The sequence below is a fragment of the Azolla caroliniana genome, unplaced genomic scaffold, assembly GCF_043228905.1.
Source record: "Azolla caroliniana isolate FFs.n. ecotype wild unplaced genomic scaffold, voAzoCaro1.0.p SCAF_11, whole genome shotgun sequence".
NCBI classification, from domain to species: Eukaryota; Viridiplantae; Streptophyta; class Polypodiopsida; order Salviniales; family Salviniaceae; genus Azolla; species Azolla caroliniana.
The window spans coordinates 19,764,065-19,908,243 of NW_028230446.1; the positions used below are offsets into that span (position 1 = coordinate 19,764,065).

Genomic DNA, 144,179 nt, shown 5'->3' on the forward strand with positions numbered 1-144,179 from the left:
CTAGTCATTGACACATCAATCTAGTATTCTTGTTTCGCCTCATCCTTGCCTCATTGATCTTCATTTCTATCTTCATACTCTTGTGTCACATCTAGCTCCAAGTTCATACATTAGCTTGTAGCCCTATCATCTGTGCTCCGTCCTAGTCTGCACTTGCTATGTCCGTGACACCTCCCAACTAAATTTGATGGTTCGAGGGTGCATTTCTGAGGTTTCTTGAATCAAGTACGGTTGGTTATTCAAATGCATCCCACGTGTTATCTGACAGATGCATCACGAGTCGGGTTAGTGGGCACCTTATTGACTGGCATAACGTTGTCGTGGTTTGGTCCATTGCTAGAGACAAATTCTCCTCTACTAATTCATAATTTTGAGGAATTTATCAAAGAATTTAAGGCTTGCTTCGGAGATACTGATGGGGGGAGAACAACAATCAACAAGATTTGTACACTACATCAAGGTGATCAGCCAACATCGACATATGCAACCAATTTTCGTCTCATCGCAAGCGATATTCCTTGGGATGAACAAGCCCTAATGGAGCAATTCCGTTCCGGCCTTCATAGTGATGTGAAAGACTTACTTCTTACCTTCCCTGAAGACCCAAGTTCACTTACATAAACTATTAGTCGAGCAATACGGTGTGATAATTACCTTTTCTAGCGTCTATGTGAGCAAGAACAACAAATAACAAGATCAAGATTCACACCAACTTATGCATCAGTAATGGTGCAATCATCTCCAAGGCAACATATAGCCCTACTCCAACTCCAAGGCAAACACGTAGTCCAATCCCAATGATAGTCCTACACCCATGGAGATCGATATGACTCAACGACGAGGACTACTGTTGGACAAAGAGAGGCAACGACGCCAAGCAAACCGTTTGTGCTTATATTGCGGAGGTTCAGGACATATAGCCATTCATTGCTCCCACAGGCCGAGATGTCGGGTAAATCAAATTCACTATGACAAAAAAAATGAGTCCAACATTTTAGAAATAGTTAGTGAATCTAATATTATGAATAATCCACCCTTGTCCAATAAGTTTGAAATGCTAAGCCAATTAGAAGAGGAGTCAAATGAATAAGTCCAGCCAAAATAGGAGCCATTTGGTTAGACAACCCTAGATATGTACAACCTAGCCTAGTGTAGGTTCCATTTCTTCCAAGCATGTTAGTAGAGTCTTCTCATCCCAAGTACAAGTTAGGACACCGAGTTGTCAACTTCAGGTTCAAGCCCTCGTAGATACTGGAGCCAATTCTTGTTTCATGGATAGAGTTTTTGCCCAAAAACACCAAATATCCTTGCATACACTTCCTTGTCCTGTTTCCATAGTAGTGACTGATGGACGTCCCATAGCTTCCGGGAAGATATTCGAAGAGTCTAAGCCAATACAAATGCTCTTAGGTGATTTAGGATGTGTAGTTTCCTTTAACATATCCGTAGTCCTGAGCATCCAATTGTCCTCGGTTTGCCATGGTTCGAGCTACATAACTCTAGAATAGATTGTAGGAAGCGAGAAATTTGGTGCCCTTCAGCAAAAAATATCATTGCCAAGGATGGAACTCAAGATTATTCTCTTAAAGAATATAGTTGTACCAATGCACCATCTCCTTTTCATCAAATTTCATCCACCACATTGCAACAATTGTGCCAAGTGGGAGGCAAGGAGGACCTTCTCTTATTTGCAGTATCAATGACACCTTCTAGTGCTACTCACAGGAATTCAAACATCCAAATTCCCAAAAAATATCAAGAGTATGCTGATGTTTTCGACAAAGTCAAAGCTAGTGTTCTTCCAAAGCATTGGTCGTACGACTGTCCTATTGACCTCCAACTAGGAACAGAGCCATCGTGGGGTCCGATTTACAATTTTTCACGAACTGAACTTGAGGTTCTTCGAGAATACATCGAGGGGAATCTTGCACATGGGTTTATTCAACATTCAAAGTCTCCAACTGGTGCTCCTATCATTTTTGTGAAGAAAAATGACAGCTTCCTTCGTTTGGTCGTGGACTATCGAGGCTTTAATAAACTCACCATAAGGAATAAGTATGCTCTACCTTTAATCTCCAATCTTTTAGAGCGCATTGGTGGGGCAAAGCATTTTACCAAAATTGATCTAAAGGGTGCATATAATCTTGTTCGAATTCACCTGGGAGATGAGTGGAAAACTATATTTCGTACTCGGTATGGTCATTTCGAGTATACAGTCATGTCTTTCTGGCTCACAAATGCACCAACAGTTTTTCAACATATGGCAAATGACATTTTCTGGGATTTCTTAGATATCTTTCTCATCATCTACCTAGATGATCTATTGATTTACTCTAAAACACAGGAGGAGCATGATATACATGTGCGGAAAGTACTTGAATGCCTAAGAAAGTATGGTCTTTATGTCAAACTTGAGAAATGCAGTTTTGACTGCAAACAAGACAAATTTTTGGGATACAATATTTCATCCAAGGATTTTTTCATGGATCTGGCAAAAGTCCAAACAATATTGGAATGGAAACCCCCATGCTCAGTTCGGGACATCTAGTGTTTCATCGGATTTGCCAGCTTCTATCGCAAATTCATACGTAATTATTCAAGCATTGTGTTGCCCCTCACCCAACTCACCAAGAAAAATCAAGCATTTTTTTGGAGTATCGAAGTGGACAAGGCTTTTACTCAACTGAAAGAGGCATTCACATCAGCACCTATCCAAGCGCATATTGATCCCGAAATCTCGAAAAGCCATTTACTATTGAGGTGGATGCGTCAAACTTTGCATTGGGGAGTGTCCTATCGTAACCAGGCGAGGACGGGCAGACTCATCCAGTCGCATTTCACTAGTTGTGGAGATAAACTATGAGGTGCATGACAAGGAGTTACTAACTTTGTGGTAGACTCATTCAAGTAATGACGACATTTCCTAGAAGGATCGCCTCATCATATTATCATTTATAATGATCACAAAAATCTCACATATTTTCAAACAGCTTGAGTATTAAATAGACGACAAGCTCGGTGGGCTCAATTTCTAACGTGTTTCGATTTCAAGATCATTTTTCGCCCAGGAAAACAACAAGGGAGAGCAGATGCTTTGTCTCGACATTTGTATCTAGCACTTCCACCTAGAGATCCGGCTTTCGACAATCAAAAGCAGATTCTCCTTGGGTCATCAAAGGTACATGCAACAACAATTTATGCCACGCCACTTGATTCAAGCCTTCTTGAAACTATTCGGCAACAATTTCACTTCGATGATTTCACTAAGGATGTCTCAGCCCACATTGGCTCAAGTCGTCCATCTTGCTCCACATTGCAAGGGTCATCTCAACATTATCAAGACTTCAAGTAGCAAGATGGATTACTCTTCTATAAGAATCTCCTTTACGTCCCTGACGGATCACCACGACTTCAAGTGTTAGAAAATTGTTATGATCCCCTCATGGCTGGACATTTTGGTATTGCCAAGACCATTGAGTTGGTGAAACGTTCATTTTGGTGGCCTCACTTGCAAAAATTTGTCAAAGATTACGTTCGCACATGTGACACATGCTATCGCGCCAAAATACCTAGGCATCATCCTTATGGCTTACTACAACCATTACCACCTCCCAGCAAGCCATGTTAGTCTATTTCTATGGATTTCATTACGGACCCGCCACCTTCCAAAGGCTTTCATACTATTTTAACAGTAGCGGATCGGTTCACCAAGATGGCACAATTTGTATTGTGTGTAAGACCATCAGTAGTGAAGAAACTGCAAATCTCATTATGCGTGAAGTGTTTCGCCATTATGGTCTTCCAAATAATATTATTAGCGATTGAGGTCCTCAATTTATCTCACACTTTTGGAAGCACCTATGGGCATGCCTCAAAATCTCCTGCAAACTCTCTTCGGCTTATCATCCACAAACAGACGGACAAATAGAGCGCACAAATCAAACGCTCGAGCAGTATCTTTGATGCTTTATCAGTTATCAAGAAGATGATTGGAGTAATATTTTACATCTTACCGAGTTTGACACAATACACTCTTCTACCAAAGTTACACTTTTATTTGCCTACACTGCCAACCACCCTCGATGGTGTATCCTAGATCTTCCCGAGGTGTCATGAAACCCTAGTGCGGCGCATCACCTCCACCGACTACAACAAATCCAGTTCGAGTTATCTTCCCATCTTCAACAAGCGCAAGCACACCATAAGGCCAATGCAAATCGGCATCGTCTTAAGTCTCCTTTTAAGGTTGGTGATTGAGTATGGTTGTTTCGTCGTCACATCAAGACTACCCAACTGTGTTCTAAGCTCAATTATCAACGCTGAGGTCCTTTTGTCATCACATCGCGGATTAATGATGCAACATTTCTTCTTAACCTTCCAACACAGATGCAGCTTCACCCAGTCTTTCATAGCTCTCTTTTGGAACCTTGCCGCACCTCTTTAATTCCTAATCATGTCGTGCCACCACCGCCTTCTGTCCAACTTGTTGACGGCCCTGAATACGAGGATTGAAAACTTCAAACATTAAGATAGTTTATTATCACATGAGAGGATAAAAGCTACCTTTTGTATTACATTGATTATTGTAAAAACTCTAGATCATTCCAGAATGTTCTAGAATGTCCTAGAATGTTATAGAAATCTCTAAGCTATTCTATAGGAACCTATAAATAGGGGCATACATGTATTCTCAAATCAATTCGAATGAACACCAATCTTTAGCTCTCATTACATATCTTGTAGACATTCTCTTTCTTTTTCTATCTTAATACACCCATTATTCTCTTAGCATTTCGTTCCTTTCTTCTCGTGTTCTCTTATATCCTTCTTCCATCACTCTATCTTTTATTCTTGGTTCTGACAATACCAATTCGGAAGGAAGGTGAGGCCTTTGTTTGCATAGAAAGCCCGTGTCCTCCCGACCAAAGGCCCACCGTTCCGCTTGTGTGCGTGTGTGTGCAGAGCTCGAAGCTCTGTTACGGGCCGAGTTCGGTTGTACTCTTTCTATTATTGTTTAATCGATTTATCTTGTTGCATCCAATCTTCTCTGTTTCATGCACGCCTCTTGATTTCTACCACATTCTCATATTTGTTTCCTCCTTTACCCGTGTGTATACCCGAGAGTTTGAGCCCACGCACTCTTCCTTCGGTGTCCGACGTCTGATCCGGAATAGCATACGCGTCTAAGCCTGTGTGCTCATCATCCGGTGTCCGATGAGCAGATCCAGAACGGTCATGTGCTCGGACCATTTACCGGCAAGATATTCGGAGATCGATCCGGATAAACACTTCTCTCTCTCTCTCTCTCTCTCTCTCTCTCTCTCTCTCTCTCTCTCTTTTGGTAAAAGCACACAATTATATTAATTGTATGTAAAATCCACTTAGTTACAACACTTCTTAGTCTCCTCTACCTATCATATGTTTATGTAGGGAGAGGGACGTTCTGTAATGCTATTAAAAAACTTGAATATACATTTGAGGAAATGATCTCCACATGCTCAAACATCCAAAAATTCCATATAAGAATACTTATAAGCTTCTTTATATAGGCTTTCACCCCATGTCTATTATCAAACATGAAAGCATTACACATATTCCAATTGTGTTGTAGACCCCAATAACGTAAAAATTGGAACAATATCTCCATCTCATCATTTGAACCATTTTGACCATATTGAGAAAAAACCCATTGTTGAGGTCTCAAACAACAATAGGTTAAAACTTGCCAAATGTCCGATAAGTACTTCCAAATGGTACACGTTATAAGACATTTAATGAACCTATGTGTACTATCCTCCAATGGAACGGTGCAAAAGAAACAAGTGCTAGACCCTAGTCCTCGTCTCTTTAATGCCGAACCTAATGGGAGCCCACCAATCATGACTCTCCATATGTATACCTTTGCACGAAATGATAGATGGGAATGCCAACTACGTGGTAATATTTTCCACCACCTTGCATCTGACTTACATACATTCCACAACTTTGTTGCATTAGGAGATAGCCAAGATAATGATGTCATCGCATGATGATACAATATATTTGTAGTGACCTGTAACAAGCATGTACCATCTTGTAACAGTCAATCACCCAAGGTGCAAAATTTGTTTTCAATGGCAAAGATCCTTGCAACAATGGAATATCTTGTCATTTCTCCCAAATAAATCCATAATTTGGGGGAATATATAACCATTGCTTGACATCTTCAAAATCCGACAACCTTTGAGATTCATTATCAACCATATCTTCCAAATGTAAAATCCCCAATTTAAATAAAAGATTGAATTAAGATCTCAACTTTTCTTTCCCATGCCAAAACAACACTCAAGAAGAAGCAAGCAATTCATTTTGTAATGAATTACAGTATTCTCGATCACTTGATGGTCCCCATTCAAAAAGAGATAATGCATCTTGCCACGATCTTACCAAATGTTGTCCACATACAGAATGTCGAATCTTTAGAGGAATACTTCCATTGAGTAATGACCACCAGGATGCTTGAATCTTTGTTTTCTCGTGCACCAATCCTTCATGCTCAATAAAATATTGCATCATAGATATCCATGGTTGATCTTGTTGACATATATCTCGTAATAATGCAAATCTACGAGTCATCAAATGCCTTTCCAAATCCAATATTGCTGCACCACCTAACCTTTTAGGAGTAGCCAAATGGTCCCATGAAATCCATGTAACTCTTCCGCTACAACATGAACCGAATAGGTTATAAAATGTTTTGTAATGCCTTCTTAGTCCAAGGTAGTAAAGGCAAAAAATATAATAACATGGGTATCAAGATACATTGCACCACTTTGAGCCGTACATGAAAGGGCCATAATTGAGACTTCTAATACATAAATTTGTCCTTCAATTTAATATCAATCCAATCAATCAATTGAACATTTGTAACATCTCTCTCTCTCTCTCTCTCTCTCTCTCTCTCTCTCTCTCTCTCTCTCTCTACTCCTTCGTTCAAGACCCTGGCAGTCCTGCCTTAGATCATACATGTACCCGCGAAATGTCGCAACAATCTGATACCCAATGTTGGTTGTACATAACCTCATTTATTTCTTTACAAATATTTATTGATTACCAAGAGCAAAGTTGTACATTGAAGTTCATTTTCCCAAATCTTGCAGGAAGAAACCATATACTTAAGATAAATATATACATGAAGATTGTCAACATTGAAGGGTATAATATATAACTAACTTTCGTAGGTGCAGTCGTATTTACATATTATGTATGTCATGTATGTCAATAGGCTAAGCCTTGAGGGCCGAGGCTCATCTATGATTACTCATTATTTACTTACTAAAACTTTATAAAAATGGTAAATTCTTGGAAGTTGTGGGATGGAATCAATAACACCAATTGATTAATGTAGTCTAAATAAGCTCGAAAAAGCATGCACACATACACACTCAATATATGTCTATATATATGTATGATGCTTCACTTTTGTACAACTTTATCTTTGTTATTTGTAAACATAATAACATATTTAGTGAAGGACATGTGCTATACTTAATGTAAATAAGGGCATTCGCAGGTAACTCCATCAAATAAAAATATATGAAGGGCAAGTGTGATTGTCAAAATAAAACCATCATTGGGATACTTTTTGACCAAACGATGTGGTATAATTTTATTTTCCAATTAGAGATAGAGCAAAGTTACTTAAATATCATTTCATAAGCCTGATATTTAGGAGGTTTAATGTGCTCAAGCTTAAACAAATGCCTCAAACCTAAATCCTTAATTAGTTGAAAAACACCCCTTCTCTTTAGTTGGTGTTTTCAATGTACAATTTTTTTTCCTATGCATTTAATGCTGATTGGCACATATGCATGGCTTGTTGTATTGTTGCAATACATTGTTATTATGGTGAGAAGTGACGTATTGTTGACACCTTTGGGCATGGATGAGGATAGAGAGAGCACGAACCTTATTTGATAGGGTGGTTCTTTTCATGTTGTTTGGGTCTTGGTTGGATGATTCTTATTTGTTTCTTCATTGACATTTCTTTCATGTTGTATTATTTGCCTTTCTATTCTATATGTGGTTTTTTTGGAATCCAAGCAAATTTCAACAATTGCCTTCTTGTGGATGTGTGAGTATTAAAAGGAATCATTAAATTATATTTACACCCACTTAGAATAACAAGTGTGGCCAACAATTGCATTGAAATTTATGGCTCGTGGATGTTAAGTTGCTTTCACTCTTTATTTTCTCATCACCTTTATTTTTACAAGTTATTTTCTAAATGTGTTGATTAATATTTCTATCTTAACTTCGATTATTGTGATTAAATCTAGGATTGCAATAATAGTTTGATTGATGATCTATTATTCATGAATATGATTTCTACGGCATGATTGTGTATATCAACAATAAATATGATAGTATGAGAGGAGGGTTGGGTCTGATTGATCCCCTCTCACAATCCAAAGCCCTACTTGCCAAATTTGTGGTGCGAGGACTCCTATCAAGAGATGATTGTTGGAAAATGCTATTTCGATTATGCTTCACTTACTTTAAGCCACAAAAAGGGGTCAATTGGGCCCCTCAAACGGGATGGATTCTAAACATGGACTATGAGATCGGAAATTATGAACACTCTATTACTTAGGGAAGCTGCTAATCAAAGGGTGACAATGGAGAAGTGGATAGGCTACGAGGAGGAGGGCTCTTTGATCCAAAGAGGTATTGAAATATCAGACAAGATCGAAGACCATGAATTGTGACTCAATGATATACCAACATTGATTATGGCAGTTCAAGGACTCGCATATACTAGTCGTAAATGGATTGTAGATCCAGATCTGATCAAAGTACGACCATAATGACACATATGACTCATGAAAACACATGGTTACTTAAAGCTAGTTGGGACCCTTTGCAATGGACGTGGCGTGATCCTTATGCGGGTCAAGGAAGCAAAGACATCCATTTCTTCCAATTCATGACTAGATTGGGTCACCACATTCTAGCCGCTCAAACCGTTTGAGAGCTAGCTGTGGCAAAGATATTGCACACATATCATGTTCCCCATACAATTATCACTAAGTTTTTGTCACAGATCATAAACTCAAGAGACAAGCAAGAAGATAACCAAATGGACAAGAAAGAAGATAGTATTAAAGGAAAGACTCCATAACTGGTGTTGTTCACCTTGAATTCCTTCAAGGTGAACTCCTCTATTTATACTACATGGCATGCATACTTGTTGCACGCATGTGAATCTACAATAGAGCATGTAGGTATGCATGCATGTGCCAAGTGTAAATACTACAAGGGTGCAACTATGCACATGATGCTAGCAAAATAATAAGGACCAATTACATACATAACTAGTACTAGATATCTTGGTTAACTCATAATACTAGATTATAACATGGTCGTGTCAAGAGTTCGAATCTTGACATTATCCCCCCTCTTACGCCGCCTTCCCAAATCGGCCACTGGTTTGTGGGGATATCGGTGATGAAAATCTTGGACGACCTCTGGGGCATTTTGTAAATTTGCCGATGGTTCCCATGTGGCCTCAGACACGGGGTAACCCCTCCATAGGATGAGGTATTGCAAGTGTCGACGGTGCCAACGCGAGTCAAGGATTTGGTCGACCTCGTATTCCTCCCCTGTCGTCAATTGCATAGGTGGTGGTGGTGGGGCTTGACGACCTGGGAGTTGTGAAGCATAATGGGGTTCGAGGAGGGAGACATGAAAAACATCGTGAATCTGGAAGTGGGATGGAAGGGCGAGCCAGAAGGCGACGGGATTGATGCACTCGATGATACGGAATGGTCCCAACTTCTTGTAATCAAGTTTCGCACATGGACGAGTAGTAGAGATGTGTCGACGTAACAACCAGACCATGTCTCCAACGACAAAGTGTGGAGTGGAAGATCGATGGCAATCAGCCTGCTTCTTGTATCGTTCACTAGCAAGACTAAGCTCCAAGGATAAATCATGATGTAGTTCTTCCAAAATGCGGGCGCGATCCTCCGCCGAAAGGTTCATGGAAGTGGTAGGAAGGGAAATGTTGAAGCGAGGATGTAAACCGTAGTTGGCAAAGAAGGGAGTGACGCCAATCGATGCATGGAGAGAATTATTGTAGGAGAATTCCGCGAGCGAAAGTAAGTTGACCCAATCATCTTGTTGGTAACTAACCGAGCACCGAAGATACTGCTCAAGGATTTGGTTGACACGCTCCGTTTGCCCGTCAGTTTGGGGGTGATAAGCGGAGGACAACTTGACAGAGATGCCTAAAGTTTGTAGCAGGCGCTGCCAGAAGTGAGAGACAAACTGGGGTCCGCGATCCGAGATGACATCATCGGGGAGTCCATGCAAGCGTACCACATTGTTGAGTAGGAGATGCACCATTCCTTCTCCGGAAATGGTTTTGGAGCATGGAGTGAAGTGAGCCATCTTCGTAAACCGATCGACAATGACCAACACTGAGTCATAGCTATTGACCAAGGGTAGATCAGTTATCAGGTCCATAGAGATAGAGGCCCAAGGACGACGAGGACATGGAAGCGGCTGTAGTAAGCCGTATGGCCGATGATGAATGGCTTTGGAGCGAGCACAAACCTCACAACTCTTTATGTATTCTTTGACCAGCTTCCATGGTTGTGGCCACCAATACCCCCGAGAGATTAGCTCGAGGGTTTTCGCGACCCCGAAATGACCTGCAAGTGGGTCATCGTGGCATTCCCGCAACACCCAGGTGTGACATGGGCCCTCTGGGACGTATAAGAGATGATCTCGGAACAACAAACCCTCTTGTATGGTGAAGGTGTCAAGATCCTTCCTTTTGGTCGCCTTGGAGGGGTTTTGCAGACTATCTCGAATCTCGTTGGCGAACGCATCGGTCTTGGATGCATCAGTGATTTGTTGGAGTAAAGAATCATCCTGCAACATACAAGTGGCAAAAAGATGCAATTGGTCGGGTTTCAACAAACGTCTAGATTGTTGAGCATAAGCAGTATCCCTACGGCGGAGTGCAAGGTCAGCTTGGCGAGAAAGGGCATCAACCTTCCCATGTTGGCCACCAGGTCGAAATACGATCTCAAAATCGTAGTCGGCGAGAAATGTCGACCAACGGGCCTGCCTTCGATTCAAAGTACAAGTGGTGGAAAAATAAACTAAATTTTTATGATCAGTCACTACCTGGACACGATGTTGTGCGCCGGCCAAGTAGGGTCGCCATTCTTCAAAGGCAGCAATGATAGCAGCAAGCTCCTTGTCGTAAATGGGATAATTAATTTCGGATGCCGTAAATTTTCGGGAATAGTAAGCCACTGGGTGCATTAGGTTGTTGTCGTCTGCCTGGGATAAGATGGTGCCAATGGCAAAGTCAGAGGCATCGATTTCGACTTGGAAGGGTTTTGTGGGGTCGGCATGTAGCAGCACCGGGGCAGTGATGAATGTGTGTTTGAGTGAGTTGAACTCATTTTGTGCCTCCGAGGTTCATAAAAATGGAGTGCCTTTATGGGTGAGAACGATAAGAGGTTGTGCTAGGGTGGAAAACCCCTTGATGAAGCGACGGTAAAAATTCGCGAAGCCGAGGAAGGATTGCACATCTTTAAGTCGCCTTGGAGTTGCCCACGCCTGAATGACAGAGACCTTCTTCATATCCATGGTGATGCCAGTGGGCGAGATGATGTAGCCTAGAAATTCGATCGAGGTACGGTCGAACTCGCATTTCTCGCCTTTGGCATAAAGGCCATGCTCGCGAAGTTTGGCAAGAACTAATCAGACTTGGCGAGTGTGCTCCTCCATGTTTGGCGAGAAAATGAGAATATCATCGAGGTAAATGACAACAAAAAGATCAAGATATTCCCGGAAAATATCGTTCATCATATGTTGAAAAACTGCGGGAGCGTTAGTAAGACCAAAAGGCATTACCTTGTATTCAAAATGCCCATACCGTGTTCGAAATGCGGTTTTCCATTCATCCCCCAGCTTGATGTGTACTAGATTGTACGCTCCACGCAGATCAACTTTGGAGAAGACACGCGCAACTCGGAGCCGATCAAGGAGTTCGGGGATCAGAGGTAGCGGATAGCGGTTGCGCACAGTGAGTTTGTTGAGACCTCGGTAGTCGACGCATAAGCATAGAGAGCCGTCCTTCTTCTTCACAAATAAAATGGGGGCCCCGGCTGGTGACTTAGAAGGTTGAATAAAGCCTTTCTCGAGGTTCTCATCGAGATACACACGAAGGGCCTTCAACTCTGGTGTAGACAACGCATATAGAGGACCAAAGGGTGGACACGCACCTTCTTGAAGATCAATCGGACAATTGTAGAGCCGGTGTTCCGGCAAACGATCAGCATTACATTTTTCAAATACGTCGGAGAAGTATTGGTATTTTTCGGGAATAACATGGAGTGTGTTAGAAATGGCGCCACAAACAAACCCATCTTGGACCGATGATGGGGTAGTCAATTCGGAGTCGACCGTCTCCGAAGGATGGGAAACTGAATTTACCTTCATACTTTTGCACGAGCATCTTGGCTTGCTAAATGTGATCGAGCGGTTGCACCAATCCACTATTGGATTGTGCGCCTCCAACCACGTTAGTCCTAAGACGATCGGATGTCGAGGAGATGCAATGAGGTAAAAGGTGAGCTCCTCTTGGTGTGAGCCCACCTGAAGCCCTAATGGATTGTAGCTTGACTAATTGCACCTGACGAGAGGACGCACCCGTCGATGGCTTCAACTGGAATGGGTTTTGAGAGGCCAACGACAGGTACGCCATGTGCTTGGGCAAACGCGACGTCGATGAAGCAAGAAGATGCCCCAGAATCAAGTAAAGCAACAGACTGAATGGAACTAGAGTTAAACGAAAGCCATACCTCCAATGTGAAATTGCTTGATGGTCCGGCAATGGAACCAAGAGAATGTGGACGACGGGAGATGTCCAGTTGCATGGCTCCTACTGCAACCGAACGATGTCCTTTTCCAGATGTTGGGGTCCGTTGGCTCGATGGAATTGTGGGCGAGTACTCCTAGGACAATGGCGAACGACATGACCGGAGGCGCCACAATACATGCACAAGCCATTAGCCCGCCGAAATGGTCGTTCAGCATCAGTCAATGGCCGAAATCGGGCTTGATCAATTTCCATGGGGACAGGAGCATCTGCCGAAGTAGGCGAGTGTGAGGATGCTTGGGGTTGTATGACCGGGGCGTGGCGTGGAAGTGAATGAGGTGGAACCCAAGTCCGGCGCTCTTCTTGGCGAAATTCGAAAAGACGATTGTCACAATGGACTGCTTGTGAAATCGCTTGGGATAACGAGGTGGGCTCTGGAAAGTTTAAGAGAAGATTCTTGACATTGCTTCGAAGACCGCGCCGAAAGTGATCAGCTAAAGCTTGATTATCCCAATTGCCGTCGCATGCTAGTTGTCGAAATTCGGAAGCATAGACCGAAGCTGTACGTGAACCTTGTTCGAGTGCATAAATCTTGTTAAGAGTTGTACGTCGTCGGTCCGTCTCTCCAAATGTGGCCTCTAACTCGGTGAGGAAGGCGGGAAAGTTCTCCAATAAAGGTGATGAGGTTTCTACCAATGGTGCAAACCAAGCTTGGGCCAGACCGGAGAGAAGGGTGCCCACAAGGCCGACTTGTCGAAGACCATCTCCATAACGTTGAGGTTGTAGCCGAATGATAAGTCGAACTTGGTTGATGAACCCTCGGAAACGCGACCTCGTTCCATCAAATTTTTCTGGGAGGCTAACCTTAGGCTCAAGAAACTGTGACGAAGCTAAGCTAGATGTTGGTAGAAGATCGGGCTCTAGGCTAGGTTGTTGTGGGAGACTAGGGTTCGGGGGTTGTGAGGATAGGGAGGTACCGACTTGAAGTTCTTGTAAAGAATTTCGAAGAGCTTCATTTTCAAGCTGTAGTTGTCGTAAGGCTACCATTATTTGGCCTAACTCACTAGTTGAGTCGGACATAGCTATGGCTTATGAGAGGGAGAGCTATGAGGATGGGGAGGTGAACAAACTATCACGAATCATAAACTCAAGAGATAAGCAAGAAGATAACCAAATGGACAAGAAAGAAGATAGTATTAAATGAAAGACTCCATAACTGGTGTTGTTCACCTTGAATTCCTTCAAGGTGAACTCCTCTATTTATACTACATGGCATGCATACTTGTTGCACGCATGTGAATCTACAATAGAGCATGTAGGTATGCATGCATGTGCCAAGTGTAAATACTACAAGGGTACAACTATGCACATGATGCTAGCAAAATAATAAGGACCAATTACATACATAACTAGTACTAGATATCTTGGTTAACTCATAATACTAGATTATAACATGGTCGTGTCAAGAGTTCGAATCTTAACAGTTTTGGTAGAAAATCCAAAAACAACAACACACTAGGCGAATTACCATGTTCAAATGACTATTAATACATAGGTCACTACCGATTGGAGCGTTGTAGTGTGGGAACCTTAGCTCTCCTAATTGTGTAGCCTTTGTGGGACTGCCCAAAGACCCATTCAATCTAAGGAGGGGGTTGGCCAACTACTACAATTATACCAAGTGCAAGGCACAATCAAGTGGGGGAGCGTATGTTGGTTATCATGATAGGCCTTAGTTGACAGGTACGAACATCAAGAGGAGGGGATGACTTTGGTGATAAAAGCACAACAGATTTCTTTTCCCACCATTGATAATATCCACTCAACTCCTATTAATGTCAAAGCGCAAGTAGTGTTGGAATTGGTCAGCCCAATAACTATTTGGATGCGATGGAAACAACGGTGTAGACGGGTGTTGCCCAACCAAACCGTGCATCAAGTAATGTTAATGCAGGAGATATGGTGTGAAGTGGTAGCCCCTCTAAAGAGCTAATACGATAGCCTCATAGGCGGATCCGATGGAGTTGAAAGAGAACGATTAGCCTTCATCCAACAATAGTCGTCCTCTCCCTTTCTTGAGTCAGTGGGCATTCACATAAGATGGAACTATCGCATCCCTACAGGGATTTGTATGTAACACTCATCTGTAAAATTTATAATTAATGGATGGAATTTTTTTTTGAAATAAATAAATATGATAGTATTTATATTTATATATTCAATGTTGCTTAAAAAATATAGTAGTAATTGTGGATTAGAATTTGTGTTGAGTATGTTTATCATATAATTAGATAAAATTACGTATATACATATGCTAATGTGAGGCAATGAGGTAAGAGACATTTCTACTTATGTCAAGTCTAAGTTTGGAGTTTCAATAACTAAGTTTTACTAATCTATTTCATTGAGCTTCGAGTACTATGGAAACCAAGGGCTATACCTCTCAACGATCTCTATTCAAATTATGAGTTTTGAGTAGGGCAACGAGAAACCTTGAAGCAAGCTGACAATTCCCCTCACAAATGAGAGAAGTATTGTAAAGGATTAAATTCAAACTATAAATATTACATTATTTAATCAACAAGATATTTTATTGCCCAAAAACTTGATGTTTGAAAAGGAGCTAATGAATTGAGATCTTACTATTTATCTTGATTCTCGATAGTTCTTAGCAATTTTCATAAGGACTTCTAGTCATGTGATGTAACATGTGCACCTACACATAAAAAGGTAAAAGAATTTATTTTACATTATCATATTGAATGAGGGGAAGGCCATGGGAACTTGAGTGCAATGAGTCAAAGCCTTATACTCTTGACACCCTCATTTCTAAACTCGGTTCTTTTTGTCCCCATTTGCAATGATGAGTACTATAAGTTACTGCAAGGGTCAAGTCCTAAATCCAAAGTTGATGGAACCTTTATTTAATAGAACAATTTGATTCTTGTAGCCTTAGACAAAACGCACGCGTCTCTTAGACAGTAGACTAACATAAATGTTGTAAAAATAGTCCCTCGTACAAATATCTACATAAAACCATGCAAGACGTGGATTATTGGCTCAAGTTGCTTATATTTAAAGACCAATATTTTCATCAACATCATTTGAGTTAAATTCAAGTAAAATAAATTGTGTCAGATAATTAATGTTTAGAATCATAACTGGCAAATAGAGGTTCCAAAATTTTCAATTGGGGCATGTTATCTCTTCTTTTGATTCTCAAATAGGGTGCCCCACTTTTCTAATTAGAAATGCAAACCAAAAACTAGATATATATTTAATTATTGATAAAATTGTGCATCCTTGTTTTTCTAATTAATGTGCAACTAGTAATAAAACCGTGTAATGCCAAGAGATTTGTGACGTAATCTTGAGCCTATAATTAGCAAAAGACTCATGTTAATCTTCATACCACTTTATGTCTTCTTGTTGAGACCTAACACACATAATAACAATTGTCATGTGATTTTAGGAAAACACGAAACTTAAGTATGTAGTCTTTGAACATAAGCAACTATGTTTAGGTAGAATTGTTATTTTGCTGACCCCAGTTTGAAAAGCCTCGCAATAGAGAAAAATAAAAACTATTTATGACAAGATAGAATTTCACTTCTATCCTCAACACATTGTACACACGGGGAGAAATGATCCAAAAAGGAGTACTTGCATTGTGTGTTTGAATATTCTTGTTATTACAAATTTGTCTAAAACGTAGTATCAGCAAAATGGCCCGACAATAATTGTGACCACTGACTACCCAGTGATGTATATTGATAAGGCTTTTGTGGACAAGCAAGAAGAGCCCAAAAATTATACAAACAAATGGTGGGCCATAATATTGTTATGAACTTCTAGGTGTGGCACTATGGGGGTGATAATATTCCAATCACACTTTTGAGGGCAAAGAAATAAAACTTGTCCATTAACATCTTGTCATTTTTCTTTTTCTTCTTCTTTGGGTGCTACCCACTTCTTTGGGTCCCTTTTCCTTTGAAGAATTTGAATCCAAACCCAAAAAATATGAAAGATGGTACAATGAAACACATAATCATAAAGAAGAAGAGGTTTCAAGCGGTGGGATAGAAAGAAAGAATATATATCAACATCTTCATAAAGAGGGATGAAAATGGGCTATAGGACAAAAGAGATTACAAATGAAAATGTGTTCTCATATATTGAGAAATTGGTAAAACCACCAAAGGTATGAGAGAGAGAGTTGTTAGAGGAATGTGTTTGTTTTCTTTCGTGGGATTGGAACATAGTGGGCATAAATATCTTTCATGTCCGATGGCTAGAATGGTTTCGAGGTGCATCAATGTAGTGTGATGTGTTTGATTGGAGCAAATCTATCTTCATTCAATTGATTTTTTGCACATATAAAGAACAATGGAGTTATGCCTCATTGCTAAATTATTTTTGAGTTGTTTAGGTCTTGGGGGCCATGGTTCAATTAGAATATGTGGAATGCCGTCACTTTTGATTTGCAAGTTGGGGTGGGGAAATGTGTTGCAAAGTTAAAAGGACTTCTTTGTGGCAATTGACAATGTTAGAGAAGTCACATAAATTCAACCATGAAGAGAGCCAATTGTGCAATGTGGCATGTCATCATATTCAACATCTAAATTGGTTGGTGTGGAGGTTTGGATTGAGTTCATCGTAGTATTAAGATCCCTAGAGTTCTATTCTTTGTTATAAGTTAATCATGTGGTGTTTTTTCTTTTGAAATGAAAGCCACTATTTACAAGAGAGAGAGAGAGAGAGAGAGAGAGAGAAATATAATGAACTTGATATAACACCCATTGTAAGTTGTGTTTTTTACACACATTTATTAATATAATTGTGTGTTTTCACCAAAAAAAAGAAATATAATGAAATTGATAAAATGTCAATGCATTTACCGTGATACAAGTTTTTCCCCTACAATGATAGGAGGATGCTAACCATAGATTCGTTACATGTCCATTTACTAAAGCCATTTGGGTTTTTTTTGTCGCAACATTGGGCATATTTGAATTGAGAAAATTTTGTTGCCCTTTCCATGGGTATTTTGTTCATGGCATGAAACTAGAGATTTACTTTTTCCCATTGTACCATGTTGTGTTTGACGACCTTTTCGTTATTGGATGTGCTACGATTGGAGTAAGATAAAAAGGTTATCATTTGATAGAATCTATGTATAGAGCACTATAGTAGGTACACAGGCTGAAAAGAAAATTCGATTTGATAGTTTTGAGAACTAGGTGAAGCAAGCGATTTATTGTTGGAGGAGTTACGTATCAGTCATTCAGTTTAAAGAAAAACCACCCGTGAGAGAGTGTGGCTTAACATAGGAATTCCTCATTATGATATAGTAGGGGGACATGAAAAGGTGTGTTTCGCTTCTATTTGTCAATGGACCATCGTGCAAAAGGTGTGGTCCGCATCAGACATCATGTCACGATCTCTAGTGTCATATTAGGGACGGACAATAAAGAGGGGTATGTGTGTGTGTGCTTGGATTTGATTGTTTAGAATTGTGTCTCGTACATATGTGTTTGTTTTATAGGAAGGGAACAAAAATGAGAGATCTAAATGTAGAGGAGAGGAAAAATGGTGACCACAAGTCTTGCTTGAATGGTAAATGCACAAGAAGAAGAAGAAGGAGAAGAAGGAGAAGAAGAAGAAGAAGAACGAGAAGAAGAAGAAGGAGGAGGAGGAGAAGAATGGAAAGAACGCTATATCTATGTATGTATTTGTTTTCTCTATCTATCTATCTAAGTATAGAGGAAGGAGTCCATACATACATTATACATACATATATTTAGTTAGCTAGTTTGTTTGTCCAAAAAAAGCCGCTATATATAATAGGCAGGCAGGCAGAGAGAGAGAGAGAGAGCGAGAGAGAAGAAACTAGAATCTCAGCTAAAATGTATGTAAGTACATACATAGTTGATTTGAAAAGCACCGCTTGTTTTTATTATCATAACTCTCCCTTGAATCTCTCTGTCTCTCTCTGTCTCTGTCTCTCCCTCTCCATAGGCATTTCTTTCGGCTCTGCTCTGTTCCTCGTTTTAAGTTTTCCTTTCTTCCTTTTTGATGTCTCTAGCCGGTTGTCGTCTTCTTCTCAACCCCTTATTCATTCCTAGAAACCTTCACAAGTCTCTCTCCACATACGTAGAAGCCATAAAGATTAATCCTCTTCCTTTATATTCATCATCATCATCATCATCGAAACCTTTATGCAATTTGGATACATACTCTGCCTTTACTTATATTTCTCTCTAACCTTCCTAAGACTTGGCTTCTGATCGATTCAATAAGCTTGCTACGCTCCTCTCTATTGGGCTAAAAGAAATCTGTAATCCCCACCCCCCCAATAATGAGTCACAATGATGAGACTGATGCTGAAGGAGATATGGAACACCAATGTGATTTAGGTAATCCTATCACCGCCAGTAGTGACCAACATATGTTCTGCTTCCCCAACAAGAACAAGCTTCAAGACAATGGCCATAATAATAAGACCACCTCTGGTATTGTTGTCATCAATGATCTTGGGAAGTCCATGACCTTGGTCAGTTGGAAGGAGATGAAGGTACAGGCCTGCCTGGCTGGACCCCTCATCATGGGCAACCTCCTCAGCTTCCTCCTGCAGATGGTCTCTCTCATCTTCGTCGGCCATTGCGGGGAGCTCGAGCTTTCGGGTGCCTCCATAGCTAACTCCTTCGCTACCGTCACTGGCTTCAGTGTTGTGGTATGCCTTATCATTCTTAAATGACAAAAACTGTTGCTTTTCCCCCTTCCCCTCAAGAAAAGAAAAGAAAAGAAAAGAAAACAAAACAAAACAAAAAAATCAATCCAACTTAACTTGATTTGTATCTATCACATTGTAGCTAGGCATGGGTTGTGCACTAGAGACTTTATGTGGACAAGCGTATGGTGCAGGTCAATATGAGAAGCTCGGAATTTACCTTCAACGAGCGATCTTTGTCCTCAATGCCACATCTATTCCTCTAGCTCTGTTATGGGCCAACATGGAGACTTTACTTGTTTTCCTTGGCCAGGATGCTCAAATAGCAAGCAAAGCAGGGACTTATGCAAAATGGATTATTCCCACATTGTTTGCGTCATCGACAAGCCAACCATTTGTCAAATTTCTGCAATCACAAAGTGTTGTTTCCCCACTCTTCTTCATCTACATGTCCACGTTGATCCTCCATGTGCCCATCTGTTGGTTCTTGGTGTTCCAATCCGGAATGGGTTATGTTGGGGCAGCCATTGCCAACAGCATTTCGTATTGGCTGAATGTTCTCCTTATCTCACTTTATGTCAAGTTTTCGAGTAAGTTTGCGAAGACTAGAGCACCCCTGTCTTGGAAAGCCCTTCAAGATTTGGGAGGGTTCTTCCGGCTAGCCATCCCATCAGCTGCAATGATCTGGTATTTACGATACATATATACATATTTGCTATGATACAGTATTTAAGATACACATACATCAGTATTAGTTTGCTGATTTGCAGTGCCAATCAAAATTTACCTCAATTCTTTTTGTTTTTGGTTTTCTCGTCACAGTTTGGAGTGGTGGTCGTACGAGATATTGGTGATTCTTTCGGGATTATTAAGTAATCCTGAACTCCAAACAGCAACAATCTCTATATGGTACATGACATATTCATGATATGAACCAGTGTTGAAGGTTAGAGATTTCATGGAGATTTGCACTGGATAACATTATCTGAAAACATTGCCTTTTTCTTTTCTTTTTTTCTTTTTTCTTCTTCAGTGTGAGCACAGAGTCATTGATTTTTATGATACCCTTGGGTTTTGGAGCAGCTGCCAGGTGAGGCCTTAAATGTTAAACTCCTAAGGGGAGGACAGTACAATGCTCCTAATTTTGTGTATCCACCAGAATACCCTTAGGTTTACAACAATTATCATAATGCGCCCAAGTATTTGTGTTTTCACTTGAATACCCCATAAGTTTACATGCATAATGGGGTCGTGTGAAGTATTTTAAAATTTACAGTCCGCACCCCCTAATGTAGTAGTACTACCAAGGTTTCGGAAAACTTGAGGGGTTCTTCAAACAGCCTAGAGGTTTTCTGCTGAAATACCAATGACCGGTCTTGGTGTTTTGCTGACCTTACTCTTTATCAAATCTTTATGTTCATCTGTGAATTCTCTAACAACAAGTTGCATATTTATCAATAGTTGTTAACAATTGTTGTATATTGAAAAATTGGTTAATATGTTTTCCAGCACCAGAGTTGCTAATGAGCTAGGGGCAGGTAATCCATGGGCGGCACGAGCTGTGGTGAGCGCTGCACTTGCACTTACCTTCAGCATGGCCATGCTTGTTGCATGTTTTTTGCTCCTAGTTCGGAATGTATGGGGTCTAGTGTATAGCAACGAGGAAGAGGTCATCGACACTGTGAAAGGACTCATTCCTTTGCTCGCGCTGTCCACAACAGTAGATGGCCTCCAAGCTGTCCTCTCAGGTATATTGATATGCATACATACATATCGGTGAAGACTCCGGAATACCCTTGAGTTTTCGGTTACTTCCATAATTGTTCCCAGTTTTTTGTTATTTTTGGTTACCTCCCTGAAGAAAAAATTGAATCTAGGGATGAATTGACCATATAATTGGTCAAATGACACATAATCAGAAAGGGGGGGCATTTTCGGAAATAAGGAAAAAGTTGGGTTTTTTTTGTGTTTCCCCCTCCCCCTTTATTATAGAAATCACAAAATTCTGTTTTGATGAAGCTCATTCAAGGATGCTTTTATATTGATGTTGGTTTATCCCTGTTTTCGACATTTTGATTTGTGTTGGTGGCCTTAGGTGTTGCAAGGGGTGCTGGGTGGCAAAAATCCGGAGCATTTGTTAACTTGGGTTCATTCTATGTTGTCGGGTTGCCCGTTGGTTGTGTTCTAGCATTTTGGTCTCATCTTCAGGGCAAGGTATACCCATGAAAACCATAAAACAATAACTTTGATGAACAAGGAAGTTTATGTCTTTCTCATGAAGTTTCATTGATTTAGAGACCAGATAAAATGGTAACTATTTCCTTGTGTCTAGGGAGTTTCTAATGGGAATTTAATGTTTTTGCTAAATTTACATCGACCCTAACACGTTCTTGTTTGCTACTCTGATGTTTTGAATGCCCTAGGGTCTTTGGCTTGGGTTGACTATTGGTGCATCTGTACAATTGGTTTCCTATTTAATAATAATCACTCGTTTCACTGATTGGAAAAAAGAGGTAAAGGAATGTTAATGCTAGTCAATCGTTTTTGTATGTTGTTGGTTTAGTCATGGTAAGAAAACATGGATTTAGTACTAACAAGCTTTAATTTGTGTGATGATATTAAATAGGCTGAGAAAGCGGCATTGCGAATGAGTTCGCCTTACACATTAGCAACTGAACCCCTCCTTAGTGCTGATAAATAAACTAATTTCATGGGCATGAAAGTATATGCCGCTTTCCGAGAATGAATAAATAAAATCAATGAGAGGTTTTCCAATAGATCTAAACATATGATGATTGTGTGTTTTTTTCCATTGGAGTTGAACAAATCAGGAAGATAAAAAGGAAGTTAACATTGAACAAGATTTCTCTATCGAAAGCTACAAAACGAAGAGAATATACATCACGTTCATGTAATCTTGTTTACTTTCCCTTGAGAGTTTAAATTTGATTGCGAAGCCAATTGGTTTCATTGGAAAACAATATGTACTAAGTGATTTGAAAAGGTATTTGCAATTTTTGGTGGTCCAACAAATACACATGAGAAAACATTGTTATTGTCATTTTTCACTAGCAAACTTCTGGCCTTTTGGGTCATTTATAAAATTTGCATTTGATTTATAATTTAAGGTTTTAGTTTATGATGTAAATTAAGACAAAGAGAAATGGATTATTTAACATGTCATAAAAATAGCTGTTAGAATACAAATTTTGATCTCGTAATTAATTTCATTATCATTGCTAGATTGTATTTTCTATCTTTTGTTGATTGTATAGCAAACACCACCATCTAGTATTCTGGATAATTGTAGACATCCTCACAACTAACTGCAAAGTAGTTGCATTAACTTATCTTGGAAGATAAGGAGATCAGAGTTGTGTTAATTAGAATATGCACCTTAATGGTGGATAATTCTGATCAATGTGGATTGTGGTTAGACCATACATACACCTTGGTGGTGGATAACACTGAGGTGAGGTTGTGTTCCTCCTTTCTAAGGCTTGTTGTGCTGACCTCTTAAGAGTAATTTTTTCTTGAATTAAATTGCAAAGCCTTGCATCAGTTTTGGATAAAATGATTGGAAAAACCCCTTTAAGGATACCTCCCACCCCCTTTTAAGTCTTGACCTAGCTTGACCATGGTAGTTATGATAGGCCATCAAGTTCCTAGACTTATATCGAGGGAATTGCGCTTAATCCTTGTGGTTTAAAGGATGCACTACTTGTCCGAGTTTAAAGGCTGTGATTTCCCATTTGGAAACAAACGCAAGCTACAAAACTTGTTCTTAACTAAATCTTTTCTAATAAATTCTCGGAATAATGTTAATCATAATACCTTGCATCAAGTAATTCGAAGCACAATTTAAAGTAATTTCTTTTTATCATGGCCCATATCAATTGTTTGCCATGTTGATGCATGATAATTATCCAGTCTTTCTTAGATAATGGTCTTCCTTCAAACTGTGATTTGCATCACGTCATGGTTCTTTAAATCTAAAATTTCTAAAACAATCCAAGGATGTATTTCTATTATAATTCTCATTATGGGTTGGCAAGGCGTTAATCTACATTCTGTGTTCTGTGTGATGCAATTTCATGCTTACCAATACTATACTAAAAGGATGACCCATACTTCCAAAGAAGGGCATTAGATTAGGGGCATGGTTTCCACTTTTAGCCTGATATGAGACCCTTTTTTATCCAAAAAAAAGCATGACATACGGCATTGAGCTCAATTATGATAAGCTCCTTCAATCTATTTTACTTGGGCAAGTTAGAAAAGCAATGTCACTAGCATAGTACTCGTGGTAATACCAAATATGATACTATGCATTATGAACAATCAATTTCATTATAGCTTCCAACATACTAATGCTTAATTCCAAAATAAAATGGTATGCATTACAACCATTTAAATGGAAAAATTGTTGCCAACATTGTAATGGTTGATTCCAAAACTATATAATAGTATGCATTACAAACATTGATGGCAAGATTTTCACTTGTATCTTTCTTATTTAGCTCCTCGCAAGTTAGAAAAGCAATGTCACTAGCATAGTACTCGTGGTAATACCAAATATGATACTATGCATTATGAACAATCAATTTCATTATAGCTTCCCACATACTAATGCTTAATTCCAAAATAAAATGGTATGCATTACAACCATTTAAATGGAAAAATTGTTGTCAACATTGTAATGCTTGATTCCAAAACTATATAACAGTATGCATTACAACCATTGATGGCAAGATTTTCACTTGTATCTTTCTTATTTAGCTCCTCCTTGTATGTATAAGAGGCACTTTGAGCATTTGTTGAGGATAAAGTTTTGATCACAGAAGGAAAAAATTATCATTTTGCCTTAAGACATGATTACCATGACTCCAAATAGGCAACTTCTTTAGTGTGAACCTTAGAATTAATAGGACCCCCTCTTTCTTAGATTATAGTCTTCCTCATGTTGAAAATATAATTTGAAGCATCTTATGGTTATTTAGAATCTATAAGAAATAACAAAAGCTACAAAGATGTGTCAAAACTGGTATTGACTTCATTGGAATCATGCTACCAAGAGCCAATTGTACATTCAATTGTGATGATTGGACACTTGGAAACACTCAAGACATGATAAACAAACTATGTTGGGCCACAAGCTCATAAACTGCAGTGAAATTAAGATTTTAAGTGGATTGATAACAAGTTTGAAGCCTAATAGCTTGGTTTCAATAAGAAGCCATGGTTGTGTGGGCGATTGTGACTGATTAGATCGCCACATTGTTCCGGGTTTCCTAAGCACTAACATATAGGTACAAAACTATTCTTCTTGATTACCGAATACTCCACAACCTTAAATGACATTAAGATCAAGGGACTTAAAAAAACTATGGTATTTAAAATTGAATTGACTAAAGCAAAAGAAGTCCAAGGAAAAGCAATGGGCTCACACAATGCTTTGAGAACACTTCATATACAACTCAACAATTTATATATAATTGATCAGTTTTAATACACCAATGCTCTGACAATTAGGATTGATAGGATGCATTAGTTACCTAATTACAGAGAGTCAACACCAATGATTAAAGTTCTAAGTAGCTTAGGGTTTTGACCAACTTCAACTTTGGGGGTGTCCAACAAATAGTATTAATAGGCCCCCGGATGCACACCCCTAATAAGATACCATAGAGAGAAAGAGTTAAACATTATAAAACACGTTTGCGTTCACAAGTGGAAGGATTGCGCATTCCACTTGTAGAATCTTCTTAAAACGAAGCAAATACACCCTCTCTACAAAAATTGGATGCACTAGTATCACATGTTCCTTAACTTGATGAGAATTTGCAAATATAAAAATACATGATAGATCTACGAGTGGAGATCATTAGAAATCATGCAAGTTTAGACATGTTGATAAGTTAATGTAGGCATAATAAAGTTCAACTATGGCTCAATATGGCACTACTGTGCGACAAGGGAAACACTAACTTAAAGACTTATATTAATTAGGTAAGTTTTACAAAAATATGAGGTGTACTTGTATCCATACTAATAAAATGAGATATAATTTATACTTTGACCCATACGTGCATGTATGTAATTGTGGAAAATGTAGGATAGTGCACATTAGGATAAGTGATTGGAATAACTAACTTATTAAAGTATTCAATACTTGTATTTAAAGTTGATCTAATCTATTCCTCAGTTTGTTCATATGAGATCAAACCATATGTGTATATAATTGTGCACAATGTAAGGCAGTGAACTTTAGGATAATGTCGTGGAAATAACAAACCTATTAGGCTTTCATACATGTATTTAAAATTGGTCTACTCTATTGCTTAGGTGATTCACACAAGATCAAACTCCGAACGATAACGCAACTGGAACCATTATCAACACACTACACAATCTAACCAGCAATGGAATAGAAACATAATAGTTTTAACAATAGAAGACAAAGATCCATAATAACAACATGGACAGTCATGGCAACAATTATAGGGCCATGTTCTGTTAAGGTTAGCTTGGACCAAAATCAGCCTCCATTTAAACTAGTTCATGTTTCTCCATAAGTTTGGTAGTCAGCTATGCACGCGGTGAAACCAATATCATAAATCTACTAATCAAGTATATAAAAATAAAATTGAAACATATAGAAGATTATAAAGAATAGAATCCACTAGGTAAAACCCAATATTTGTATTAATAATGTGAAATCTTAACAAATCGTCAGTGTCATATTCTTCATAGAGTCTATTACATAGCAATCAATTCATCAACGTCATTTTCTTCATCATCTTGTGTAGAACTGTCTTCGGCTATACGTGCATTGGTTTCCCCTGTTAGCCGAGCCAATGAAATATCTTCTATAAGCTCATCATCAAGCTCTATTAGCTCCCCCGGTTCGCCGGCTAACGGAGGAATAGGCTCTCGCGAAGCAGGTTGAAACCTTTCTGTATTGGCGAGGTTCTTTGCACCGACCTCCTCATCCTGGTCTGGGCACTCCCACAAAGCCTTAATCCGCATATTAATAAATATAACTTGGTCCTCGTCCTTCTCCAATGCAACTGTATTTCTAAACGGCTTCAATGCACATGCTGACGTAGTTCCTGTGATGTAAGTAACAAGAAGATTTAGTTGTCAAACGAAAAAAAAGTGATTGGTTATCTCAAGATCGTTACCCTAGTTCGAGGAATACCTGTGCCAGAAAAGAGATCTAATATCCAGTCTCCTTCGACAGAAAACATCTCGATCAAGCGCATCATAAGTCGTTGAGGTTTTTGGTATGGGTTGACAAGTCCCCGTTCTGTCGTGGTGACATGTCGCAATTTCCGAGTCACTGCTGGATATACCAACAGATTTGAACCTCCCACTTCATTAGAATGCTCTTTGATTCTCTGTTTCTTAATTTCATCGAAGTAGCCAACCGTTATGTATTCAATGGCATTAACGAACCGAAAAGTTGGCCCTCTATTTACATTGGTCTTGATCCTATAAAAAATAATACATCGAGTTAAGAATAGATTCAACAACCTTAAGAAATGCAATATAGTGAAAGATACCTATAAATAATCCTTACCATGCAAGGTTCTCGATGCCATGGCAACGAGACCTCAAAGCTTGAGCTACCGAGTACCCTTGGTCCATACTATGAAAGACAACTATTCGCCACAAGGATGCGGTCATTAGCTCAGCGAAATCCTTGACCATCTTCTCCAATTGTTTAAACCTAAACGGTTCATCGTCGTATGATGACCCAGCCATTCGAAATCCGTAAGGAATATCCGCAATCATTAGCGTATATTCCTTCTTTGGCACCTTCTGGATCAAGTCGATGACATCACCGCAAACCACATTGTAGTAAAGATCTCTTGTAATATCTTTTTTGTGGCTAAATTTTTTAAAGGAGCCATCTTCCTCCATTTCGTACGCCTTGACTAAGCGACGATCCTTTTCTTTTCTGGCTCGTTCGAGATGTGCAAGGAAGGATGTAGGGAAATCGTGTATATCCTTAACTTCTCCTTGTTTCTTGCCTCGACACGGTTTCTAATAGAAGCAATAGGACATCAGGTATTATTATACAAGCTCTACATATGATGAAAGGGTAATGAAAAAACATGAATACTAACCCAATCCTTGAATGCAATAAAATACTCTGATAACGCCTTATACGAAGACGTTAGAGGATAATCCTCGGTCACTTGTTCCCAAGTTATACATCCAAGTTGTTTCATCATAACTTCTTGGATCTTCATGTACACCTTATGACTGTAAAATTAGAAATCAAGATTAGAACTTTGAATTACACTAGATAGACTACAATTTCAGTATTTGAGGGACTTACTTATTGAACTCAGTGACCATTTCTTCAAGGCTTAAATCTTTCGTCACAACCCTTGACAAAACCGACACAAGAAGTTGCTCGTCCTTAATACCTTGCATCGCTCTCCATAGAGACAGCTTCATGTCATCTGCCGCTTCTTCAATTGTCAAGTCAATTTTCTTGGCGGCTTGTGACTTTAACTCTAGTTGAGGGTCAACCCTACATTTCTTTTGTCGTTGACCCTTTACCTCCTTATTCTCCCACATTCAGAAGATTTGATCTTGTAGGTCCCATACTTCTCCATCTCTAAACGCCAATTGAAACCAAGACTCATACTTTCGAAGACTATCGGACCTAACATTATCATCTACCACAATGCCGACTTCATGCAGACATTGACGTCGAAGGCCTGGATGTAACTTCACACCAAACTTTTGTTTCACATCTAAATACTCGTGGTGGAAGAATCATATACGCTCAATGGACGACATTTTCTGCTTATAGTCATTATCATTATTATGGTCCCTTGCCAACAACTTAGCCTCTTCGGTTGTGAGCCCAACATAAATTTTGCACTCGGCATACTTGAAGAAGAAAGTTGTTGGATGTTCTCTCACAAGTTGCCGACGTGCCTCTGCTGAATGCGATCCACCAATGACAAACTAATTATATTGATCATGTTTTCTAATATCAAAATCTTCAATGGTTTCACATTCTTCAGGATCTACCATAACAATAAAAGGCACCACAGTGGCATGAGGATTAATTTTCATTTTTTTCTTGAGATTTTGAACATGCATGCGGTGAGGCTCTCTAATCTCAAGTGGTCTTCGACCTGTTTTTTCATCAATAGGGGGCCGATGGATGTGTGTTATAGGTAAATTAAATACTTGCCCTTTCCTGACCAGCTTCCGTTGCATTAACTCTCTCCTTATTTTATTCTGCTCGGATGACAAAACACCCGAGGCCAGCTCAGCTCCTGGCGTCCCCTTATTATCCTCCTCTTCGTTTTCACTTGTTGAATCCGTATCCGACATTTTCGTTGTCTTCTTCTTTGCTGGTCTTGACTGGACTTTGGAAACCTTTTTTGTTGGCTTCAATGGGGAGGGCACTTCATCTCTTAGAGTTACATGGCCTTGTATATAAGGCCTCAAGGTAGCAATAAGGTTTTGTGAGCTATCAAGTGCTTTTTTGAACACTTCTGGCCCACAAGATTCTTTTACTAAAAGGTCTTTTGAAAGGAACACTTTACGTACCCCCTTGGAGCACTCTATCATTACCAGTATGTTGGCCGAATCTGCATCTTCGTAGTCAAATCGTAGAATACGGCCATACATAAATGGGGTTTCCTTTCCAAGTTGCCCCTCACCCTTCTTCTTTGCTGTATACAATACGACTTTTTTCTTTGAGTCGACATATTGCATACACCATTCCTTGTCCGTTAGATCTCGATCAGGAAGGTCTTCACCTCCAGTAGCGGCGACAAGTTTCTTTTGGCTAACATCACTATGTGGCTGAGATTTTGTCTCTTCGTTAAAGAGAAGCTTTTTTCCTCTCTTCATGGTCTCAAGAGCTACCTTAGTCTGGGCTTCGATTGGAGAACCTTGTATGCGAAGCTTTATTTTCTTCACCGGTCGGTCCGACAGGTTTTCAAACGACCTATTTAAGAAAGTATATGCAAAAACATAAGTTAGGTAGTCACGTAGATTAAGGTTGTATATTAACATGAAGAACAGTTCCCAGGAGCAGTCCTATATTCAAAAATCTATTATAGGCAGGGCTATTCAACCTAGAAAATATATATCGTAATAAGTAAAAAGGGCTATTCTTTTAAATAGTAGGTATGACTTATATAGATTCCAAACCTATATTGACGAGAATTTGCTATCGTAAAGGCAATTTGTGGATCATTTTCTACTATTTTAAGCTAAAGTAGGTCATAAAACACCTATAATTGGAGCATGTTTTTTTTTAAAAGTAAGGAAAGCCAACATAAAAAGACTGATTTTGCCAGACAATTTGATAACTTTTCCATCCCAAAATTATTTGTTACCCCAAAAATACAATTTTTCTCTCTCAAAGCCTTCTTATATACAGGAACTCGATACGGCGTATCGAGTTCCTGTTTAAAACCTACACTTTAAACAGGAACTCGATACGGCGTATCGAGTTCGTATTTAAAACCTAAACTTTAAACATGAACTCGATACGGCGTATCGAGTTCCTGTATAAAAAGCAAAATTAAATTATGAACTCGATACGCCGTATCGAGTTCATGTATAAATATTTGTATTGTATACATGAACTCGATACGGCGTATCGAGTTCTTGAGAAACGAAACATATTTACAAAAATGTCCACAGTGTCAGAGGCCTACCTGGAGTCCTCACGCTCGATTCTCTTTGAAGACATGTTTGATCGTGTGGAAGTGGAGGCGGAGATCGCGCTTTCGTGCTTTGTGCTCTGTGTGCTTTGTGTGCTTTGTGTGCTTTGTGTGCTCTCTACGTTCTGTGTGCTCTGTACGCTCTGTACGCTCTGGTGAGTGAAATATGACGAGGTCTTCCTATTTATAGGGATTGAACACATTGGTTAAAGTAACCATAGTCACCTTAACCAAGGTTGGTAATTTTGAGGATAGTTAGTTGGTAACCATAGTCACATTAACTAGAGAAACTTATGATTGTATTAATGATTACAAAGTCAAACTACCATATTGATCAATCTTTTATAGTCATAACAACCTACAATGACTTCAAAGGTTATGAATGAGACAATGATAGAGGTTCATGAATGTACCAATGATTGATTACTAAAACCAACAATTTTTATGACTCTCAAATGTTGTGTATTAAAGATGTGGGCATAAATTAACCAATGATTGATAAGTCTAATATTTAAAATGGTGAGCATTAAAGAACCAATGAGTGAGACGTTCTATATCAAAATGGGTGCCATTAATTAGCCAATGATTTTAACATTAATCCAACATATTCATGGCTTGTTAATGATTAGTTTTATATTTTACTTGATTTAACTTTATATAGATCTAGTTTATATAATAATTGATATTTTAAGTACAATTACTTTATTAAAAATAATTTTTTGATGTATTGTATTAATAGAATATTACATAATATAGACATTCTATTGATTTGGCTTTTGTTTAGAGAGAAGTTTATGTTTAGAGAGGAGCTTATTAGTTTTTTTCTTTCCCCTAAGCCCATAATTTAGAGAGCCCTATCTAGACCTTAAGCCATGAGTGAAGATTCACCGTTCTCGATTGAAGAATATTGTTTGTCATCAGACCCATCGTTTTCTACTGAAGAGTATTGTTTGTCATCAGAGTCACCATATTCGATTGAAGAATATTGTCTGTCGACCGACTCACCATATTCTATCGAAGAATATTGTCTGAGCTCATCTACATGGAATGTAAATAATGACACATGTGAAGAGTTCTTTATTGAAGAATACGATATTAATAAAGATACCGAGAATGAAGGAAGTGCCCAGGAAACATTGAATAACATTGGCGATGGTCACAGCAAAGAATTAGACTGTAACAATGTTACACCAACCTCTATGCAGGAAGAGAAATCTGGGAGCCCTATGCATATTAGAAGAATCCCACGAAGAATTCGTCTAGCTAGATTTAGCTTGGTGACATCAGATAAACAGATTGGATTTGATGTCAACAAAATATGTTGTGCCCGTGGTTGTATGTCTATGATTGGAAAATCAAAGTTGCGAGAATTAAGGCGATACTATTTTTCGATGACCGGTGATGAGCAAGACACTTACCTCGGGTCACATATGCAACTAGTATCTGACAAATGTACGGGGATCAAAGTATCATTCGAGTATTATATCTTCCATGCGCAACAGATATGTAGAGTTGCATTCAAAATTGCGTTGTGTTAGTAACATGCGGCTACATAGAGTACAACAACGTCTACTTAGCGGGGATCAGATGCTCAATTGTAAAGAGGTTCCAAGTATGAAAGGTGCAATTGGAAGACTAGCTATTGGTTGGATGAAAACTTACTTTCAGTTAAATTGTGAAGTAATGCCCACTACAGGTAGGATGCATCTTTCTGATAATTATACACGTCGGGAAGTTTATGATGTCTATCGATCTGATATGCTGGGCTCACGTAATAAGTCGATCACATATAGCCAATTCACAAGATTATGGAGAGCTCGGTTTTCAAATGTTATTATTCCTCGTAAAGTACGTATGGGGTATTGCTCCATTTGTGCAAATCTTAAAAGTTTGGCTAAAGGTGCAAAGACATCAATGGAAAAGGATACGAGTAAGAAGTTACTACAAGAGCATCGTGAGGCACAATCCTTAGAACAAAGCAAGGCGATGCATCATAGAGAGAAGTGTTTGAAGAGGCCCGAACAATACATGTGCTTAATGATAGATGGCATGGACCAGAAGAAGACATGCTTGCCGCATATGCGGAGGCTCCCCAAAGATGTCAATGATGAGTGCCTTGTTCAAATGCAGTTGGTGGGATGCTTGGCTTATAATAGGTCTGTTCGACCTCACGTCTTCATTACTTACCCCAATGTTCACAATGACCCTAACCTAACAGTTATAGTGATTCACCGAGTTTTGATGTCTTGGGGACAACCTTTCCCCCCTGTTCTATACATTCAATTGGACAATACTGCTAGAGAGAACAAAAATTCAACTGTATTTGGCTATCTAAGTATGTTGGTCAACCTAGAATTGTTTAGGAAAGTGAAAGTCAATTTCCTTTTGGTTGGCCACACACATGACCATATAGATCAGATGTTTAGCACATTCTCCAGACAGTTGTCTCGGAATGATGCTTTCACTTTACCTAAACTATTTGATGTCATTTGTGATGCTTATACACCACGCCCAAAAGTGTTACACTTGAAGGAGGTATATGACTTTAAGAGATATATATTAGATGGGGGTGGTGGGAATGTTAAAGTGCTTGCTCAGTTAAACAATATAAGTTTCAATCACATTTTTTTGATAAAGAAAAATGGAATAAGTGGTTCTACACTTTTGTATGCCAAACAATATTCATCTTCTACAACATGGGAACCTGAAGGTGGTTGCCAGTTATTACTTTGTATGCCGAGTACAATTGTCCATGGAGCTAAGCAAATGCCAATTGAGAAGAAAGGACAGTTGCAGAGCGACTTGGTATCAGAACAAAAACGGTCATGGCTCCAAGCCTTAGAAGAAAAAAGAAAGCATATTGAGGCCGCCAAGAAATATGCCGCACAACAAGACACGTCATGGTGGGATGTATTTTATAGTGATCAGAAAGAAATTATAGACAATTGTGTATCTGTTGATAATTGGAATTTGGAAACGCCATTCACATAATCGTTGCAACATGATCGCGTAAATAGAAGTCCGGAGCAACTAGTAAATGTGATTAATGACAGCTTGGTCCATCCACAACAAAGAGACATTTATGTGGGACCAAGGATGACCAAAGCAGCCGAAGCTAGATGGCAAGGAAATTTGCAAGAGCTCACCGCGGGGATGTTGATTGCAACGCCGGCTGATGAGAACTCACATGGCCACCAATTTTGGGTTGGTAAAATTCTAGAAGTGCTAATGCATGAAATAGAAAACACGATCAAGTCTATAAATGTTCATTGGTACAACACTAGAAGTGCAAATGCTTTTACAGGTAAGTATACATTGGAGATGATTGAATGCCAAACAAGAAGGGGAGGTAGGAAGAGGAAGCGAAACATTCGTAACACCTCGACCCTTGATATCTCTGATGTGGATATCATCGTGTACGACTTCACACTTACAAAAGCCGGACGATTAAGGAAGTCAACAATAGATATAATAAAAGAAAAATTACCAGGTCTACAAGGTGGCTCGAGTCAAAGGCAAACGAGATCTGCTACATATAATCTAGAGTCAAACCATTTGGTTTATGACGAAGATAATGCACTGATTGGTACATCCGAGGATGATGAGGAGGAATCGTCATTGTATATTAGTTATAGTAGTGATTCTCCGTAAAGGAGTGATCATGAATGTATATTTGGCTATTAAGTGTAACTACATTCCGCTTGTAACAAATCGAGTAATATAAAATCATGTGTTTTGAATTCTTATGATTTCTAAAAAATTGTTTCTTATAAAATAACATTGGTTGTGAAGTTTGTGATATAAATTGAGAATGTATCTTTTTGAAATTCGTCTTTTTTTAGTTACTTCTAAATCACGAAAATAGTGGATTTTTAACCTTTTTCATAGTATGTTTGAACATGTATGATACTGGTATCAATGTGTTTTGTAAAATCATTGAAAAACCCCTACAATTTCCCTTATCCTTCCATTTATGCGCGATCCTTCCACTTGTGAACGCGAACGTGTTATAATGAGGCATACATGTTATATCTATAAATCTTGTAATACCCTCCCCAGGGCAAAAGGGATATAATTAATTTAATCATGTTAAACAAGAAACAAAAACAAAGTTGGAACTACTAATATCAAATGCAAGAATCTCCTTGCATTTTCAGTGTCTTTGCACTTGCAATACACGTCTATAAGAGCATTGCTCACGAAGACATTCAAGTCATAACCACTTGCAACTGTATGGTTGTCATGTCTATCATCTGATTTGCAATAGTGAAACCATTTTTATAATAAGGTTATATAATTGCTTAGCACAAGCCATCTTTCCTTTTTTTTGCATCTCTTTGCACTTAGAAAAAGTATTGATTCATTTGGAACAACTTTTCCTTTAGTAAACAGTTCCTTAAGTTTTTGAAATTCCTTGTCAATTGATTCATCTTCATGCACCTCACTGAAAGCCCCAATAGTGCCAAAATAGTGATCCTTCTCTTGCACTTGATGGTGCTTGTATTTGAAGGTAAATCATTGCCAACCAAGCATGCTAATTTGACTCTAATATATAAGGGCAATGCTTTTGTGGATCTTCGATTCTTGCAAGAATAAAGCATTATCAGCGAGTGTCCCATCTGATGCCCAAAGCAATGAAGAGGTTTGTTGTTACGAGCATGATCATATAATATCCCGTGGTGAGAATGTACCGTAGTATTCTATACACGTGGATAAAGTGTGAGGGTTAAACGAGAGTGTAAAGAAGGGGAGGATTACTTTTAATACTCGGGATTGAGACAACCCATTAGGCCAAGTGTGAACTTGTCTAGGGCCCTTGGGTCTGGCTACAATATATATAATATAAGCATATGAGGCTTAGCTCTGATACCAATTGTTATAAAGTAAGCATATGGAGAGAGAGAAAGAAGGATGTCGATCCACCCGACCACCCCCGAGCGAAGGGATCGAGACGGACTCGAGCCTCAATCGGCGTCCCATACCAAATAAGGAATAACATGGTTTTTGCTATGGGGATTGTGGGTGGATAGATTGCAAGATTCTAAGTGTTGAATTTACAGGATTATTTGTGGGTAAATTCATTAGGGAAAACCAAATGAGGAATTAAACTGGAAACCTTGGTGGATAATTTGATGTCGGAAGAGTATATGCTTAGATGGATTTTGATTGTTGGCAGGGGGTTGGATCTAAGGCTGATAGCAACCATATTTCGCGGGCGCGATGCATTGGCGAGAAAAAGATACGGGGAGAGGATTGCTTCATCCTGAACCTATCAGCCGATCCGGGAACTCTATCAAGCCGAAGCGAGGGGCCTACCGAGATAATATGCCACATAATGTCGGGGTCTTTCAGCCAAAAGATTGGGTTGCTGATCTAGTTGGAGAACTCCCATTTGACCAAGATCCAGGCTACATCAATCGAGGAGGCTGTATTATGGGAAACCAACATAGACACTAGTGTGGAAGAGTACCGACGTGTGGACGGCATCAATGTAGGACACTCGGGCCGGACAACAGCTACCCTGTTTCGGTTCGGCGAGGCTGCGATGAGTCATACCAAAACACGGCTTGAGGAGGAGTGGGTCATCGATGAGGTGGCTTTCGGCGTGCCTGGCTTGTCGTGCGACCTTTTCATCCCTCCTCTTGATATCGTTCGCATTGATCCACGTGGTGACACCAGGTCCAATGCAACAAACAACAGTAGATGGGCTCATGGTGACAACATGCCTAATTGTCCATCGCGTGTTAGGCGAACATGCTGTGTTGGGCCCGTCCCATCCAGTGAGACTTGTACACTTGGCGTTGAGCTCAATACATCAAGCCCTATTTACCCAAAGGATCGCTTAAGTAAAGAAATTTGTCTTTGAAAGATATTCTGGTAAATAGGGCTTGTAAATTTGAGTATATAATGACTTTATAAAGTGTATTTTTTTGGAAATAGGGGTAGTTTGTTAAATTTGGAACTTTAAGGGGCATTCTGGTAAATAGACGAACTTCTAACTTTTCCCTAATTATAATTGGTCCCTTTACCCCACAATGTCAATAAATAGACGAACTTCTAACTTTTCCCTAATTATAATTGGTCCCTTTACCCCACAATGTCAATAAATTTGGAACTTTAAGGGGCATTCTGGTAAATAGACGAACTTCTAACTTTTCCCTAATTATAATTGGTCCCTTTACCCCACAATGTCAATAAATTTGGAACTTTAAGGGGCATTCTGGTAAATAGACGAACTTCTAACTTTTCCCTAATTATAATTGGTCCCTTCACCCCACAATGTCAATAAGTAATTGTCGGTTGTTGAAAGGACTTAATTCCAATCAATCAAAAGATAGGACAAGTATCTTAACCTAATTCCAATCAATCATATAGCTCCGTTTCCCACATTAGTTAGTGAGCCATCAGGATTTTTCTAAGTAAATCTCTCACTCAAGTTTCCTTGTGGGAGGAGGAGGAGGAGGTATGGGCAACTCTCATTCCGGCACTCCACACAGCCACCGGCATGTCCTTCCTGCTAATCACTTCCACCTGTATCATCGGATGACTTTCGGCGACAAGATCTTGTTCCGAGTAAGCTGCACATGCATGAATCCTCCTCCTCAATGCTCATCATCATCACCTAATGTTTGTATACTACTACTACGTGATAGTATACAATATTGGGACTAAAAGGACATTGGCTTTGATGCCATTATTGCATATATAATTGTATACTAGCTGTGCACTTATGGGTTATCCCCAGTTAGTTGAATTGTTTAAGGTCTAATAATGATATGATTAAATATTATCACCAATGAGTGACAGACAGTCTGCTAATCAGCTAATTTGGAATAATGTTGTTTTACATGAGCAGATTGTTCATTTTGTGGACAAGCACATAACATTTTGGAAGCTACCTGTAGTGCTGGGACTAGCATATTTGGAAATAAGAAGGGGCCTTCATCAAAGATACAATTTACTGGATGTGCCAGACACAGCATCCTCGAATCAAGATTTGACGAACACGAAGATAGACCCTTTCTTTGGACGTAATGTGCCTTCGGATTACCAAAGAAGTGAGGTATATTTGTAAACACCAGTTATAATTATATGGGTTATCCTGGATTGCCTGCATTGGGCTTATAATTATATGGGTTAATGGTTGGTTGCTAACTTACATGGTTTTGTTGGAATTTGGAAAGAGTTTTTACCAGACGCTTTACATAGTAGTATAATAAAATTGAAAGATTCTAACGGGAAATGATGGTAATCATTGAAAATAAGGTTGAATGGTTTTTTGTGAAATAAATAGATCCTGGACCCTCATCCAACGTTGGTTGCTTCCAATCTTCTGGTTCGAGAGAAATTGACAGACACGGGATTGCAATTTAACTTACTTGCCGCAAGTTGGATTCAATTCATGATTCACGATTGGGTGGATCATCTTGAAGCCACAGACCAAGTAATATGTTGGCTCAAACTATTACAGTATCATTCTCAATGGTTTTGTGCTAAATAACAAAAATTTGAATACATAGTTTTCATATCTCCCTTCAATCTTCTAAGTTCATTACACAGAAAACTGTGTTAATTGTAATGCAATATACTTCAAGCAAGTCACATGTAGCTCACATGATCTATAATTCAACAAAATTATTATATTGTAGGCACCTGTAGAAATCAGGGCTCCGGAACATCTTTCGTCATGTCCAATGGCTTCTTACAAGTTCTTTGCCTCAAAGGAATTTCCTGCTGGGCCTAACAGCAATGACATACGTATTGGATACAGAAACATACGAACACCTCGATGGTTAGTACAATTAGCATCCTAAATGACATGACGATGATTAACGTTAGGTTTAACATTTAATGTATTTTTGCATGTTCACCACATGAGATCAAACGTTTCCACCATCTTTAATAAAGACGTATTAATGGTTTGTCCTAATGTGAATGATCAAAATTTAATGCCATACTAAATGACATGACGATGATTAACGTTAGGTTTAATATTTAGTATGCATTTTCACCATCTTTAATAAAGACACATTAATGGTTTCTCCTAATGTGAATGATGTGCTCCAAGAACTAATTCTACTTTCTCTGTGATCTTAAACAGGGATGGTAGTGTGATATATGGTAGTAACAATACGGTATTGCAACGAGTTCGCACCTTCATTGATGGTAAACTCAAGATTTCCGAGGACGGCCTCTTAGAGTATGACCACGATGGGCTGCTTATTAGTGGTGATGTGCGAAACACTTGGGTTGGGATGATCGTTCTCCAATCATTGTTTGTTAGTGAGCACAATGCAATATGTGACTTGCTGAAGGTACAACAACATCTCCTGATTATATATTAGGGTTTTCTAGTAGGATACCTACTAGTTCCTTCATCTAATGGTAACAAACTTATTTATTAATCATATGTATACTTTTATATTTGTATATAGCAACACCACTCAGAGTTCGATGATGAACAACTCTATAAACATGCAAGGCTAGTCACATCAGCTACGATTGCTAAGATCCACACTATTGATTGGACAGTGGAACTACTCAAGATGGACACATTATATCTTGGAATGAGGACCAATTGGTAAAAAATATCAACATAACATTAACGCCATATATCTATATCATTTTGTACTTACATGGTGGCGATATATGGTTGGTGCCATTAGCACACCATGAAATTTATATTTATATGCATATTGATTGGATTAGTGAGAGACAAGGTAAAAGCAGTTTATTAGGAGAGAATAATGATGTAATGTGAGCCCCTTTTTGTTTACTAAAACCCATAATTTGCAATTTTACTATAGGTATGGGTTACTTGGGAAATGGTTCAAGGACACATTTGGACATACTGGAAGTTCTCTCTTGAGCGGTTTTATAGGGATGCCAAATCCGGAGGATCATGGAGTGCCCTACTCGCTCACTGAAGAGTTTGTGTCAGTTTATCGAATGCATGCGCTACTACCCGATTCCATTGATGTAAGGAACATCAAACATCCTCAAGAACGGCGCAAAGATGAAAGCCCACCTATTCGTAAAACGTTAGTTCGCTTAGTACAATGATTCTCGAGTTAGTTCTTTTCTTTTTAACATGTCATATTTCTAGAGACGAAGATGTGCATTAGCTTGTTGAGAAACTTAATTCATCTTTGTGGAGGCATTGTTACTTTTGTGACTAGCATGCATGATTGATTGTATGTATCTTTTTATGCTTTTAGAATAAACATGCCAAATCTTGTCGGTTCTAAAGCACGTGCTGGCTTAGAGGATATTGGGAATGAAGACATGATAGTATCCATGGGCCATCAAGCATGTGGGGCTCTAAATTTGTGGAACTACCCCAAGTGGATGAGAGATCTGGTGCCACAAGATGTGACTGGTCGAGACAGGCCCGATAATGTGGATCTAGCCTCCCTCGAGAGTACGTTAAAAAGGAATCTGTATTTCAATCTCCGTGTTTTGTTTCCTTTGTATAGGAATTTCTGCACATTTTAGTTTTTTAGGTTGTGTCTTAATATATTAGTATAGCTTTTCAATACATACTTATCTCCTTAGTTTTGGAAAGATAGGTAGTGATAGATGTTGTACTTACTTTCTAGAATTAATAAGATTAGGGGCAAGAAAACTAGAGATGTAAAGGTATGTAAAGTTGAATAATGGAATTAAAAGTAGATAACTAATCATTTAAGAATTTGACCTTTTACACTAGTTGGATGGGTTACTCAAAAGTTGGGTCCTCACTTGATCATATAGCTTGAATAGTTTGTTCATATATTAACTTTTGATCACAAGAAATCTGTGTTGTCGGTACCACTATAATAAGGATGCCTAACGTGAATGTACGAAACCCAGAGAGAAGTTGCTAGATTATTTTTTGAATGTGATTTTGTACTAACGAATTTGTCAAACATAAACATGGTGATACTGAAGAAAAAAAAAGATTTATGTCAATTCAAATGTCGATTCTAGACTAGCATAGCAATAAATTATTCATTACCCAATTGTTTATATTTGTTTATGTTAACCATATATTGAAATGTTTGATGCAGTTTATAGAGATCGAGAAAGAGGTGTGCCAAGGTACAACGAGTTTCGTCGGAGGTTGCTCTTAATACCGATCTCGAATTGGGAAGATCTAGCCAATGACGAGACAACCATAAAGGCCCTTCAAGAAGTGTATGGCAATGACGTCGAGAAGCTAGACCTTCTTGTTGGACTGATGGCGGAGAGAAAGCCTACAGGTTATGCCATCAGTGAGACTGCATTCGTGATCTTCTTGCTCATGGCATCAAGGTAACTACGAGCCCTTCATAAAATTGAACCTATATGTCCGAGATTTCTATTGCTCTCAAACATTAACATAATTTTGTTTTACTCTTGTGGCATTTTGATCGATGGTAATGTAGGCGTCTAGAGTCGGACAAGTCTTTCACAACCGACTTCAACGAGAAAGTGTACACAAAGGAGGGCTTAGCATGGGTTAATAACACGGAGAGTTTAAAGGATGTGTTATTGCGCCATCACCCGGAGATAGTGGCGAATTGGTTGAATCATGGGATTAGTGCATTTTCTGTATGGAAATCCAAGCCGAAACCATGTAACCCGATACCCATCTACTTCCGGATCCCATAAGGCATTGATGATGATATCGTGTGAATCGTAGTGTTTTCACATTAAAAGGGCTTTTGTGGCCACCAAAATAAATTGTTTTTATTGTAAGAAACCACATCATAATAAACTTTGACAAAGAAATTAGAGCTACATTTGATCATAATGTTGACAAATATCAATTTGTCCATTTTTAATAACAAGCGTCATTCACAATGTAAAGTATCATTTTGGTACTCTTTTTTTGGAACTTGAAATACCTCGTGCTCAAAATCTTTCTCTTTCTCGGTGTTGTACCGACCTTCTCGGTGCATCTCATAATGTTTTATAACTCTTCATTTGACTTTGACAATCAAAAGATGCAAAATTAGGGCATGTTTATTCCAAACTCGCATTTAATATTCAATAAGATTCCATAAACTGAATAGAAATTTTATCGGGCATTAAGTTGTTATACAATGTTGTGTAATGTAGTGCTTCACACAATCGATTGTCTCAACACATTAAATATATATTTACTTTTACAAGCTGATGACCTTGTGCACCAAACTATTCCTCTCTTACCAAGATTTCGAATAAAAAGCTAGATACTAGTAGTTCATTACCAAGATTTCTGATAAAAAGCTAGAGAGTAGGGTCAATTACCAAGAGTTTGAATAAAAAGCTAGAGCAAGTCTAACTAGTTATGAGCATGAATGTTGACATCATCAGCAACCTCTACACACATATTCAAAAAGTAAATCCTCTATATGTGAGAAAATATCCAAAATAAATAAATATGTGTATAAAGTTCAAAAACAAGAGGATTTAAAAATTATTTCGATTATGTTTGATGCATGTGCGACTCTTTCGTGACACCTACACAACCTGTCTTGATGATTTAAAGAGACATTTAATTTCTCCAATGGGAAATCAAGTAGAAAACAAAATATCAATATACTAAATAATTGACATGCATGTAAAGTTACAAAACAAGAGGAATTAAAAATGATTTCGATTATGTTTGATGCATGTGCGACTCTTCCGTGACACCTACACAATAGGTCTTGATGATTTAAAAGAGACATTTAACTTCTCCAATGGGAAATCAAGTAGAAACACAAAATATCAGTATACTAAATAATTGACATGCGTGTAGAGTTACAAAACAATAGCATTTAAAAATGACGTGTGACGTAGATTTATTTATTTTTTCCCCAAAAAAAGAAGACGTAGATTACATTTGATGCATGTGCAACTCTTTCATGTGTCACCTAAACGACATGTCTTGATGATTCTTAAAGAGACATTCAATATCTCCAAAGGGAAATCAATTAGAAGACAAAATATCAGTACACTAATCAATTAGAATTTATCTTGATAACTCTTAAAGAGACATTCAATATCTCCAAAGGGAAATCAATTAGAAGACAAAATATCAGCACACTAATCAATTAGAATTTAGAAGACACACTCGATTTCTTGAAGGCTAATTTTGGAAAAATAAAACAAAATATAAATTAACTAGAAAACAAAATATCCATATACTAAACAAATATTTGACATGTCCTAAATGAATGATAACCAATATTTTAGTATACCAATATGTATGTGTACATGATTTTTCAGGTGTTTTTGGGCATTTGAGGTCAGCCCCAAAGTTATGAGAATTACTGTAAGTGTCTACATTTTTTTGTCCTGATCTTGTTTCGGAAAGGCCTTGTTCTGGGAAGTTTTCTGTGCAGATACACTATTGTTTCGTAGCAACAAACCTCTGGATCAATTACCAGAAACACAGAATCGGTAACTCTTTTATGTGTTTTTGCCATGACGAAGGCACAAGGAAATTGAATCATCATATCAGCAAGTAGGCTTAATATCTATTATTCTCTTCAAGGGGCTTACTGATGATGCTCAAGAGAGGGAAGTGAGTTATACAATATTTTTGTTGCCATGACTTCTGGAACTGCTACAGTGGAGTAAAGCCACTTCTAATAAGATTGACTAAGTAAAGCCACTTCAATTTTGTATAGTTGGCTGCTGTTTTCTTGAACCTGTTAACTCTATTAGATGCTTGTGAATAAGTGGATTTCCTTTACTCACCTACGTATGATGATGATGATGATACTATTAATCTCAGCCATGAGAGAAAAAATCTTTATGCTTTATTTTTGCTGTCACAATGACAAGCCTGGTTCTTAATGTTACATGGGGGATACTTCTTGTGAGTATTTGATTGCACTTTCCTTCTGAGGTTAAAAAAATAGCAAATCTATTTGACTTCTAGCATGGGATATAACCATTCATGAGATACTGAGATGTATTTTTGTTAATAAGGTTGTGTAACTATCCAAAAACTGTTAATGAGTCTTTGCTGATGAGTCATGTACCAAAGACTTGTCAAAAATTCAAGTTCAGTGACATGTCAAATTTAGGTTTGGACATTCAATTTCTGCAAAAACAAGACTGATATATAAGTATTTGAGAAGCAATATTCATATGCAAATGTTGCAAACCTTTATTTACTCCAGTAGAAACCAGTTTGAAATGATGCATATAATGCAGGAGAAACCTTTTGATAAGAGTTCAATATGATCTCTATCTCTAGCATGGCTTCCTTCCATACATTAAGAAATTCCCTAGGTCAGAAAATTTATGAAAAGGCGAGATGCTAAATGATAGCAATTTAAGAAGAATCCTGAGATGTTTCCGAAGGAGAGCAAAGCGGATGCTGTGGATTATGAGGAGATGGTGAGGGTGGGATAGAGAACATAAATAAGCCTGTTTAATGGGGCACCCAAAAATCAGCCACTCTTAGAAAGAGAGACTTGAACAAGGTTTCAAGATGAAGTGGATGAGACATCTTCTTGAAAAGGGCTTGTCAAAGCAAACAAGGTCAAAATTTTGGTCAATAGAGCAAAACTAAACTAAACTAAAAGTAATCAAAACATCAACCCTAAAGAGGGTGTAGAAAATGGAAAAAATAATAGCAATATACATAGAGGGCTTGTAGAAGTATCAACAAGAAAGGGGCTATAGTAGTGATATGTTAGGTCAAATGCTACTCTTAGCAAAACCCAATACAATAGTTTGTTGCAATGCACATCTTCAGGGATGGCCTCACATAAGAGTTGTTGTCCATCGAGATCGAGATGGAGGTTCGTCATGTTGCCTTAAGAGTCCACGGTGAAATTGGTCATTCCAATTGACATCACAAGGAAGTTGGTGGAACTCCGATGTGTATATCAAAGCTACACGATATTTGTGATGTACCTTTTCCACAAAACAGAATTATTGTTGTGCATTGAGTTGCATTTTCATTAATGAATACATTCACATTTGTTCAGCCTCCACTTCCTAATAGCATTAAATATGCATCCCCATTTTTATTGCAATACTACCATGGATATATCAAATAGAAAACAATTGAGGATATCTCATTCTTGCATATACTGTCTTTTGGCCCAAGCATCCAAAAAGTCTTGTGTAAGAAGACTACCCATAAAACTACAAGCAAAATCAAGTTGTGAATAACAATCGGCAATGGTTTGGTTTGAACCGAACCGAACCATGAAACCATGGCTTAATGGTTTAAACGGTTCAGGTTTGGTTTTTTAAAAACGGTTTGGTTTGGTTTCAACAGTTAGAAACCGTAGTTTAAACAGTTAAACGGTTTTTTACTTTTTATTTTGTAAAAATTTAAAAAATTGTTTTTAAACAATCTTTTCATTTTCATGCCTTATTCTCACATTTTAGGAAAATCTTTAAAATTTTGACCTAAGCGGAAAACCGAAACCGAACCATGAAACCGCGGTTTACCAGTTTAATGGCTTAACAGTTTGAAAAAATTTAATGGTTCGGTTTGGTTCAAGTTTTTAAAATTTTTAACGGTTCAGTTTTGACCCTCTCGAACCGAACTGAACCGTTGCCGATTGTTAGTTCTGAAGTCTCATTCAACAATTTTGAGATACGCTCCTTTTACAAGACTTTATGATTGAATATAGAAGGTGAAGATCCATCATCAACGCTTTAATCATAAAATTCTTAGAGCAAACAAGTGGATGATTGGAAACTAAAAAAGGTAATTTTGCTTATCATATTAAGAAAGGATGTATTGGTAAGATATGCATTTATTTCCTCCTTTTAACAACATAGGAAAACTCTTAAGCCTTGGATGGTGAAAAACATGGAACTCCATATGAGAAAGTGATAATAACTCCCCATGTCTATCTCTCTTGCTCTTCACCTATCACATTTCATGATCTACTCAACTTGATAAGTCAAGCTTGAGTCTCTCTCTCTCTCTCAGAGGATGAATATCACTTGCTCTTCACATGCTTGGCATATAGTGTAGTTCATTCAAGATATGATGACATATTAAGAGGGAGTGATAACTTAAGTGCCATACTTAAGATACCACCTAGAAGGTAGAGCTCATATGTGTACGCCTTAAATACTTCATATGAATAGCCCTTTTAGGAAGGAGACACATATCAAGAACACATGTATACTCTGGTCCCATAGGTCAAACTTGCCTCTTTATGGACGATAAAAAATTTCTAATTCTCTCTCTCTCTCTCTCTCTCTCTCTCGACCAAATCTATAAATAATGACCAATAAAACAAAGAGAAGGATCGTTCTTTGCAATGGTGTGGATCCACCTAGGCACACAATGCTTTGTATGTGAAGATCATATCTCGGCACAACAAAATTCTCATTGTAAAGTATGTGAGGGGGAAATAGAATAGTAATCTCAAGGATATACTTCATGGTATAAATATTAAACATGCAATGGCAATGAAGTATCTTGAAGAATTAAGAACTTGCAAGTTGCAACATATGGGACTAGCACATGACTTCTATGGATACCCATAGAATGTGGCCATTGGTGTAAATAAGCTAGAGAGTTAAATGGATATTATACTTCCTATTAAAACATAAGAACATGTTGCTAGGATTCAATGTTTGGGCAATATAGATTGCAAGCTTTTTAATATTTGATTTAGCCAATGAGAAGAATGATGGTATATTTAATTTACCAGGGATTAGAAGTTTACATTCTAATTGTCATAGTTGATGAGTTCTATATGACTGAAAATAATAATTCCAAATGACAATTCTTGTTTTTAGAGTAGATGCCGCTCTCCTCATCGTGATTCTAGTTTTCATGATTTTTTTGGATAAAGATCAATATTTTGTTACTCAAGAAGATGAGATTGCTCATTTCAAAGCCAAGGTTAAGGTTATTGTCTTTGGTCGCATGGATGCTAGTATAAAAACTTTGCACATGACACATACCTAGATGATGTGAGAGGATTCTCTCTCTCTCTCTCTCTCTCTCTCATGTATTTACAAATTTTGTGGTGAAGAAGAAACAAAAAAAGAGAGGTGGTATGTTTCTTTTAGTCCTCCCTAACTTTAGGGTATGCCTTCAAATAATTAGCCTTCACAAGAAGGTTAGTTGTCCACCTCTATGTGGGCATGCAGTTGACAATTAAAATCATGTTAATATTGATGAGTTATGCTCTTAGATAAAAGAGAGGGTTTTAATACTGTTTTTTTTTTCTTTTGTGTTTTGATGCATGTCATCTCGAGCTTGGACAAATAGGCAATGTGCATTCATTACCTTTACTTTTGCCACGTACTTGTGAACTTCCATCATTCCATTAGACACTCTCGTTGAATGGCTCTAGACTCTCTAATCCGTATCTTAGAGTTCTATTAGAAGGAGAGATGTGATACCGAATGTTGGTTGTACATAACCTCGTTTATTTCTTACAAATATTGATTGATTACCAGGATCAAAGTTGTACATTGAAGTTCATGTTCCGAATCCTTGCGGGAAGAGAGCATATATTTAAGATAAATATATACATGAAGGTTAAAAATATACATATAATTTTAGCCTTCGTAGGTGCGGTCGTATTTATTGTGTATGTCATGTATGTATGTATGTATGTATGTCAATAGGTTAAGCCTTGAGGGTCAGAGGCTCATTTATGATTACTGATAAAAAAAAGGTTAATTTGTTGGAAGTTGTGGGATGGAATCAATAAACACCAATAGATTAACGTAAGAAAACCAAAAATGGAAAGTAAGAGAGATATTTTTTTTTGGGTTTTTTTTTTTTTTTGTGGAAATTCAAAATCGACATTTTCTGTGTCTGTGCTTCTTTCCTGGACGAGCGCTTCTGTGTTAAGTGGAAAGAATTTGTGTTCTCCGTTTGTGCCTGTATTGTGGAAGCCAAATAAGAGGTATTGCAAGTAGAACCCTTCTCTAATTTTTTTTCTGTTTTTTCCTCATATGTCTTTATGTTTTCTATCTCCAATGTCATCATCTCTATCATTTCTGTTTTTTTCTCTGTTTTTATTCTCATATGTCTCCAAACAATGATGATAACAATCTCATTTCTTAGCTTGGACTTCTCATTTTGTTGACCTAGATACAGAAATACGATTTGAGATAATCTTCACTAACATTTAAGTAACATATATTACTGAGGGGATATTTGAATTTGAAGATAGAAGGCTTACATAGATAGAGATATCTGAAACATTGACATTGAGCCATAAAAAGGGAAATAGAAAATTGGCACGGATAGATAGGAGAAACGAGCACTAGGAGAAAATACTAAAGTGGCTAAGTAAAACATGAACTTATGTTCCCTTATACCAATTTTTGTTTGCATATTTACTCTAGTTTTTATTTTCGTGGTTTCAATCTTTAATATCAAACCTGAATATTATGTGGGGTTAGGGGCATGAAAGATGTTCGATTTAAATAGAAGTTCATCACATTGTTCTACCTCTCATGCATTTGAGGATGAAGTTATGAATGCTTTGCATGATGCTTGGGTGGTGATTCAATCAGTTTTGCCAGATTTGATTCTCATTCCTAAATCCATATTTTTACTCATTCCTATATTCATATTTGTACACCGTTGAATGGTAACTTTGTTCGGTGCCTTTTGTAGGGTCCATGGACATGAGAAGATGTTGATGCCTTTTTGCAACTAGGGAGGTTGACACGAATATTGAATTTTCAGTTTCAACTTCTGTAAATACACAAACTCGAATATTGTATCTTCAGTTTCAACTTCTATAAATACACAAACTCGAATATTGTATCTTCAGTTTCAACTTCTGTAAATACTCAAACTTGAATATTGTATCTTCAGTGTTATGTAATGGAGCATTTACATTAATTGTCTACACTTTGTATCTTCACTTTCCAACATTGTATCTTCACTTTTGAATATATCTGTGTTGTGTGGTCTTGTATGGTTTTCTGCAATGATGCTTTTTAGATTTGTGGAATATGGTCATGTTTTACTATTTGAAATGATGCATTTGAGATCTAGTGATGTTTATGGTTTGAGATACATGTATATTATGTTTCGAGATAATATATATAATATGGTCGTTTGCGTGAGATATATCTAGTATGGTCTGGGCAATATCAAAAAAATAGCTGAGGTTTGAGAAGAAGTCACAGAAAGGAGAGGAAGAGTAATAGAAAAAAATCTTCATGTGCTGGGGTGACATCAACAAAATTTTCGTAATCCAAACCTTTAATAGATGGATAAAACGAGTCTGGATACTTTTTTCGGATCCCTCGTGCTTTTCTTTTTCGCCGGGCATTCGATTCTCACCAATGTTTGCATTACTCAAGCTGACATTCTCCCTTCCGCTTCGTCCACACCTGCTTGCACTGGTTCTTTTACCTAGTATGGAACGCCCCCCTACCGATGTATTTTGACAAGGATCTGTTTGACAGGTACACAATCTGTTCACGTTTAAATCACGTATTGATTCATTGGAGATCTATGTAATATGCATCTTTAAGTCTTTAAAATGTCTTGTGTTATATATGTGAAGCCTTGAAGGATGCATTTGAAAGCATAGGTAATGCAATCAATTGGACTTGTTCTTTTAGAGGTGAGACTAAGCATACCAAGGTAACCAAGGTCTGGTGAGGTCAAGGAGGGGTTGCTCTGCCCTTGCAGAAGCTCCTGATGTTGTAGTATTCATTTCAGTGGAATGGTAACGGGAAAATGTCCAAAAAACCTTCGCAATCTTGATGTTGTAGTGTTCATTTGAGTGGGATGGTAATGGGAAAATGTCCAAAAAACCTTCTTAATCTTGACATAGTAGTGTTCATTTGAGTGGAATGGTAATGGTAAAATGTCCAAAATCTACTACTTTTGATGCTCAGAGGGTTTCGGATGGATGCGAGTTTATACCAAAAAGCCGTGGAAGACAGATTGGATTCGTACTGCTGCCCATTGTGTTTTGGAATTGTGGTATATGAAGCTTGGAGCAGTACACAGGAAATTGTCACTGTGACTGGGCCCATGAACATATCTTGCAGACATGCTACTGTTCTTCCTCTCATAGTAATAGTTATGTTGCTTCATGCAATGACCTCTTCTTTGGACTATGGTTGGATGCCTTCCATAGGAGCCATCTCAAGGATTTGCTTTTCAAGATTTTCTGCACATTTTCAACTCACAAAAGAAAATCAATGGCTTTTTTAGTTATGGAACAATTTGCTCTGTTGCCATTGTCTGGGATCGAGTTCCCTGTCACACAGGGTCTCTTTCTCTCAAATTAATACATAATGCTTACATGGCTTTCTTGTTGATCTGCCATGGACGATGAAGAGCTGTTGTTCTTCCTTATGCCAATGAGAGATTTGAGCCATCTTGTGGTGGCGCCCATGGGGGGTCTAGTAGCTGAACCTGCACACAAGCAGAAGGTCCAATTATCCAACAAAATATACGTCAATTTGCAAATCAATTTAAGAGCTTAAGTTTTCATTGACCTCACTAATAACAAATGAGCCATGGGATTTAATCAAAATTCAGAAAGTTTAACGTGGGGTTAACCTCATCACTCATGAGATGAACCATGAGATTAAAGTAAAGAGGGATTACCGTGAGATGAACCACGACTCACTATTTCAAAAACGCCGTAGATATTCGATCAAACTAAAACAAAAATGAAGGTTAACATGAGATCAGATGTGTGAATGATTAAAGAAACAAAGGAACAGGGAGGTTACATTCTTTTCAACATATGGGAATGGGGAAGAGATTAATCATGAGAGAAGGCTAGTACCTAACTTATTAGCTAACTAACTATCTGATTGATTGAAGAAGGGATTCAATGGATTGAGGTTCAATAAAGAACCCAAAAATATCAGATAGTTCTTATAGAATGGATTGACAGTTGAGGAACATGGAGAGAGAGAGAGAGAGATTCATTTTTTAATGTTCTGGGAGACTGATTGCGATCTATGGGAGTGGGCCTAGCCCTTGGTGAGGATTGCTTTTGGGTTTTCTCAAAATTATGTCTTTGATCCTAGAGTATAAACTACTAAACCAACGATCCGAGAGAGGAGAGATACACATCTTTCTTAATGTCTATGGGGGATGTTTAGGATCTTAGAGAGAATGAGAGAGATAGAAATATAATGAACTTGATAAAATGTGCTGACCATAGATTCATTACATGTCCATTTGTTGAGGGCGGGAAACTAGAGATTTACTTTTTCCCATTGTACCATGTTTTGTTTGACTACCTTTTGTTATTGGATGTGTTACTATTGGAGTAAGACAAATAGGTTATCATTCGATAGTATCTATGGAGCACTATAGTAGGTACGTTGGCTGAAACGAAAAATCTGTTTGATAGTTTTCACAACTAGATCAAGCAGGCACAATATTAGTCATTCAGTTTTAAGTATAACCACATCTGAGAAGAGTGTAGCGTAACATAGGAATTCCTCATTATGATAGTAGGGGGGGAGATCAAAAGGTGTGTTTGGCTTCTATTGTCAATGGACCATCATGCAAAAGGTGTGGTTCGCATCTATCGTGTCAAGATCTCTAGTGTCGTATTAGGGACGGACAACAAACAGGTGTGTTTAGAATTGTGCATTGTAGAGCTAAACGTAAGAGGAGGGGGGGGGGGGGAAATGGCGACCAAAGTCATTCTTGAATGGTAAATGCACAAGGAGAAGAAGAGGAAGAAGAAGAAAAAGAAGAATGGAAGGAACGCTATATCTACTTGTTTTCTCCATCTATCTATCTATCTATCTATCTATCTATCCAAGTATAGAGGAAGGAGTCCATTCATACATACATTATACATACATATATTTAGTTAACTACACATATGTAATAGGCAGGCAGGCAGAGAGAGAGAGAGAGAACCCTTCAATCTCTCTCTCTCTCTCTCCCTCCATATTTGTAGCTCTGCATATGGCCTTCGTAATTGAATTCCCCTGTTTTTCCTTCGATTCTGCTCTGTTCCACGTTTTAAGTTTTCCTTGGCCCCCTTCCTTCTTCTTCATTTATCGTTTTGTTGTCTCTAGCCGGTTGTCCTCTTCTTCTCAGGCTCTTATTCATTCCTAGAAACCTTCACAAGTCTCTCTCTATATACGTAGAAGTCAAAAAGATTATTCCTCTTCCTTTATATTCATCATCATCATCGAAACCGTTATGCAATTGAATACATACTCTGCCTTTATTTATATTTCTCTCTAGCCTTGCGAAGACTTGGCCTCTCATAGATTCAGTAGCTTGCTAAGCTCCTCTCTATTGTGCTAAAAGAAAATAATTCTGTAATTCACCCCAATCATGAGTCACAATGATGAGACTGATCATGAAGGAGATATGGAACACCAATGTGATTTAAGTAATCATACTACCACCAGTAGTGACCAACATATGTTCTGCTTCCCCAACAAGAACAAGCTTCAAGACAATGGCCATAATAAGACCACCTCTGGTATTGTTATCATCAATGATCTTGACAAGTCCATGACCTTGATCAGTTGGAAGGAGATGAAGATACAGGCCTGCCTGGCTGGACCCCTCATCATGGGCAACCTCCTCAGCTTCTTCTTGCAGATGGTCTCTCTCACCTTCGTCGGCCATTGTGGAGAGCTCGAGCTTTCGGGTGCCTCCATAGCTAACTCCTTCGCTACTGTCACGGGCTTCAGTGTTGTGGTATACCTTATCCTTCTTAAAAAACAAAAACAAATAACAAAACAAAAAAATCAATCCAACTTAAATTGATTTGTATCTATCACATTGTAGCTAGGCATGGGTTCTGCGCTTGATACGTTATGTGGACAAGCTTACGGGGCAGGTCAATACGAGAAGCTCGGAATTTACCTTCAGAGAGCGATCTTTGTGCTCAATACCACATCTATTCCTCTAGCTCTGTTATGGGCCAACATGGAAACTTTACTTGTTTTCCTTGGCCAGGATGCTCAAATAGCAAGCAAAGCAGGAACATATGCAAAATGGATTATTCCCACCTTGTTTGCGTCGTCGACAAGCCAACCATTTGTCAAATTTCTGCAATCACAAAGTGTTGTTTCCCCACTCTTCTTCATCTACATGTCCACGTTGATCCTCCATGTGCCCATCTGTTGGTTCTTGGTGTTCCAATCCGGCATAGGTTATGTTGGGGCAGCCATTGCCAACAGCATTTCGTATTGGCTGAATGTTCTCCTTATCTCACTTTATGTCAAGTTTTCGAGTAAGTTTGCAAAGACTAGAGCACCGCTGTCTTGGAAAGCACTTCAAGATTTGGGAGGGTTCTTCCGGCTAGCCATCCCATCAGCTGCTATGATATGGTATTTAAGATACACATACATCAGTATTAGTTTGTCGATATGCTAGTGCCACTCAAACTTTACCTCAGTTCTTTTTTTCTTGTGGTTTTCTTGTCACAGTTTGGAGTGGTGGTCGTACGAGATATTGGTGATTCTTTCGGGATTATTAAGTAATCCTGAGCTCCAAACAGCAACAATCTCTATATGGTACATGACATATTCATGATATGAACCAGTGTTGAAGGTTAGAGATGTCATAGAGATTGACAATTGATAACATTATCTGAAAACATTGCCTTTTTTCTTTTCTTCTTTTTTCCTCTACAGTGGGAGCACAGAGTCATTGATTTTTATGATACCCATGGGTTTTGGAGCAGCTGCCAGGTGAGGCCTTAAATGTGAAACTCCTAAGGGGAGGAGAGTACAATTCTCCTAATTTTGTGTATTCACCAGAATACCCTTAAGTTTACAACAATTATCATAATGCCCGCAAGTATTTGTGTGTTCACTAAAATACCTCATAAGTTTGCTTGCATTATGGGGTCATGCTAAAGTGTTTTAAAATTAACAGTCTGACCCCCATATGTAGTAGTACTACCAAGGTTTGGGAAAACGTGAGGGGTTTTTCAAACAGCCTAGGAGGTATTCTGCTGAAATACCAACGACCTGTCTTGGTGTTCTGCTGACCTTACTCTTTTATCAAATCTTTATGTCCATCTGTGAATTCTCTAACAACAAGTTGCATATTTATCAATAAAATTGTAGACAATTGTTGTATGTTGGACAAATCGGTTAATATGTTTTCCAGCACCAGAGTTGCTAATGAGCTAGGGGCAGGTAATCCATGGGCGGCCCGAGCTGTGGTGAACGCTGCACTTGCACTTACCTTCAGCATGGCCATGCTTGTTGCATGTTTTTTGCTCCTAGTTCGGAATGTATGGGGTCTAGTGTATAGCAACGAGGAAGAGGTCATCGAGACTGTGAAAGGACTCATTCCTTTGCTTGCGCTGTCCACAACAGTAGATGGCCTGCAAGCTGTCCTTTCAGGTATATATCAATATGCATACATATCGGTGGAGACTCCGGAATATCCCTGAGTTTTTGTTACTTCCACAAATGCCCCGACTTTTTTGTTATTTTTTTGAATGCCTATGGTGAACCTCCCTGATGAAAAAAAATAATATGGGGATCAATTGACCATATAATTTGTCAAATGACACATAATCAGAAAGGGGGGGCATTTTCGGAAATAAGGAAAAAGTCAGGTATTTTTTGTGTTTCCCCCTTTATTATAGAAATCACAAAATTCTGTTTTGATGAAGCTCATGCAAGGATGCTTTTATATTGATGTTGGTTTATCCCTGTTTTCGACATTTTGATTTGTGTTGGGGGCCTTAGGTGTTGCAAGGGGTGCTGGGTGGCAAAAATCCGGAGCCTTCGTTAACTTGGGTTCATTCTATGTCGTCGGGTTGCCCGTTGGTTGTGTTCTAGCATTTTGGTCTCATCTTCAGGGCAAGGTATATCCATGAAAACCATAAAACAATAACTTCTATGAACAAGGAAATTTATGTCTTTCTCACGAAATTTCATTGATTTAGAGGCAAGATAAAATGGTTACTATTTCCTTGTGTCTAGAGAGTTTCTAATGGGCACTTTAATGTTTTGCTAAATTTACATCGACCCTAACAAATTCTTGTTTGCTACTCTGATGTTTTGAATGTGCTAGGGTCTTTGGCTCGGGTTGATTATTGGTGCATCTGTACAACTAGTTTCCTATTTAATAATAATCACTCGTTTCACTGATTGGAAGAAAGAGGTAAAGGAATGTTAATGCTACGCAAATCTTTTTTGTATGTTGTTGGTCTAGTCACATGCTAAGAAAACATGGATTTAGTACTGACAAGTTTTAATTTGTGTGATGATATTAAATAGGCTGAGAAAGCAGTATTGCGAATGAGTTCACCTTATACATTAGCAACTGAACCCCTCCTTAGTGCTGATAAATAAACTAATTTCTTGGGCATGAAAGTATACGGCGCTTTCCAAGAATGAATAAATAAAATCAAAGAGAGGTTTTCCAATAGATCTAGACATATGCTGATTGTGTGTTTTTTCCCATTGGACTCAAAACACATCAGCAAGATAAAAAGGAAGTCAACAAGAGCTCTCTATTGAAAGCCACAAAATGAAGAGAATATACATCATATTCATGTAATCTTGTTTACTTTCTCTTGAGAGTGTAGAATTTGCTTGTGAGGCCAGTTGGTTTTATTGGAAAACAATATGTTTGTGATTTGAAAAGGTATTAGAAATTTTTGGACCTAATATACATACGAGAAAACATTGTTACGGTCATTTCTTTAACTATTCCAAATAATAATCCACCTATTCTCTGACATCAATAATAAATCCATGGGAATAACATAATATCGAGCAAGGGAATGTTAGGACTTAGCACACTTTTGCCCGTGGATCATCTATAAAATTTGCATTTCATTTAAAATTTAAGCTTTTAGTTTATGATGTAAAATAAATACAAAGAGAAGGGGATTATTTAACATGTCATAAAAATAGTTGCTAATATACAAATTTTGATCTTGCAATTAACTTCATTATAATTGCAAGATTATATTTTCTGTCTTTTGTGGATTGTATTGTAAAAACATACAGCTTGATGGTGGATAGTGGTGATGTATTTTCTAATAGATATCTAAGGCTTCTCGTGCTGATCTCTTATGAGTGATTTTTTCAGTAGGGAATTGTGCTTAATCCTTGTGGTTTAAAAGCTATGATTTCCCATTTGGAAACAAAGGCAAGCAACAAAATTAAATCTTCTATAATAAATTTCTCAATACAATGTTAATCATGAAAACATGCATTTATTAATTCAAAGCACATTTAAAAGTTATTTCTTTTTATCATGGGTATCAATTGCTTGGGTTGATGCATGAAAATAATCTTGTCTTTCTTAGATAATGGTCTTCCTTCAAAATGTGATTTGCATCATGTCATGGTTGTTTAAATAAAACAATTCTAAACAAATCCAATGATGTGTTTGTATTATGCTCATTATGGGTTGGTGAGGTTTTAATCTAGATTCTGTGTTTTGCGTTATGCAATTTCATGCTTACCAATAATATACTAAAAGGATGACCCATACTTCCGAAGAAGGGCATTAGATTAGGGGCATGGCTTCCACTTTTAGCATGATATAAGGTCTTGAGCTCAATTCTGATAATGCTCCATCAATCTATTTACTTGGGCAATTTAGAAAAAGCAATATCACTAGCATAATACTTGCGGTTATACCAAATATGATACTATTCATTATAAACAACTCATTGATCTTCATGGTGTAGCTTCCGATTGACATATCTCTATGTTGAATGTTATTTAACTCTTGATGGAGTTGAATTTTTCATGCGGTTGTGTTGGTTGCGAATATCTTTTTGAGGTTCCTGCACGCTTCCTTCGGCGTTTTGGCCCCTCGAATATAGCTGAGCATGTGATCATGAATGCATGATGCAAGGCAGTACATCACACGGTTTGCCGCGTGCTCCCATGTTGGGTAGTCGACATGTGTTGTGTTGGGTTGGGTTATGTTCTTGTGCTCCCTCAATGTAACTCCAATAGCCCTAGCTGACAAGGTATTGGTGCATCTTGTACTCCAGAGTTATGAAGTTGTTTCTGTTAAGTTTCTTGGTAGGAAGAGTGCTTCCCATTTGAGTATAATGATGGTCGATTTGTTTGGAGTGAGTTTTCTTCTTCTTCTATGGGATACGAACTATGTTGTTGCTACAACGATCAGTCAATTCTTCGTCAACGTCAGCTTACGCACGACACAGGCGGTTGGGCTTGGATCAAGCTACTAATCGTTGAGAGAGAGAGAGAGAGAGAGAGAGAGAGAGAGAGAGATTATATTATTGTCTTCGGAGGTCAAATATGACCTATGAGACTAAAAATATTACATTTTACGTGATACGTGTGAAAGTGAGTAGTGACTCTCGATGTTCAAGAACTTTACCAATGAATGTTGCAATCGAGAGTGCACATTGTGGTTGTGAGAGGAATTCATGCAAGGATTGGGCTCGGTCGAAGAGATGTGGAAAGCATGGTCGAATATGATCAAAGGCAGAGCATTGTATCAAAGTTTGATACTCAAACTCGTGAACTTGTTTAGGGAAAAGTGTGCATAGTCGACCACTCTCATCATTTGTGCCCCAACGCCCTGTCTCACATCGCAATGCATGTGAGCTAAGTCGCATGGAAGCAATGGTTCGAATGGCAGATAACGGTATGGGTTCTAACATGTATCGATGTGTACGATTTCCCCGTTCCGCAAAAAATATGGTTTTGTAGTTAGGTGCAACATGTGTAGTATAATGTGTGAAGCGTGAGCCTCCACATTTGTCCCATGTCATGATACATTAGCGTTGCAAAAAGGCTTCATTTATAGAGGAATCTAATGATGGATCATGAAGCAAGTGTCTTGCATCCCATCTACCCAAACCATTTTTCTATATCTTGCATCCAATCGGAACACAAAATTTTGGTTTTATGCATCTTTTGGATCTTTTTGCTTGCTTCCCATGCAATTCTAGGAAGTCGATGTGAGGGACATTTTTGAACCTTAAGCATGTATTCAACAACCCTTTCCATGGCCATGATCTCAATGGGAAGCGATCCCGTCTCAAGGAGGAGGAGGGTGTAGGGGGTTTGTTTCTTAACTTGTAGAAACTTTGTAAGAAAATGTTTTTGGACATTTTCAAACTTTTTCCACATAGATTTAGGGATGCTACTGCCCCATACTTCCACCCCATAGAGAAGAACCGGTGTCACCAAAGTGTCGAAAAGATATTTCTAAGGACCTAACACTTAATATCTCTAAGATTGCATGTGCTCTCAAATGCATAATATGCTTGCTTACCCGCCTCTCAGAGGCGTGTAGCACATTCATTCCATCTATGATTTGAAGGAACTTCAAGGCCAAGATATTTAAAGCTTTCCACACATTCAAGTGGCTCATTGTTGTACATAATGCATGGTTTATCTCTTTTTTGGCTCTTCACAAGCATAATCTTTGTTTTAGAGCTATTGACACTTAATTTAGTATGCATGCAAATTTTTTCCAATGCCTTCATAAGCTTTTGTGCATCTCCTAAATTATTTGCAAAAAGTACTACATCATTTGCATATAGCAAAAGCATAATCACAACATTCCCAATGGTAACTTCTTCAATACATTCTTCCTTTGCAAACTTGGCAACCATTTCTTCAAATTCATCAATGCATAGACCAAATAGTGTTGGTGAGAGTGAGCATCCTTGCTTAACACCAATAGTGCTTTTGAAAAAATCTGAAAGTTTATCTCTCATGCGCACACAACATATAACCTTCTCATAAATTCGGGAAATTGCAAGCATATATTCACTTGGCACCTCAAGTTCTTCCATTTGCCTCCAAAGATGCTCACGAGGCACCATATCGAAAGCTTTCTTGAAGTCTACAAAGTAACAATATAAACCTTTACCTCTAAGGCGACTTTCCTCCATTAATACTCGAAGGGTGACAAAGCCAGCTTGTCCATAAGCTCTCTTACCATTTTTTTCAGCTCATACACTTATCGTTGATTCCATTATACATCCAAACAGTTTTGCCATTAATGAGCCAACCATGATGGTTCGATAGTTATTTACATTATTTACAACTCCACCTTTATGTAAAGGTTTGATCCAATATGTAGTCCAATCGTACGACATACCATGTTGCAATGCATCATTAAACATATCGCTTATCCATACATGTGCTTCCTTTCCCGTCCATTTGAGCATTTCAACCTTTATACATTGAAGATCGATTGCCTTTTGAGAGGCCAATTTCTTAAGTCCTATGCATATATCTTCAATTGTAAAGAAGGGAGACATATGTGAAAGAAAACCATAACACATCATCTTTCCGGCAAGAGATAACTCATATAAATTCTTATAATGCATAGACAAGTCATGAAGAGTTAAGTAACCATAACTCTCAACACGTTTCCCCTTTAGATTTCCCCAAAATTTGGCACATGCATGTGCTTTCTCTTGCGTTTGGATAAATTGTTGAGTAACTTCCCATATTCTTCTCTTTCTTTGAATAAGCCTTTTATACTAATGCAAATGCTTTTAGTTACTCTCTTTATCCTTAACTACATCCAAAACCATAAGGCACTTTTGAGCTTCATGACATTCTTTGTCAAACCAGTTTTTCTTAAGTTTCTTGGTGCATTTCCAAGATCATGTGCAGTTGGTCGAAAAACATTTGTTTGTACAAGAGAGAATGACTGTTTTGAAAGCTTCCCATTTGCATTTTAGTGTGGCACCAAGTTGTATCTTTGTCATTTGTAACATATCCTCAACCATCTTGGAATACATGGATGCTTGCTTAAGGTTCATGCTCAAGTGCGGTTGTTTATTATCTTCAATATCCTTCTCACAATCAAACCTATGCATACATTTGAGATCAATACATAAAGGCCTATGATCGAATTCCGGTGTCCATTCACCAAGTGAGAATTTATGTCTACGATCTAAAATACCTTCGGAAAGTATCACATAATCAATCACTCTATTTCCGTTGTGTTTTCTACATGTAAAAGCATTATTGTTGGGCCATAAGGAAATACCATTTGCAATAAGCAATCCGGTAATATTGCACATTTGTAGGAGTAACTTCCCAAATTGGTCTAGATCTTTTTCATCGCAAGAAGAGCGGCTATACATTTGCATATCCTCTTGCATCCTTGAGATATGTGGCATGAAAGATTCTTGTGAATCCAGTTCGAAACTTCTTGTATGAGCATTCATGTCACCAAAGACAATAACTTCCCCTTTGGAGAAAACACGGTGTATAGAGAAAACAATAAAGGTTTCATCTTGGCCTGTTCCTGTTCCCATTGTGCCAATATCTTTGGTATATCACCGAAATAATAACATAAAAATGCACACATTTTGCATAGATGGTCGTTGATTATTGGCAGAACCATTGTCCCTAGTGAATTATTTATTTTCCAATTTTGTTTCTGTAATGGTAGACTGATTTTATTGTTCTTATCAAACCTAATATTGAAAGGTTTTGTCCCTTGATTAGATTGTTTATACTGTGACCCTTGCCACGGTTTTGGCCTTCCTTTCAAGTTATCATAATTATGTGCATGTGATAACCCCATAAGATCCCTAGAGGAACTACCCTTCTCTTGCCCACGATGTTCGTACACTTTGTCATTTTGGTACCTTGGATGATTGACCTTAGAGGTCACCTTAATCCAAGATCCATCCTCATCCCTTAAATCTTGTTGTCTTTCTTCAATATCTTTTTCTTTATGTTCCAAAATAATGACACCCTTACCTTTTTCCACATTTGCCCCCTTACTTTTCAGCATCTCATTATCTTCACCACATATTCTAGCATTAACACAACACCATGGGAATTATTAGTCACCTCCACCACTTGTTTTTGTTGACATTCTGCCATGAAGTGGCCCAAACCACCACATCGGAAGTAATGACCGGCGAATAATCCCCAATGTAATTGGCAACGGAATGACCTCATCTCTTTAGTTTTTATGTTTAGCCACAAAGGTCTCTTTTTAGCTGTAGTCCATAACATACATAACCTATATCTATTATATGCTTTGGCATTTGGGGCTACTATCACCTTTCCCAATTATTCCATTGCACCTTGAAGTATAGGCCATAAGAAAGAAAATTTACACTCTACTTCCACCCATATTGGACAATCTTGTTTCAAAATTTCGTGAAACTCGAATAGTGGTCTCCAAGGGACAATATAGACTAAATTATTATTGTAAAAGATCAGCAGACGTGATAACAATCTATCCTGTTGTTCTTCAGTGCGAAAAATGACCTCAAAAAAACCCCTTGGATCTTTATACACATCTTCCACACTATTTCTACCTACCATTGCATTTAACCATTGTGCCATCGAATGCACCAAATGATTTTTCCATGTAAAGAAGCAAATGATGCCTCTCTCACGAAACATGGGTAACGCCTTTAAAATTTCCGTACATGGCATCTCCACGTCTAGAATCTCATCCTCTTCTACATTGTCCACCATATCTGTCCAGTAAAATATCATTGAGCATTTCATTAGGAACTACATGCATTACATCCGAATATACTCTCTCTCTCTCTCTCTCTCTCTCTCTCGCTGGCTCTTTTTATTATTGTGAAAACACACAATTATCTTAATAAATGTTGGTAAAACCAGACAATTGTAAAATCCATTTAGTTACAACACTTCTGTCTCCTCTACCCATCATATCTGCAGCGTTTCCTTTGACTCACTCTCCTCTGTTCTTCGTCCCCTTCCCACCTTTCCTTATCCTTTTGATGTGGATTTCGGTTCTCGTCTTCATCTGAGGCTCTTATTCATTCCTACAAACTTCCACAGTCTCTCTTTACATACGTAGAAGTCATAAAGATTCATCCTCTTCCTTTATATTCATTATCATCATCGAAACCTTTATGCAATTGAATATGTACAGACACTGCTTTTATTTATATTTCTCTCTAGCCTTGCTAAGACTTGGCTTCTGATAGATTCATTAGCTTGCTAACCTGAACTCTCTATTGGGTTTTAAAAAATAATAATTATTCTGTAATCCCCCCCAATCATGAGTCACAATGATGAGATTGATCATGAAGGAGATATGGAACACCAATGTGATTTAAGTAATCCTACCACCGCCAGTAGTGACCAACATATGTTCTGCTTCCCCAACAAGAACAAGCTTCAAGACAATGGCCATAATAATAAGACCACCTCTGGTATTGTTGTCATGAATGATCTTGGGAAGTCCATGACCTTGGTCAGTTGGAAGGAGATGAAGGTACAGGCCTGCCTGGCTGGACCCCTCATCATGGGCAACCTCCTCAGTTTCCTCTTGCAGATGGTATCTCTCACCTTCGTCGGCCATTGCGGAGAGCTCGAGCTTTCGGGTGCCTCCATCGCTAACTCCTTCGCCACCGTCACTGGCTTCAGCGTTGTGGTATGCCTTATCATTCTTAAATGACAGAAACTGTTGCTTTCCCCCCCAAATAAAAACCAAAACAAAACAATAAAACCGATCCGACTTAACTTGATTTGTATCTATCACATTGTAGCTAGGCATGGCTGCTGCTCTGGAGACGTTATGTGGACAAGCGTACGGTGCCGGTCAATACGAGAACCTCGGAATTTATCTTCAGAGAGCGATCTTTGTCCTCAATGCCACATCTATTCCTCTAGCTCTGTTATGGGCCAACATGGAGACTTTACTTGTTTTCCTTGGCCAGGATGCTCAAATAGCAAGCAAAGCAGGGACTTATGCAAAATGGATTATTCCCACATTGTTTGCGTCGGCGACAAGCCAACCATTTGTCAAATTTCTGCAATCACAAAGCGATGTTTCCCCACTCTTTTTCATCTACATGTGCACGTTGATCCTCCATGTGCCCATCTGTTGGTTCTTGGTGTTCCAATCCGGCATAGGTTATGTTGGGGCAGCCATTGCCAACAGCATTTCGTATTGGGTGAATGTTCTCCTTATCTCATTTTATGTCATGTTTTCGAGTAAGTTTGCGAAGACAAGAGCACCGCTGTCTTGGAAAGCACTTCAAGATTTGGGAGGGTTCTTCCGGCTAGCCATCCCATCGGCTGCAATGATCTGGTATTTACGATACATATATACATCAGTACTAGTTTGCTGATATGCAGTGCCAGGCAAAATTTACCTCAAATAAATTTTTTTTTTTTTTTTTGGGGCGGGGGCTTTCTGGTCATAGTTTGGAGTGGTGGTCATACGAGATTTTGGTGATTCTTTCGGGGTTATTAAGTAATCCTGAACTCCAAACAGCAACAATCTCTATATGGTACATGGCATATTCATGAAATGAACCAGTGTTGAAGGTTAGAGATTTCATGGAGATTGGCACTTGATAACATTTTCTTTTTTTTGGTTTTTTCTTTTTCAGTGTGAGCACAGAGGCCTTGATTTTTATGATACCCATGGGTTTTGGAGCAGCTGCCAGGTGAGGCCTTTAAATGTGAAACTCCATGCTCCTAATTTTGTGTATCCACCAGAATACCCATAGGTTTATGACAATTATCATAATGCTCGCAAGTATTTGTGTGTTCACTCGAATACCCCATAAGTTTACATGCATAATGGGGTCGTGTGAAGTGTTTTAAAATTAACAGTCTGCCCCCCCTATATGTAGTAATACTACCAAGGTTTCGGAAAACTTGAGAGGTTCTTCAAACAGCCTAGGAGGTATTCTGCTGAAATACCAATGACCGGTCTTGGTGTTCGGCTGACCTTACTCTTTTATCAAATCTTTATGTCCATCTGTGAGTGCTCTAACAAAAAGTTGCATATTTTATCAATAATGGTTGACAATCGGTTAATATGTTTTCCAGCACCAGAGTTGCTAATGAGCTAGGGGCAGGTAATCCATGGGCGGCCCGAGCTGTGGTGAGCGTTGCACTTGCACTTACCTTCAGCATGGCCATGCTTGTTGCATGTTTCTTGCTCCTAGTTCGGAATGTATGGGGTCTAGTGTATAGCAACGAGGAAGAGGTCATCGACACTGTGAAAGGACTCATTCCTTTGCTCGCACTGTCCACAACAGTAGATGCCCTGCAATCTGTCCTTTCAGGCATGTATATATCGATATGTATACCTGCACAACTGCCCCCAGTTTTTTGTTATTTTTGGTTACCTCCCTTGAAGAAAAAACTTAATGTGGGGATCAATTGACCATATACTTGGTCAAATGACACATAATCAGAAAGGGATTTGATGGGGGTATTTTCGGAATTAAGGAAAATGTGGGGGTATTTTTTGAGTTTCCCCCTTTATTATAGAAATCACAAAATTCTGCTTTGATGAAGCTCATGCAAGGATGCTTTTATATTGATGTTGGTTTATCCCTGTTTTCGACATTTTGATTTGTGTTGGTGGCCTTAGGTGTTGCAAGGGGTGCTGGGTGGCAAAAATCCGGAGCCTTCGTTAACTTGGGTTCATTCTATGTTGTTGGGTTGCCCGTTGGTTGTGTTCTAGCATTTTTGTCTCATCTTCAAGGCAAGGTATATCCATGAAAACCATAAAACAATAACTTTGATGAACAAGGAAGTTTATGTCTTTATCACGAAATTTCATTGATTTAGAGGCCAGATAAAATGGTTACTATTTCCTTGTGTCTAGAGAGTTTCTTTGCTATATTTACATCGAACCTAACACAATCTTGTTTGCTACTCTGATGTTTTGAATGCCCTAGGGTCTTTGGCTCGGGTTGACTATAGGTGCATCTGTACAACTGGTTTCCTATTTAATAATAGTCACTCGTTTCACTGATTGGAAAAAAGAGGTAAAAGAATGTTAATGTACTCAATCGTTTTTGTATGTTTTTGGATTTAGTACTAACAAGCTTTAATTTGTGTGACGATATTAAATAGGCTGAGAGAGCGGTATTGCGAATCAGTTCGCCTTACACATTAGTAACTGAACCCCTCCTTAGTGCTGATAAATAAACTAATTTCATGGGCATGAAAGTATACGGCGCTTTCCAAGAATGAATAAATAAAATCAAAGAGAGGTTTTCCAATAGATCTAAACATATAATGATTGTTTGTTTTTTCCCATTCGACTCGAACACATATAATGAGGCATACATGTAATATCTATAAATCTTGTAATACTCTCCCAAGGGAAAAAGGGATACAATTAATTTAATCATGCTAAACAAGAAACAAAAACAAAGTTGGAACTACTAATATCAAATGCAAGAATCTCCTTGCATTTTCAGTGTCTTTGCACTTGCAATACATGTCTATAAGAGCATTGCTCACGAAGACAATCAAGTCATAACCACTTGCAACTATATATGGTTGTCATGTCTATCATTTGATTTGCAATAGTGATGTTTGCTAACAAACCATTTTTATAATAAGTTTATGTAATTGCTTAGCACAATCCAGGTTTCCTTCTTTTTTTCTTTTTTCTATTTTTGTCTAAAAAGATTTCCTTCATTAGTATTAAGAAAAAACGCCGTAAGGCTACAAACTGTATAATTAGAGTGTTATATACAAAAAGGATAATGCTTGAGAGGAGAACGTGAATAGAGGCAACTTCCTCCATAACTGTAGTAAATTTTTCCTTTTCTTAAGAAAAATCTCCGAAGGGCCCAACATATTGTCATATTGCCCACGCACTACCGATAATAAGTTGTCCCATAATTCTAGCAATATATCTGAGAGAAGGGGAATTATAGAATCATATCGTGTTTTACACCGATACTTCCATAAGGTCCATAATTTAACCGTGGATACTGTTTTCCATACATGGGCTACATGCATTTGCTTTCGAGGTTGCTGAAAAGGGGATATAGATATTAGATGCCTGTTGACGACTGTCTTAGCCTCTAGAGCATCATATGCCTCATACAATAAGAAACTAGAATGGAGAACCCCCATACCGCAAATCCCCTGGAGAATAGGCAACGTACATTAATTGTTAGGAATAAAGAAGGAACTTTATTCCATACCGGTTAGGCTATTGAACAGGACCAGAGAGCATGCTTGGTAGTTTCCTGCAAGTCACCACAATAACTACATTGTCTAAGAACGGGTGCCACCTTTCCTTTCAAAGACTGGTCTACTGGTAGTGCTGCATGTAGTAAAAGCCATCTGAAGAGAGTGTATTTTGTTGGTCCCCTAAAAGACCAAATCGATTTCCAATAAGCCTTCAAATGATTGCTTGATACACCCCACTTATTCCAGTGCTTTTGAGCCGCAGGATTTGGAATATTCTTTGACATGAGTAAGGTTCTACCAAATTTCACAATATATTGAAAGAACGGAACTTTTTGCATTGGATCCTTCATGGGACTAGTCCAAGACCATCCCCGTGGGTTCCACATTAGCCTATTAATTGGCTGTTGTGCATATAACCAAAGCATATCCGACAAATGGGCTATTGACGGTTGTGGATCCAAGAGCCATTTCTTACCAGTTTTGGTAATCACCCTAACTGGAACAGTAAGCAGGTTTTGCAGCAAATTATCAAAGGGTGTATAAGGCTGCAATTTATTATCGTGTTGAATATGGAAATAAAAAATACACCCGTCTGTAGAAATTCCTTTAAAAAAGAGCATCATGCCATTCGTCAGGCAACCAAACCACATATGCTCATGCATTGGCTGAAGTCGTGATGAGGCCTGAGAGAAGGTTGCAGAAATATCCATTGTCATTGTCTTCGCCCCATATATCAAGTGTAACTGCTTAAGGCGATCCACTTCTGGCATCTGTTGAAAATGAATCCAAGATCCTACTGATGTTGATGGCCCATTGTCTAATTTTCCCCATGCAAGATGAGGTCTAAGGCCCAATACATTTCCAGTAGAATCCCGAACAAGAGAATTAGCCAAAAGCGGTTGATTCATCCAACCATCCCATGTGTTAGGCATGTCCTTGCGTATAAAAATCTTGATTGCATCCCATGCTCTGACGATCCCTAGTAGAAATCTATTGGATGTTAAATTCCGTCTCGGTGTCTGAATATCTGTCAAGAACATCCATTTCAAAGACGGCAATGAGTTTCCTCCCGTCTTGGATATCAGCTGATTAAGCAACATACCCTTCCATGCCTCTGTCCATGGCAACAATCCTCTAACTACAAACTTTGTCACGAGAGCTCGAGATTGTATCAAGGAATCTATTAGAGCTAACCCTCCTTGACTTTTTGGCCTAATCAAAACATCCCATGCCACCTTAGCCACTGCACGAGATCCATTTTTTCCACCCCAAAGGAAGTTACGTATGAGGTTTTGAACTTTCATGATTGCCGACCTAGAGAACAACCAAGCAGATGCGATAAACCACATTGAGACCAACAACACCGAATTTGCAATGACAACCTGACCTGCAAGGGATAATTACTATGAGTCCCAATATACCAACTTACGCTTAATTGATAATAGCAATGGTGATAACATCACTTCAGATGGTAAATCTATACCAACAAGACAACCTAAATACCGAATCGGCTCCCCATAATTTAGCCAATGGAATGCAGGGCCTAGATACCATTGTGGATGTTGTTCATCACTGGCCCAAAGGCCTACAGATTTATTCCAATTGAGAGAGGCTCCAATAGCATCTGAAAATATCCGTAAAGCATTCTGTACCTGATCAAGATTAACAACATCTCCGCGAATATACAAAGTAGTGTCATCCGCAAACTCAACATCGAGAACTATTGAGTTTGCAATAGGTAAAGCTATTGCTTGGATGGTCGTCATTAAGGATCTAAGAAAAGATGATAAAGCTTCCCCAAATAAAATAGAAGGTTTCCTTCTTTTTTGCATCTCTTTGCACTAAGTAGAGCAAGTATTGATTCATTTGGAACAACTTTTCCTTCAGTAAACAGTTCCTCAAGTTCTTGAAATTCTTTGTCAATTGATCCATCTTCATGCACCTCAATGAAAGCCCCAACAGTGCCAAATTAATTATCCTTCTCTTGCACCTTATGGTGCTTGTATTTGAAGGTAAATCATTGTCAACCAAGCATGCTAATTTGACTCTAATATATAAGGGCAATGCTTTTGTGGATTTCCAATTCTTGCAAGAATAAAGCATTATCAGCTAGTGCCCCATCTGATGCCCAATGCAATGAAGAGGTTTGTGGGGATAACAAAGACCTTATCACAATTGTGAAATTCAGTATAGCCAGTGAGAAATGCATTCCAAGAGACTGACTACATATCGAGTTGGAACAATGTCAAAAAACCTACTTGAGCAGTTTCAAGGAATCCAAATTTTGCATACATATCAATGAGCATATTACTAATTGCAAGATCGGGTTTCAAACCCTGTTTGTAGATATTGGTATGCACTTCTTCTCTTTTTTCTACTACTCGAATATTGACCACGACATTTAGAGATATACCTTCTGAATGCATATGTGAGTGGCATATAAGAGCATCCTCCCCGCACTCATTTCTAGCATATCTTGAAATCAATGTTGTCCAAGAGACTATATTCTGTAATGGAAGTCTTTTGAACACATTGAGTGCCTTTGCGAAAACGTTTGAGTATACATATTCAACACTTAGGTAATATATACATGTCTCAAGATCTTGCAACATAGTGCAAGCCTTGAGCAAAGACACATCAAGTGGACTAAAATAATCCATTTTATGACATCATAAGCCTAGCCACATTGAATACATCCTGTGATGCGAGCATTCCAAGCAACAATAGTCTTCGTGGGAAGTTCAATGAATACTTGTTCAACTTTTACTAGATCACCACATTTTGCATGCATCTATACTAAGCTCCTTCCAAGATGGGTATTCTTTGCTAGAAATCCTCTTTGGAGAATATGAGAGCCTTTAATATGAAGGGACGTCTGCTGAGATTGAAAGAAAGGGGTTGTTGGATGAAACATTTTTCTTGGATATGCTGAACATGAATAAGATTGGCTAGAAAGATTATTTATCTTTACCTAGAAAGATTGGCTACGGACATTCGCCATGGCTATACAATATTCATTGTAATATTGGATTATCTTGTATATTGCCTCTCGCCACTTTAATTTTAATACCAATGGAGGATAGTTTTTTTTAAAAATATATCAAATGCAAGAAAATAAGAAAACATAAATATTTAAACTTTAACCAAACTTAGCATGAAGATAAATCAAGTTCAAAAATGAAGATATAAATGGTGAATCAATCATCAATAAAGAGATGGAATAATGTGTTAGCTTTATATGCACAATGGGATAGTGCCTATGACATCAAGTAAACACGTTTGCGTTCACAAGTGGAAGGATCACACATATGTGGAAGGATAAGGAATATTCCATTTGCTTTTGGGTTTTTTTGCCATTTCACAAAACACCTTGATACTAGTACCACATGTTCTCAAAAACTAGATTAAAAAGTTGAAAATTTCACCATTTAGTAAAGTTGAAAAATGCCAAAATTTGGTCAACTAAGATTTAAAGTAAGTTTGTGTATTTTTAAGGAAAAAATAATAACAATAAGTTTTTAATCTTAAAGAATTCAAAAGGTGAAGATTTCAAAACAATCAACTTTTTTATATCATTCGACAAAATATTGTCTAAATTTGTTATATATCGTTGCACAAAAAATACATTTAAGAGTTATTTGCATCATTATGATCACTCTTTTCATGAGAATCACTATTATAGCTAATATACAATTGTGACTCTTCCTCCTCATTTTCAAATGTACCAATCAAATCATTGTCTTCACCAAATGGTGTGCACTAAATCTTATTCGCCTTCAATATGAGACATCTTCTAGGCTTGGTAATATCTCTTTTATTATGTCTATTGTTGTCTTCCTTAAACATCTAACTTTTGTCAATATAAAGTCATACACAATAATATCCACCTCACTAATGTCAAAGATAGTTGTATTACAAAGGTTTAATGCATCACCATTTCCAAAACTTTACCAATCTAGAATTGGTGCCCTAGGTCATGACCATCTCTACATGTGTCGCTATTAATATCCCCACCTTGAGTTCTTGCAAGTTTCCTTGGCACCTAAGTTATGCTCATGTTGTCATCCTTGGTTCCATATAAATGTTTCTCTATTGTGGATGAACCAAAAAATAAAGATCAACATTAAGTGCTTGAAGTGGTGATTGAGAACCACAAGAATATTTTATAGACCATGTAAACGGCATTTGCAAGGTTTAATTACCATTAACACAATTATTAATGGTTTTTTGTTAATCAATGAAGTACATGCTCAACATAAGGTATCTTGTTGTGTAACATACTTCTTTGCATTATTGATATTCTTCTTTTTCTCTTGTAAAAACAGATATTTTAGTACAATTCGAGTTCATGTTTAAAAAAGCTCTTTTATTTGAAAATAAAAACATTTGTAAACACGAACTCGATACATTAAATCAAGATGATATAAAAAACAAAGTTTTCATCACAAAGTTTTTTTTCCTAGATTTAAAAAAAAATAAAAATAGAGCTTGAGTTGATTAAAAACCAGAATTTTCATGATGTTTGTTTTTTTTTTCCAAAAAAAAACTCTTTCCATTAGTTATAAAATTTTACAAATGAGACGATTATGTACAAATCCCTGAAGGGACGCGATAGTTCCATCTTATGTGGATGCCCATTGACTCAAGAAAGGGAGAGGACGACCATTGTTGAATAAAGGTTATTTGTTGTCTTTCAACTCCCTCGGAGCCGCCCTTAAAGGCCATCATATTGGCTCTTCAGAGTGGCTACAATTTCACTCCATATCTCTTGCAATAACCTTTAACAATCGGCAACGGTTCGGTTCGGTTCGAAAGTCTCAAACCCAAACCGGTTCAAACCGAACTCTTAAGAAAATGTTGTAACCTAAACCGAAACCATTGAAACCGAACCGTTTACACAAAATTCAAACCTAAACCAAACGGTTCTAGAAGTACTAGAATCGTTAAACCGGTTAAACCGCGTTTTCGCGGTTCGGTTTTGGTTTTGGTATGAAACAAATTATTAATGTTTTTTCTCAATGCATTATGAACTTAACAAGTTATATCAATTGGCCATTATAATGATACATAAAACTTTAAATAAGAACAATTTTCTTATGAGGAAAGTTTCTCATATGCAACAATGAAAATTGCAACAACAAGAGCACCAATAAGTGCACCCATAATCCATTTGATGAAAATTGCAACAACAAGAGCACCAATAAGTCCACCCATAATCCATTTGTTGTGACTCATTCTTCGTGTCATGGATATTAAAATCTTCTTACTCTTACTAATGTTGTCATCCACATCACCAAGCTACAATATCAAAAGCAACATCCTCAAAAAATTAGCATAGATACATAACAAAGAATCAAAATATTAAGAGAACAAATTCTTAATTTTAAAGTCAATGGTCATTGGTAACATAATGTAGCTAGCATCTCCTTCAATCATCTGAAAAGTTTCACCAAATGGATGAAATGGTTAAGATTTAAACTATATTGCATCGATGACACCTCAACCAAAGTTGTGATGATTCCATGTGATTCACCTGCACTATCTTCTACATTAACTACTGATTAAATATATTGTTGTTTTTTGTTAGCTTCTATAACAGCTATCCTTCAAAGAATTCCTTACATCCTTGGTTTTATACATTTAGTGTCTTAGTAACTTCAATATAGCCAAAACTTGCAAGCAGTACTTGGAATTGTAGGTGTAAACACATCTCTTCAATTATCCTCTCTAATTAATCTGGTCTCCATATCCTCCGGCAATGGAGAAGATAGGTCTTATCAATACTATTCCAATACACATATAGGTAAGAGAATCCAATGTATACTGAAATTAAAACATTTTTTTCCTTGACATCAATAAAAACGATCGTACTGCATGAAAATGTATTTCTAATCTAGCTTCTCTAATACTAAAAACATTGAAATGTAATCATGAACAAATCAACCAGAGACAATATCTCCATTTAGAGAGTAGCAAAGTAGAAAAACTATATATTGTTGTACCTTATCTTGTGCATGAAGGAGTGTTTGTCTTTGTTGATGGAGATCTTGCAATATGGAAACACCAAGCTCCTCAGTTTCTAGAATAGTCCTCTTGCTTTCTCTAATTTTTTCACTAGATTGATTAAGCCTCTTCAGCACACGAAATAATTTTAAAATGACATCAATATAACAATGGTTGGATCCAAGTTAAAACCACCAAATCATGAAGAATGAACAAATTTAAGTGCAAATGCCAAACACTTAAATTTTAAATTTTAAATATGTCCGTCAACAGTATGAAAGTATAATGTTTGAAATTAAAAAGAAATAAATGGGCAATTAAGCACATGTTCTAACTTCTAATTTGACTCAACATATAGTCCACTACATCATCCTCCATAGCAATATCTTCCACATCTATATCCAACTTATTATACGCTTCACTAAAGTCTTCAGGTAATGAAACATTTGCCTCATTAAGGACATCCAACCATGACCTAATGCACATTTCAACCTTGAAAGTCCATGAGTGTAGACGAATTCTATCGTGAAAGTTATCTTTTGCTTCAGAATTAGCCTCCTCTGAAGGCACTGATGATGCTGGTATTGCTAAATAGTCACACGCCATCTTGTACATTCGAGGTAAAGCAAACCTAGTTTAGATGTAAACAAACATTTTGAAACTGATTTTGCACAAATTTGATGAAAAATGTTAAATTTATAATTGAGAAATGTGAAGCAAACCTGTTGTTAAACCACCATTGAAGTGGATCAATATCAGTTTGTGCTACTGCTCGAGGAATTCTCATAAACTGTTCCATTTCTAATTGTGAAGATGTCATTGATTCTTGAGAAGGCTTATTGACACCTAAGATTTCCCAAAGATCTTCACGTTTTGTAAGATCTCTTTCATGTGTTTCATCATTAGAGTTTGGAACATAAAGTACATAATTTTTTTCCAAGACTTTGTGAACCAAATTAATATCCAAATTCCTCTCAATTGTGTTATTGGATATTGGAACTCTGAAAACATATATGAAGACGAAACACATTACGTAATATGTATGAAAAAAAATATAGCAATCAATTTATTATGTATGAAAAAAGCTATTAATAGAGCAACATACCGTGGATCAAGAAAGGTCGCAATTCGAGAAGGTATGGACTTCAACGATTCTTGATATCTTATCAAATATTGTAAACATTTCTCACTAGCTTTTTCTTGCACTTCAAGAGTTGCCTTACTTGAGCTAGATTCTATTGATTCCACATCCACTCCCAAATACTTGTTACAATGTGATAACATGCCATTGAAGGCAAGAGAAGCTATTGAGAGGGTGGGGTACTTTGACCCACTTAAATAGGTATAAATTCTTGCAGGTAGAAGAAGCCATTGCTCCATTGCTTGTATGTGGTTCCAATCATCTATAGTAAGCATACTATCAACGAAATCCGCAACAATAATAGAGTCGGCTATAGTGCAACTTAAAACATCTCTAAGTTTCAAGGCTTCTTAATACATTTCTAAGGTGGAATTCCATCTCGTAATGATATCAAGACAAGGTGGCTCCCACTCTCCATGCTCATACATTGATTTAGAATACTTTCTAAATATAGCTCTACGAACTTTACTAGAACGTATGGATACCAAAATATTTCTCAACTTCATAGTGGAAGATGAGATGACCTCTAATGCAGCCTTAATACCAAGTTGAAATACATGAACCATACATCTCAACATAATATTTGATGAAGGCAAAATATCATCTCCATGCATATCATGTAACAATCTACCCAACTCATTTGAGGCCATAATAGCATCACTAGCACCATCAGATGTTATGGATAAGATGTGAGAAGAAATACCGAAGGATTTTAAACGCATAAATAAAGCTTGACCACAACGCTTACCTACGCCATCACCAGGAAATACATGGAAGAAATCAATGAGCATAGACATTGGCTTGGCAGATTCTCTACATATTGGATAAAATCCTTTCAAACTACTATTTGACCACCCATCAAACGTAATTGCAAAACGTGAATCGAGTGTAGACAAAAAACCTATAACTATTTGACGAATGACAACATACATTTGCCCTATTGATCGTTTTAAAGTACATGCTGACTTAAGCCTATACCCTGGTAAGACATAATGCATGAATTGTTTAGAACCTAAGGACTCAACATGGACATAAGGCAACATTTCTATGATTATATATTTTCTGACAGAGCTATCAATTTTCTTCTCTAATGTACGAGTTATTAGAAGCTTGGATGTATCTAAGGGATTTTGGATCATAGACATTGGACTCATACTTGAGGAACTATGTGGCTCAAATGTGCTATTAATGTGATGTTTTTCTAATAAATGTTTTGTTAGAGTACCCGTGGATGTATTAGTTGACAAAGTACTAGAGCAATGTGAGCATCGACGACGGGGCACACCATTATCTATGATATTTATCGTGTGTCGGTCTGTCCATGAAGTTCGTTGTCTCTTTGATTTTCCTTGAGAATGTTCATTGAAGGGGTGTCCACACTTGACTCCATGTTCTATGAGGAATAGAAAACTATATCGGACAATGAAGTCATAATTAGTGGTATAATAAGATGATACGTATAAAATCAAGGCCATAGATTACTCAAGATATTGAAGGAGATAGATCTTAACATGGAATATTTATAAGTGAACATAGATCTTGATTGAAAAGAGTACAAAATCCAATGCTACAACCTACAATCACAAGACACCTCTAAAAATTTGAGCAATGTGCTCAACTATGTCACATAAGTATGTACGATTGCACTAACATAAATACTTCTTTGAGTCAGAGAATTGGGATGAACATTGAGAAGTACAAATATCCTTACGTATGTTATGTATGTATGGTTTATGCAACACGAGTAATAACTTACATGCATATGTGTACATCCACGTGTTTGCACATTAATATCACGCATCATCGCACATTAATATCACAAGCCAAAAAGCTCAAAGCGTCTCTTTTTTCTCAACTAGCATTTGCCTACATTTATGTCAACATACGAAAGAAATTGTGGGACAGTGTATATCCTCCCAATTAAATCATGGGCAAAGTATTTCTAGATTAATGGTTCTTACTTTGATGAAAACATGAAGTTCTAAAGCATTTTCTGGCTGGAAGAAAACCTATTTCGTGGCCAATGTCGTACCCTTGAATCTACCATTATTTATCCCTATCTACTCCATGCAAAGAAAAGATGGGTCTCCCATGATCTTTCAATCTTTTGATCAAAAAATGTTTTAAAAATTCATTGGTGTAAAATTAAGCTACTTTTGGAGCAGTCATAAACGCCATCTTATGGTACTCGGCATATATATGGCATTTTGTTTTTGTACAACATATATGGCAATAGGTAATGCATTTTAGCATTGTTGCTAGTTGGCAATGCCCCACTAAGACTTGTACATGTATAAAGGTTTTCTTTACTTACAACACTTTCTATTAAAATTATTGCCTTATCCTCATTAATTGAAAAAAGTATTTCCAAAAATTATGCATATATTTTTTGTAACTTGATGGAGTAATAACATTTTTCCCATCAAGTGTCCTTTAATTTAATTATGTAGATCTAAATTTCTAAATCTATAAAGTTAAGGTTAGCAATGTAGCTCTAGTAAATCAATGGCATCCATGATCCTTACCATACGTTTCAAATACATAATTACATAATAGCCTGACATTGAACTCCTTATAATATGATACCCTTACGCCTATTTGGCATGTACTTTGGAAATTTATGCCTTATATGATGCATTCCACATGAACTGTGTTTAGGAAAAATACTTGATTAGTCTGAGCACTCACAAACTAGCCTGACCACTGCAGAAGAAGAAGGAGAGGAAGATGAAGGAGAGGGAGAAGAACTGTTGCAGTCTGTAGAAGAAGAAGGAGAGGGAGATGAAGGAGAAGAGAAATTAGAATTGAGACTCGTTAGTAGTTACTGTTTGATAAAGAAATAAAAGTAAAAAAGGTATACAAACTAGGTTTTTGAAAAGCTAGGTTAAATTTGATCACTTTTTGCTAAATTGACATAACTGACCTTCAAAAAATGTGTTGAGAGAGAAATTTATAAAAGTATCTCACCAAACCGTTAAACCGTTTAAACTGAAATTGTTAAGCCGATGAGGACTCAAACCGAACCGAACTGAACTGGTGTCCCCCCCGAACCGAACCATACCATTTAAGTCGTTAAACCAATTAAACCGCGGTTTCTCGGTTCGGTTTGGTTCGGTTCAAACCGAACCGTTGCCGATTGTTAGTAACCTTGTTGGATGTGCGGTTTGGTTGGAGAAGACTCGCCTACATTGTTGTTCCCATAGAATCCAAAGAGAACCGAACCGAACCGTTGCCAATTGTTAGTAACCTTGTTGGATGTGCGGTTTGGTTGGAGAAGACTCGCCTACATTGTTGTTCCCATAGAATCCAAAGAGTTATTGGGCTGACCAATTCCAACACCTCTTGAGATTTGTCATTAAGAGGAGTGGAGTGGACATTGCCGCTGGAGGAGAAAAATACCACTTGTGCTTTTATCACTAAAGTCATCCCCTCCTCCTGATGCTCGTATTTGCCAATTGCGGCCTGCCATGATAGCCAACATATATTTCCCCACTTGATTGAGCCTTGCACCTGGCATAATTGCAACAAGCGGCCAACCCCCCGGCATATTGATTCTACTACATGTGGGCACTCTACACAATTAGGAGAGCTAAGGTTCCCACGTTGCCATGCTCCCACCGGTAGGGACTTATGTATTAATAGCCATTGGAATGTGGTAATTCGCCTAGCGTGTTGTTGTTTCCAGATTTTTTGCCAAAACTTGGTGATTATTGTGGGAGGAACTTGAAATGTGTGCCAAACCTTCGCAGCAACCGGCTCTCAGGCGGTTTGACCAACTAGAATGTGGCGACCCAATCTAGAAGTGAATTGGAAGAAAGGGATGGTTTTGCTTCCTTGTGTTGCATAGGGATCACACCATGTCCATTGCAAAGGGTCCCAAAGGACCTTACGTAGCCATGTGTTTTCATGAATACATATGTGCCAATCAGGTTGTACTTTGATCGTATCAAGATCTACAATCCATTTATGACCAGTATACGTGAGTACTGGAATTGCGTTATTTTGTGTTGGTGTCTCAGTGTCTCACAATTCAGAGCCTTCGAGTTTGTCTGGTGGACCCCTACCTCTTGGGAACAGAGATCCCTCCTCCTCGTGGCCTATCCATTTCTCCATTGTCATCCTTTGAGTAGCAGATTCCCTAATTGTACAGTGTTAATGATTTCCGATCTTATAGTCCATCCGCCCCTGATTCCATGGAATATGTTCGCCTGATCTTGTAGTGGCAGTGACATAAACCGTTACCAACATTCTATACTTTTTCCTGGACCTTCTGCAATGTATCCCCTTGACAACCCCTTACGTGATCCCAGTAGTTGATTAGATTCATCCTTGATACATGGGTTCCATAGGATACATTGACTGAGCTAGGCAGGTTCGGATCTTAGTTGATCACACTTGAGCCCTTGACGAATGTCACACCATGCCTTCCACATGGATGCACTGAATCTATCCTCCAATTTGGCGGGAGAAACTAGGTTTGAGATCCATGTTTAGAATCCATCCCGTTTGGGGGGCCCAATTGACCCCTTTTGTGGCCTAAAGTAAGCGAAACGTAACCCCAATAGCATTTTCCAACAGTCATTTCCTGGTTGGAGTCCTCGCACCACAAAGTAAGGCTTTTGATTGTGAAAAGGGATCGATAAGACCCAATCCCCCTCTCGACTAGGCGATGTGAGTATAGGCCATGCCACCTTGGTGCGAGCTACATGGTCTTCCTTACTAGACCAAATGTAGTTGTGGACCAGTCGTTGAATTTGATGTATACTTCCGTTGGAGATTGTCCAGCATGATAGACTGTACCATGTTGTTGGAAGTAGTACCTGATTTGCCACTATGATGTGACCTGCTAGCGACAGTTTTTTCGAGCTCCAATGTATCAACTTTTGTCGAATGGAATGGATAATGGATGCAATCATAGTCTACAGAGGTATGTTGAAACCAATTTGGAAACCCAAATATTTGGTGCTCGCTCCTTGATTGATCCATTTGAAAGCGGGATGTGGGTGCCACATCGGATGTGTTTCCTGAGAGAGCCATATTACGCAAGATTTGTGCCAATTGATCATGGCGTTGGATCTCTTGCAAAATACAACTAGCCCACTTTCTAGCTTTTGGAGGTTTTCCAAGTCCCCTTGCATGTAGACTGTTGTGTCATCTGCAAATTCTATATCCAGGATGCTTTGATGAGAATGAGGTACGGGAATACCACGTAGGTTGAGATGTCGCGAGTTGAGAAAGCAAGAGAGTGCTTCGGCGTATAATAGAAATAAGGATGGAGCTAGTGGGCATCCATGCCGTATAGGTCGGGATATTCGGAGAAAGGGGCCCCTTTCACCTGCCAATGAAACGCAATTGTTGCCATTCCTATAAAGTCCTGCAATGCCTTTGATCCATGTCTCTTGAAAGCTGAGTTTCCCCATCACACTTTCTAGAAAGTTCCAGCATACCCTATCATATGCTTTCGTCGTTTCGTCTCCATCCTATGGCAATATTCCTCATTTTGTCGCCATCCTCAATGGTCGTTCCATCCTCTCAATTGAGGCTGCACATCACAATTCTAGCATGCCTCGGGCCTTTGGAGCAGAAGAATTCCTTCGTTGTTTTGTCCCCTACTCGAATCCATCGTGCCATGCTTCCATGAAACTCCATGTCATATATTTCCTTTTCCACCATGCTAAGTTCATGTTTGGCCGTGGCGACTTGTACTGCGATCCAAACACAGGATGGGTATCTCTGTTGGAGTCGTTGTAAGGCTATTAGTCCCCATTTTGTCCTTTGTTGCTTCTCTTGAGCATCCTTGCTTCTGGTCTTGACAATCTCATGTAGGAGAGTAGAAGCTCTTGTGAGTTTAGCTAGAAGTTTGTCAGATGTTGACGAGTTATTGATGGGTAATGACCATTGGTTGGATAGTTGGTCCTTCACGTCTATAAGTGTGTAAATAGTGTGTGGGATGCGAGTCTGGAATGGGCCCCATTTTCGGTGCAATTGAAAATGACCAGCTACTAGGTAATGGTCTGAGAAAGTTGTGCCTGGCGTTATGCGACACCACCCTCCCTTCGCTTCTAGATCCTCCCCCACATAAATGCGGTCAATGCGAGATAGGGTGGGTCCACTATTCCGCCTGTCTGATCGGGAGAATAGGAGAGAATCCCTTTTTCGTTGGAAGTTATCAGAATGCCATATGTCTCGCAGGTTAAGGTGGACACATAGCTTCTCACGTTGTTTACGTTCCCTTCTTTGTAGAACTATGGGGTTGTTGTTGGAGCTATCGTGAATGGATTCGATCATATTAAAATCCCCTCCAATGCACCACTCTTCCGCAACCGCTACTTGTAGGCGAACGCGGTCCCAGAATGTTGCCCTTTTTTTTCTACAATTTGGAGCATAAACATTCATGAAGCTCCATCGTTGCCCTTGGATGGCCAACGTGCAAAATGTGCCCTACTAGGTATACTTAGTGATTCTTGGTGTATTAAGCCTTGGGCTAGATGTTCCCGAATCAAAGTGCAAATACCACCATGATTTCCATCCTCCCCAATTGTTGGCTCCCAAATCGTTCGCCATGATCTTGGTAGAAGGTCTCCGACTTCCTTTAACTGCGTGTTATCGAGGTGGTGTTCCTGCAACATGATGATGTCAGCACCACTCCCTAGTAAATATTCTTCAAGATTCCTTCTTAGTTTCCATCTGTTTTGCTGATCTAGTCTACTTCTAAGCCCTTGCACGCTCCATGTTATAATCTTCATACTCATGGAGTGGGGTGGGAAATTGCCAGTTGTTCCTGGTGCTTTGCACAACAGGTCGCAAGGTTGTTAGGTACGATACGGATACCATACATATTAATACCTGCATATTACCTCCCAATTTAAAAATACGTTAAATACGTTTTCTTAATATGTTAAATACGTTAAATACGTTTTCTTAATATGTTAAATACTTATAGTAGGTTAAATACTTCTAGAATTTGAAATTTATTTACCTTTCTAAAAAATATCTATAATATTGTAAAAAACATCTATGTTTACACAATTTTGTGATTTACAATATAGTTCTACATCCTAAAATGCATATAAGACATTTGAACATTTCACATCCCAAAATACTTGTAATAATATGGATGTCGACATTCCCTTATTCTATAAATCAATGTAAGTGTGTATCACGATGTTCTACTTCAAATTATAATTATTTACAATTATGCCTTCATAGATTGAGGAATCATCTACGATTATCACACTCATGATAGGTTTCTCTTTTCTTCATTTTCTTCTTCTTCTTCTTCTATCTTCTGCGACTACCACACTCAGAGTTAGGACAACTTTATGTCTTCTTTTCTCTCTTCTTCTTCATCTTCTTCATCATCGTCTCTTATATTCTTCTTTCTTCATTCCTTTGGCTTCTTTTGAATCACTAAAATCTTTTTTTTCTTTTGCTTTTTGTTGGGGTTTTACTTACATTTTCTTTATAAATACGTATTATACCTGTTTTTTTATAAATACGTTAAATACCGTTGTCGTGTTGTTACGCGCGTGCGTATAGAATGAGGTAGGAGTATAGAACGAGGTAGGACCACAGGGATCTTGGACCGAGGAATAACCGAACAGGAGTAGGAGCAAGAAAGACAATGGTCGTGCTTCCACACACACACACACGCAGATACACAAAAACCGCAACTGAATGAAACAATGGAAGCGAGATGAATGTGTATATGTATGTATATTCTAATGAAAAAGGGTTACAACTGGCAGGCCGGTGAGCAACAAAACTCCTATGCCTACACACACGCACACAGAAGAGCGAGATGGAGACTCTGCAGGAAGCACTCGGGCGTTCCGCGTAGAAGAGTCAACCTCCCGAAAACCTGCACATAGCAAATATAGAGCAAGACGGAGGAGAAGAGCTTGGTCCTAGTTCGACAACATTTCGTCCTCAACAAAAGCGATCCCTTTTACGATTCCTCTCCCTCTCTTTTATAGCCCAAGGAGGGAGTCTGTTACAACTTGTTACCTCATCTTTATTCTCTTTCCTTTCAGATAGAGATATGCCTTGATTTCCTACCTATCAAATCTGTGCGACCTAGGATATTCACATCAGCCGACTTGTACCTAAATATGTACATTACAACAAAACTTGTGCCCACATGTAAGGGCTGGTTCGCGCACATCATTCTCTGATTCCGCCTAAGGACGGTTTTCTCCACGACACCGTATTGGACAAGTGTACATGATATTTGACTGAACAACATTGAGGTATAGTACGTACTATACAAATGATGAGGTATTATACGTATTTAAACGTTAAATACGGGTACGTAAACAACCATGACAGGTCGTGAGTGGGGAGCACTCCCCATTTAGACATCCAGTCATTTCCAGGGATGAAATAGTGGTCCACATCCATGAGTGGAGTTTGTGGGCTATCTTGTGAGCTTCAATTGCCCTTTTATGCTTCTCATAGAAATAGAAAAAGCTTGGAGTTAGTTGGGCGTCTATGATAGTCCGCAAGTGGATGTGGCAAAGATGAGGTTCCTCTTCATCCATGGTGCACTAGAATTCAGTGTTATGCGAATGCTGCTTTAGTTCATTCATGAGCTCTTCATCTCTTATTTTTGCTACAAAGCATGTTGCTTGGCTACATAACGTATCTTTAATCTTGGATTTCGACCAATGTTCCTATGTCAGAAGCAAGAGTGGAAAGGAGATTGAGGTCCTCGGAACTCCATTATAATGTACCGCTGATACATGTACCCTTATTTTTTCCACTGTCTTGAGCCCTATACCTAGCCATTTCAAGGCGTTTTGCGGGTGTGGTTCAAGGTCTTGGCTAGAGGAAGCATACTCATTTGTGTCCAGGAAGACTATGATCTGAGGCATGACATTCAAACTTCTACCTTGGTTTGTTGCTTCTGCATTGGGTGTTGTTCCACTCAAGCTCCGTATTAAGGTCTTAACATGACTTATTCTTCTTCGCTTCCCTGTTTTGTAAGCTTTAACGAACTTTATGTATTAACTTCATGTTTAAATGTCTTGGCCTCTCAGATATAGCCAAGCACGTGGTCGTGAACATATGATGCAAGACAATAAAACACACGTCTTGCTGCTTGCTTTGATGTGAAGTAGTCAACGTGTATTGGGTTGGGTTTTGTTTATTGCACTTGTTCGATGTAACTCCAATATTCTTTGCTCGGCAAGGTATTGGTGCATCTTGTATTCCCAAGATGCAAAGGTATTTCTACCAAGCTTTTCATTGGGGAGAGAGCTGCCCATTTGATTATTCGTGATAGCCGAAACGTGTTTGCTTCTTCTTCTTCTCTGTTTGATGAGCCGGTTCCTCTTGGGAAAGAGGAGGGAACTTAAGTACCTTACTAGTTATGTGCCTTAGAAGTTAAGTCTTATGACAACATTAGTTATGTTACATAGTGGTGGTGGTGTGTCCACACACTTGTGGTCTTAGCCTTTAGGATGTGTTCACACCATAGGGAAGTTGAGTTTGATTCTTAACACCTTAATTAGTTGAAAAACACCCCTTCTTTGTAGTTGATTTTCAATGTACAATTTTTTTTGCTATGCATTTATTGCTGATTAGCACATATGCATGGCTTGTACTATTGCAATCTGTTGTTATTATGGTGAGACATGACATATTATTGAGACCTTTGGGCATGAATGAGGATAGACTCTAGAGAGAGCACAAACATTGTCATGTTGTTTGGGTCTTGGTTGGATGCTTCTTATTTGTTGCTTCATTTGACGTTTCTTTCATGTTGTATTATTTGCCTTTCTATTTGATGTTTATGTATGTAGTTTTTGTTATATTTTTGTAGAATTCTTATACATTTATGAAATCCAATCAAATTTCAACAATTTCCTTCTTATGGACGTGCGAGTATTAAAAGAAATCATTTAATTATATTTATGCCGACTTAGAATAACGAGTGTGGCTAACAATGGCATTGTGATTTATGGCTTGTGGGTATTAAGTCGCTTTCCCTCTTTATTTTCTCATCACCTTTATTTTTACAAGTTATTTTCTAGATGCATTAATTAACTATTCATGAATATGATTTCCAAAGCATGATTGTGTATATCAACAATAAATATGATTGTGTGTGTGTGTATTTAATGTTGCTTTAAAGATATAGTAGTAATTGCGAATTAGAAATTGTGTTGAGTATATTTATCATATAATCATATAAGATTAATTATATATGCTAATGTGAGGTAATGAGGTAAGAGACATTTCTATGTATGTTAGGTCTAAGTTTGGAGTCTCAATAATTAAGTTTTACTAATTGATTTCATTGAACTTCAAGTATTAAGTTTTACCTGTGACAAATGAGAGAAGTATTGTAAAATCTTAAATTCAAACTATAAATTTTACATTATTTAATCAACAAGATATTTCATTGCCCAAAAACTTGATGTTTGAAATGGAGCTAATGAATTGAGATCTTACTAGTTATCTCAATACTTCTTAGCAATTTTCATAAGGACTTCTAGTCATGTCATGTCACATGTGCACATACACATAAAACGGGGAAAGAAATTTATTTTAAATTATCACATTGAATCAAGACTCAGGAGGAGAAGGTCATGGGAACTTGAGTGCAATGAGTCATGACTCATGACTAAGGATATGGTAGGAATGATCAAAGCCTTATACTCTTGACACCGTCATTTCTAAACTCGGTTCTTTTTGTCCCTATATGCAATGATGAATACTAAACGTTACTACAATGGACAATTCCTAAATCCAAAGTTGAGGGAAACATTACGTTGTAAACATAGTTCCTCGTAGAAATATCTACATAAAACCATGTGATACATGGATTATTGGCTCAAGTTGCTTTTCTTTAAACAACAGTATATTCATCAACATCATTTGAGTTTGATTCAAGTAAAATAAATTGTGTTGGATAATTAATGTTTAGAATCATACCTAGCAAAATAATAATAAGCTTGAGCAGATAATTAGAAAAAACCTCCTGAGTCATGTTAATCTCCATACCAAATTATGTCTTCTTGTTGTGACCTACCTAACACACATAATACCAAATGTCATGTGATTAGGAAACCATGAAACTTAAGTATGTAGCCTTTGAAATTAAGCAACTACGTCTAGTTAGAATTGTTATTTTGTTGACTTTACTTTAAAGCCTTGCAACTAGAGAAAAATAAAAACTAAGGAAAAGTACCAAGATACCCCTAAAAACTATTTATCACGAGATTGAATTTCACTTTCAACACATTGTACACATACTGATTTGTGTACCTTTGCGTACTCTTTATAGTAGTGAAATATATAAGAATGTCACATTATAAAGAGCTTCTCATTTTTGAAATTTGTATGTTGAAAATCACCGTTTGTTTTTATTATCATAACTCTTCCCTTGACTCCTTTTTTCTTCCGTAAATCGATGTTTGGTATTAAAACAAGATAATAATACATTCTACAACCCTTGCTATCATCAGTACTTCCTTTCTAAGTTATCATAATTATGTGCATGTGATAACCCCATAGGATCCCTAGAGGAACGACCCTTCTCTTGCCTGTGATGTTCATACACTTTGTCTATTTGGTACCTTGGATGATTAACCTTAGAGGCCACCGTAATCCAAGATCCATCCTCATCCCTTAAATCTTGTTGTCTTTCTTCAATATCTTTTTCTTTCTGTTCCAAAATAACGACACCCTTACATTTTTCCACATTTGCCCCCTTACATTTCAGCATCTCAGTATTGTTTAGCAGATACTCTGGCATTAACACATTACCATGGGAATTACTAGTCACCTGCACTACCTGTTTTTGTTAACATTCTACCATGAAGTGGCCCAAACCACCACATCGGAAGTAATGACCGGCGAATGATCCGGAATGTAATTGGGAACGGAATGATCTCATCTCTTGAGTTTTTATGTTTAGCCACAAAGGTCTCTTTTTTAGATGTATTCCGTAACATTCATAACCTATATCTATTAAATGCATTTCCCAGTAAAGAAGCAAATAATGTCTCTCTCATGAAACATGGCAAATACCTTTAAATTTTATATTCATTATCATCATCGAAACCTTTATGCAATTGAATATGTTCAGACACTGCTTTTATTTATAATTCTCTCTAGCCTTGCTAAGACTTGGCGTCTGACAGATTCATTTACTTGCTAACCTGAACTCACTATTGTGTTAAAAATAATAATTCTGTAATTCCCCCCAATCATGAGTCACAATAATGAGACTGATCATGAAGGAGATCTGGAACACCAATGTGATTTAAGTAATCATACTACCACCAGTAGTGACCAACATATGTTCTGCTTCCCCAACAAGAACAAGCTTCAAGGCAATGACCATAATAAGACCACCTCTGGTATTGTTGTCATGAATGATCTTGAGAAATCCATGACCTTGGTGAGTTGGAAGGAGATGAAGGTACAGGCCTGCCTGGCTGGACCCCTCATAATGGGAAACCTCCTCAGCTTCCTCCTGCAGATGGTCTCTCTCATCTTCGTCGGCCATTGCGGGGAGCTCGAGCTTTCGGGTGCCGCTGTAGCTAACTCCTTCGCCACCGTCACTGGCTTCAGTGTTGTGGTATGCCTTATCATTCTTTAATGATAAAAACTGTTCCAAAACAAAACAATAAAACCAATCCAACTTAACTTGATTTGTATCTATCACATTGTAGATAGGCCTGGCTGCTGCTCTAGAGACGTTATGTGGACAAGCGTACGGGTCAGGTCAATATGAGAAGCTCGGAATTTACCTTCAGAGAGCGATCTTGGTCCTCAATACCACATCTATTCCTCTAGCTCTGTTATGGGCCAACATGGAGACTTTACTTGTTTTCCTTGGCCAGGATGCTCAAATAGCAAACAAAGCAGGGACATATGCAAAATGGATTATTCCCACATTGTTTGCATCGGCGACAAGCCAACCATTTGTCAAATTTCTTCAATCACAAAGCGCAGTTTCCCCACTCTTTTTCATCTACATGTGCACGTTGATCCTCCATGTGCCCATCTGTTGGTTCTTGGTGTTCCAATCCGGCATGGGTTATGTTGGGGCAGCCATTGCCAACAGCATTTCGTATTGGCTGAATGTTCTCCTTATCTCACTTTATGTCAAGTTTTCGAGTAAGTTTGCGAAGACTAGAGCACCGCTGTCGTGGAAAGCACTTGAAGATTGGAGAGAGTTCTTCCGGTTAGCTATCCCATCGGTTGCAATGCTATGGTATTTACGATACACATATACATCAGTACTAGTTTGCTGATACGCCAGTGCCAATCAAAATTGACCTCAATTTTGTCACGGTTTTCTCGTCACAGTTTGGAGTGGTGGTCGTACGAGATGTTGGTGATTCTTTCGGGATTATTAAGTAATCCTGACCTCCAAACAGCAACAATCTCTATATGGTAACGAGATGAGATTGCATGGAGATTGACGCTTGATAACATTATCTGAAACCATTGCCATTTTTCTTTTCTTTTTTTCTTTTCTCTTCTTCAGTGTGAACACACAGTCATTGATTTTTATGATACCCATGGGTTTTGGAGCAGCTGCCAGGTGAGGCCTTTAAATGTGAAACTCCAAAGGGGAGGGGAGTTTACAACAAGTATTTGCATGTTCACTCGAATGCCTGCAAGTATTTGCATTATGGGGCATTCTGAATTGTTTGAAATCTTTATGTCCATCTGTGAATTCTCTAACAACAAGTTGCATATTTTACCAATAGTTGTTGACAATTGATTTGTATATATTGGACAAATCGGTTAATATGTTTTCCAGCACCAGAGTTGCTAATGAGCTAGGGGCAGGTAATCCATGGGCGGCCCGAGCTGTGGTGAGCGCCGCACTTGCACTTACCTTCAGCATGGCCATGTTTGTTGCATGTTTCTTGCTCCTAGTTCGGAATGTATGGGGTCATGTGTACAGCAACGAGGAAGAGGTCATCGACAGTGTGAAAGGGCTCATTCCTTTGCTCGCACTGTCCACAACAGTAGATAGCCTGCAAGCTGTCCTTTCAGGTATATATCGATATGTATACTAGGTGAAGACTCCGGAATACCCCTGAGTTTTCGGTTACTTCCACAAATGCCCCCAGTTTTTTGTTATTTTTGGTTACCTCCCTGAAAGAAAAAAATTAATCTGGGGATCAATTGACACATAATTGTCAGAAGGGGATTTGATGGGGGCATTTTCGGAAATAAGGAAAGAGTCGGGTATATTTTTGTGTTTCCCCCTTTATTGTAGAAATCACAAAATTCTGTTTTGATGAAGCTGATTCATGGATGCTTTTATATCGATGTTCGTTTATCCCTGTTTTCGGCATTTTGATTTGTGTTGGCGGCCTTAGGTGTCGCAAGGGGTGCTGGGTGGCAAAAATCCGGAGCCTTCCTTAACTTGGGCTCATTCTATGTTGTCGGGTTGCCCGCTGGTTGTGTTCTCGCATTTTTGTTTCATCTTCAAGGCAAGGTATTTTCATGAAAACCATAAAACAATAACTTTGATGAACAAGGAAGTTTAATATGTCTTATTCATGAAATTTCATTGATTTTGAGACCAGATAAAATGTTAACTATTTCCTTGTGTCTAGAGAGTTTCTAACAGGCACTTTAATGTTTTACTAAATTTACATTGATCCTAACACATTCTTGTTTGCTACTCTGATGTTTTGAATGCTCTAGGGTCTTTGGCTCGGGTTGACTATTGGTGCATCTGTACAATTGGTTTCCTATTTAATAATAATCACTCGTTTCACTGATTGGAAAAAAGAGGTAAAAGAATGTTAATGTACTCAATTGTTTTTGTGTGTTGTTAGTCCAGTCACATGCTCAGAAAACATGGATTTAGTACTAACAAGCTTTTATTTGTGTGATGATATTAAATAGGCTGAGAAAGCGGTATTGCGAATGAGTTCACCTTATACATTAGTAACCGAACCCCTCCTTAGTGCTGATAAATAAACTAATTTCATGGGCATGAAAGTATACGGCACGTTCCAAGAATGAATAAATAAAATCAAAGCAAGGTTTTCCAGTAGATCTAAACATATGATGATTGTGTGTTTGTTCCTATTGGACTCAAACACATCAGCAAGATAGAAAGGAAATTAACAAAATCTCTCTATTGAAAGCCACAAAACAAAGAGAATATACATGATATTCATATAATCTTGTTTACTTTCTCTTAAAAGTGTAAAATTTGATTGCGAGGCCAATTGGTTTCATTGGAAAACAATATGTATGTGACTTGAAAAGGTATTTGAAATTTTTGGTGGACCAACTAATACATATGAGAAAAAGTTGTTACTGTTATTTCTCTAACTATTTCAAACAATAATCGATATATTCTCAATCATTGATAATAAATCCGTAGGAATAACATGATATACAGCAAGGGAATGTTAGGACTTGGCACATTTCTGCCCTTTTGGGTCATCTATAAAATTTGCATTGATTAAAACTCAGGCTTTTAATTTACGATGTAAACTAAGCCAAAGAGATGTGGATTATTTAACATGTCATAAAAATAGTTGTTAAAATGCAAATTTTGATCTCGCAATTAACTTCATTATCATTGCTAGATTGTCATACACCTTGACTGTGGATAATACTGATGTGGATAACACTCACGTTAGGTTGTGTTCCTCCTTTTTTTTTTTTTTTATAAACTATCCTCCATTAGTATTAAAATTAAAGTGGCCAAAGGCAAGATATAAGATAATCCAACATTACAATGAATATTGTGTAGCCATGTTAACTCACCGAAGCCAATCTTTTCTAGATAAAGATAAATAATAAAAAATTCTAGCCAATATTATTCATATTCGGCATCCAAGAATAATGTTTCATCGAAACAACCCCTTTCTTTCAATCTCACCATGCATCTCACGTCCCTCCTTTCTAATAGATATCTCAGGCTAGGTTGTGTTCCTCCTTTCTAATAGATATCTAAGGCTTCTCGTGTTGATCTCTTGTAAGTAATTTTTTTAGTACACTGAGGTGAGGTTGTGTTCCCGAACTTATATCATTGGAATTGTGCTTAATCCTTGTGGTTCAAAGGCTATGATTTCCCATTTGGAAACAAAGGCACGCAACAAAACTAGTTCTTAACTAAATCTTTTATTATAAATTTCTCGATACAATGTTAATCATGAAAACTTGCATTTATTAATTCGAAGCACATTTAAAAGTTATTTCTTTTTATCATGGGTATCAATTGCTTGGGTTGATGCATGAAAGTAATCTTGTCTTTCTTAGATAATGGTCTTGCTTCAAAAGACGCATAAAAGCAAAATTTTGTGTTCCGGTTGGATGCAAGATTTAGAAAAATAGTTTGGTAGATGGGATGCAAGACACTTGCTTCATGATACGTCACGAGACTCCTCTATAAATGAGGGTTTTTTGCAACGCCAATGTATCATGACACGGGACAAATGTGGTGTCTCACGCTTCACACATTATACTACAAATGTTGCATCTAACTACAAAACCATATTCTTCGCGGAACGGGGAAGCCGTACACATCGATACATGTTAGAGCCCATCCCGATATCTGCCATTTGAACCATTGCTTCCATGCGACTTAGTTCGCACGCATTGAGATGTGAGACGAGGCGTTGGGGCACAAGTGATGAGAGTTGTCGACTATGCACACTTTGCCCTAAACAAGTTTGAGAGTCTGAGTATCACACTTTGATACAATGCTCTGCCTTTGATCATATTCGACCATGCTTTCCACATCCCTTCGATCGAGCCCCTTTCAGATCTGTCTGGTTTGGTTCCTTCGTTTGGCTCATCCGATCCGGCTCCTCTGGTTCTCATCCAGATCCCATCCGGAGGGAGCAAATTCCCAACAAGCTCCCCCTTCACTCCAGCATGGGATGCCTTGTCAGTCTTATCTGTCTCCTACACACGTCTAGTTTGTCGACTGTCAACACCTTGGTCAGCATGTCCGACGCATTCTCCTCTGTGTGGATCTTCAACAACATGAAGTCTTGATCATCTACTCTCTCCTGGAGTTAGTGGTATCTATTCTGGATGTGCTTCGTCCTGTAGTGGTACGCTGCGTTCTTCGCGAGGTGGATGACACTTTGACTATCGCAGTAGAGTCGGAATTCCTCCTCTTGGATCCCTAGCTCTCCGATGAAGTCCTTCATCTAGATTACCTCTTTATCGGCTTCTACGACTACCATGTACTCAACTTTTGTTGTCGATAGTGCAACGGACTTCTGTAGCCTCGACTGCCACGATACGGCTCCCCCTCCATAAGTCATGATATCTCCGAATGGAGACTGACTGGTATCCGCATCATCGGGCATATCTGAATCCGTGAATCCTTCAAGTTGGGGTTTCCCTAAGCCGAATCGGAGACACATACTCGAGGTGCCTTTCAAGTACCGGAGTAACCACTTGACCGCAGTACAGTGTTCTCGTCCCTGATTGCTCATGAATCGGCTGACCACTCCGACTGCATATCCGATATCTGGCCGGGTACACACCATTGCGTACATCAAGCTTCCCACGACAGAGGCATATGGTATCTTCATCATCTACGACTTCTCTGCCTTTGTCTTCGGGATTTGCTTCCCAAACAGCTTGAAGTTTGCCGGAAGTGTCGACCCGACTGGCTTGGCATCTGACATACTGAACCTTTGGAGCACCTTTGTCACATACTTCTCCTGTGACAACCACAACAGCTTCTTTGTCCGGTCTCAGACTATATGCATCCCCAATATCTGTCTTGCCGGACCCAAATCTTTCATTGAGAAGGTCCGGTTGAAGGCCTTCTTTAGATTCCCGATTTTGGTTCGATTTGGTCCGACAATCAACATGTCATCCACATACAAAAGGAGTATCAAGAAGTCTCCTCCGTCGAACTTCTTCACAAATACGTAGTGGTCGGCCTGCATATTGTGGTATCCTTCATCGGTCATGAAGGAGTCGAACTTCCGGTACCATTGCCGATGAGCTTGCTTGAGTCCGTATAAGCTCTTCTTCAACCAGCATATCGGGTGCTCCTTCCCTTTCTTGACGAATCCTTTCGACTATTGCATGTAGATCTCTTCTTCTAGGTCGCCATGTAGGAACGTCGTCTTGACGTCTAGTTGCTCTACCTCGAGGTCCATGCTTGCCGCTATGCTCAACACAGTCCGGATGGTGTCATCTTCACTACTGGGCAAAGATCTCATCGAAATCCACTCCTTTCTTTTGTTGGAAGCCCTTCACCACAATGCGGGCCTTATATCTTGGTGGATTTCCGGAGTCCCATGGTTTCAACTTGTACACCCACTCGCTGTGGATTTACCAGTCCATACTCGTTGTGATGTGTCTCCTTCCAAGGGTGCTGAGGGTGATCTGTTTATCACGTACGTCGCCGTCATCAACGCCTCGGCCCAAAACGTCTTGGGTAACTTGGAATGTGCCAACATGCTCCAGACTCTCTCCATCACAGTCCGGTTCATCCTTTCGGCCAATCCGTTCAGTTCCAACGTCTTCCGCACGGTGAATTCGAGCCAGATTCCCTTCGAACGGTAGTACTCCTCGAACTGCCCATGGTATTCTTCTTCGGTATCCGCGCAAACCACCGTCAACTTCCGGCCAGTTTCCCTTTCCACCCTCGCATGGAGTTCCTTGAAGACAAACACCACCTGATCCTTCTTCTTCAATGGTGATAGCCACAACTTCTAGCTATGGTCATCTATGAATGTCACGAAGTACTGCGATCCAACATGTGACTTCATGTCCACTTGGCATACATAGGTATGCACAAGTTCCAGCAGGGTATTCGATGGTCGCACGTGTTTCACCTTCGGAATGAGATTATCTTCGAGAAGTCTTCTCATCCCTTTCTAGCTCATGTGACACAACCTCTTGTGCCATAGCTCACCTCATTTTCAAATGCCACATCACTTCCTCCTGGAAAATCCTGGCATGCACCAGGTATAGTGTGTTGATCTTCCGGGCTCAAGCCATGATCAGGCTCCCTTTGCAAAACTTCATGACTCCGTTCCGGATGCTACCTGTGCAACCTTCATAATCTAGCCAACCGGTTGATATCAAGTTCAACCGAATCTCCTAAACGTGTCGAACATCCTTCAGCAACAACTTGCACCCGGTTAACGTCGTCAACCACACGTCTCCTATGTCGACAATTTGGCATGCACCTTCATTTCCCATCCGGACAGAACCGTGATCTCTGGCTCATGTACGATGAGAAGCACTTCCGGTCGGGAGTAAGATGGAACGATGCTCTGGAGTCGACTTCCCAGGTCGTTTTGTCGCTGACAAGATGCAACTCGCTATCCCTGGTGATAAGCAACAATTCTTCTTGGCTTGTTGCGACTGCCGACGTTCCTTTTTTATCCGAACTACTTCGGTTCGGACCCTTCTTCGACTCGACATTGTCCGTTCCTTTCTCCTTCCGGAAGTGTCGACAATTCTTCTGGAAATGCCTCGGCTTCCCAAAATAGAAGCACGTAGGCCTCCCCCTTGACTTCGATCTCGTCCCCGATTTGTCCCGGTTCTGGGGAATCCTATTTCGGTTTCTTCCTCATTGTGTGCCGGATTCGGTAATCAAGGCTTTTGTGTCGGAGATCACTTCTTTGTCTTTTTGACATGCCTCTTCATCTAGCAAGCCCGACTTCATTCTTGCTAGGGATAGTTGCTTTCCTTCAGGCCCGGTGTTGCCCAAGGTGACAACTAGCGTCTCCCAACTATCCGAGAGGGAATCAAGCAATAGCAACGCGAGAACCTCATCGGCCAGAGGTACTTCCAACAAGGTGACTTGATTTGCGAGCCCCTGGAAGGCATTCATGTGCTCCGTCATACTTGAGTTGTCTTGATATCTGAGTCTCACCAACTTCCGAAAAACCGAGACTCGATTTACGGCATTCTTGTTCTCAAACATTATGTCTATCTTCTACCACAACTCATTTTCCTTGTTCTCTTCATTAAAGTTGTTGTACAGGCTCATGTCGATGAAGCATCTTATGTATGTTGTCGTCTTCATGTGCATCACCTCCCAAATCGTGGCGTCTTCCCGGCATATCCAGGCATTCATCAAGTACAATGTGTTGACCTTCCGGGCTCGAGCCACCATTAAGCTCCCTTTGCAGAACTTCATGACACCGTTCCTGATGCTACTTGTGTAGCCTTCATCATCTAGCTGACTAGCTAATATCAGGTTCAGTCGAACCTCCGGTACATGTCAGACATCCTTTAGCAACAGCTTGCATCCGGTTGATGTTGTCAACAACACATCTCCTATGCCGATAATTCGGCATGTCCCTCACTCTCCTCGTCGTTCCCTTCCGGTCCAGGCCTCGCCGATTCGAACCGTTTCGGTTCAGTGACTTCTTCGAATCAGTACTGTCGGTTCCCTTGTCTTTCCGGAAATGCCGACAGTTCTTCTAGAAGTGCCCCGACTTGCCGCAATAGAAGCAAGTGGGCCTCCCCCTTGACTTTGACCGTGTCCCTAACTTTTCCCGGTTCTGGGGACTCTGATTCCTTTGTCTTCCGCGTTCCGATTCGGTAAGGAGGGCTTTGGCGTCGGAGATCACCTCCTTGTCTTTCCGACGTGCCTCCTCATCTAGCAAGCTCGACTTGACCCTTGCTAGGGATAGTTGTTTTCCTTCCGGCCCGGCGTTGCCCAACGTGTCAACTAACGTCTCCCAGCTATCCGAGAGGGAACCGAGCAAGAGTAGAGCAAGTACCTCATCAGCGAGAGGTACTTCCAACGAGGTTGCTTGGTGTATCAGCCCCTTGAAGCCATTCATGTGCTCTGCCATATTGGAGCTGTCTTGGTACCGGAGCCTCACTAGCTTCCGAAATACCGAAACCCGATTAACGACATTCTTGTTCTGGAACATGATGCCGATCTTCTCCCAGAGTTCATGAGCCTTGCTCTCTTCATTGAAGTTGTTGTATAGGCTCATGTCGATGAAGCACCAGATGTATGTCGTTGTCTTCATGTGCATCACCTCCCACACCGTGGCATCAATCTTATCCGGTCTCTTGTCCCCGAACTGAACCGGCAACCAAATATCTTTAACCACTAGCATGTCCCTCATCTTTGACTTCCACACTGAGTAGTTGGAGCCGGTGAGCTTGAACATGCCACCGAAAGATTCTTCCATTTTCTGTGTTGTTCGCTATGATACCAGTTTGATGAGAAATGCACGGAATATCGCTAAGCCACAACCGAGTAATAAATCACTTCTATAAGAATCAAACACAGAAATGGGAAGTGGAGAGTACACAAGAAAAATGACACAGGATGTTTACGTGGAAAACCCTAATAGGGAAAAACCACGAGAGCCCACAGACTCTGAACTATCACTATGAAGAGAATGGGTACAATCAGAGACTCGGAGGCAACGACCTCGAGCTCTGTTTCTTCGCACTATGGCGGTTACAATAGAGTATCACTTTGTATCTCTCTCTCTCTCTCACACACACACACTCTGTCGCTCTCTCTATACAACGGTTACAACAACAATAACAACCATACTAAAGTGATTGCCCTAAGTCATACTTATATGAACTTAGGGCTATTTACAAATATAGCCTCAATGGGCTTACTCAGAAACATATTTACAAATATGTCTTCTACATCCGGTTCTCAAGATCCCATCCAGAGGGACCGAAATCCCAACAATATGTTCATGTATCCGGTTCACACCGGATTCATCCGGATACCTTCTGGATCTGTCCAGTCTGGTTCCTTCCTTTGGATCGTCCGATTCGGCTCCTTCGGTTCTCATCTGGATCCCATCCGGAGGGAGCAAATTCCCAACAACCTCCCCCTTCACTCCGGCATAGTATTGGTGCACAGGAAAACAAAGATTCAAGCGTCCTTGTGGTCATTACTCAATGGAAGTATTCCTCTAAAGATTCGACATTCTGTATGTGGACAACATTTGGTAAGATTGTGGCAAGATGCATTATCTCTTTTTGAATGGGGACCATCAAGTGATCGAGAATATTGTAATTCATTACAAAATGAATTGCTTGTTTCTTCTCGAGTGTTGTTTTGGCATGGGAAAGAGAAGTTGAAATCTCAATTCAATCATTTATTTCGATTGGGGATTGTACATTTGGAAGATGTGGTTGATAATGAATCTCAAAGGGTTTAGGGTTTAGGGTTTAGGGTTTAGGGTTGCCAAGCGATGGTTATGTATTCCCCCAAATTATGGATTTATTTAGGAGAAATTACAACATATACCATTGTTGCAAGGATCGTTGCCATTGAAAACAAATTTTACACCTTGGGTGGATTGGTGGTTACAAGATGGTACAAGCTTGTTACAGGTCACTACAAATATATTGTATTATCATGGGGCCTAGGAAGAGGTATAAATATGAGGCTTACCTACCCTCATAAGGACATTATGTTGGAAGGATGTTGTCTTAGACATCGGTATCTCGGTGGATTTTATTGTTAGTTTACCTCGTACACAGAGGGGTCACGATGCCATTTGGGTTGTTGTTGACCGACTAACAAAATAGGCTAGATTTATTCCTAACCAAACCACGGTAACCACTGAACAATTAGTTTATCAATTTGTTGATGAGTTATTTCATTTTTATGGATTACCGATGGATATTGTTAGTGATCGAGATTACAAGTTTACTAGTGACTTTTGGACTCATGTCTTTAAGATCATAAGTTCCGCAGATCATCCTCAGTCTGATGGACAAATTGAACAACTTAATCAAATTATTGAGGACATGCTTCGAGCTTAATGTAGCAAAAACCCCTTCTATATGGGAGCAATGTAACCTTCTTATCTTAGAATTTGCCTATAATAGCTCAAAACATACATCCATTGGATATAGTCCTTTTATATTGATGTATGGTTTTCAACCGTGTGCCCCAGTCGATGTCACGATTCATCATTATACATTCAATAGTACACACGATTGTTTGCAAGACATGAACGAAATGTTGCATATTGCCAAAAAAAATTGTTTAGATAGCTCAAGATCATGCTCGATTTTGTGTTGATCAGGATAAACGTCCTCGTGCATAAACTATTGGTTAAAAAGTTTTTTTGCGTGTCCCCATTGACTCTACGTCATTGTCGCCCATATGAAATCCTTAAGTGAGTTGGGCCATCTGCTTATCACCTTGCCTTATCCCGTAACGTTGGTATTGATCTTGTTTTTCACATCCGTTGTCTAAAACCATTTTTAGGCTCTAGCGATAACACCATCACAATCCAGGATCTTGTAACATTAGAGGATTTTTCTTACAAACCTCATGTTCCTGAACGAATTCTTGATTCTCGTACTAAACTTTTACGTTCTAAAGAGATTCAACTATTCAAGATCAAACAGATGGATAAACCTATTCATGATGCCACATGGGAACACGAGCATACTCTTAAGGCACAATATCCTCACTTTATATTGCAAGAGTGCAATCTTTTAAAGTAGGGGAATATGTTATGAACATATACATAGGTGAGGGTAGGTCACTAATATTTACATAAATGAAGGGTATGTTCACTAATGTTAGTTTAAAGGGGACCAATGTGATTGGATAGAAGGAATGATAGGTGCATGCACTATCATGATTTGGACAACCAATGAATGGAGAACCTTCTAGAAAAGCACATCTATTCAAGGGGCCTATGAAGAGGTATAAATATGAGGCTAGCTACCCTCATAAGGACATTATGTTGAAAGGCTATTGTCTTAGACATCGGTCGTGCGTGTTGGGCTTTTGTCTCGATGATTGTGTTATCTCTTCCAAGGTATTAGTCATCCTAATATTCGGCGGTATGGGACATTGGTGGTAGGTTGACTATGTCTAGATCATAACTCGGGGGTGGTATGGCTTGTAATCGACATATCCTTGTGTTGGATGTCATTCAACTCTTGACGGAGTTGGAGTTTTCGCGTGGTCATGTTTGCCGCGAAAATCTTTTTGAGGTTCTCCCAAGTTTCCTTCAACGTCTTGGCCTCTCGGATATAGCCAAGCATGTGGTCATGAACACATGATGCAAGACAATATAACACATAACTTGTTGTTGTTCCCATGTCAAGTAGTCGGCTTGTGTTGGGTTGGGTTTTGTTTCTTGCATTTCTTCAATGTAACTCCAATAGCGTTGGCCGACAAGGTATTGGTGTATCTTGTATTCCCAAGATGCAAAGTTATTTCTGTCACGCTTTTCACTGGGGAGAGAGCTGACCATTTGATTATCCCTCATGGTCGAAATTTGTTTTCTTCTTCTTCTTCTGTATTTGATGAGCCGGTGCTTCTAAAGTGCATGGGAAACTTGTAAAAACTAGTGTAGTATGTTAGCAATATCTGAATATAGTGTTGTTCCTCCGAATCACTGTGTCTCTCAGTTGTTGCGTATACTCTGTCCGTGATTAAGCGTGTAAGTGCTTTTGTGTAAAAATTACGCAACATGAGAGGAAATTGGTTGTAGTCGTCTTCCTAAGTCTCTTTCCCCTAAGCTTATGCCAAGCTACGCACTACACTCACAACCATTCCTAAATAGCATGTATATGCTCCCCATTCCTTGCACCATAATCTTCTTGAGCCGTACCCCGAAGGACTGAGGGTAGGTCTTGTTTACCCTACTTGGTAACAAGAAGTTGAGTTTGATTCTCAACACCTTAATTAATTGAAAAACACCCCTTTTCTTTAGTTGATGTTTCAATGTACAAATGTTTTTTGCTATGCATTTATTGCTAATTAACACATATGCATGGCTTGTTGTACTATTGCAATTTATTGTTATTATGGTGAGATGTGACATATTGTTGAGACCTTTGGGCATGAATGAGGATAGACTCTAGAGAGAGCATAAACCTTATTCAATATGATAGTTCTTGTCGTGTTGTTTGGGTCTTGGTTGGATGCTTCTTACTTGTTGCTTGATTTGACATTTCTTTCAAAGTTTCATTTTGTATTATTTGCCTTTCTATTTAATGTTTATCTATGTAGTTGTTGTTATGTTTTTGTAGAATTCTTATACTTTTATGGAATCCAAGCAAATTTCAACAATTTCCTTCTTGTGGATGTGTGAGTATTAAGAGAAAACATTTCATTATATTTATGCCAACTTGGAATAACAAGTGTGGCTAACAATGGCATTGTGATTTATGGCTCGTGGTTATTAAGTCACATTCCCTCTTTATTTTCTCATCAAGTTACTTTCTAAATGTATGATTAATTATTCATGAATATGATTTCCAAAGCATGATTGTGTATATCAACAATAAATTGTGTCAGATAATTAATGTTTAGAATCATAACTAGCAAAATGATAATAATCATGAGCATATAATTAGAAAAAACCACGTGTTAATCTCCATACCACTTTATGTCTTCTTGTTGTGACTTAACACACGTAATACCAATTGTCATGTGATTAGGAAACTACGAAACTTAAGTATGTAGCCTTTGAAATTAAGCAACTACGTCTAGTTAGAATTGTTATTTTGTTGACTCTAGTTTAAAAAGCCTTGCAACCAGAGAAAAATAAAAAATATTTATCACGAGATTGAATTTCACTTTCAACACATTGTGCACATGTTGATTTGTGCATCTTTGCGTACTCTTTATAATAATGAAATGTATAAGTATGTCGCATTATATAGAGCTTTTCATTTTTGAAAATTGTATGTTGAAAAGCACCGCTTGTTTTTATTATCATAACTCTTCCCTTCTCTCTCTCTCTCTCTCTCTCTCTCTCTCTCTCTCTCTCTCTCTCTTTTCGTAAATTGATGTTGGTTATTAAAACAAGATAATAATACATTTTACAACCCTTGTTATCTTCATTACTTCATAAGAGTGATAGTGCAAAGGAAACCCTCTCAAGTGATGTAAAACTAGATCACATAGGCCTATCTCCTCTCGAGACAACATCCCCATACAACATAATTATGAAAATTGTCAAATCAACTTCCCTTTCATCCTGTGAAGTTGTTGTGTTACCCCATGAAGTCCATCAAACAAAAACCCATTTCTCATGATCCAATTAAACCACATCCCCCAATATCTGAGGTAGTCAAACACAATCTTATATGGTGGTGCAAGCATAGCTTTATCCTTATCAATAAAAACCCAATTATAAGGCAACAAAATATTTCCAGTTAACAATGCCCAAATTTGTGATATAATCACCCAAATGGCTTTAGCAAGCGAACATGTAATGAACCTATGTCTAGCATCTTCTTCAACTATCATACAGAAAAACATGTCCCATTCAATATATGCTTTCGTTTTTAAGGCCATCGACAAAGGCAGTGCACCAACTAAAGCATGCCAAAGAAACACCTTTGCATGAAATGGAAGATTGTATCTAAAACTCTACGCCACCACTTTACATGTCAAGTAATATACCATGTATCCAAAACCTTACTTGCTAACCAAGATCTATATTCAACCAACTTATGGTAAACATCATTAGTGTGCACCATTAAAATCAATTTCCCAATACCAAATGACCAATCTTTCCATGGGTCCTTGACCACCAACTCTGGAATCGGGAAAACTAATCTAAGCAAAGCCAATATTGATTGCCAAATATGCCAATATCCTCCAATTGTCCCATAGCATGTTTTAACTTATCATGTCCAAGAAAAGATGAATTAAATCTCAATGCTTTTCGTCCCAATAAAATTCTAAAACCCTCTACATTTTGATGTGTGCATTAACCAGGAATTTATCTAATGATCCAATTCCCCTATACACGTGCATAGTCAAAAACTCTGGCAAGAATGTGTCATCATGTATAATATAAATACGATCCAATCTACTTCATGTTGGTGTTTATTGTGATGATTGAAACGTATAACCAACATCATTTCCATAATTTGATCCAAGTCCATGCATCATACTTAAGACCTCCATCATAAACAAATCCCATACCTTTCGTTCAGGAGCATCCATTACGCCATGCATCTAAGTAGATTGGACGATCTCAAAACATATATTAAAATCCCCTAACAAAAAACATGATCTTCCATGACATAAAACTTGATTTAAACAACTCCAAAGATCCATGCGTTGCATTGCAACATTTGATCTATAAATACCAACCACCCAATTTTGATTCCCTTCATAATTAATTTCAAGCACCAAGAACCGACCACTTACATCTCTTTGAACCACTACTGATTGCAAACTATCCCTTACAATAAGCATTACACCAGAATAAGTCCCTCCATTGACTCCAACATAAAAAGAAGCCTTGTATTGCTTATGATGAGAAAAAGACCCAGACTTAGCATGCTCCTTATGTTCTACTGCACATAATATATCCCGTTGACTACTAAAAATATATTTCCACATGCCATATTGCTTAGATGGAGATCAAATTTCCCTCACATTCCATGTGACTATCTTCGTCACTCACTACTTATGTTTTATCTTGGCCTATTCTTGTTCCCGTTGTGCCAATATCTTTGGTATATCACCAAAATAATCACTTAAAACTGCAAACGCATTTTGCACAGATGGCCATTGAATATTGGCAGAAACCATTGTCCCTAGTGAATTATTTATTTTCCAATTTTGTTTATGTAACGGTAAACTGATTTTATTGTTCTTATCAAACCTAAATTTATAAGGTTTTGTCCCTTGATTAGATTGTTTATACTATGACCCTTGCCACGGTTTTGGCCCTCCTTTCAAGTTATCATAATTATGTGCATGTGATAACCCCATAGGATCCCTAGAGGAACTACCCCTCTCTTGCCCATGTTGTTCATACACTTTGTCATTTTGGTACCTTGGCTGATTGACCTTTGAGGCCACCTTAATCCAAGATCCATCCTCATCCCTTACATCTTGTTGTCATTCTTCAATATCTTTTTCTTTGTGTTCCAAAATAACGACATTGTTACCTTTTTCCACATTTGCTCCCTTACTTTTCAACATCTCATCATCATTCAGTACATACTCTAGCATTAACACATCACCATGGGAATTATTAGTCACCTCCACTACCTGTTTTTGTTGACATTCTGCCATGAAGTGGCCCAAATCACCACATCAGAAGCAATGACCGGCGAATGATCCCCAATGTAATTGGCAACGGAATGACTTCCATCTCTTCAGTTTTTATGTTTAACCACAAAGGTCTCTTTTTAGCTATATTCTATAACATACATAACCTATATCTATTATATGCTTTGACATTTGGGGCTACTATCACCTTTCCCAATTATTCCATTGTACGTTGAACTATAGGCCATAAGAAAGAAAATTTACACTCTACTTCCACCCATATTGGACACTCTTGTTTCAAAATTTCGTGAAACTCGGCTAGTGGTCTCCAAGGGACAATATAGACTAAATTATTATTGTAAAAGACTAGAAGACGTGATAACAATCTACCCTGTTGTTCTTTGGTGCGAATAATGACCTCAAGAAAACCCCTTGGAGCTTTATACACATCTTCCACACTATTTCTACCTATCATAGTTCCTAATATTCGCGTACGTCCAATTTACTGGACGTACGCGAACGTACGTGTATGATACGCGATATTTGTTTGGCTTTTTTTTTGGGGGGCGGGTTTTGGCTTTTTAAAATTTTTGATATTTATAATTCTTTGTGAATAGAAGTGACGTCGGACACACACACACTCTATTTCTCTTTCACACGAGAAGTGACAGATCTTCTCTCTCTACAAAATCTAGATATCTAATATACATATTACACACTCCCTCACATACAGAAAACCCATAGATCCTCTCTCTCTCTCTCTCTAGAGTCTAGATATACACTCAACCACTGTCTCCTCACACATGCAAAACAAGGCTTCTCTCTCTAGACCACACACACACACACACTCTCTCTCTCTCCCTCACACACACACACACTATGTACACCATATACACCATATGTATATATATCTATGTACCGCGTATGGATTTCAATCATACTTGGAGCCTTTTCACGTATGAGTATGATACGAATATTGACGTTTGAGTATGACACGAATGGGACGTATGGCTAGAACTATGCTACCTACCATTGCATTTAGCCATTGCATCAGGCAATGTACCAAAGGATTTTTCTTTGTAAAGAACCAAATAATGTCTCTCTCATGAAACATGGCAAAGACCTTTAATATTTATATTCATTATCATCATTGAAACCTTTATGCAATTGAATATATACAGACACTCCTTTTATTTATATTTCTCTCTAGCCTTGCTAAGACTTGGCTTCTGATAGATTCATTAGCTTGGTAACCTGAACTCTCTATTGTGTTAAAAATAATAATTATTCTGTAATTCCCCCCCAATCATGAGTCACAATGATGAGACTGATGCTGAAGGAGATATGGAACACCAATGTGATTTAGGTAATCCTATCACCGCCAGTAGTGACCAACATATGTTCTGCTTCCCCAACAAGAACAAGCTTCAAGACAATGGCCATAATAATAAGACCACCTCTGGTATTGTTGTCATGAATGATCTTGGGAAGTCCATGACCTTGGTCAGTTGGAAGGAGATGAAGGTACAGGCCTGCCTGGCTGGACCCCTCATCATGGGCAACCTCCTCAGCTTCCTCCTGCAGATGGTCTCTCTCATCTTTGTCGGCCATTGCGGGGAGCTCGAGCTTTCGGGTGCCTCCATAGCTAACTCCTTTGCTACCGTCACTGGCTTCAGTGTTGTGGTATGCCTTATCATTCTTAAATGACAAAAACTGTTGCTTTCCCCCTCTCTCCCCCCTCAAAAGCAAAACAAAACAATACAACCAATCCAACTTAACTTGATTTGTATCTATCACATTGTAGCTAGGCATGGGTGCTGCTCTAGAGACGTTATGTGGACAAGCTTACGGGGCAGGTCAATACGAGAAGCTCGGAATTTACCTTCAGAGAGCGATCTTGGTCCTCAATACCACATCTATTCCTCTAGCTCTGTTATGGGCCAACATGGAGACTTTACTTGTTTTCCTTGGCCAGGATGCTCAAATAGCAAGCAAAGCAGGAACATATGCAAAATGGATTATTCCTACATTGTTTGCATCATCGACAAGCCAACCATTTGTCAAATTTCTTCAATCACAAAGCGCAGTTTCCCCACTCTTTTTCATCTACATGTGCACGTTGATCCTCCATGTGCCCATCTGTTGGTTCATGGTGTTCAAATCCGGCATGGGTTATGTTGGGGCAGCCATTGCCAACAGCATTTCGTATTGGCTGAATGTTCTCCTTATCTCACTTTATGTCAAGTTTTCGAGTAAGTTTGCAAAGACCAGGGCACCGCTGTCTTGGAAAGCACTTGAAGATTGGAGAGAGTTCTTCAGATTAGCTATTCCATCGGCTGCAATGATATGGTGTTTACGATACACATATACACTAGTACTAGTTTGCTGATATGCAAGTGCCAAACAGAATTTACCTCAATTTTTTTTTTTTTTTTGTCACGGTTTTCTCGTCACAGTTTGCAGTGGTGGTCGTCCGAGATGTTGGTGATTCTTTCGGGGTTATTAAGTAATCCTGAGCTCCAAACAGCAACAATCTCTATATGGTACATGACATATATGGTTAGAGATTTCATGGAGATTAGCACTTGATAACATCTTCTTCTTTTTTTCTTTTCTCTTCTTCAGCATGAGCACAGAGCTATTGATTTTTACGATACCCATGGGTTTTGGAGCAGCTGCCAGGTGAGGCCTTTAAATGTGAAACTCCAAAGGGGAGGGGAGTTTACAACAAGTATTTGCATGTTCACTCGAATGCCTGCAAGTATTTGCATTATGGGGCATGCTGAATTGTTTGAAATCTTTATGTCCATCTGTGAATTCTCCAACAACAAGTTGCATATTTTACCAATAGTTGTTAACAATTGATTTGTATATATTGGACAAATCGGTTAATATGTTTTCCAGCACCAGAGTTGCTAACGAGCTAGGGGCAGGTAATCCATGGGCGGCCCGAGCTGTGGTGAGCGCCGCACTTGCACTTACCTTCAGCATGGCCATGCTTGTTGCATGTTTCTTGCTCCTAGTTCGGAATGTATGGGGTCATGTGTATAGCAATGAGGAAGAGGTCATCGACAGTGTGAAAGGGCGGGCTCATTCCTTTGCTCGCGCTGTCCACGACAGTAGATGGCCTGCAAGCTGTCCTCTCAGGTATGTATATATCGATATTCATACATACATATCGGTGAAGTCTCCGGAATACCCCTGAGTTTTCGGTTACTTCCACAAATGCCCCCAGTTTTTTGTTAGTTTTGGTTACCTCCCTGAAGAAAAAAATTAATCTGGGGATCAATTGACACATAATTGTCAGAAGGGGATTTGATGGGGGCATTTTCGGAAATAAGGTAAGAGTCGGGTATTTTTTTGTGTTTCCCCCTTTATTATAGCAATCACAAAATTCTGTTTTGATGAAGCTGATTCAACAAGGATGCGTTTATATCGATGTTGGTTTAGCCTTGTTTTCGGCATTTTGATTTGTGTGGGTGGCCTTAGGTGTTGCAAGGGGTGCTGGGTGGCAAAAATCCGGAGCCTTCCTTAACTTGGGCTCATTCTATGTTGTCGGGTTGCCCGTTGGTTGTGTGCTCGCATTTTTGTTTCATCTTCAATGCATGGTATATCCATGAAAACCATAAAACAATAACTTTGATGAACAAGGAAATTTAATATGTCTTTTTACCACGAAATTTCATTGATTTAGAGACCAGATAAAATGTTAACTATTTCCTTGTGTCTAGAGAGTTTCTAACGGGCACTTTAATGTTTTGCTAAATTTACATCGACCTTAACAAATTCTTGTTTGCTACTTTGATGTTTTGAATGCACTAGGGTCTTTGGCTCTGGTTGATAAGTGGTGCATCTGTACAACTGGTTTCCTATTTAATAATCATCACTCGTTTCACTGATTGGAAAAAAGAGGTAAAGGGATGTTAATGCTAGTCAATCCTTTTTGTATGTTGTTGGTCTCGTCACATGGTAAGGAAACATGGATTTAGTACTAACAAGCTTTTATTTGTGTGAGGATATAAATAGGCTGAGAAAGCGGTATTGCGAATGAGTTCACCTTATACATTAGCTATTGAACCCCTCCTCAGTGCTGATAAATAAAGTAACTTCATGGGCATGAAAGTATATGGCACTTTCCAAGAACGAATAAATTAAATTAAAGAGAGGTTTTCCAATAGATCTAAACATATGATGATTGTGTGTTTTTTCCCATCGGACTCGAACACATTAGCAAGATAAAAAGGAAGTTAGCAAGATTTCTCTATTGAAAGCCACAAAATGACGAGAATATATATCATATTCATGTAATATTGTTTACTTTCTCTTGAGAGTGTAAAATTTGATTGTGAGGCCAATTGGTTTAATTGGAAAACAACATCTATGTGATTTGAAAAGGTATTTGAAATTTTTGGTGGGCCAACAAATACACACGAGAAAATGTTGTTATTGTCATTTTGCACTAGCAAACTTTTGGCCTTTTGGGTCATTTATAAAATTTGCATTTAATTTAAAATAAGACAAAGAGAAGTGGATTATTTAACATGTCATAAAAATAGCTGCCAAAATACATAATTGGATCTCGTAATTATTTTCATTATCATTGCTAGATTGTATTTTCTATCTTTTGTGGATTGTATAGCAAACACCACCATATAGTATTTCGGATAATTGTACTCATACGCGTAACTAATTTGCAAAGTAGTTGCATTAAGTTATCATGCAAGATAAGGAGATCGGAGTTGTGTTAATTAGAACATACATCTTGATGGTGGGTAATAGTAACACTGAAGTAGATTGAGATTAAAATATACCACATGAACCGTCTCGTCGTAGTCGATTTCGTGGGTCTACACGTATCCTTTGCCACTAACTGGGCCTTATACCGATTGACTGAACCGTAAGCATTATACTTTACCTTGTACACCCACTTGCAACCGATCATTTTGCAATGTCGGGGAGGATCAACCGGGTCCCATATGTCGTTGGCATCGAGTGCTCGCATGTCTTCCTTCATAGCGGCACGCCAATGTGCGTAACTCTTCGGCTCACGCACTTTTGCCATTTTTTTCATGTACGCATAGTGATGCGCATGTACTCGTTATAAAACCATATCGCTTCATGGGGTTCTTTTGGCGGGTGAACCGACGTAACTTCTCGTTAGCCGATTTTAGGGCCCTCTTGACAGGCTTAGACTTTGTTCCCGAAGGGCCATCTTCATTCTTTCTGGAGTGGGATTCGCTACGATTTGACTCGTCTCGACTAGTGACGTATTTCAACATCTTCTTCTTCCTTTTCTCTTTGCGCGTGAACCGTCTCCTCGGTTCCTTGCGCAAGAAGAGCATGGCCGAGTCTCCACTATTCGTCGACTCGTCATCTAATTGGTCATTCCGACCCAGTCGCTCATTCGGCCCACTTTGCTGGAATGAAATCGGATTCTCATCTAGAGTACCGAATCCTTCTTCATCTTCTACCTGGATAGTTTCGGGCTCACTGGCCTCATCTTCCGGAATCAGGTTGGAGTCGGAGGTTGGAGTCGGTAGAAAGTACCATGATGCCGACTCATCAAATTCGACATCTTGGCTTACTCGGATGGTCTTTGTTCGGGGGTGCACATTAAAAATTTGTTGAGGATAAACACTTGTTTCTAGAAGGAAAAAAGGATCATTTTGCCTTATGACATGATTACCATGACTCTAAATAGGCAACTTCTTTAGTATGAACCTCAAAATTAATATAACCTCAGAGTTAATATAAATGAATTGACAAAAGCCAAAGAAGTCCAAGGAAAAGCAATGGACTCACAAAAAACAAAGTTGGAACTACTAATATCAAATGCAAGAAAATAAGAAAACCCAAATGTTTAAACTTCAACCACATTTAGCATGAAGATAACCGAAGTTTAAAACATAAGATATAATTGGTGAATGATCATCAATGAAGAGATGGAACAATATGTTCGCTTTAAATGCACGATGGGATAGTGCCAATGACATCAAATATTGGAACATCATATAATGCACATGTAGTCCATCATAGGAAAGCGACATATGCAACTTTAATGACATGTGACCTCTTGACATACATACAGTAGACCACAAACTCATCAATGGATAGCAACTATCATGGATCAAGCTATCAGGCAAGGTTCTCAGAGGATTAGCTCGTGAATTGGATTAAATCAATCTATAAAGGATGTCGAGATAAAAATTTGGTATCCAAATATCATGGCCAAGTTATATAGTGCTATCATGGAATAAATGATTATCTCGTGATTTGAACATCATTAAATGATAAATTTACAGTTAGAGAAAAAATGATTATCTCGAGATTGATTTTGAGATACAAACACAAATGAGCATACATAGATTTATGTGGAAAACCCTGAATCCGAGGAAAAACCACGGAGCAAACCGATTTCCACTATGAGACAGGGAATGCAAAGCATATAACGATAGAACCTGTTTAGGTATGGATGTACTCCCTGGTTGTGTCTAAAACCACAGTTTCAGCCGAGTCCACCAAACTCTAACTTGTTTGTATCTACCACTTTCGAGGCTCTTAGAACTTCTTTGCTCTACCTCTCTTTCTTTTCTTCCTCTCATGCTCAACTACAACACTGTGTCTCTCTCACAGTCCACACTGTTTTAGCGCTTTGTTCTTCTCACTCGGCTTTGCTCACGCTACTCAGAGTTCTACTCTCGTGTTAGTTCTCTGTTCTCTTCGCGCTCTCTCACAAGCTCAGCTCTCTATGTGTGCTCTGTTCACTTTTTCTTCACTTAGTCTCAGGTATATGTGCTCTCTGTTCAGTTTTTCTTCACTTATGTGTGCAAGTAATAACTAACATAAAACATAATATACATAGATTGCCACATGCGTGATATTCTCCATGCGTAATATTCGCAATATTTGAGAATACGAAATGGCCCCAAGAATATTAAAAAACCATTCGTTTTGCAAAATAAAAATAAAAAAATTATTTATTTATTTAAATAAATTTATTTCACTAAGAAAAGAACAATTATTCATTAAAAGATTATAGTGTCAAGAGAGTTTATAAAACTTATTTTAATTAATTAATCATTTTTTGAGTTAAATGAATACTTGACCACCCATTCGTATTCGTATTTGTTTGCATTTGAATGCGAAACCTGATGAATACGAATATGTCAATCTATGAATATTCGACTATTCGGTCCACTTCCATTCGATGGACTCTCATTCAACATTTTGGCCGATTTTGGCCAACCGACTCTCGTTAGGTCTCTCGGCCAATTTTCGGCTTTTCAACCGTTTTCCCCATCATGAGGGACAGGCTTCCATAACAAACTCCCCCTTCACTCCTATATGGGGGGGAGTCGACCAGACCAATTTTTCGCCGACAAGCGACGAGTTTTTCCATAGATAAAATTTTAGTAAACATGTCTAATCCATTATCATTGGTATGGAACTTCGCTAAAACAAACTCATTTTCATCCACTCTCTCTCGTAACCAGTGATACCTTCTTTGATTGTGCTTCTTAATGTGGATCGGTTAGAGTCTACATCACCCAACATATCAAAATCTGTGAAACCTTCGAGCATAGGTTTCCCGGTGTCGTGGAGAAAACCGGCCTTAGGTGGAATCAAGGAATTAGGCACGTGAATCGGCGCTTACGCGTTGTCATGAAGATTTCGGGCCACAGTGAGAAATTAGAGAATATCGGAAGAATCTGCGGGGTGGAGCATGTGCACTCACCCTTGTACGAAGCGTGTAAATGATACGGGCGTCATCATGACGCCAGACAGTAGCTAATTCGGGACAGAGGATCCCATGTAATAAGGGATTTATCCCACATTGTTACACATCCCTCTCCTTGTTCTATAAAAGGAGGGGAGTGCCCTTTGTGAAGGGGTTGCCCATTTTGTGTTAGAGGGTATACCGTTAGATTAGGGTTAGGTGGTTCTATCTTGGTAGTTTCTTTTTTTTTTTCTCCTTCTTCTTCTTCTTCGTCGCATGGGTCGAGAGTTCGTGTCTGTTTAGGGTTTGTTTCTACTCGGTTTCCTGTGCAAGACCCCGCTCGGCACGACGAGCCCGAGAGCTCCCCCGATCTGCGGCTTGGCAACAGACTACTGTTGTAACCTAACCTACCTTGGTCCGGCTCGAAGTCGGGGATGTACTCTTTCCCTTGTAATATACATACTCGTATCTATTTGTGCATTTCGATGTATTTGGTGGTGTCGGAAGCACAACCTTGCTTCCTTTGCATAAGAGTCGGTGTCGCGCGCACGCTCTCCCTCTCCCTTTGTCTCTCTCTCTCTCTCTCGTGTTCGGTTGCACCCGGGTCATGTCCGGTGTCGGTTTTCTTGGCATCCCTCTTCTCCCTCGTCCGAGACCCCCGTGGTCCTGCCCCTTTTACACACACGTGCGTAATAACGCGACATATTTGGTGAACCCGACATGAAGGGCGGCAAGGGAGAATGGAGCTGGAAGAAGACGAGTTTGTGCAGCTTTTAGTCGAAGCGGTGAGGGAGTTTGGACGAGCAACAACAAGACGAGAGACGACGCAACAAGCGGTTGAGCGAGTGGTCGAAAGAGTCGGCCGTTTCAATGGGGACAAAGTCCCATTTTACCTGGAAGCCTACGATGCGGAAATGGAGGAGCGAGACGTAGCCGAGGTGTTGAGGCTAGAATTCTTCTGTCGGGTCATTGTCGTCCGTATGCACGCGGAAGTGAAGGAGCTCCGAGAAGCTCACAGTTTGTGGGAGGCCTTCGAAGAGGCGCTCCTGCAAGCATATGGGGGACGGCGGAAGAGCCATGGACGACGCGGCTTCGACCAGTGGGTAGCATTGGCAAAGACCCACCGGGGCGCAACGAAGGCGTTCCGAGAGTTCGAGTGACGGCTTGCTCGGCTCCCGGAGCAGGAACAAGGTTTGGTGGGGGCGGACAAAGTCCTGTTGTTCGTTAAGTCGATCGACCGAGTGGAACGGGAGGCCATCGAGATTGAGCTCAAAGACGAGGATGGAGCGAATGGCCTCACGGAGGACTGGTCGAAGGTCGGAAGGGTATGTCAACGGCTAGATGATGAGCGAGCCGAGAAGGCTAAGGGGAAGGCACACAACGGCGTGCCATCACATCGGGAAGAGGCCGAACAACAAAGAGAGTTGGCAAGGCTCGGCTTCGGGGCCAGGATTGCAGAGGCGTACGCAGCTCTCGAGGCGATGCTCGAGGAAGAGGAAAGACCGAGGCCGCGAGTCGAGACCGAGGAGATGAACTTGCCCCACGAAGAGGCAGAACATTGGTACAACGGTACAACGGAAGAGGGTTCGGAACAAAACGCCCTCTCGGCTTGCGGAGATAGAACGGCCGAGGACAAGGCCGAGGTACCGATCGCAGAATCGGAACGTTGGGACCGGCGGTTTCGGGCACGTCAGCCCGGAATTCCGGACATTGAAGAAGTAAGCCCAGGCGGGGCTTGCGCGATCGGTAAGAAGACGACCACCGACAATGAGGAGTCGGTGGCTATGGACAAGGGCGTAAAACGGACGAGCGATTCTTCGCGTCTTCCCACACTTGCTCCCGAGACGATGGCAGTCGGGCCCGAGTGCCAAAGTGAGCCCCAAGAGGAGGAAGGCGGTGGTGTGAGACCAAGAATTGCCGGCGAAACGATACGGGAAAGAAACGAACAAGAGCCCTCGAGACCAAATCCGGAGAACTCGGCGTTCGGGCCCTTACACCCATGTGAGACCGAGGAGATGGATAACGGTATTGAGGAGTCCAAGAAACGACCCGACCGGGGACCGAACCGCTCGGCACTCCGATTCGGTTGGAGCACGATCCAATTGTGGATTGTTCGACCGGGGCCAAAATCGGCATGAGGGTGCTAATACGGGAGAGGGTGCGGAACGAGCTGTCCTCTTTTACATGGGGAGAAAGACCGACCGAGCGAAGGTCGGCATCAGAGCCGAAACTCCGGACATTGGAGAATCAAGCCCAGGCGGGGCTTGGTTCACAAAGTGGATGATTTCCACTGACACCACTCAAAGGGTCGGTGGCCCCGGACGAGTCGCCGAAAGACGTTACGAAATCGGTTACCCTACATCTTGTCCGGAAACTTCTGCAGTTCGGTCGACATGGCAACGTGAGACCGAAAGAGATGGAAGATGGAGGCAGGAGCACAACGAGGAGAGCGACGAAGAGTTCGGGAGAAGTACAAGGGATGAAGCGAAGAACGAAGCCCAGTCCTGCGGAGATCCTCACACCGATTCGGCTGTCGGCCCGAGTGCCGGCGTGAGTCCTATAGGAGAGATAGGTGGCGACAGGAGAATGGGACCCGACAATCCAGAGAATGATGGGTGAACCCGGATGAGAATGGGGCGGAACGAACTTCCGGATAACTAATCCAGAAGAGAGGAGAGAGCAGGCCTACGAAGAGGCCGGGAGCACGGTATGTCGATACCACGGGGGAGGGTGTGGAGCGAGCCACCCTCTCGACTTGCGGATAAGGGTCAAAGACTAAACGGAGGCCCGAGGAGGATCCTTCACACCGGTTCTAGAGACTCCGACAGTGGGCCCAAGAGCCGGCGTGAGACCTAGAGAAGCGAACAGTGGCGACGAGGGGACAAAGGCAAAGGGACTGCGGATGGGCGGTCTACGGAGATCCTCACACCGATCCGGTTGTCGGCCCGAGTGCCGGCGTGAGTCCTATAAGAGAGATTGGTGGCGACAGGTGAACGTGACCAGCAGAAGAGGCCGACGCAAAGGTTGGGAAAACGGCAAGTGGTGTTGCCACGACCTTACACACTTCAGTTCTCGAGTCTCCGACAGCCGACAACGAGAGCCGGCGTGAGACCTAGAGAGAAGAATGGTGGCGGCGGCAAGGCGGGCGACCGAGACAACAAAAGGGGAGGTCTCGCGGAGATCCTCACACCGATCCGGCGGTCGGCCCGAGAGCCGACGTGAGTCCTATAGGAAAGATCGGTGGCGGCAGGTGAATGTGATTGGACGATGGAAAGCAGAGCGAAAGGAGGTATGAGGCCGGCGAGGCGGCCACGAACCAGATACGGGCCTGACTGGTAGGGTCGACAAGACATAGATTAGACGTGCTTGGTACACGAGTCGGTGACCCAACAAAACGGAGGCCCGAGAAGGATCCTTCACACCTGCCTGGAGACCCCGGTTGTTCGGCCGACGTGGCAACGTGAGATCGAGGGTAATGGAAGGTGGCGGCAAGGGGACAAAGGCGGCGACAACAGAGGCACCGACCAGCCGAGGCATTACGAGAACGAAGGAGGCCATGTGGGCCAAGACGTGGCAAGGGTGATCTTCTGGTAAGCTGTCGGGGACACCCAGTAAAGGAGCGGTGTGCCGAGCTGAAAAGGGCACACCCGAAAGCAAAACGGAAGGCGTGCGTGTGGCCACCGAGGGCCAAAGCAAAGCATGGGTACGAGACGGTGCTCGACATAGATGGTGCCGAGCAAGGCGGAAGACGGCACACAGTGGTGTCAGGAACGAGAACACGGGCGCGCGTAAACAGACTACGCAAAATGGAGACCGGAAACAAGGTAGATGGCCGGAGAGGGATCCTCCACACCGGGTCCCGGAGACCTTGGCAGCTCGAGCCAACGCGGCAATGTAAGACCAAGGAGAAGGAAGGTGGTGACGAGGGGACGACTGCAAGCGGAAGGCTCTAAACCGGTGGCAGCAGCGCAAGACGAAAGTGGCCAAGCTGGCTACTACGAGGTGTTCCTCGGGCGGAGGGCACAATGTATCTGAAGGAACGAGAAGTGTGCATGAGGTCGAAAGAAGGGCCAACAACGGGGCACGCGTGCTACGGGATCACGGCAGACAACCTATTGACGGGTCGAATGAGCCTACGGAGAGACAAGCGCGAAGGATGAACCGGAGGCGACGGTTCAAACCGGCAACGGTCGACGCAGCAAGCCGGGATGCAGGCCACGGAGGACCGTTTTCTCACTGGCCCGAGTCGAATGAGCCTACGGAGAGACAAGCGCGAAGGATGAACCGGAGGCGACGGTTCAAACCGGCAACGGTTGACGCAGCAAGCCGGGATGCAGGCCACGGAGGACCGTTTTCTCACTGGCCCGAATCTTTCACCTTTCTCCAGATTTGGCACGTACCAGTGGACATGTGGTTTGGTCGGGGCGGATGTTGCGAAGATTTCGGGCCACAGTGAGAAATCGGAGAATATCGGAAGAATCGGCGGGGTGGAGCATGTGCACTCACCCTTGTACGAAGCGTGCAAATGATAGGGGTGCCATCATGACGCCGAACAATAGCTAATTCGGGACAGAGGATCGCATGTAATAAGGGATTTATCCCACATTGTTACGCATCCCTCTCCTTGTTCTATAAAAGCAGGGGAGCGCCCTTTGTGAAGGGGTTGCCCATTTTGTGTTAGAGGGTATACCGTTAGATTAGGGTTAGGTGGTTCTATCTTGGTAGTTTCTTCCTTTTTTTCTCCTTCTTCTTCTTCGTCGCATGGGTCGAGAGTTCGTGTTTGTTTAGGGTTTGTTTCTACTCGGTCTCCTGTGCAAGACCCCGCTCGGCACGACGAGCCCGAGAGCTCCCCCGATCTGCGGCTTGGCAACAGACTGCTGTTGTAACCTAACCTACCTTGGTCCGGCTCGAAGCCGGGGATGTATTCTTTCCCTTGTAATATACATACTCGTATCTATTTGTGCATTTCGGTTTATTTGGTGGTGTCGGAAGCACAACCTTGCTTCCTTTGCATAAGAGTCGGTGTTCCACGCACGGTCTCCCTCTCCCTTTGTCTCTCTCTCTCTCTCTTGTTTTCGGTTGCACGCGGGTCGTTTCCGGTGTCGGTTTTCTTGGCATCCCTCTTCTCCCTCGTTCAAGACCCCCGAGGTCCCACCCCTTTTACACGCAGGCGCGTAATAACGCGACAATGTGAGCATGGAAACCAACACTTTGTGCATAACTAGGAATAGGTCGGCGTAATGTGAATATCCTAGGTAGAGTATATGAATAGGTTAGTAAATCAAAGAGGATTTCTGTTCGAGAGGACAGAGAATAAAGGTGATGTGACCAAGATGTAACGGTCCCTCCCCAACGGCCTATGAAAGGAAGGGGAGAAGACTGAGATTAATATCGCGTTTTGGCGAGGACGGAGTGCTGTCGAATTGGGAACCGAGCTTTCTCCTCCTCTATTATGTTCCCTACAGGTTCTTGGTCGGTTGCCTTTGCTTTGAGGAAAGCCTGAGTGCTTCCGATAGTGGCCCAATGTGTGCGTGAGAGTGTATGTGTCTGTGTTGGGTCTGTTGTCGGCTCGCCGGTTATAATCTTGCAAAGTTGTAGTCTTTATTGTTGGATCAATTCTCCTGTTTGTTGTCTCTCTGTGCTTTCTGTGTGTTTCCCTTTTTACTGTCTCGTGGGTGCGCATCTTTGTTCGTTTTGTACACGTGGTCGCGATTCATTCGGCCGGTAAGCGCCGCTTGCCGGAAGCAGGCATTCGCCGGTTCGACACTTGGGTTCTCCTCTCTCCTCTTGTTTCTTGGACTCCTCGATCCAAGGCCTCCGTGTTCCCGCCTTAGTTTCCTACGTGAGAGCGTAACAACACGACACTGGAGCCATACCTAAGGCATACACTCAAAGTATCGTTCAGGTATCTGAGTATCCATTTCACAGATGTCCAATGTGTCGAATACTGTGTATAATGGACGTATTCACACTATCCCTTTGTATAGCTCAAGTTTGGGCCATTTGTGTAATTAGCATAAACGGGAGTTGCCCTAAGTCGGTCACTATATAAAGTGACCTTGTAACCTTTTTGTAAGGTTGGTTGTATTATTGTTCTCTATGAAATAGAAAGTCTTTTGTGTCTCTCTCTCTCTCTCTCTCCCATCTCTGTGCACGACCTAGAAACTGTCATACGCAGGTAATCATAAAGAATCGAATGCTTCTTGATCTTCCGCATTGACGACCTTGTCTCCAACATCTGGTATCAGAGCCTGCACAGTATTCGGTCCTCCAACATCTGCTGACGGCCGTCGTCTCAGCCTGCACAACATTCGGTTTCTTGCGTCATTCGAAGAAGAGAGAAGAAGAAGAAAAACGAGGCTTGCATCTCATCGCGTTAGATCATCTTCGCTTGGAGTAAGCCAGCCGGTTGTACTCTGTTCCTTGTGATCGTAACCGCTCGAGGTGAAATCCCCTTGTGCAACATTGACACGATCGTGCTCCACTCGGTTAAACGGCATCCGAAGAGGTCAACAAACGCTGCTCGCCGCTCATTGTAACCACTCGGTGCAGATCGGTCTCAAGACAACAACCCCAATTCGTGCTTCATCCGGCTGATCGACATTTTGGAGGATCAGTTGGATCCGTCTCTCTCGTCGCTGCAGTCACCCGAAGCAGAATCGGTCCAGACAATCGGTTTCAATAATCGGTATTCGGCATATATATCCGAAGCGAACCGGGCTCACTCCGACTCGGCAACATTCGGGAAGACCAGTCGGTTCTGTCCCTCAAGAATCCGGAGTCAATTCGAGCAAGTTCAACAACACATATATCCGAAGCCGAACCGACTCGGGTTCAAATCCGACTAGAACGATATCGGGTGAGCCAACCAGCTGCACTCCAACAAGGTTCGTAGTCAACTCCGAACCGAGCTTCGTTAACCGAAACCAAATTTGATGGCATCAACATCCGGCTCGTCAGAAATGAGTCTACGAAAGTTCGATGGATCGAACTTCAACTTCTGGAAGGAGCAAATGCAGGACTATCTCATAGTCAAGGGGCAAATCGATCCCATCGAAAATGAAGAACCTCCAGAAGGATACAAACCAATTGAGTGGCAGAAGCTGGACAAAATCGTCCGCGCCACGATTCGGATGCACCTATCGGAATCGGTATATTTTACGGTGCAATCGTGTACGACAGCATTCGAACTGTGGAAAACACTGTCGGACACTTACGAAAAGAAGGTCGCCGCAACGAAGATGTTTCTGATCCGGCGCCTCTACAACTTGCGGATGAAAGAATCCGATTCGGTTCAAGCACACCTTAATGAGTACGAAAGCATAAGCTCCCAAATCTCATCTCAGGGGACGGCAATTGAGGATGAACTCAGAGCAATGATACTCATGAGTAGCCTTCCCTCATCATGGGAAACTTTCGTCACAACCGTGTGCAACGCGTCAACCACGGCTGTCAAATACTCCGAAGTCACGAGCGCAATCCTGACCGAAGCAGCTCGGAGAAAGTCTTTCGCCAAAGACTCAACAGACGACGCTTATGTAGTACAAAGTTCGATAGACCGATCGAACATACGAGGAAGAGATTCCTCACGACCGCCGAACAATCAGCGAAGACGGAGCCAGTCACGGGATAACCGAATCTGCAACTACTGCAAGAAACCCGGACACATCAAAGCCGACTGCCGCGCACTCAAGAACAAGAACGACAAGTCTCAGAAATCAGACAAGAAGAGTGGCCGGCATGAGGAGATCAATTACGTCAGTTTCTCAGCTGATGTGCTACCAAACGACCCGAATATACTATCAATCGAAAATCCAGTCGGATCAGAAGTTCTGCTCACGACTGAAGAATCGAGCACATGGCTCTTAGATTCGGGTGCGTCATTTCACGTGACTCCTCATCGATCCCAATTTCGGCAATATACGATCCGTCACTCCGACTCAGTTCGAGTCGGCAACTCGCAACACTGCGACATCATTGGAATCGGCACAATAGAGCTCAACCTTGCAGGTGGCTCTACACTTGTACTTCACAATGTCCGACATGTACCCGAGCTCTCAAGGCCATTGATCTCAGTCGGACAACTAGATGAAGACGGCATTCGTGCCGGTTTCTCTTCGGGAGGGTGGACACTCCACAGGGGGAACCTCCTGCTTGCTAGAGGACCCAAGATACACTCACTGTATCCGTTACATGTTACGCTCAGAGAGGGTAACCTGTTTTTGGTGGATATTCCTGTGTCATCACTATGGCACAGAAGACTAGGACACCTCAGCAAGGCCGGCATTACGCACCTATCTAGAGCCGGATACATCCCTAAACTCTCCTTCTCGGACCATCAATTCTGCGAGCATTGCCAGTATGGCAAACAAGCAGCCGCATCACACCCGACATCAGCACCAAGAGAAACGAGACCTCTCGATTTGGTCCACTCGGACGTCTGTGGCCCAATGCCGCATCAGTCTCTCGGCGGTGCCTCTTACTTCGTCAGTTTTATTGACGATTCGACTCGAAAGGTGTGGGCTTATCCAATTCGCACCAAAGATCGTGTCTTCTCGATCTTCTCCGATTGGCTCGCTATAGTGGAAAATCAAACTGACCGAAAACTGAAATGCTTTCGGACCGACAATGGGGGAGAGTTCAAATCCGAAGAATTCGTCAAATTCTGCCGACAACGCGGCATCCGACGTGAATTTACGGCACCACACAGTCCGGAGCAAAACGGGATTGCAGAACGAATGAATCGGACAATCCAAGAACGGATAGTTTCCATGCTCCAACACTCCGGACTGTCGGATGGCTTCTGGGTAGAGGCTCTACTCACGGCAGTACACATAATCAATATGTCGCCAAGTAGACCTCTAGGACTTCAAATTCCTCAGGAACTATGGATCGGCAGTAAACCGAATTACGACAAGCTGAGGATCTTCGGATGCGAGGCGTACGCCCTTATTCCGAAAGATGATCGCCGAAAACTTGCACCTCGGTCCAGGAAATGCATTTTCCTTGGATATGGATCAGACGGCGAAATGGGATACCGACTCTGGGACCCCGAACGCAGACAAATCGTTCGAAGTTCGGACGTTGTGTTCAACGAGTCGGCTATGACTCCATCAGTCGAAACACCGACCGAAGTCCGAAGGGTAACATTTTCCGATGTGCCGACCCTTCAAGAAGGCCCCGCTCTTAACACACGGTCAGCTTCACGGGTAGCTGAACCTTACACTCCCGACTCGGACAGCTCCGACTCGGCACAACCGAATGATTCGCTTTCGGACCATCCGACCTCGATACCCGATGCGACCAGTCCAATCATACCTCGACGATCCGAGAGACTGTCGCAACCTCCGGAGAGGTATTCTCCTGGAATTTTCTTCACCGACGCCGGCGAACCGACGTCTTACGAAGAAGCATCGACATCTGTCGATTCAGCCACCTGGCATCTGGCGATGGAGTCGGAAATGCACTCCATTCGGGCAAACAAGACTTGGGATCTGGTCGAACTACCTAAGAATCGACGTGCTCTTCCTTGCAAGTGGGTTTATCGACTAAAAGAGACGTCTGATTCGACCACCCCAAAGTACAAGGCCAGATTAGTTGCGAAGGGCTTCCGACAAGAATATGGCGTCGACTTCGACGAAATTTTTTCACCAGTGGTGAAAATGACAACCCTTCATTTTCTACTCGGCGTAGTGGCAGCCGACAACTTGGAGCTGATTCAGCTAGATGTCAAAACCGCCTTCCTCCATGGTAATCTTGAAGAGGAAATTTATATGGAGCAGCCAAAAGGCTTCGTGGCAACTGGCCAAGAACATCTAGTCTGCCGACTCAGGAAGAGTCTGTACGGCCTCAAACAGGCACCGCGACAATGGTACAAGAAGTTCGACGACTTCATCCAATCGATCGGCTTCTCAAAAAGCGATGAGGACCATTGCCTTTTTACCAACACAGCTCCAGATGGATCACCCATCTTCCTCATCATTTACGTGGACGACATGCTAATTTCTGGACGCCACGCGGGCGAACTTGCCGATCTCATTCGGCAACTGCGGTTGAAGTTTGCCATGAAGGACCTCGGTCCGGCACGACACATCCTTGGCATGAAGATTAGTCGGCATCGCGATAAACGACATCTTTTTTTGTCTCAGACCGACTATATCGGACGTGTCTTGGAACGCTTCAACATGCAATCAGCCAAATCTGCTTCAACCCCGCTCCCCATGAATCTTCGGCTCTCTCAGCGAGACTGCCCGACATCCGGCTCGGAGGGGGAAGATATGAAGTCGGTACCGTATGCACCGGCAGTCGGCTCCCTTATGTACCTGATGGTCGCGACACGGCCTGATATTTCTCATGCCGTAGGAGTCGTTAGCAGATTTATGCACAATCCTGGCCGATCGCATTGGAACGCAGTCAAGCATGTGTTCAGATATCTGGCTGGCACAAAAGACCACGACATTCTTTTCGGTCCGAACCGAACCTCAGGTGTAGTCGGTTACACCGACTCGGACTTCGCCGGCTGTATAGACAGTCGGAAATCAACAACCGGATACTGCTTCAAATTCGGCAATGGAGCAATCTCGTGGAAGTCGAAACTTCAGGAGTGCACAGCGACCTCAACGACCGAAGCAGAATATGTAGCTGCGTCTGACGCTGCAAAAGAAGCTTTGTGGCTCGGCCGGCTGGCGCACACGTTTCGGCAAGTCGACCATGACTCGGCTCCAGTTGTCTACAGCGACAGTCAAGGTGCCGTTGCCTTGTCGAAAAATCCGGTTCATCACAACGCCTCCAAACATATCGACGTTCGATATCACTTCGTTCGGGACTGCGTCATTTCAGGGAAAATTGGTCTAGAGAAAATATCCACAACCGACAATGTCGCAGATGGAATGACCAAGTGTCTTTCGGCAGACTGCTTTCGGTCCCTTCGGCATCAGATGGGCGTAACGACAAACCAGTCCGGTTAGAGCCGGACACAGCGCAGGATGGTTTCGGACAACCGACATCAGTTCCTTAATGATCGGCTTCAACTCTTCCGACCCGACCAGTTCGGTCTTCTGCCTTCGGACCCTGCCGACTCGAACAAAAACTGATATGTCCGAGAACCTAGGTTTATACCTGTAATCTTAGATAACCCATGTATACGCCCATTACGGGGGAGTGTCGAATACTGTGTATAATGGACGTATTCACACTATCCCTTTGTATAGCTCAAGTTTGGGCCATTTGTGTAATTAGCATAAACGGGAGTTGCCCTAAGTCGGTCACTATATAAAGTGACCTTGTAACCTTTTTGTAAGGTTGGTTGTATTATTGTTCTCTATGAAATAGAAAGTCTTTTGTGTCTCTCTCTCTCTCTCTCTCCCATCTCTGTGCACGACCTAGAAACTGTCATACGCAGGTAATCAGAAAGAATCGAATGCTTCTTGATCTTCCGCATTGACGACCTTGTCTCCAACACAATGCTCCTTTCCAGGATTACTCATGTATCGACTGACTCTCCCAATAGCAAAAGCAATGTGTGGCCCAATGTAGACCATAACATACATTAGGCTCTCAACAACCAAGGCATATGACACCCCTCTCATCTCAACCTTATCTTTCTCAGTTTTCAGACATTGACCTGAATTTAGCTTACAGTTCAACGGCAATGGAGATCCAACATATTTTGCATTGTATATGTTAAACCTTTGCAAAACGTTCGTCACATATTTCTCTTGTGACTGCCATAGCATGTTTTTAGTTCTGTCCTGGACTATATGCATTCCCAAAATCTATTTTGCCAGTCCTAAATCCTTCATATCAAAGGATTTGCTTAAAGCTTTCTTCAAAATCACAATTTTCTTTGCATTCTATCCAACAACTAACATATCATCTACATACAACAAGAGAATCAGAAAATCACCTTCTGAATCATCATACCTTTTCACAAATACACAATGATCGGTTTGTGTTTTGTGGAACCCATGATTCAACATGAAGGATTTAAATTTTTATGCCATTGTCGAGGAGCTTGCTCCAACCCTGGGCCATACAAGCTCTTTCCCAATCTACATACAAGATTCTCTATTCCTTTCACCTTAAAGCCCTTGTTGAGATATTAAGCTCAACTAGATTTAGCTAGTTAGTCAACACGCGTAACTTAGTAGTTACCTAGATAGAATCTAGTTAGTGTGTTGACCTTAAAGCCTTTAATAGGATTTTGTACTTGATTGGGATACATTGTAGATCCTCCACTCCCATGTTCATTTAATATAGGACTTACAACATTGTAATTGTATTCTACTCACACATCTGTACCTTTGCACATGAGATGTGTACCTCGTTGTGGGTATTTTTGTATTTGATGATGTTTTTTAATATATACACTCTTGTTAATCATCCCCCATTTATATTATTGTTCGTAAGTGTAACTCTTCCTCTCACACACATACGCACACATATCACATAATCTTCCGCTGCTTAACTACTCACATAATTAGTCCCTACTTAACCCTAGTTAATTACCTAACTATTAACAACCCTCCAGCTATTGCAACTGTTTTTATATCCAACTCACCATGCAAAAATGTTGTTTTTATATCCAACTGTTCAATCTCCAGATTCATATTGGCAGCCATGCTCAAAACAGTTTAGATGGAAGTCATCTTCACAACTGGAGCAAATATCTCATCAATATCAACACCCTTTTTTTGTTGAAAACCCTTCACCGCAATACAGGCCTTATACCTAGGTCTACTTCTGTATTATCCAGTCTTTAGTTTGTGGACCCATTTGTTTCTAAGTGCCTTCTTTCCCTCATGCAAGGAATCCATTTCCTCTTGCAGGGCACTATACCAATTCTCGTTGTGTACATCTATCATGGCTTCTTCATAGTATTCTAATTCACCTTCATCAGTCCAGAGAACATATTGATTGGCTGGATATCGAGAGGAGGCCTTCCTTTGCCTTAGTGGTATCTTCTTCCTTCATCAACTAGCTTAGATTTAGTTTCATCTGCTAGATCATCTTCCGACTCAGATTCATGTGCATCAGCTTGATGTTGTGTGCAAGTCGGCTTAGATTCGGCTTCATTGGCCGACTGGCTGTGTAGAACTGAAGTCAGCTAGTATTTGATCCATAGTGGTATTATTTGATTGGGAAAACAACATTAATTTCTGTTGTTTTTAGTCTTCAATCGTCTTGTCTTCCATGAATACAATATCATGGCTCCTTACTACCTTTTTATCAAGGAGATCCTACAACATGTACCCGAACTCATCTTCCGAGTACCCCAAGAATATGCAAGGCTTGGACTTGCTATCCAACTTTGACCTCTAATCTTTTGCAACATGCATATAAGCTAAGCATCCGAAAACCCTTAAGTGTTGGTAAGAGAAATTTCTTCCTATCCACACCCTCTGTGGGGAAATCACCCTTTAGAGGCACTGAGGGGGACCTGTTTATAAGGTAAACAACTGTCAACATTGTCTCAGCCCAATACGATTTCGGCAATTTTGCATGTGACAACATGCTTCTTACCCTTTCCATTATGGTCCAATTCATTCTCTTTGCTAGACCATTCAGCTCAGGTGTCTTCGGCACTATATGCTCAAGTTTGATGCCTTGGGTCTTGCAATTTATATTTCAATTTGGCCTCTATACTTTCCACCATTATCTGTTCGGACAACTTTCAACTTCTGTTCAGATTCTCTTTCTGCCCTCGCATGAAACTCTTTAAAGACCAACAACACTTGGTCTTTAGAATTCAACAAGAAAGCCCACAACTTTCTGCTAAAGTCATCAATAAATGTCACTGACAAAATATTGTCCACCACGATGTGATGGCACATCCACATAGCACACATCTGTGTGGACCAATTCTAGGGCATGTTCTCTTCTCATCGGAGGCCTTGAGTGAAAGGCAGCTCTGTTCTGCTTTCCAGTCAAGCAGTCCTCACATTTTTGAAGATGTATTCCTTTCACTTCTAGGAGGAGATTCTTTTCAACAAGGATACACATTCCTCTTTTCCTCATGTGACAGAGCCTTTTATGCCACAACTCACCATCTTAGTCGGCCGCCACATTTGCTTCATCTCGGCACAACCTTGCATGCATTACACATAATGTGTTCTATTTTTGTGCTCGAGCCAGAATAAGACTTCCCTTACTAAACTTCCATGCGCCATTATGAAAGCTACCACTACAGCCTTCATCGTCAAGCCGTCCAGCCGATATCATGTTCAATCGGACATCCAGAACATGGTGTACATCCTTAAACATTAACCTGCAACCAGTAGATGTAAACAAGCACACATTTCCTATGCCGACAATCTTGTAGTCACCACTGTTTCCCACCCTTACGTAGCCATAGTCACCGACTGTGTAAGATGAGAAACATTCTCTTTTGGGAGTTAGGTGAAATGATGCACCATAATCAACTACCCAATAACATCTCTTCCTCAGTGGTTGCAATGGCTGAGGTGTTTTTATCATCAGGAATTTTTCTGGGTTCAACATCATCAGTCATGGCTTTGTCCTTCCTAAGGTGTCGATAGTTCTTTTGGAAATGAACAAGTTTTCTACAATAGAAACATGTGGGTCTTCCTCTAGACTTTGACCTAGGATAAGACTTGTGTCTATTTTCAGGATTTCTGTGTTTGGTTCTTCCTCTACCAAGGTTTTGTGCCACATTCGCTTCCGATTGAGACAAGGCGCTTTTATCCTTTCTTCTTGTCTCTTCATTTGGAATGCTTGTCTTCACTACTTGTAAAGACAAATTCTCTTCTTTACAAGAGGCACTAGGTGACACTACTAGGTTCTCCCAAATGTTCGGTAGAATACATACTAGTAATAGGGCCTGCATGGCATCACCTAATGGGAACTTCACTGATGCTAGTTGATTTACTAGTCCCATGAAAGTATTGATGTGCACCACAATGCTATCACCATATGTGTACTTTAGTTTCACTATTTTCTCATTAGGGAAGTTTTGTTTCTAGGGCGTTTTTCACAAGGCAAAGAGTTTATGCCACAACTCATAGGAATTTGTATCGCTTGCTACATGTTGTAGGATGCTTATGTCTACACATTGTCTTATGGTTGCCACAACCTTTCTGTTTAGGGTTTTCCACTCAGACTCTATTACCCATGTTGGTATATCCTTCCTACCTATCGGCTCATACATGTCTTTAACTATTAGAATATCCTCATCCTTGATCTTCCGGTCAGCATAATTGTGGGAGTTTAAGACTATCATCCCTAGAAATCCACGCATACTTCCTTCCATCTAAGACCTAGTGCTCTGATACCAAATTGATAAATTTTGGAGTCGGAGATAAACCAGAAAAGATTGATTTTCAGACACAAGCACAAATGAGTATACCGTTGTTGTCTGGAACTACCTCTTTCGAGGTTCTCAGAACTTCTCAGCTCTACCTCTCTTTCTTTTCTTCCTCTCACGCTCAACCACAACACTGTGTCTCTTCCGTCTCCCCCATCATCAAGAGGGACAAGCTTCCATAACATAAAGATGGAGTCTTGGTCAACCATGCTTTATTACAAATTATCCAATTGTCAATCAATTGGTTACTCTACGAATTATTATGGAAGAAAGTTGACTTATTCACGGGAAAACAATATATCTTTCTTGGCCGCCTCAATTACACGCAATCGCAGTTCTAATACCACTATTTGAGGAAGGATGAAGCAACTGAACAACTATTTTTTGAGCTACAGAAAAACGCGCACATCAGAAACACAAACACATAGAACACAGACACACAAAAGTAGTTTTGGCGGCATTAACCCCTCTCATCAAAATTTTGGTCTATCTATATATACAAACCATTTTGGAGGATATTATGTTTTAAAAAATTGGATCCTAGCGTTAGATTTGGGTAAATCCAAATTATAAATAGTAATTTCCTACTTTGTTGAGAGTGCACACACAGTCAATGAGAGGCATCGAGAAATTGATTCTTTGCATCAAAATAATTTTAGTTCATTGATAATTTGTGAGGTTTAAAAATTTGATCATAGTGTCTAGTTTGGGTTCCCAAATGAAATAATGATATTCTATTTGTTGAGTGTGAACGAACGTTCAACATACACATGAGTCATGAGTCATGACCGATCGCTAAAATTTGACTGGTCACACAACTTCAATTGACTGTCAATACTACAGATTCATGCCACATCCATGGACCATAACTTTGTTGAGTTTAATAATCATAAATAAATTCTTGGAGGCATAACAACGCATTTTTTGTAATGTGGAGCATTGGCACAACAATGTGCTATTATTATATTTTAGTCATCTTTTCACTATTGGTAGACAATAATTTAATCCATATTTATTATTGTCACTTAGTCATTTAAAGTAATTTAGTTTTTTATTCATATTGTTTAATTGAATTTATGTGCCTTTTTATCATCAAGCACTATTCTTGCCATCAATATGATTTCATTTCATTTATATGCATCGACAAGCAATATTAACCACATTTATCATGAAGCACTTCTTATGCCATCAATCCATTTATATAAAAGAAAGCCTTTCATTCTTTTGTACATCGATTGTTGTTCTATTGACCAAAATATCATGGAGCACTATTCAAAACCTATATCTCAAAGACATTTTTATGGTAAAAACGTTAAGGGATTCTGTTTTTCTGAAGGGAACACTATATGTTTCCTGCCAATTAAATTGAAGGAGTTACATGTAGACATCTCATGATATCTAGTAAGAGCCTATCTTAAATATGTCCATAGTGCACCATACCATTGACACACATTTGATCATTGCACGACACTTTGTACTACAAAAAATGTGGTAATTTTGCAAACACACATTCTTCCAACATATAACTTTGAGAGACAACATGAGATGCTCTCTCAATCATTGGATCATATATGCTTGTGATATAGAATGTATAATGTATATCTATCTATATAAATATATTATTAGATATTAGCCACCAACATTTGATCATCTTCAATTGAGTTGGATGCATATCAATCTCTTGTGTCAAAAGTTACACGAGGTTCACAAGAAATCATGAGAATTATTCAATGACGTTGTCAATTTCCATCATTTCAATCATGAATTATAATTCGTCCCTTTAGTTCACAATGTTAATAATTATCATGAATTATGAAGGGGACGAAATTGGGGTCTTCATAGAACACGAAGTATTGAAAATGACAACTAAATTAAAATAAGGATATGAGTAAAGAAGTATAATAAGAATGGCATAAGTAATTGATGGAATGATAAAACCGAATGAATGAAGTCAACTGTAACCAAAAGCCACAAGACCTTAGTTTAATCAAAAAGCAAGATTGCAAAATTAACGGATCTCAGTTTGTAGCAATGGCAAATGAATCTATGTAACCACAGATAAAGTGGATTTTTGGGACCCCCAAGTAATATATGTAATGTCACATGCCGTCTTACCCAAAAGCTATGAAAGAATAGAAGTGCATGCACGTGCTTGGTTTCATGACCACATTACTCAAGTAAGTTCGTGCGGGGGTTCCCGGTCAATGGTAGGTAGTAAGATCGGTTAGCTATCTTAGCATACATGTTCCAACTTGGGCTGGGGGAGCATTATGTATGTGTATACATGTTGGGTTTGGGGGCTCATTCACCTTCTTTTTGTCTTGCCCCAACAACAATAACAACAACATCATCATCATCATCAAGAAGAAGAAGAAGAAGAATAAGAAGAAGAAGGACAAGTATCTTAGCCTTGTGGGGGTCATCAGGAACTCAGTAGATCTCTCACTCAAGTTTCCTTGTGGGAAGAGGAGGAGAAGGTATGGGCAACTCTCATTCCGGCACTCCGCACCGCCACCGCCATGTCCTTCCTGCCCATCGCTTCCCCTTGTATAACCGCATGACTTTCGGCGACAAGATCTTGTTCCGCGTAAGCTGCACATGCATGAATCCTCCTCCTCAATGCTTATCATCATCACCTAATGTTTGTATGATAGAATGTACAATATTGGGAGTAAATGACATTCAGGCTTTTGATGCCATTATTGCATATAAAAATTGGACATGTGGGTGGTTGTTCCCAATGGTTAAAAAGGTTTGGGTATGATATAAATAAATAAGCGGATGGTGTGTGATCTGGTGGGTTTGGAATGGCATGGCATGGAGTTTTGAGGTCTAATATTATCACCAATGAGTGACAGACAGTCTGCTAATCAGCTAATTTGGAATGATGTTGCTTTACATGGGCAGATTGTTCATTTTGTGGACAAGCACATCACGTTTTGGAAGCTACCTGTAGTGCTGGGACTAGCATATTTGGAAATAAGAAGGGGCCTTCATCAAAGATACAATTTACTGGATGTGCCAGAGACAGCAAATTTGGAGAACACGGAGATCCACCCTTTCTTTGGACGTAATATGCCTTCGGATTACCGAAGAAGTGAGGTATATTTTGTTAATCACCTTTAAATGGTTGGTTGCTAACTTACATGCTTTTGTTGGAATTTGGAAAGAGTTTTTACCAGACGCTTTACATAGTAGTATAATAAATTTGAAAGATTCTAACGGGAAATGATGGTAATCATTGAAAATAAGGTTGAATGGTTTTTTGTGAAATAAATAGATCCTGGACCCTCATCCAACGTTGGTTGCTTCCAATCTTCTGGTTCGAGAGAAATTGACAGACACGGGATTGCAATTTAACTTACTTGCCGCAAGTTGGATTCAATTCATGATTCACGATTGGGTGGATCATCTTGAAGCCACAGACCAAGTAATATGTTGGCTCAAACTATTACAGTATCATTCTCAATGGTTTGGTGCTAAATAACACAAATTTGAATCCATAGTTTTCATATCTCCCTTCAATCTTCTAAGTTCATTACACAGAAAAATGTGTTAATTGTAATGCAATATACTTCAAGCAAGTCACATGTAGCTCACATGATCTATAATTCAACAAAATTATTATATTGTAGGCACCTGTAGAAATCAGGGCTCCGGAACATCTTTCGTCATGTCCAATGGCTTCTTACAAGTTCTTTGCCTCAAGGGAATTTCCTGCTGGGCCTAACAGCAATGACATACGTATTGGATACAGAAACATACGAACACCTCGATGGTTAGTACAATTAGCATCCTAAATGACATGACGATGATTAACGTTAGGTTTAACATTTAATGTATTTTTGCATGTTCACCACATGAGATCAAACGATTCGACCATCTTTAATGAAGACGTATTAATGGTTTCTCCTAATGTGAATGATCAAAATTTAATGCCATACTAAATGACACGACCATGATTAACGTTAGGTTTAATATTTAGTATGCATTTTCACCATCTTTAATAAAGCCACATTAATGGTTTCTCCTAATGTGAATGATGTGCTCCACGAACTAATTCTACTTTCTCCATGATCTTAAACAGGGATGGTAGTGTGATATATGGTAGTAACAATACGGTATTGCAACGAGTTCGCACCTTCGTAGACGGTAAACTCAAGATTTCCGAGGACGGCCTCTTAGAGTATGACCACGATGGGCTGCTTATTAGTGGTGATGTGCGAAACACTTGGGTTGGGATGATCATTCTCCAATCATTGTTTGTTAGTGAGCACAATGCAATATGTGACTTGCTGAAGGTACAACAACATCTCCTAATTATATATTAGGGTTTTCTAGTAGGATACCTACCAGTTCCTTCATCTTGGTAACAAACCTATTTATTAATCATATGTATACATTTATATTTGTATATAGCGACACCACCCAGAGTTCGATGACGAACAACTCTACAAACATGCAAGGCTAGTCACATCAGCTACGATTGCTAAGATCCACACTATTGATTGGACAGTGGAACTACTCAAGATGGACACATTATATGTTGGAATGAGGGCCAATTGGTAAAAATCATCCACATAACCTCATATCTAGACTATCATTTTGTACATATGTTTTTACAATCACAAGTTGTGAGAACCTATGCTTATCCTTACATGATGTCGATATATGGTTGGTGACATTAGCACACCATGAAATTTCGATTTATATGCATATGGATTGGATTAGAGAGAGAAAAGATAAAAACAATTGATTTGAAGAGAATAATAATGTAATGTGAGCCCCTTTTTCTTTACTAAAACAAATAATTTTCAATTTTACTGTAGGTATGGGTTACTTGGAAAATGGTTCAAGGACACATTTGGACATACTGGAAGTTCTCTCTTGAGTGGTTTTATGGGGATGCCAAATCCTGAGGATCATGGAGTGCCCTACTCACTCACTGAAGAGTTTGTGTCAGTTTATCGAATGCATTCGCTACTGCCCGATTTTATTGATGTAAGGAACATCAAACATCCTGAAGAACGCCCCAAGGACGAAAGCCCACCTGTTCGTGAAAGGTTAGTTCTCTTACAACAATTCTCAAGTTAGTTATTTTCTTTTTAACATGTCATATTTCTCTAAGGCACGAATATGTGCATTAGCTTGTTGAGAAACTTATATGTAATCTGCATGTTTGTTCATTGTTGTGGCTAGCATTCATGATTGATTGTATGTATCGTTATATGCTTTTAGAGTAGAAATGCCAAATCTTGTCGGTTCTCACGCACGGACTGCCTTAGAGTATATTGGGAATGAAGACATTATAGTATCCATGGGCCATCAAGCATGCGGGGCTCTAAATTTGTGGAACTACCCCAAGTGGATGAGAGATCTAGTGCCACAAGATGTGGATGGTCAAGACAGGCCCAACAATGTGGATCTACCCTCCCTTGAGAGTACGTAAAAAAACAATCCTTATTTCAATCTTCATGTTTTCTTGGTACGGAAATTATAATTCATCTTCCGCACATTTTAATTCAGTTGTTTGGGCGGTGTCTTAATATACTAGTATAGCTTATCTATGCATACTGATCTCCTTAGTTCAAGAAAGATCGATTGTAATAGATAACATACTTTCTACAAATGAATAAGTTTAAGTAGAGATGTAAATTTATGTAAAGTTGAATAATGAAGTTAAAAGTAGATAGCGAAGTTTTTAAGAATTTGATCTTTTATACTAGCTGAATTGGTTTTTCAAATGGGTGTCCTCCCTTGATCAGATAGCTTGAATAGTTTGTTCATATATTAACTTTTGCTTATTTTAGGTAGATTATTGTTTGAATTTGATTTTTTACTAATGGATTCATCGAACACAAACATTCTAGTACTAAGGATTTATGTCAATTCAAATGTGGATTCTAGACTAGCATAGCAATAATTTATTACCCAATTGTTTATATCTGTTTATGGTTAACCATATATTGAAATGTCGATATGCAGTTTATAGAGATCGAGAAAGAGGTGTGCCAAGGTACAATGAGTTCCGTCGGAGGCTGCTCTTAATACCGATCTCGAATTGGGAAGATCTAAGCAATGACGAGACAACCATAAAGGCCCTTCAAGATGTGTATGGCAACGATGTCGAGAAGCTAGACCTTTTGGTCGGACTGATGGCAGAGAGAAAGCCTACAGGTTATGCCATCAGCGAGACTGCATTCGTGATCTTCTTGCTCATGGCATCGAGGTAACTACAATCCCTTCATAAAATTGAACTTATATGTCCAAGATTTTCATAATTGCTCTCAAACTTTAACATAATTTTGTTTTACTCTTGTGGCATTGTAATGTAGGCGTTTGGAGTCAGACAAGTCTTTCACAACCGACTTCAACGAGAAAGTGTACACAAAGGAGGGCTTAGCATGGGTTAATAACACAGAGAGCTTAAAGGATGTGTTGGTGCGCCATCACCCGAAGGTAGTGGCAGATTGGTTGAATCCTGGGATTAGCGCATTTTCTGTATGGAAATCCAAGCCGAAACCATGTAACCTGATACCCATCTACTTCCGGATCCCGTAAGGCATTGATGACCGATATATTGTGTGAATCGTAGTGTTTTCAGATTAACTAAGGATTTTGTGGCCGCCAAAATAAGTTGTTTTCAGCAAAAGAAACCACATCATAATAAACTTTGACAAAGAAATTAGAGCTACATTTGATCATAATATTGTGAAATAACAATTTGTCCATTTTGATACTATTTTTTCTGATCTTGAAATACCTCGTGGTCAAAGAAGTCATTTGCTTTCTCGGTGTTGTATCGACCTTCTCAGTGCATCACATAATGTTTTAGAAGTCTTCATTTGACTTAGATAATCCAAAGATGCAGAAATAGGGCATCTTTCTTTCAAACTAGCATATTTTAATATTCAAGTAAGAACCCATAATTTGAATAGAAATTTTATCAAGCATTGAGTTGTGTAATTGCGGTGCTTCACACAATCAATTATCTCAACACATTAAATATATATTTATGTTTACAAGCTGATTGAACTTGTACACCAAATTATCAACACATTAACAAATATATTTTGTTTATTTTTACAAGCTGATGACATTGTGCACTATATTAATCCTCTCCTGCTAGGATTTCAAATAAAAAGCTAGATACTTGTAATTAATAACCAAGATTTCCGATAAAAAGTTGGAGAGGGGCAGTCAATAACCAAGATTTTGAATAAAAAGCTAGAGCCAGTCTAGCTAGTTATGTGCATGAATATAGACATCATCAGCAACCTCTACACACATATTCAAAGAGTAAATCCTCTATATGTGAGAAAATATCCAAATTAAATAAATATATATGTCTGTAAAGTTCAATAACAAGATCTTTAAAAGTGAATTCGATTATAATGTTTGATGCATGTGTGACTCTTTCCATGACACCTAAACGACATGTCTTGATGAGTCTTAAAGCGACATTTAACTTCTCCAAGGAGAAATCAATTAGAAAACAAAATATCAGTATACTAAATAATTTACATGTCTTCATGACCCTTATCGGTATGTATATACTAAATAAATATTTGACATGTCCTAAATGAATGATAACCCTTAAAGAGACTCTCACTTTCTCGGAGGGGAAATTAAGGAGAAAACAAAATATTGGTATACAAAATAATTGACATGTCTTCATGACCCTTAAAAGAGACTAAATAAATATTTGACATGTCCTAATGAATCATAACCCTTAAAGAGACTCTCACTTTCTCGGAGGGGAAATTAAGGAGAAAACAAAATACATACACGGTCTCTCATCATCTCTCAATGTTTACTAATCAATGTATGCATGTTTTTATATGTCTACCTATCTATCTAGCCTTGTGGTTTGTCTCTCTAAAATGAAACGAAGGCACTCCACAATATGTACGATATCAATATATTCAAGATGATCTCATCATTCTCTCTCTAGAGTAGATACCTCTTTTTTCTTCGTTTTTCTAAACAAGATATCCTTCCATTAGTTTTAAAAAGCATATCATCGACAAAATACAGTCCACTTATTTTACCAAAATGAGAGAAGATTAGGAGATATATAACCTCTATTGTGTGACTTTCAACATACATGCTTGACATCAATGCATATCCTACTATTGTATTTGGATCCAATTTCAAAAAGGTTCATTCGAGCACAATTTCCCCCTATCTATATTGCCAAAGCATCTACATTCTATCAATAAGGTCAACCAACTACACATATTTGTTGCGCAAAGGTTTCAAAGCCGAAAAACCTTTATTATTCCGCACATACCTAGAAATCATTGCGTTGTACGACACCACATCTCAATTACGTTGCTCAGAAAAGACAGTGAATGTTTCTTCCAAGTTTCCACATCTAAAATACATGCACATATTAGAGTAGATATCTCTTTTTAGTGTGTACATGATAAAGTTCTTGTAAATTATAATTGAATTTCCAAGTTAGATATGGTCATCATGAGTCATTATAAGAAAATACTCATTCTTTACAAAACAAAGCTAGCTTACTCATTCTTTCCAAAAGATTTATAATTCTGATGGTCATCATCAACTCATTTCTCTTGTAATTCATTCATTGGGCAGTTGTATCGGTTGTTTATGCATGTCATGAACATACATTTAACTTTAATAAAACCTTAAGCAATATATTGCAAGCATAGAATGAACCATATGTACCATATGTGTATTTGGATTCAAGAATGATTCAATTAAACTTGTATGGTAAATCTTGTCAAAGTTGGATTGGATTTATAAGTTGGAAAAAAGTTGGATGGGAATTCTAAAAAATCACTTTGGTCTATATTATATATTGATTGAATCAAATGTCAACAGAATTGAACGTTTAAAACTTAGGAATTTTCAGAATAGGGACTGACGATGACGACCTCCTCCTGACTGTAGCCTATATAATACACGTTGTCAAAGAGACAATGTGAGGCTGGATGATGACGTAGGGAATCATTAGAACAGATAGACAACCTTCGGCTTCGCTCCTCCTCCTCTGATGGTGACACAGGGAATCACTTTGAGGGGACGATGTGAGGTAGGGAAGATGCGGAAAGTGGATGAAGGTGTTCTGACAAAGGGAAAAGATTCCTTTCATCGTCCTCGATGGCCTTCTCTTCCTTTGCGACAACAAACCTCTCATCGAATCGTGCACTACCGGAACTGCTAGGAAAGACACTTGTCAAAAAGTCTTCGCCATCAAGGGGCAGAACATTAGGAAGGCGTTAGATGTTTATGTCACATTCCCAAATCAATGAGAGCGGTGACAATCTTTTGGAGATGGAGATGGTCATGATTCCTCTAGTGAACATAGTTGGAATAGGTATGGAGCCGAACCCCCCTCCAACTGAAATATTAGGTACAGGTATGCATCCAGACCCGAAGAACAAGAAGCAGATAGGCGGGGGACTGATCACGACACATTCTGAAACGAACACCAAGGAAGTCATGGATAGTGTTATGCTGGAAAAGGAGAATAATGACATTGGTTCAGTCCAAGAGAAGCCGGTGGAGGATAACATTAATGAAAGAAATGGAATCGACCTTTATCTTTCTCCGACAGAGAATCGAAGGTTGGAGGAAGAAGTGGGTCAGTTGAAGTGTTCATCGTTCATATGTTGGCTGCTAGGAGGAAGACCCAGTAAAGGGTTGCTAAGGGACATGTTACAAGTAGCCCTTTTGGATAAAAGGCCACCTATCCAGAACATTTTGGGAATGGGACCCAACTATCACCATGTGATCTTAGAAGAAGGCTATAATGTGCAAGAGATTCTGAACCACAAATGGATTACACTCAATTATGGCAAACCCGTGATTTTGGAATGTAGTCCAAACTTCGATGCAAAGGAAGAGCAAAAAAAAGCGGGCACACCAATGGTCATTACCGTATGCTTCCCAGAGCTACCCTTCCAACTCCATCATTTGATCCCAAAGTTGGCACACAATATAGGGATGGTATGTACAACGAAACCCTCATTTGCAAATAAGGTAGCTGAAATTCCCAAGATTAAGTTGTTGGTTAGAGACATTAGAGAACTACCAATAGAGATTACAGTCCACACAGAGGATTTTGACCTAAAGGTGGTGAAGGTTTGTTATGAAGGCTTGCCGGGTCAGCGCTTTTCATGTAAAGAGATGGGCCATATGGCAAAACATTGCCCTCTGTATTGGAAAAAAAGAGACGATAAGGGACATCAAGGCATCAAGTTGTTGGATAACCCAAAGTTAGTAATAGGAAACTAGATGATCCTGGTTCATAATGGGAAGCAAGTAGCAGGTGGAAAAGGATGGCTATCGCCGAGGAAAGTGGCCAGGCCTGACGTCCATGGTCTTAATGGTCGACCTACAAGTGGCGGTTCCATTTCGAACATATTTGATATCCTGTCACAAATGGAAGAGGAATCCCAAGAAGGAGAAATAATTTTAGCAACTCCATTCGATTTACTACCATGAGTCGAGACCCACAAAACATTATTAGTGCCCTCCGAAGGCCATGGCAATAGATTTTCATCAGACCCGAGAACAGTTAAGGCATGGATCAAGAAGGGAAAGGACAAGGAAAATCAAACGAACATTGGGAATTGTCAATTGTAGAAAATGATCGCACGGACTGAGGTCGGAAATACCTCGATTGTGGGAGTTGAGTTTGTTATGTTGAAAGAATTGAGGATGCAAGTTATGCAGGTACCCAAGGTCGCGGTGAACATTGGTAATCCTTGGGGAAGAGTTCACGGGTGGAATAGAGCACACATGGTCCTCATGAACAACAACTCAGGTAGACCAAAGACTGGTTGTTCTTTTGACTTGGAGCCTGATTTGAAAGATGAAGGGGGAGAAGACTCGTCCTTGAAGTCGTTTTGTAATAGGGCAGCAATATGTATATAATAACTTACATTTGAAAACGAGGTTGCGGGGCTGCAAACATTGTGGAAGTGCTCCCCGATACAAGGGGAGCTTATGGAACTTTGTTGAGAGACAAGCTCAACATGGGCCGAATCGGCTGAAGAAGTTGAGAGCCATGAGCCACGAGCCGAGTACCGAGTCGGAGGGAATCCGAAAAGGCTGTTAGGGGCCTATATTCCTATTATAGTAATTAGGAATTTTATAGGCACAATTAGTGTCAGGTTCATTTATGAGCATTCAAGTATTGATGGTACTTGTGTCATCCTGCTCGTCAGGTCTTGTATAAAAAGTGCTCACTGAGCCCAATGTATGTACAACGTGTTCATTATTTGTAATAGAAGTTGGTGTTTGCTCTCTTTGTCTTTGTCTCTGTCTTTGTCTCTCTCACTATTCTCTATGTATACCTAACTGTCGAGTTTCCGAAACTAACCGTGTACTCGATGTCTATTGGACACGCTTCTGCACATGTATTTTTTTACATGGTATCAAAGCACGAGGGTTGAGAATCCTCTACAGTTGACAGAAAAGCAAACGAACAAGACAGAGAAATGGGAAGCTCACTTCCGACCGAAAAGCTCGATAGGAGCAATTACATATCTTGGTCGTACAAGATGCACCAATACTTGCTCGGGCACGATTACTGGAGTTATGTCGAGGGAGCTAATGAAGCAACACCCGAGTCGACACACATATTTCTCGGCCTGGGAACAAGCGGCAAACAGAGTTCTCTACTTCTTTTCATCCTGTGTGAGTGATCAGCTTTTGAGCTACATTTGGGATGCCAGGACGCTGAAGGATGCTTGGGGGAATCTGATGAAGATTTTCTCCGCGAGCATCACAGCTAGAAAGCTGCAACTCAGACAAACATTGCTATGTAAGGTATTGGTAAGGAAGCTTGTTGCCCGGTAATGAGTTATGGAAAACATTGATTCATAATAGGAGCATCCTCTGGAATCGACGACTTGGTGGGCATTGGAAGCCACATAAGCATGGCTTTTTGTATGGACTTACAGTTTGAGGTTCATTCTACATGCAGAAACGGTACGTGGACATTTGGTTATTAGTGGTCGGCCTTACAGTTTGGCAAGTGTGGGTATCTAGGTGCAAGGAGACTTTCTCAGGAAAGCGAACCCCACGGTCTGAGAGTTCAATGATGATATGGTTTAATCTTTTTTCTACGTTATGAGGAGAGTTTGAAAGCCTTCAGGGGACCTCGGGCGCGAGTGAAGAAGCTAGAGCTTGGTTCCTTCTGAAATGGAGAGGTTCTCCGATGCCGCAGATGGTGGATGGCAAAGCAAAGTGGATTAATCAGCCACCACAATGGTTGTTCCCTCCAAGTGTACCTAACATATAGATGGGTGATGCCAGGAGAAGATATTGGAGGATGTCTATGCGGAATTCGGGTTGTATGAGGCTCACGTGGAGGGTATGTGGTCAAGTAATGCTATGCTCATCGGATGATGTGGTGTTTTGGAGTTTTTTTGTTGTTTTCTTTTCGCCATGCAAGTTGGCCTGTAAGATATGAGTTGTATATTATCCTTTGTACATTGCCTTAACTAATGGAAGTAGTTTTTTTTTTGGAAAAGAAAAAAACTTAGGAATTTTTTAATTAAACATTAGAAAGCACAAACATAAAAATCAAATAGTTCAAAGACATAAGTGTATTGATGATGAGCTCATCTTGCGATTATAAATGTTCTCATCTCGCAACTAGTGAAGGTATCAATTTCTTCACTTTAGAACTTTACAAAAAAAATGAGTATGAACTACAGAGATTGAATCAAAATATGTCATTATAAATTATAATCAAATGTTCAAAAACGCATAAAACTTATATTCGAGAATATGAAGAAAACATGATATTAACATAAAATTTTATGATACTAACGAGAGAGAGAGAGAGAGAGAGAGAGAGAGAGAGAGAGAGAGAGAGAGAGAGAGAGAGAGAGAGAGAAAGATATATTAACGTCTTCTAAGGCCAAATTTGGCCCATGAGACAATTGGTTCACAACAAAATGAGTATTTATCCAATCATCATAACTAAAATAAAATAAAGTAAACATAGAACTTAAGCTAAAAGAGTTCTAGTACTGCACAATACGTGGTATACTCGATAAAGGAAGTGACTTTACGCTAATCCTAATTTTATTTCCACCCAAGCCTCTCGAAAAGAAGTGGGGGGTCAAAGGGTTTTGATGTGGGTGTGACCCGTGGTTCCAATGTAGAGAGTTCCCTAGCCATGACTTCTAGGAGGTCTAGCTCACGTTCCCTTATTTTCATTATTGCTTCCACACCACTTCGAGTTGCTTTGAAACCCGGCACCCGAGGACGTCTGGTTCTTCTTTGGTTTTCTGCCTCATCAAGGGAAAGGCCGAGTGGTGCAAGTGTGTCGACATTTGTTGGCTCCCCCTGTTCCTGAAAAACTTCATTTGTTACATGTTGGTGAACATTAGCAACATTATTGTCAACATTTTGTAACTTATTCTCTCTGTGTTGTTTTAGCTCTAGAATGTATTTGCCCAATTTCTTTATATCTAGAGTATCTAATAGTTTGGGGAGGGTGGGAGAGGAACCAAGTATGTCTTGGTATTTTGCCCTTATCTCGGCGTAGATTGGGCACTTGTATGTAAAGTGATACTCATCCTCTATCTCTATGTGACATAACCTACATATCCTTTCCTCCCTAGGGATTCCATTAGTACGTGAACTCAACCCTAATAATGTCATGTGGTACTGTCGATTTGCTTCGGAGTTGGCCTGATAACATCATCACCAATAGAGAGAGAGAGAGAGAGAGAGGTGAGAAAATTAGGATTCGCACCCAAGGCATAGGCAATAGTACCATAACAACTTCCCAGTAGGATAAGCTAATTTCTAACAAGTAAAGAAAAAGAAAAAGGAACAACATTTTCCCCTTTTCAAACGTTTTGTATGCTTGCATGAACACGTTTATTACGCTGTCGTGGAGAAAACCGTCCCTAGGTGGAATCGGAGAATGATGTGCGTGAACCGGCCCTTACACGCGGGCACAAGTTTTGTTGTAATGTACATATTTAGGTACAAGTTGGCTGATGTGAATATCCTAGGTCGCACGGATTTGATAGGTAGGAGATCGAGGCATATCTCTGTCCGAAAGGACAGAGAATAAAGATGATGTAACAAGTTGTAACAACCTCCCTCCTTGGGCTATAAAAGAGAGGGAGAGGAATCGTAAAAGGGATCACTTTTGTTGAGAACGAAGTGCTATCGGACTGGGACCGAGCTCTTCTCCTCCGTCTTTCTCTGTAATTGCTCTGTGCAGGTTTTCGGGAGGCTGACTCTGCTCCGCGGAACGCCCGAGTGCTTCCGGTAGAGTCTCCGTCTCGCTCTTCTATGTGCGTGTGCGTAGGCGTAGGAGATTTGTCGCTCACTGGCCTGCCGGTTGTAACCCTTTTTTCATCAGAATATATATATACATATACGCATTCGTCTCATTTCCGTTGTTTCATTCGGTTGCGGTTTCTGTGTATGTGTGTGTGGAAGCATGGCCGAAGGGACAGAGAATAAAGGTGATGTAACAAGGATGTAACGGCCCACCCTCCGCGGCCTATAAAAAAGGGGAAAGAAAGACGGAGAGAGGTATCGTTTTGGGGAGAAGAGGAGGTGTTGTCGGACTGGGAATCGAGCACCAATTTCTTGGGTGGACGCCTCTGTTTGTGAGGAAAGCTCGTGTGAGTGTGAGTTTTTGGCGAGGACGTTGGCGTACCGGTTATAATCTCTGTTTAGTTGTAATCGATTCTTCCTTAGTGTGATCTCTGCTCAATTGCAATCTTCTCTAAATCGTTGTGACTCTCTATCTGGCTTGGTGTGTTGTCGTGTCATTGTCTGATTCGGCAAGCTATGCGCTTGTCGGCTTTCGAAGGGCTCACATGGATTCAATGGGGCTTCTGATTTGGGGGCTCATGCAATTGAAAGGGCTCTTGTGGATGCTAACACTCTTTTGGCCAAAGCCATGCACTCCAACACAATTACATGATGTCTAATTAAGATGAAGACTTATCATTTTCATGGACACCAAACACTATGTTAAGTGTTAGAATATAAAATAAAGAGTAATATTAGGAGAAAAATAAAACATATTATGATAAATAAACCAAGAAATAATTATTCCTAAAATACCCCTGTTTTATAAAACGTTTTATAACTACCCTCTCTCTTATATATACATATTGTAACCACTATAATTCTTGTGGTGTGAGAACTACAACTATTAGTTTCTCTCTCTCTCTCTCTCTCTCTCTCTCTCTCTCTCTCTCTCTCTCTCTCTCTCTTTTGGTGAAAACACACAATTATATTAATAAATGTGTGTAAAAAACACTACTCACAATAGGTGTGACAATGGATTATGGTCACCCACTAACTACACTACATAAGTAGTGGAACATGTTGAATTGCCAATAGGCAAGACGAACACTCCACCAAGGAAAGAATTTCCACTTGCTCCAATAAAGAAAATTGCCACATTAGTACTCCCTTCAACTTTCGTAGATATGCTTTCACTCTATGTCTACCGTCGAATAAAAAGCATTGCGCATATTCCAATTATGAAGCAATCCCCAATATCTTAGAAATAGAAAAATGATCTCCATCTCTGATTTTGGGTCAACCTGTGTAAATTGAGCAAACACCCACTGTCTAGGTGTCAAATAACACTATGATAGAACTGTTGGGAAACAGGTCCCTCCGGATGGGAAGAGAGAAGAATAGTGCTGATGAGAAACTTAGCCGAGGCCGATAGGCCGAGGCCGAAACCGGATGAGGAGTACCCTGCTACGGAAGACCCAGTGAGAACCAGATGAGGAGTACCCGGCTACGGAAGACCCGGTGAGAATCGGATGAGGAGTACCCGACTATGGAAGACCCGGTGAGAACCAGATGAGGAGCACCCGACAAGAGCCGGATGGTGAAGGCCCAGTGAGAAGTGCTCACCGGATGAAGGGACATATTCGTAAATATGTTTTTGAGAGTCCATCGGGGCTATATTTGTAAATAGCCGAAAAGTTATTTTAGTATAAATATGACTTAGGGCAAACTTAGTGATGTGGTTTTCATTGTCGTTGTCGCGATTGTGAGAGAGCAACCGTGTACAGAGAGAGAGAGAGAGAGAGAGAGTGAGTGAGCTCGAGATATAGAGAGGTCGTTGCCTCTGTTGTAACCGCCGCCTGTGGCGAAGATCGTGAGCACGAGGTCATTGCCTCCATGAGCTCACTGTTGTAATCATTGTGATATAGTGATAGTTTGGAGTCTGTGGACTCCCGTGGTTTTTCCCTCTCAGGGTTTTCCACGTTAATATCCTGTGTATTCTCTTTTCTTTCTGTACGTGCACTTACCTCCATTCTTTATTTCTTCTGTGTTCGACTGTACAAAGTGATTCACTCTTCGGTTGTAGCCGGAGACTATTCCGCGTATTCCTTGACAAGAACTTGCCAAATTTGAGAACTGTAACTCCAAATCCGACAAGCAATCGGACATTGTATAAATTGATGAGTATTATCTTCCATTTGAACAGTGCAAAAGAAACAATTACCCATTGCTAATCCATGATGCTTTAGAGCTGATCCCAAAGACAACCTTCCAATCAAAACTCTCCAAATAAAGACCTTTGCTACAAGTGGCAATTTAGAATGCCAACTACGTTGTAAGATCTGCCACCACCCATGATCAGATTTGTGTAATCTCCATTCTTCTTCAACCTTTGATGATAACCATCCAAGAGACTCAAGAGAGCAATGATACAAAATATTAGTAGTCACTTGTAACAATGATGTTTGACCCTTTAAACATCAATCTAACCACGGTTGTTCTCTTGTTTGTTGAGGTAAGGGACCTTGCATCAATGCAATATTTTGTAGTTGTTACCAAATAAACCCATAATTAGGTGGAATTCGTAATAATTGTCGCGCTTCAGCAAACTCCAAAATTCTTTGAGATGGAGCCTCAACTATATCTCCCACCTCTTTGAGCTCCAAACGAAACAAACGATTAAATTGAGAGTGTAATCTCTCCTTTCCTTGCCAACATAATAACCGAGAAGACACAAGAAACTATTTTTGCAAAGAATTACAATGCTCTCTACTAGATGATGGTTTCCATACACATAACAAGAGTGCTTCTTGCCATGAGGTAACCAAGTGTTGAACACATGTAGAGCCCGGAATCCTAAGTGAAATACATCCATTCGGTAATTTCCACCATGAAGCCTTAATCGTTGTCCTCCCATGTGTTAAACCCTTGTTCTCAATGAAATATTGAACAATAGATATACATGGTTGTGAGTTTGAACACATCTTGTAATAATGAAAATTTGCGAGCCATCATATGCTTAGATAAGTTCAATATTCCAGCTCCTCCCAAGCGCTTCGGGTTGCTAGATGATTCCATGCAAGCCAAGTGATTCCCATCTTATCCCTCTTCTTCCACAACAAATATCAAACAGGTTGCAAAATAGAATGCAAAGCCTTCTTTGTCCATGGAAACAATGGCAAATAATATAATATCATGGGTTCCATAATACATTGTACAACCTTCAAGCGTACATGAAAAGGCCAAGATTGTGACTCCAATACATGAACTTATCCCTCAACTTACTAGAGATCCATTGAATCAATTGACCATTTGTAACATTCATTCCTAATGGATAACCCAAGTGTCGAAAAATAGAGCCTTTCTTCACCACGGATCCTTGCCATCCTAAACATTCCAAATTCCTTTTAGTATATGATATGAGACTAGACTTCCTCCAATTAATATGTAATCCGGAAGCCAATGCAAATTGGTTCCATACAAGCATCCCCTTCTCAAGATTCTCTCGTGAGGCTTGTAGAAACTTGAAAGAATCATCAGCCAAAGCTTGTGCTACTAGTTGCCCTCCAGACGGAAGGTGTAGACCCACAATATCACCATTTGTTGCAAGCCTGGATAGCATCACTAACAAGGGATGAGTAACAATAGCAAACAACAATGGACTATTAGGGCATCATTGACGAACGGATCTTGTGAGGGCAATATCTGATGTAACTCCCCCCTTAAGCATTACTCGAGACACCACATCTTGTCCTAATAAAAATATGAAGCGAGACATACGAGGTCCAAAGCCCATTGTGCATTAACCCAGAAACAAAGGAACAATTAACATGATCATAAGCTTTCTCCAAATCTAATTGCACCATAATCAATTCTTGATGAGTGTTTTGAGCATAATCCATGGCCATTTGAACATTCAACACATTATGCAATATATTCCTACCTGCAATAAAACCATATTGGGCGGGATGTATCAACTTTGGCAAATACTTTTGTAATCTATTTGCCAAGACCTTTGTAAATATCCTATACAATCCCCCCAATCAAAGAAATAGGTCTCCATTGATGAAATGGCTCTAGAGATGCCACCTTTGGAACCAATTTAATTAAACCAACCTTCCAAGCTTGAGGCATACGACCAAAATCCCAAGAATGTTGAAACATCAAAGTTAAGGGCCCTTTTAAAATGTTTGAATATCGCTTAAAAACTTCATTTGTCAAGTCATCCCAATTGGGGCTCTTACCACTAGGAAGATGCCTTAAAACTTTGTCCACGTCATCCTCAGTGAAATCCGCATCCAATTCATGACTAATGAGGTCATGCAAGATACATCCAACCACATCATAAAACTCATGACACGCTCTACTCACCTCATTTGTCATTAACAATTGTGGGCCAATCAACTCATTAAAGTAATGAACACATATGTCAATTATTGTAGTAGGATCCACTATCAATTCATCCCCTTGCTTCACATGTACCACATTAGATCGAGTATAAGTAGGATGTAATGCTTGAAAAAAAGAAGAGATTGACATTGATTATCTATAAGCCCTTCCCTCAATTGTCGCATCTAAAAGCTCCTCATCTAATGGTGCATGTATCAATAATGCATTACACCTGGAGAGAACTTGTGAGAATTGTCGAAGAAGACCTCTTTCTCGTTGAGCATTAGTGTAAAGAATCAAGAGATGGATTCTTATGAAGCGGAAGACATGTGAGTTATGTGTGTGTGTGTGTAAGAGAGAGAGAGAGAGAGAGAGAGAGGGAGAGAGAGAGAGAGTGAGTGAAACACAAAGAATACGCAACGTAAAAGTACATTGACAAAGGAGAAAAACTCAACATTATACAAGGTGGGAGGAGGGTGCTTTATGTAGTCACCCTCTCTCTTCATTAACTACAAGCCTCATGGAGCATGGGGAATGTGAAAGCTCATAAGTTATGTGTCATAGAATATGATTCTATGACTCATACTAAATGCTAGAATACAAAGTGGTGACATAATCGTGACTCTTGACCATTGGAGTGTCTCTTCACTCTCAAGGTGAGTTCACACACTAGACCAAGTTGAGCTTGATTCTCAACACGCCCCCTCAAGCTCAAGTCGGGTCGGTTTCAGACGGTATCCGAAATCCGCTTCGACTCGCGTTCCGGAGTCCGCATCGACTCGCGTTTATGCGGAGTTGCGGAATCCGTGCTCCAGCTTGCGTTGTGCGTAGTTGCGAAGTCTGTGCTTCGGCTTGCGTCTTTCTTCGCGGCTTTGCGTTGTAGATCGGCTCTTTGCGGCTTTGCGTAGTGTGCGTGGTTTGCGGAATCCACCCATTATTGCGTAATGTATTCAGTACTCCCCCTCAAGCTTGGCAGGTTAGGGATCGTCAATCCAAGATCGGTCATAAATTGCCATAGCTTGTCGGCTCCTAAGGCTTTAGTGAAGATGTCGGTCGTTTGAAGATTGGTGCTAATGTGTTGTAGGTCGACATCGCCAGCCAGAACGCGCTCTCGGATGAAGTGATAGTGCACTTCGATGCGCTTTTTCCGCGCGTGGAACACCGGGTTCCGAGCCAGAGGAGAAGGGTTTCCGCTTCCCGAAGGCTGCTTAAGTTGCTTCCTTCGTCCAGGTAGGCGTTTTGTTGCAAACGGAGCGACTCCTCCGCCACTTTTCGGATCACTTTGGAAAATGATCGATCCGTTCGGATTTCTTCCACTGCTTGCTGAAAAGCCTCTCGCCGCCGTCTCCGTTCAACAAGTCTTCGTGCTCTCTCCATAACCGGGTCGTCTGTTGGCCTAGTCATTCATTCCTACCGCTGTTCACTGCGATAATGCAGGAATCGTGGTTGCCAAAAACTGTGTTATTGCTAAGGCCGGACAACATCCTAACATAGGGTGTCCACTCAAGAAACGTCACCAAAGGGTGGTACCACAGAGTGACTTACGGCACAACGCTTAATTAGACCTTAATCGATTACTTAGCCCTCCATAATTAACACGCGTAAGATATGACAATAATTAGAGAACGGTAGTCAACACTTGAAGATTAAGACCATAAGCTTTATTAATTATCCGCTCCTGATTACATTGTAACCGGGCCTTTATATAGGTCTCCGGTGCAAAATGCAAAACGGTGCCAACCGGCACCTTTACGGTATCGTTCCGGATCCGGATCGGCATACCGATTCTGGTCCGTCCGTCCACATCTTCTTATATAATAATATGTATATATTAAGACTACTAATTCCAACAGTTCCCGAATAACTATTCCTTTCACACTCTGGTTTGGACCTCCTTTAGCCTTCTTTGCTGGCCAGTAACAGAGATGCCAACAACCCCCCAAGATTAAAAGCCAGGATCGTGGTGCAGGGGTTCCAACAGAAGAAGCACGTGGACTTCGACAAGATATTTGCCGTGGTAGTGAAGTTGACTTCCATCCGGATGGTGATGAGTATAGCGGCAAGCATGGACCTCGACGTAGAGCAGTTAGACGTGAAGACATCATTCCTCCATGGCGACCTCGAAGAGGAGATCTACATGCATCAACGAGAGGGATTTGTGAAGAAAGGGAAGGAGCACTTGGTCTGCCAGTTGAAGAAGAGCCTCTATGGTTTGAAGCAGGCTCCCTGGCAATGGTACCGGAAGTTTGACTCCTTCAT

At 39.9% G+C, this 144,179-nt stretch overlaps 6 protein-coding genes and 2 pseudogenes across 8 annotated transcripts; 7 read left to right on the forward strand and 1 right to left on the reverse strand.

The window, feature by feature from the left end:
- The first annotated feature begins 19,281 nt into the window (after positions 1 to 19,281).
- Positions 19,282 to 87,560, forward strand: LOC147858378 (protein DETOXIFICATION 16-like). 2 transcript variants are annotated; one of them, XR_015530495.1, is made up of 9 exons: positions 19,282 to 19,613; positions 19,753 to 20,297; positions 20,433 to 20,519; positions 20,644 to 20,700; positions 21,120 to 21,358; positions 21,706 to 21,824; positions 22,034 to 22,123; positions 22,237 to 22,547; positions 87,446 to 87,560. XR_015530495.1 is itself a non-coding variant. In XM_087327489.1 (8 exons), the coding sequence occupies exons 1-8, from the start codon at positions 19,329 to 19,331 to the stop codon at positions 22,309 to 22,311; spliced, it is 1,497 nt and encodes a 498-aa protein (XP_087183615.1). In that variant the 5' UTR covers positions 19,282 to 19,328; the 3' UTR covers positions 22,312 to 22,661. The 2 variants fall into 2 exon arrangements, 1 of the variants encoding a protein (XP_087183615.1); XM_087327489.1 differs by lacking the exon at positions 87,446 to 87,560 and having other exon boundaries at positions 22,237 to 22,661.
- Positions 36,754 to 41,141, forward strand: LOC147858379 (alpha-dioxygenase 1-like). Its single transcript, XM_087327487.1, has 10 exons — positions 36,754 to 36,892; positions 37,176 to 37,382; positions 37,614 to 37,763; positions 37,969 to 38,111; positions 38,421 to 38,634; positions 38,755 to 38,900; positions 39,127 to 39,360; positions 39,538 to 39,740; positions 40,369 to 40,612; positions 40,726 to 41,141. The coding sequence occupies exons 1-10, from the start codon at positions 36,785 to 36,787 to the stop codon at positions 40,949 to 40,951; spliced, it is 1,875 nt and encodes a 624-aa protein (XP_087183613.1). The 5' UTR covers positions 36,754 to 36,784; the 3' UTR covers positions 40,952 to 41,141.
- Positions 51,427 to 54,846, forward strand: LOC147858380 (protein DETOXIFICATION 16-like). The gene is made up of 8 exons (XM_087327492.1): positions 51,427 to 51,920; positions 52,011 to 52,555; positions 52,655 to 52,741; positions 52,862 to 52,918; positions 53,343 to 53,581; positions 53,933 to 54,051; positions 54,261 to 54,350; positions 54,467 to 54,846. Exons 1-8 carry the CDS (start codon positions 51,549 to 51,551, stop codon positions 54,539 to 54,541), a joined length of 1,584 nt encoding a protein of 527 aa, XP_087183618.1. The 5' UTR covers positions 51,427 to 51,548; the 3' UTR covers positions 54,542 to 54,846.
- On the forward strand, positions 61,197 to 64,234 carry LOC147858381 (protein DETOXIFICATION 16-like). Its single transcript, XM_087327490.1, has 8 exons — positions 61,197 to 61,586; positions 61,702 to 62,246; positions 62,362 to 62,448; positions 62,551 to 62,607; positions 62,996 to 63,234; positions 63,546 to 63,664; positions 63,856 to 63,945; positions 64,034 to 64,234. The coding sequence occupies exons 1-8, from the start codon at positions 61,212 to 61,214 to the stop codon at positions 64,106 to 64,108; spliced, it is 1,587 nt and encodes a 528-aa protein (XP_087183616.1). The 5' UTR covers positions 61,197 to 61,211; the 3' UTR covers positions 64,109 to 64,234.
- Positions 70,205 to 71,316, reverse strand: LOC147858382 (vesicle transport v-SNARE 12 pseudogene; annotated as a pseudogene).
- Positions 84,433 to 87,560, forward strand: LOC147858383 (protein DETOXIFICATION 16-like). The gene is made up of 8 exons (XM_087327493.1): positions 84,433 to 84,843; positions 84,938 to 85,482; positions 85,578 to 85,664; positions 85,759 to 85,815; positions 86,038 to 86,276; positions 86,606 to 86,724; positions 86,937 to 87,026; positions 87,141 to 87,560. The coding sequence occupies exons 1-8, from the start codon at positions 84,472 to 84,474 to the stop codon at positions 87,213 to 87,215; spliced, it is 1,584 nt and encodes a 527-aa protein (XP_087183619.1). The 5' UTR covers positions 84,433 to 84,471; the 3' UTR covers positions 87,216 to 87,560.
- A 13,954-nt stretch (positions 87,561 to 101,514) lies between these two features.
- On the forward strand, positions 101,515 to 104,659 carry LOC147858384 (protein DETOXIFICATION 16-like; annotated as a pseudogene). The gene is made up of 8 exons (XR_015530494.1): positions 101,515 to 101,904; positions 102,026 to 102,570; positions 102,678 to 102,764; positions 102,847 to 102,903; positions 103,126 to 103,368; positions 103,711 to 103,829; positions 104,044 to 104,133; positions 104,248 to 104,659. The product of XR_015530494.1 is annotated as a protein DETOXIFICATION 16-like (transcript).
- A 21,032-nt stretch (positions 104,660 to 125,691) lies between these two features.
- On the forward strand, positions 125,692 to 129,867 carry LOC147858385 (alpha-dioxygenase 1-like). The gene is made up of 10 exons (XM_087327488.1): positions 125,692 to 125,847; positions 126,168 to 126,362; positions 126,541 to 126,690; positions 126,896 to 127,038; positions 127,348 to 127,561; positions 127,680 to 127,825; positions 128,090 to 128,323; positions 128,499 to 128,701; positions 129,246 to 129,489; positions 129,596 to 129,867. Exons 1-10 carry the CDS (start codon positions 125,740 to 125,742, stop codon positions 129,819 to 129,821), a joined length of 1,863 nt encoding a protein of 620 aa, XP_087183614.1. The 5' UTR covers positions 125,692 to 125,739; the 3' UTR covers positions 129,822 to 129,867.
- Positions 129,868 to 144,179: the final 14,312 nt, after the last annotated feature.

Bases quoted from the DNA above. Each gene is read 5' to 3' on its own strand.
- LOC147858378 (XM_087327489.1), top strand. From the start codon at position 19,329: ATGTTCTGCTTCCCCAACAAGAACAAGCTTCAAGACAATGGCCATAAT. The intron at 19,614-19,752 runs GTATGCCTTATC...ATCACATTGTAG, and splicing joins TCACTGGCTTCAGTGTTGTG to CTAGGCATGGGTTGTGCACT. The intron at 22,124-22,236 runs GTAAAGGAATGT...GATATTAAATAG, and splicing joins TCACTGATTGGAAAAAAGAG to GCTGAGAAAGCGGCATTGCG.
- LOC147858381 (XM_087327490.1), top strand. From the start codon at position 61,212: ATGAGTCACAATGATGAGATTGATCATGAAGGAGATATGGAACACCAA. The intron at 62,449-62,550 runs GTACATGGCATA...TTTCTTTTTCAG, and splicing joins ACAGCAACAATCTCTATATG to TGTGAGCACAGAGGCCTTGA. The intron at 63,665-63,855 runs GTATATCCATGA...TGAATGCCCTAG, and splicing joins TGTCTCATCTTCAAGGCAAG to GGTCTTTGGCTCGGGTTGAC.
- LOC147858385 (XM_087327488.1), top strand. From the start codon at position 125,740: ATGGGCAACTCTCATTCCGGCACTCCGCACCGCCACCGCCATGTCCTT. The intron at 126,691-126,895 runs GTAATATGTTGG...ATTATATTGTAG, and splicing joins ATCTTGAAGCCACAGACCAA to GCACCTGTAGAAATCAGGGC. The intron at 127,562-127,679 runs GTACAACAACAT...ATTTGTATATAG, and splicing joins CAATATGTGACTTGCTGAAG to CGACACCACCCAGAGTTCGA.
- LOC147858380 (XM_087327492.1), top strand. From the start codon at position 51,549: ATGAGTCACAATGATGAGACTGATCATGAAGGAGATATGGAACACCAA. The intron at 51,921-52,010 runs GTATACCTTATC...ATCACATTGTAG, and splicing joins TCACGGGCTTCAGTGTTGTG to CTAGGCATGGGTTCTGCGCT. The intron at 54,351-54,466 runs GTAAAGGAATGT...GATATTAAATAG, and splicing joins TCACTGATTGGAAGAAAGAG to GCTGAGAAAGCAGTATTGCG.
- LOC147858379 (XM_087327487.1), top strand. From the start codon at position 36,785: ATGGGCAACTCTCATTCCGGCACTCCACACAGCCACCGGCATGTCCTT. The intron at 38,901-39,126 runs GTAAAAAATATC...ATTTTACTATAG, and splicing joins CTTGGAATGAGGACCAATTG to GTATGGGTTACTTGGGAAAT. The intron at 40,613-40,725 runs GTAACTACGAGC...ATGGTAATGTAG, and splicing joins TTCTTGCTCATGGCATCAAG to GCGTCTAGAGTCGGACAAGT.
- LOC147858383 (XM_087327493.1), top strand. From the start codon at position 84,472: ATGAGTCACAATAATGAGACTGATCATGAAGGAGATCTGGAACACCAA. The intron at 86,725-86,936 runs GTATTTTCATGA...TGAATGCTCTAG, and splicing joins TGTTTCATCTTCAAGGCAAG to GGTCTTTGGCTCGGGTTGAC. The intron at 87,027-87,140 runs GTAAAAGAATGT...GATATTAAATAG, and splicing joins TCACTGATTGGAAAAAAGAG to GCTGAGAAAGCGGTATTGCG.